We start from the raw sequence: 144,179 nt of genomic DNA on the forward strand, positions 1-144,179 counted from the left end.
GGTGAACCAGGCGAGGCAATCATTTGAGAAACCAAGGCTGTCGAGTGCCGATGAGAATGTGGTGATTGACAGAGTCGAAAGCCTTGGCCAGATCAATGAATACGGCTGCACAGTAATGTTTCTTTTTGATGGCGGTTAAGATATCGTTTAGTGCAAGCAAGCTAGCTAAATTGCCATACATATTTAATGCTTTTCGACCTGTCCCCAAATTAATGTCATTGGTTCAGAGTTTGTTTTGATATTTTAACCTGCGTGTCGTGATCGCGTTTGGTGTGGGGGGGCAAAATACATGTATGCACGATAGCGCACAATGGTGCACGAGCGCAGCCGGTTTGGGTTCCGTGTAAGCATAGCTTACACAAGGGTGCGTTCTGAGCCCTCTCCTGTACTCCCTGTTCACCCACGACTGCGTGGCCACGCACGCCTCCAACTCAATCATCAAGTTTGCGGACGACACAACAGTGGTAGGCTTGATTACCAACAACGACGAGACAGCCTACAGGGAGGAGGTGAGGGCCCTCGGAGTGTGGTGTCAGGAAAATAACCTCACACTCAACGTCAACAAAACTAAGGAGATGATTGTGGACTTCAGGAAACAGCAGAGGGAACACCCCCCTATCCACATCGATGGAACAGTAGTGGAGAGGGTAGCAAGTTTTAAGTTCCTCGGCATACACATCACAGACAAACTGAATTGGTCCACTCACACTGACAGCGTCGTGAAGAAGGCGCAGCAGCGCCTCTTCAACCTCAGGAGGCTGAAGAAATTCGGCTTGTCACCAAAAGCACTCACAAACTTCTACAGATGCACAATCGAGAGCATCCTGGCGGGCTGTATCACCGCCTGGTACGGCAACTGCTCCGCCCTCAACCCTAAGGCTCTCCAGATGGTAGTGAGGTCTGCACAACGCATCACCGGGGGAAAACTACCTGCCCTCCAGGACACCTACACCACCCGATGTTACAGGAAGGCCATAAAGATCATCAAGGACATCAACCACCCGAACCACTGCCTGTTCACCCCGCTATCATCCAGAAGGCGAGGTCAGTACAGGCGCATCAAAGCTGGGACCGAGAGACTGAAAAACAGCTTCTATCTCAAGGCCATCAGACTGTTAAACAGCCACCACTAACATTGAGTGGCTGCTGCCAACACACTGTCATTGACACTGACCCAACTCCAGCCACTTTAATAATGGGATTGATGGGAAATGATGTAAATATATCACTAGCCACTTTAAACAATGCTACCTTATATAATGTTACTTACCCTACATTATTAATCTCATATGCATACGTATATACTGTACTCTATATCTACTGCATCCTTATGTAATACACTTTGTTTACATACTCATCTCATATGTATATACTGTACTCGATACCATCTACTGTATGCTGCTCTGTACCATCACTCATTCATATATCCTTATGTACATATTCTTTATCCCCTTACACTGTGTATAAGACAGTAGTTTTGGAATTGTTAGTTAGATTACTTGTTGGTTATCACTGCATTGTCGGAACTAGAAGCACAAGCATTTCGCTACACTCGCATTAACATCTGCTAACCATGTGTATGTGACAAATAAAATTTGATTTGATTTTGATTTGATGTTGAAGTTGAAATGGGGCTGAAATAGTGTAGGCAGCTCCTGTTTTCTTTGCAACTTGCAGAAACTCTCCGTGGTTCTAAATCAATAGTTGTTTAGTAGTTTGAAAACGTCGGAAACATTAACTTGCTTGACCATGCTGTAGGTCATGTAACTGCTGTGTCGACTTCACCGGACAGCGGTTGCTCTCCATTTTTTGTGATGAAAGAAAGGTGTGGTTGAATTTGTTCTGTCACTGTGTCTTCTTATTGTCTTGGCCTTAGGTCTATATATCACGGTGGCAAGGCATATGATCTAACAGGTTATAAAGCAAACAATGCAATTATCACAACACATAGGTTTTAATATGGGTTTTTCTGGCTTGGCTTCCTTAGTGATTTTACCCACACACCGCTAATGCCAACCATAGAGTCAACTGCCTCTGTTGAACCAATCTGTCAATCAGTTATTTTTGATTGAGCCATTGACAGAAAGTTGAACTGGATCAGGTGTTACCTGGCTATAAATTGACAAGAGGGTGTTGGAGGACAAGAGTTCTGTACAGTCATCCCTTCTGGTGCTAGACAACATGCTCCACAGGTTCTCGTCTCACCTCTTGTCATGACAGTAACAGAATACTTTTGCCTGTCTTGTTTCGTTTGACTTTGCTACTTTGGAATTGCTGTCACCTAACCATTAAATACAGTGGGGCAAAAAAGTATTTAGTCAGCCACCAATTGTGCAAGTTCTCCCACTTAAAAAGATGAGAGAGGCCTGTAATTTTCATCATAGGTACACTTCAACTATGACAGACAAAATGAGAAGAAAAAAATCCAGAAAATCACATTGTAGGATTTTTAATTTATTTATTTGCAAATTATGGTGGAAAATAAGTATTTGGTCACCTACAAACAAGCAAGATTTCTGTCTCTCACAGACCTGTAACTTCTTCTTTAAGAGACTCCTTTGTCCTCCACTCGTTACCTGTATTAATGGCACGTGTTTGAACTTGTTATCAGTATAAAAGACACCTGTCCACAACCTCAAACAGTCACACTCCAAACTCCACTATGGCCAAGACCAAAGAGCTGTCAAAGGACACCAGAAATAAAATTGTAGACCTGCACCAGGCTGGGAAGACTGAATCTGCAATAAGTAAGCAGCTTGGTTTGAATAAATCAACTGTGGGAGCAATTATTAGGAAATGGAAGACATACAAGACCACTGATAATCTCCCTCGATCTGGGGCTCCACGCAAGATCTCACCCCGTGGGGTCAAAATGATCACAAGAACGGTGAGCAAAAATCCCAGAACCACACGGGGGGACCTAGTGAATGACCTACAGAGAGCTGGGACCAAATGTAGCAAAGCCTACCATCAGTAACACACTACGCCGCCAGGGACTCAAATCCTGCTCCCCCTCCTCCCCCTGCTTAAGCCAGTACATGTCCAGGCCCGTCTGACGTTTGCTCTGGATAAGAGCGTCTGCTAAATGACTTAAATGTAAATGTAACGCTAGAGAGCATTTGGATGATTCAGAAGAAGATTGGGAAAATGTCATATGGTCAGATGAAGCCAAAATTTTACTTGTTGTTAAAAACTCAACTCGTTGTGTTTGGAGGACAAAAAATGCTAAGTTGCATCCAAAGAACACCATACCTACTGTGAAGCATGGGGGTGGAAACATCATGCTTTGGGGCTGTTTTTCTGCAAAGGGACCAAGACGACTGATCCGTGTAAAGGAAAGAATGAATGGGGCCATGTATCGTGAGATTTTGAGTGAAAACCTCCTTCCATCAGCAAGGGCATTGAAGATGAAACATGGCTGGGTCTTTCAGCATGACAATGATCCCAAACACACCGGGCAACGAAGGAGTGGCTTCGCAAGAAGCATTTCAAGGTCCTGGAGTGGCCTAGCCAGTCTTCAGATCTCAACCCCATAGAACATCTTTGGAGGGAGTTGAAAGTCTGTGTTGCCCAGCAACAGCCCCAAAACATCACTGCTCGAGAGGTGATCTGCATGGAGGAATAGGCCAAAATACCAGCAACAGTGTGTGAAAACCTTGTGAAGACTTACAGAAAACGTTTGACCTCTGTCATTGCCAACAAAGGGTATATAACAAAGTATTGAGATAAACTTTTGTTATTGACCAAATACTTATTTTCCACCATAATTTGCAAATGAATTCATAAAAAATCCTACAATGTGATTTGCTGGTTTTTTTCCCTCATTTTGTCTGTCATAGTTGAAGTGTACCTATGATGAAAATTACAGGCCTCTCTCATCTTTTTAAGTGGGAGAACTTGCACAATTGGTGGCTGACTAAATACTTTTTTGCCCCACTGTATCTTCAGTTGTTCCTTGAGGGCTAGAGCCATGTAAGCTAAAATACTTAATTAGTTAAAAGTAGCTCAATTGCCTTTCACGCACGTTTTCTTGCCCAATACAGTCATGGTACAGTAGTCCACCTCAGTTATAAAGGGGAGGATCACTTATATCAAATCAAATCAAAGTTTATTTGTCACGTGCGCCGAATACAACAGGTGAAATGCTTACTTACAGGCTCTAACCAATAGTGCAAAAAAGGTATTAGTTGAACAATAGGTATGTAAAGAAATAAAAACAACTGTAAAAAGACAGTGAAAAACAGTAGCGAGGCTATATACAGACACCGGTTAGTCAGGCTGATTGAGGTAGTATGTACATGTTGATATGGTTAAAGTGACTATGCATATATGATGAACAGAGAGTAGCAGTAGCATAAAGAGGGGTTGGCGGGTGGCGGGTGGCGGGTGGCGGGTGGCGGGTGGCGGGACACAATGCAGATAGCCCGGATAGCCAATGTTGATCGGTTGGTCGGGCCAAATGAGGTAGTATGTACATACAGTGGGGAGAACAAGTATTTGATACACTGCCGATTTTGCAGGTTTTCCTACTTACAAAGCATGTAGAGGTCTGTAATTTTTATCATAGGTACACTTCAACTGTGAGAGACGGAATCTAAAACAAAAATCCAGCAAATCACATTGTATGATTTTTAAGAAATGAATTTGCATTTTATTGCATGACATAAGTATTTGATCACCTACCAACCAGTAAGAATTCCGGCTCTCACAGACCTGTTCATTTTTAAGCTTCTTTAAGAAGCCCTCCTGTTCTCCACTCATTACCTGTATTAACTGCACCGGTTTGAACTCGTTACCATAAAAGACACCTGTCCACACACTCAATCAAACAGACTCCAACCTCTCCACAATGGCCAAGATCAGAGAGCTGTATAAGGACATCAGCGATAAAACTGTAGACCTGCACAAGGCTGGGATGGGCTACAGGACAATAGGCAGGCAGCTTGGTGAGAAGGCAACAACTGTTGGCGCAATTATTAGAAAATAGAAGAAGGTTACGATGACGGTCAATCACCCTCGGTCTGGGGCTCCATGCAAGATCTCACCTCGTGGGGCATCAATGATCATGAGGAAGGTGAGGGATCAGCCCAGAACTACAAGGCAGGTCTGATGAGACAAAAATATAACTTTTTGGTCTAAACTCCACTCGCCGTGTTTGGAGGAAGAAGAAGGATGAGTACAACCCCAAGAACACCATCCCAACCGTGAAGCATGGAGGTGGAAACATCATTCTTTGGGGATGCTTTTCTGCAAAGGAGACAGGACGACTGCACCGTATTGAGGGAAGGATGGATGGGGCCATGTATCGCAAGATCTTGGCCAACAACCTCCTTCCCTCAGTAAGAGCATTGAAGATGGGTCGTGGCTGGGTCTTCCATTATGACAACGACCCGAAACACACAGCCAGGGCAACTAAGGAGTGGCTCCGTAAGAAGCATCTCAAGGTCCTGGAGTGGCCTAGCCAGTCTCCAGACCTGAACCCAATAGAAAATCTTTGGAGGGAGCTGAAAGTCCGTATTGCCCAGCGACAGCCCTGAAACCTAAAGGATCTGGAGAAGGTCTGTATGGAGGAGTGGGCCAAAATCCCTGCTGCAGTGTGTGCAAACCTGGTCAAGAACTACAGGAAACGTATGATCTCTGTAATTGCAAACAAAGGTTTCTGTACCAAATATTAAGTTCAGCATTTCTGATGTATCAAATACTTATGTCATGCAATAAAATGCTAATTAATTACAAATGACTTAAAATAATTTTCAATTTTTTTTTTACATTCCGTCTCTCACAGTTGAAGTGTACCTATGATAAAAAAACATTACAGACCTCTACATGCTTTGTAAGTAGGAAAATCTGCTAAATCTGCAGTGTATCAAATACTTGTTCTCCCCACTATATGTACATATGTACATGAATGTATAGTTAAAGTGACTGTGCATATATGATAAACAGAGAGTAGCAGCAGCATAAAAGAGGGGTTGGGGGAGGCACACAATGCAAATAGTCCGGGTAGCCATTTGATTACCTGATCAAGAGTCTTATGGCTTGGGGGTAAAAACTGTAAATCCACTCAATCATATATAAATACTTTTTTTCCATTTTGGTGTTATTTTCATAAATATGTGGTGAATTTTCTAAACTCTTAGTACAAATCTCCAAACTGGTTACACTTGTAATGCAGCAAGTCTCAGATCAAACTTTTTATTGTGCATTCATTTTACTAGAAGACATCTTTCACCACACAACCATTGATTCAAAATATACATTACTGTAAAATACCATGAGAATCCTGATTTTAGTGCCAAAACACAACATAATGATATCTTCTCAATGTGTTATTTTAACAACAATTAAATCAAATAGCAAAAAATGCTAGATGTTTCTAAATGGCTAAAGTACTGTAAATTACAATAGATATAATTACAACATAGGTGTACTGTAATCAAATGAAAGAAATGAAAGAAACATAATGTTTAGCAGGCACTAGTTTGCATCAAGCCTGTGTTGAGCATTTGGCCATAGCTTGTCATCGACATCGCAGTAAATTGTTTCATTATTCATGCACCTGGGGGAAAACATTTTGGCATGGCCAATCCAATCCTGGCATAGGCCTCAGCCATGGCCTGAAGGAGGGTTGTACGCTCATGGCAATCATACACATTCCACCTATATTGTATTCATGTATTGTATTTTACAGTATTGTATTGCACTTATGTATTGTAGGGGTCCTGTACGTGGCCCAGTTCGTAAGAGTATAGCACTAGCAACGCCAGAGTTCTGGGTTCGATTCCTTTACTGTTATCACTTTGGATAATGGCATATACTGCAGTACTACAGTGCTGTTTTTTAAATGATGTTTTATTTCACCTTTATTTAACCAGGTAGACCAGTTGAGAACACCTTTATTTAACCAGGTAGGCCAGTTGAGAACACCTTTATTTAACCAGGTAGACCAGTTGAGAACACCTTTATTTAACCAGGTAGACCAGTTGAGAACACCTTTATTTAACCAGGTAGGCCAGTTGAGAACACCTTTATTTAACCAGGTAGACCAGTTGAGAACACCTTTATTTAACCAGGTAGGCCAGTTGAGAACACCTTTATTTAACCAGGTAGGCCAGTTGAGAACACCTTTATTTAACCAGGTAGACCAGTTGAGAACACCTTTATTTAACCAGGTAGGCCAGTTGAGAACACCTTTATTTAACCAGGTAGGCCAGTTGAGAACACCTTTATTTAACCAGGTAGGCCAGTTGAGAACACCTTTATTTAACCAGGTAGGCCAGTTGAGAACAAGCTCTCACTGTATTGGCCAATTCATTTTTTTTCCACATCAAAAAGACCCCAGAAAATTCAGTTTGGAAACATGTTAAATGTATAGCGGATGCATTATTACATACAGTATATCTCTGAACTTGTCAATATCCAATTTTTTAAAAACTTACTTTGAAGTCAAATCAGAATAGTCATCATCATAATAGTACATTGCAGTATATATCATACTTTATACACTATGTTTATACTTTACAAACATACATTTTCATTATGTACAATAGTTCTCAAAATCTGAAGTAGACAAACCTGTTTAAAATCTATATGTTTACCAAAACGGTTAAGTGATTATCAATTAAGAGCCGTCTGATTAAGTAATAGTAAAATGTATTTTAACAAATAAGAAGAGAATCATATTAAAAGTAAAGTGAACATTACATTGTGAAAAGCAATTAATTTATATAAACATGTATTGCAATGTGGAACATGTAATTCTAGATGAAATACAGGAGGTTGGTGGCACCTTAATTGGGCAGGACGGGCTCCTGGTAATGGCTTGAGCGGAATCAGTGGAACGCTATCAAATACATCAAACACATGGTTTGATGCCATTCCATTTGCTCCGTTACAGACATTATTATGAGCCATCCTCCCCTTAGCAGTCTCCACTGATGATGAAACACTGATTAAGTCTGGTGAAAAGTGATTTTGTGTGTTGTACTTAGCCAATTGAAATTTGCTAGAGTTTTGAAACAACTGCCTTTTTGATGATCTGTTTTGAGTTTTGTACTAAGAATTGTGAAAATGTATCACATACTTAGAAAATACAATAAAAATAACAGTATATTCTTGTTTTGAGGCCAACAATTATAGACCCTTGCCTAACATTTCTTGTATTGATTCCCTGTCTACAGAATGCAGTACATTGTAATTTGTAAGGGATTATTCTAATTTATGTAAAGCCTGGAAATATGGGAATGTACAGGCAAAAGAAAGTGGTTCAAAAACTACTCCACAGAAAATACTTTTTGATGTAATGACAGCTCTTTCAACCCAAGCCAAAAAATGGTATCTGTAGATTCAGCTGCTTGCTCTCTGGTTGAAAAATAGTGTCTTTAATGTCGGATTTCTGAGTCATCTCTTTGATATTCTTGACATGCCCTTTTCTCTCAAATCTATCAGGTTCTGCCTTGCTTTGTCTGCTATCTATCTGCAGCTTTTGCTTTAGATATTAAATGGCTAATAGAATGTCAACCTGCTTTCTTTCTCCCAAAGATTTCTGTTTGGATTTGGATCTGTAGTGACTGATGGTGAACAGAAAGAGCGACTATTTCAACGTCTTTACCTCTGAAGTCAAACACAGCTGGGTCAGAGGATTAGGAGGCACATTTTTTCCAATGCTTTCAATTGTTATAAAGCTACACTACAGTTAATAATTAACAGATAAAACTGATGATGAAGCAGTGAAACCTTGATTTTCTAACTAAAGTGTAGTAAATAAAGTAGTAGTAGTAAAGTAATAAACTATTATAGGTAGCAAACATATTTTACTACATTTGGGAAGTCCACTGTCTTCTGCGACTGAATAAAAGGAATCAGAAAAAGGGTCCACAGGCCCAGACTTGTTAGAGGCAAGACAACACATTAGCAAAGTTGGAGAGGAATACAAGTCAACACATAGACATATCCATACTCTTTGGCTGCTTGGCAGATGCTAAGGTTATAGCAGGTCTGTGAGCATGCCCAAACCATCCCCATGATAGACACAATATTTATAATTACATATCAAAATCCAATAATCCACTGCAATAACGATAAAATGGACTAGTCTCCTAAATTAATGTGGGATTTGATCTGGATTCACATTAAAGTGAGGAAAGTTCAACATTTAATGATTTTCCTGTTTGCCTGTTTAGAAAAACTGATTAAAATGTAAACACAATCCAGAATTGACCTGTACCATGTCTTGCATCCATTGCATGAGTTTGCGCTGTTATACAGTTGGATTAATGAAATGCTTCGGACCATTGTTGCACATTGGGAGAAATGTGTAATTAGGCATCTATAAATCACACCTCATTAAACACACAATTTTCAAAATCTATCATTTGTGTTTTTTCTGGGTTTCCTTTCTGACTAAGCCTGCAGGTGAAGAAAACATAAATACGATTGATTCCAGAGGCATTGTGCCATCATTAGCTGACAAACCAACAAATAATTGTAGGTTTGGGTGAAGCATGAACATTAGTGACAGCTGACTGATGCCTGAAGTCTAGCAGACAGGCCTATGTCTTCATGAATAATTTCTCCACCTCTCTAGCGATCAGCGAGTAACATTTAGGAGTATAACAGCAAGCCAATAGCACAACACATTACAGCACAGCAGCATGCATTGCAGAATAAACAAAGAATGACACAGACTGAGTAATAGAGACTGGGAGTAATTAGCCCAAGAGGAACAATATGATGGGCCTAACGACAATAAAGATGCAGCCTGCCTTGTTGCTTTAATAGATATCATCAACAGCACATTTTTATTGATTACCTTAATTGTCACGCCTTGGTCTTTGTATTTTGTGTTTTCATTATATATTTGGTCTGGCCAGGGTGTGACATGGGTTTATATATTGTATTTTCGTATTGGGGTTTGTAGTATTTGGGATTGCGGCTGAGTAGGGGTGTTGTATGGGCTTGGCTGCCTGAGGCGGTTCTCAATCAGAGTCAGGTGATTCTCGTTGTCTCTGATTGGGAACCGTATTTAGGTAGCCTGGGTTTCACTGTGTATTTCGTGGGTGATTGTTCCTGTCTCTGTGTAGTTTCACCAGATAGGCTGTAATTAGTTTTCACGTTCCGTTTGTTGTTTTTGTATTTGTATAGTTATTTCATGTATCGCTTTTGTCATTAAAGTCATGAGTAACCACCACGCTGCATTTCGGTCCGACTCTCTTTCTACAAACGAAGAACGACGTTGCAGAATCACCCACCACACACGGACCGAGTGGCGTGGAAACAGGTAGCGACAGCTGGAGCAGCAAAAGGAGGATGAATTATTCGGAGAATGGACATTGGAAGACGTGTTGGATGGTAAAGGTTGTTACACTTGGGAGGAGATACTGGCCGGAAGAGATCGCCTCCCATGGGAACAGGTGGTGGCACTAAGGAGAGCAGAGGCAGCCGGAGATAGGAGCCGACGATACGAGGGAAGACGGTTGGCAAGGAAGCCCGAAAAGCAGCCCAAAAAAATTATTGGGGGGCTTAAAGAGAGTATGGCTATGCCAGGTAGGAGACCTGCGCAAACTCCCTGTGCTTACTGGGGGGCTAGAGAGACCGGGCAGGCACCGTGTTATGCTATGGAGCGCACAGTGTTTCCAGTGCGGGTGCATAGCCCGGTGCGGCACATACCAGCCCTTCGTATTGGCTGGGCTAGAGTGGGCATCGAGCCAGGTAAGGTTGGGCAGGCTCGGTGCTCAAGAGCTCCAGTGCGCCTGCACGGTCCGGTCTATCCAGAGCCAACTCTCCTTGTTTATCATGAGGAGCCAAGGAGGAGACCAGAACCAGAGCCGGTGTTAGAGGTGAGCGAAGCAGAGACTGTGAAGGAGTTAATGGGGAAAGTGGAGGAGAGAGTAATGAGGGAGTTGCTAGCATGGTGCTATAGGTACGATATTCGTCCGACGGAGCGTGTCGGGGATTTAATGGCACCTGGGTCAGCGCTCCATACTCGTCCTGAAGTGCGTGTTAGTCGGCTGGTGAAAAATGTGCCAGCCTCACGCACCAGGCCTCCTGTGTACCTACGTAGCCTTGCACGTCCTGTGCCAGTCCTGCTCTCAGGCTCTCCAGTACACCTTCACGGTGCAGTCCATCCTGTGCCACCTCCACACACCAGTCCTCCGGTAGCAGCTCCCCGCACCAGGCTTCCTGTGCGTGTCCTCGATCCTCTAGCACCAGTTCCAGCACCACGCACCAGGCTTTCTGTGCGCCTCGCCTGTTCAGCACAGCCAGAGCCTTCCTTCCCTCCTGCGCTGTCGGAGTCTCCCGCATGTTCAGCGCTATCAGAGCCTTTCTCCTCTCCTGCGCTGTCGGAGTCTCCCGCCTGTTCAGCGCTATCAGAGCCTTCCTCCTCTACAGCGCTGCCGGAGCCTCCTGCCTGTTCGGAGCAGCCTGAGCTGTCAGTCTGCATGAAGCAGCCAGAGCTGTCAGTCTGCAAAGAGCTGCCAGTCTGCAAGGAGCTGTCAGTCTGCAAGGAGCTGCCAGTCTGCAGGGTGCTGTCAGCCTGCATGGAGCAGTCAGAGCTGTCAGTCTGCAAGGAGCTGTCAGTCTGCAAGGAGCTGCCAGTCTGCAGGGTGCTGTCAGCCTGCATGGAGCAGTCAGAGCTGTCAGTCTGCAAGAAGCTGTCAGTCTGCATAGAGCAGCTAGATCCGCCAGTCAGCCATGATCTTCTAGATCTGCCAGGCAACCAGATTCTTCCAGATCTGCCAGTCAACCAGTCTCTTCCAGATCTGCCAGTCAACCAGTCTCTTCCAGATCTGCCAGTCAACCAGTCTCTTCCAGATCTGCCAGTCAACCAGTCTCTTCCAGATCTGCTAGTCAACCAGAATCTTCCAGATCCGCCAGCCAGCCAGGATCTACCGGAGCCTACTACCTGCCTGAGCTTCATCTCAGTACTGGGCTTCCTCTCAGTACTGGGCTTCCTCTCAGTACTGAGCTTTCTCTCAGTACTGGGCTTCCCCTCAGTCCCGGGCTGCCCCTCAGTTCCGGGCTGCCCCTCAGTCTCGAGCTGCCCCTCAGTCTCGAGCTGCCCCTCAGTCCCGAGCTGCCCCTCAGTCCCGAGCTGCCCCTCAGTCCCGAGCTTCCCCAGTCCCGAGCTGCCCCTCAGTCCCGAGCTGCCCCTCAGTCCCGAGCTGTCCCTCAGTCCCTAGCTGCCCCTCAGTCCCGAGCTGCCCCTCAGTCCCGAGCTGCCCCTCAGTCCCGAGCTGCCCCTCAGTCCCGAGCTGTCCCTCAGTCCCAAGCTGCCCCTCAGTCCCGAGCTGCCCCTCAGTCACGAGCTGCTCCTCAGTTCTGTGGGGTTCTGGGTGAGGACTATTAGGCCATGGTCGGCAGCGAGGGTGGATTATCCCAGGACGCGAAGGGGAGGAACTAGGACATTAATGGAGTGGGGTCCACGTCCCGAGCCGGAACCGCCACCATGGACAGACGCCCATCCGGACCCTCGCTATGGTTTTGAGGTGCGTCCGGGAGTCCGCACCTTAGGGGGGTTCTGTCACGCCTTGGTCTTTGTATTTTGTGTTTTCGTTATATATTTGGTCTGGCCAGGGTGTGACATGGGTTTATATATTGTATTTTCGTATTGGGGTTTGTAGTATTTGGGATTGCGGCTGAGTAGGGGTGTTGTATAGGCTTGGCTGCCTGAGGCGGTTCTCAATCAGAGTCAGGTGATTCTCGTTGTCTCTGATTGGGAACCGTATTTAGGTAGCCTGGATTTCACTGTGTATTTCGTGGGTGATTGTTCCTGTCTCTGTGTAGTTTCACCAGATAGGCTGTAATTAGTTTTCACGTTCCGTTTGTTGTTTTTGTATTTGTATAGTTATTTCATGTATCGCTTTTGTCATTAAAGTCATGAGTAACCACCACGCTGCATTTCGGTCCGACTCTCTTTCTACAAACGAAGAACGACGTTACATTAATATAATCATACACAGAGATCCATCTCCTGTTTTTCTGTAACTGTGAGGAGGATGAGTTCTGAGAAAAAGATGCGCTCTACAGAGAACAATGATATTGATTCCGACACAGACTCTTCGCAGAGGCAGAGCTAACCTGCCATTGACCACTGGCCGCTCGCACACTCAATCAGATTAACTAATGAAGCAATCATTGATTGGAGGCTCTGCTGCTGGTTGACACAGGGCCGGCCATTACGTGGATCCCCATCTCCCATGGCCACAGCACAGACAGAATATCAGGGTTGCGGTATTTTCCGTCCGCTTTGTTCCACGGCCTTGTCACAGAGCCTATTCACTGGGAGACGAATCACTACACCACTAGCCCCTGGAGGAGATGTGGCCTAGGCCTCCTGCTTCATGGGACCTGCAATCTTATCTCCCCAAGGCCCAGTCAGGGGACAGTATGCCCTGTCTCCAGTGGTGATCTGTCATTCAGGGCAGGTGGGGCAGAAAATATGGAGCGTTGCGCCGTGATTGGCTCTAAGTCTAAGGGTAGAGCTCTAAAATTCTGCCCCTTGGGTACTGCCGTAGAGTTACATTAGAAGTGCCCATCCAAGAAGGCTCGATGTCATTGGCCACAGATAAAATGACATCAAATCACGTTATATCTACAGTAGCTAGATTGGACAGATCATGTCAACATCATACTTTCAAAATCTTAGCCAGCAATCATCATCATGAACCAAGTCGACAACCTACTGGCAAATCCTTTTTATTCCTTGTTATATGAAGAGAAATAATGAAGAGAAAATATAGATAAAACGTATCAGTGCTCATCAGCCATTGGACATAAACCTTACACAACAAGTTAGAAATCGCAAATTCAACAATGAGTGGTTTGGAAGGAATCAGTGGATAACTGTAAGCATCGCAAAGCAATCATTAGCCTGCTACTCAGTGGAGTGGATGTGTGGTCCCAAGTCTAAGATTAAGGGTCTCTTTTCCTAGTTTAAAATGATAAACATTCAACATTGGCCATGCGGTCAATGAAGCATGAGATGTGCAGCGCTCAAAACAAGTGTTAACTCGGAACTGCAAAATTAGACTTTCATGAGTTCAAGACGACTGGGACATTGGAAAAAACAAGCTCCGACTGGGAAAAATACATGACATCCAATTCTGAATTGTAAATCGGGAACTCGGGCCTCTTTCTAGAGCTACAACCTGAAGATCACCTGAAGAAAGTAATACTAAGTGTATGTTGTTGTCACGTCTGCTCCCTCTCCAGCGTCTAGGTCACCAGGATGCTCATTATGGCGCACACCTGACACCATCATTACATGCACCTGTACATCATCAGACTCACCTGGACTCCATCACCTCCCTGATTACCTTCCCTATATATGTCACTCCCTTTGGGTCCTTCCCCAGGCATTATTGTTTCTGTTCCAGTGGCATGTCTGTGCGTTGTTTGTGTTTCTTGTTTTGTATTTAGTTGAGTTTATTTATTAAAACACTCACTCCCTTGACTTGCTTCCCAGCTGTCAGTGCACTCGTTACAGAATAACACCTCACCTAAGGGAAGCATCAGGGAGTTGTTTTGGCTTTCTTTTGTGTCAGTGGGAATGACTTTGGGTCCAGGAGCCGCTACAGGCTCTCATGCCTCAGCCAGATCGCCAGGCTCCCCTGCCTCCGCCGGCTCGTCAGACTCTCATGCCTCAGATGGATCGCCAGGCTCCCCTGCCTCAGCCGGCTCGTTGGGCTTTCATGCCTTCGCCGGATTGCCAGGCTCCTCTGCTTCCACCAGCTCGTTAGGCTCTCATGCCACAGCCGGATCACCAGGCTACCCTGCCTCAGCCGGTGACAGGTAACCACGCATCAGCAGGGGTGATCGGTCTGCTCCTGATCCCCAGGATCGTCTCTTTGGTTGGCGTTCTATGGCTGGAGCCGAACGCGCCGGGGAGGGGGTACCGTCAGGTATGCTCTCTCTCCGGCGCTCTAGGTCGCCATGCTCCTGCGTCTCAGCCGAGTTGACAGGTTTCCTGCGCCTCAGCAGAGGTGACCAGTCCGCTCCTGATCCCCGGTATCGTCATTTTGGTCGGCGTCCTGCGGCTGGAGCCGTGCGTCAGGGAGGGGGTACTGTCACGTGTGCTCACACTCCGGTCTCTAGGTCACCAGGCTGCTCGTTATGGCGCACATCTGTCACCATCGACTCACCTGGACTCCATCACCTCCCTGATTACCTTCCCTATATACGTCACTCCTTTTGGTTCCTTCCCCAGGAGTTATTGTTTCTGTTCCAGTGTCATGTCTGTGTGTGGTTTGTGTTTCTTGTTTTCTATTTAGTTGAGTTTATTTATGAAGAGCCTCACTCCCTGAACTTGCTTCCCGACTCTCAGCATGCTCATTACAGTTGTGTAGTAAGCTGTTAGTAGCCCATGTGCCTCACCCTAATAATTTAGTCAATTTTCACCTCTTAACCTGTTACTCCTACCCCCTACTTTTTCGAACATTCTGTTAAAAATCGCGCAACATTTCAGCACCCTGATTCTCATGCCAGGAATATAGTATATGCATATGATTAGTATGTGTGGATAGAAAACACTCAGACGTTTATAAAACTGGTTAAATCACGGCTGTGACTATAACAGAACGTGCGTTTCATCGAAAAGTGCAGGAAAATCTGATCACTGAAAATGGAAAAATATATCCATGCGCCACTTCAACCGATTGATAAAGGTGAACCACATTAAATGGGGCCGAGGTTGCAATACCTACAGCTTCCACACGATGTCAACAGTCTTGTCATTTGCCTACGATTTGTTTCTTGGTCAAACGAAGAAGAGCCAGCCCATTTCTTTAGGTCTCCGACCGGATATTTTGGTTGAGATTTACCCGGACATTATTTCCAGACGTACCCCTGTAGAATATACATCGCCTCGTGATCAATTTGATCGCTTATTAACGTTTACTAATACCTAAAGTTGCATTACAAAAGTATTTCGAAGTGTTTTGTGAAAGTTTATCGTCGACTTTTTTAATTAAAAAAAATAACGTTATAAAACGCTATTTTTTTCGTTGATCACACAGTCTTCATAGATCGATATCTAGGCTATATATGGACCGATTTAATCGAAAAAAAGACCCAATAGTGTTTATGGGACATCTAGGAGTGCCAACAAAGAAGATGGTCAAATGTAATGAATGTTTTATATTTTATTTTGCGTTTTGTGTAGCGCCGACTATGCTAATTATTTTGTTTACGTCCCCTGCGGGTCTTTTGGGGTGTTACATGCTATCAGATAATAGCTTCTCATGCTTTCGCCGAAAAGCATTTTAAAAATCTGACTTGTTGCCTGGATTCACAACGAGTGTAGCTTTAATCCAATACCCTGCATGTGTATTTTAATGAACGTTTGAGTTTTAACGAGTGCTATTAGCATTTAGCGTAGCGCATTTGCATTTCCAGATGTCTAGATGGGACGCCTACGTGTCAGATAGGAGCAAGAGGTTAATTTCGCCTACTGTTCTGACTTGGTGGTGCACATGTAGCCTATAACCTGTTTTTGAGAAATGTAATCCTTTAATATTTTAAGAGCTTTATTGTCTGCTTATTTGCTCCCTTTATTTATCCTACGGTTCTGACTTAGTGTACAGGGAGAACACTGTAAGAACGGCCCATGTTCTGAATTCTGTCCCTGTACATTTCAAAAGTGCTCAACAAATAGTTATATTGACTAAATCGAAATTACGAATTGCCTTCTATCCACTTGTCGTCCCCTTATGCCATAGTTAATTACATCCGGCGCCGAAAGAGATGGCCGCCTAGCTTCACTGGTCCGACCAATCGGTCCGACCAATCGGATTCCACACTTCAAGATTGCTTCGATCACATGGACTGGGATATGTTCCGCATAGCGTCGAACAACAACATTGATGAATACACTGATTCGGTGAGCGAGTTTATTAGCAAGTGCATCAGTGATGTTGTACCCACAGCGTCTATTAAAACATTCCCCAACCAGAAATCGTGGATTGATGGCAGCATTCGCGCAAAACTGAAAGCGCGAACCACTGCTTTTAATCAGGGCAAGGTGACCGAAAGGTGATCACAATTCAACGGCTCAGACAAGAGAGGTATGTTGCACGGTCTATAGCCAATCACGGACTACAAAAGAAAAACCAGCCCCGTCGCAGACCACGATGTCTTGCTCCCAGACAAACTAAAAAACTTTGCTCGCTTTGAGGACAATACAGTGCCACTGACACGGCCCGCTACCAAAACATGCGGGCTCTCCTTCACTGCAGTCAACGTGTGTAAAACATTTAAACGCGTTAACCCTCGCTAGGCTGCAGGCCCAGACGGCATCCCCAGCAGCATCCTCAGAGCATGGATATATTCAATCAATCCTTATCCCAGTCTGCTGTTCCCACATGCTTCAAGAGGGCCACCATTGTTCCTGTTCCCAAGAAAGCTAAGGTAACTGAGCTAAATGACTACCGCCCGGTAGCACTCACTTCCGTCATCATGAAGTGCTTTGAGAGACTAGTCAAGGATCATATCACCTCCACCCTACCTGACACCCTAGACCCTCTCCAATTTGCTTACCGCCCCAATAGATCCACAGACGACGCAATCGCAATCACACTGCACACTGCCCTAATCCATCTGGACAAGAGGAATACCTATGTAAGAATGCTGTTCATCGACTACAGCTCAGCATTTAATACCATAGTACCCTCCAAACTCATCATCAAGCTCGAGACCCTGGGTCTCGACCCCGCCCTGTGCAACTGGGTACTGGACTTCCTGACGGGCTGCCCCCAGGTGGTGAGGGTAGGTAACAACATATCCACCCCGCTGATCCTCAACACTGGGGCCCCACAAGGGTGCGTTCTGAGCCCTCTCCTGTACTCCCTGTTCACCCACTATTGTGTGGCCATGCACGCCTCCATCTCAATCATCAAGTTTGCGGACGACACTACAGTGGTAGGCTTGCTTACCAACAACGACGAGATGGCCTAAAGGGAAGAGGTGAGGGCCCTCGGAGTGTGGTGTCAGGAAAATAACCTCACACTCAACATCGACAAAACAAAGGAGATGATTGTGGACTTCAGGAAACAGCAGAGGGAGCACCCCCCTATCCACATCGACGGGACAGTAGTGGAGAGGGTAGTAAGTTTTAAGTTCCTCGGCATACACATCGCGAACAAACTGAATTGGTCCACCCACACAGACAGCGTTGTGAAGAAGGCGCAGCAGCGCCTCTTCAACCTCAGGAGGCTGAAGAAATTCGGCTTGTCACCAAAAGCACTTACAAACTTTTACAGATGCACAATCGAGAGCATCCTGTCGGGCTGTATCACCGCCTGGTACGGCAACTGCTCCACCCACAACCGTATGGCTCTCCAGAGGGTAGGGAGGTCTGCACAACGCATCATCGGGGGCAAACTACCTGCCCTCCAAGACACCTACACCACCCAATGTCACAGGAAGGCCAAAAAGATCATCAAGGACAACAACCACCCGAGCCACTGCCTTTTCTCCCCACTATCATCCAGAAGGATGTTTAGTGTTGTGTAGTGACTTTGCTGGCATGCATCCCGCATATATATATTTTTTGCATGTCACGAATCCCGCCGAAGATGGTGCCTCTTCCTGTTCGGGCGGCGCTCGGCGGTCGTCGTCGCCGGCCTATTAGCTGCCATCGATTCCCTTTCCTTTTATTTCTGTTAATTGGGTCTAATTGGGTACACCTGTTTTGAGTTAGTTTTTTTTATAGGCTATTTAAGGGCACTAGGCCCGCTGGGTATTGTGCGGGCTTGTTCTCTGTTTATTTGGTGTTGGTGTATTAGTGTGATCGCTATTTTTCCAGACAGTTTTAGTCCTGTGTATTTTGGACAGGTTGTTTCATGCGCCCTTGTGTTTAGCATGTCCATGTCTCCGCTGTCATTGGAATAAAATATCCACGTACGGAATTACCTGCTCTCTGCGCTTGACTCCTCCACTCACCATTCATCTTGCACCACCAAGATTTACATGCTAAAATCACTACTGCCTGTGTCATATCATACATGCTGCTTCTCCACAACAGAGCACAGAGACAGATACATGATTAGTATCTAGGCTATAGTGGTGTAATTAATGCACAATGTCACTCTGCTGAAAGTCCCGCTCAATGCCTTATATAGCGTATTCAGAGCAAGAGATGATAAAACACACTTAGGTAATCAATATATCATTATGTTACAGTCACTTAAGATCCCTGAAATAAGTCATAAAAACTCATAATGTAATGTAATGATTTCAACCCATGAAAGATTCACTGTGTAGGTATGTGTACTGCCCCTAGATATAACTAGCTTTATTCTACAAATCCATAGCAATGCATGGTTCTTTGTATTCACCCTGATAGCAAGGGCAATGCCACAAGATGTCTCAAAAGATATCAAAGTGAGAACATTCTCTTTCATCAAATAAAAGATGTGCACACCGGTACAGTGGCCTGGATATGACATTATATACTGTAATTAATTATTCTCTGTGAAACCATATTATTTAACTCTGTGGATATCAAATGCTTTCCAGTGAATACTAAATATGACTATGTATTCACCATCATTCTTTCCCTCCTAAACAAGAATACATTTTCTCTAGTCATTTTTTCCTGCTTCTACATCTGCATTGCTTGCTCTTAGGGGTTTTAGGCTGAGTAACTTATCTGTAAAAGCACTTTGTGACAACTGATGATGTAAAATGGGCTTTATAAATACATTTGATTGATTTAGTATTGTACTATTTTGTGTGTGCCTTTTACAACTATCAAAGCTACATTTGCTAGGATTTGCATAATATGTAATTCGTCATCTATAATACAGAAAATAATGCTGTATTATCTTGCAATCTTGTACAGTATGTGGAGTTCGAGACTCTTAGAGATAAAGTTTATTATTATTATTATTATTATTATTCAACTATCTCAACTATTTATGTTGGCCATCCATTCCTTCAGACGTTCAGTCTTGGAGTTACTTGCTTTAGCCTTATCTACCTAGCTAACCTATGGGTCTCCCGAGATCCCAGCTCAAGTGCCAATTATACCAACCTGTTTTTCTTTGGTAATTGAATGCCGAAGTCTCAGGCATTGTCGCCATTCAGACCCAATCATTCTCATCCGTGCAGAAGAAAATAAATATTTACATTTTTCTTCCTGTGCACTCTCACAGAATATTGCATTTCGTTTTTCACCACCAGCGCACTCAATACATCCTTACAAAACTATATTACTTGAAATACTTCCCCAGCTAGACCCAGCCACAAATCGGCTTTTTACTCTAGCATAGCCACTTAGTTAACAGCACAGTCAGATTTCACAATGTCTGGTTTTGTCAAATGCAAACTCCATAATCTCACTGACTTCTGATTCTAGCTCCAAGCAGAGTATGTGAGCGGAGCGTGCCCAATTTGACCAGAGTTTGGAGCGAGATTCCCAAAGGCTGGACAATCGGTCTTCTCGCCCGCTACGATTTTTCTCCAAGTAGCGCTCACTTCAAGAGTTCAGGGCATTCCATTACAGCTTGCATTTGCAGTCTACTTGTGTGCTGCTATAGCCCCTTGCTTTAGCTACTGTCATGGAGTTCGCTAAATATTTTTTATAAAGAAACTGATAAAACACACAGATGCTAAATTAAAGTAATTTACAAAGATGAGGACCAAGAGGAAGAGAGGGAGTGCGGTGATTTAGTGTCCACAACTAAAGAATAATTGTGGAATCTGAAAAGACACATATCCCAAAAGCATGCAACATGCACATGCTAAAAGAAATGAACGAGGTGGGTAGATAACTAAGTGTATCATTGTGGCAAAGTATTTATAAACTTAAAATCAGATCTCTTTAACGTTTCGTTCATGTTCGTTCTATTACCTATACAATAGGCCATAATTGATTTTTTTGCCCAATAGGCCTGGCATATTTCCACGTTCAATGAGCTTTTTATTTGATTGGGTTATTTTGCCTAAAAACATTTAGGCCTACCTATAGAAAAAAACTGCATCTCTGCCCAGCCTGGCAAGCGTGGCCAAAGAGATGTTTTAGCAGTGGCTCTGCAAGTGTGGAGAGGATATTCTACGCTCCTGTCCGGCTCTCCAGGCACCATAGCATGAGCCTGAAGCCACAGACAGGCCAAACTCTGTTTCTAAAAAATTAATTCTAAAAATGAATTCAAAGGCACTATTAAGTCATTTTTCGTTTAATTTGTATTTAATTATATGTCAATCACAGCCTATATGCGCAATTTATAGACTATAATGACTGAATACAGCCAATTGTGGTTTAAATGCTAGGGCTTTATGTCCCTACCAGCCTATTGTGTGGCACTCGCAAATGCTTCACAATGTAATTCTTTGTAGGCTATAGCCTTGAAATAATTGAAATAATATAGCCTTCTTAAATAATTAACTTTCGTTCCTTCTTATACTCCCTGCCTGGCTCCTGACCTATTTAGAATGTTTATATGCTGTTTAATATGACATGTCGCCTATTTGAAATGATGTTCACTTCTTATATGTTCAAATACGGTTTATTCAAATCCATATGGTTTGGTTTCAATACTTGAACACCAATTGGTAGGTCCACGTTATCTTGCAAAAATAGTTTGGTGTTGGTTTAATTGTGATTTTAATGTATGGAGGGAATTTGGAGCAGCGTTTTTTTGTTGTAGCTGTGAGCCGGAGCGGTTTTTAGCAGGGTGGTAGGACAGCACATGGAGCGCTGAAGCGATGAGCAGGATTTCCAACCGCTCAAATCCCCTCACATGTTCTGCCTCCAACACCTCTGCAGCATTAGAAAAGATGCTCTGCTCATCGGATCAGAGAACAACCTCCTGAAGTTGATGCTTTGGTCATGTCACTGGTAGAGGCTGCAAGGTAAGATATGACATTCAACAGAAATAAACTCTGAGTAATAGAAACCATCCAAAACACACTGCCATCTCATTTTTTAACAATTTTTTTGAACCTTTATTTAACTAGGCAAGTCAGTTAAGAACAAATTCTTATTTTCAATGACGGCCTGTTCGGGAGCAGAACGACAGATTTGTACCTTGTCAGCTCGGGGATTTGAACTTGCAACCTTTCAGCTGCAAGTCCAACGCTCTAACCACCAGGCTACCCTGCCGCCCCAGTTAACTGCAGCAGCAGCACACCTCAGCCTTGAAATGTATATCAACCACAACAGGTAAAGCCAGCAGTGGCAAAGTCTGAGGCTAGTAGGAGTGTTAACTGTATAGTACTACCTACCCAAACACAAGTACTGACAGCTCACATCCTCTCCAACCGTTGTCCTCATTTTATTCAACACAGGATTAAAGTAAACACCTGACGTTGGACAATACTGAGCCTCTAATCAGGATGTTAGCGGGCACTAGTTTGAACACCTACTGTCTCTCTCTGCCATCATTGGTAAGGAAAATTCTTTATTTTCTTACCCAACTAAATCCAATGAACATGGTGACATTTTTTTTCATGTTTGTTGACAACTCAATCAAATGTACAGTACCAGTCAAAGGTTTGTACACACCTACTCATTCAAGGGTTTTTCTTTATTTGAACTATTTTCTACATTGTAGAATAATAGTGAAGAAATCAAAACTATGAAATAACACATATGGAATCATGTAGTAACCAAAAAAGGATTTGATATTTTTCAAAGTAGCTACTATTGTCTTGATGACAGCTTTGCCCACTGTTGGCATTCTCTCAACCAGCTTCACGAGGAATGCTTTTCGAACAGTCTTGAAGGAGTTCCCACATATGCTGAGCACTTTTTGGCTGCTTTTACTTCACTCTGTGGTCCAACTCATCCCAAAACATCTCAATTGGGTTGAGGCAGGGTGATTGTGGAGGCCAGGTCTCCTTCTTGGTCCAATAGTCCTTACACAGCCTGGAGGTGTGTTTTGGGTCATTTTCCTGTCGAAAAACACATAATAGTCCCAAGATGCGCAAACCAGATGGGATGGCGTATCACTGCTGAATGCTGTGGTAACCATGCTGGTTAAGTGTGCCTTGAATTCTAAATACGTCACAGACAGTGTCACCAGCAAAACATCCCCACACCATCACACCTCCTCCATGCTTCATGGTGGGAACCACACATACAGAGATCATCCGTTGACATGCTCTACGACTTACAAAGACATGCCGGTTGGAACCAAAAATGTTGCGGTCCTCATGAGAGCCAGTTTCATCATAGCGCTTGATGGTTTTTGCGACTGCACTTGACGAAACTTTCAGTTCTTGAAATGTTCCATATTGACTAATCTTCATGTAAGATGGCACCGGAGCAGAAGGCACGGTTTACGTGTCCCCAACCGATTGTGTTTTTTTGTTTGTTTATCTGCGTTGTTTGTAACTTATTTTTTTTACTCATTTTGTACATAATGTTGCCGCTACCGTCTCTTATAACCGAAAATAACTTCTCGACCTCAGGATTACGATTACTCACCATTGACTAGCGGAATCCTTTTTCTTCTTTCACGACTCTGACGAGCCCGAGGCAGAATATATATGACTCCCTCGGGAACAGGCCCCGACCCCAGTGATCTGCGTGAAGGGGAGGCAGAGAAAGAGAGGCTGGAGAGCGGGTTGCCTTCTGAGAAGTTGGGGGCGATCGAATAAATCCCCACTTCCATCAATTCTTATAGTAAACATGCAATATTTGGACAATAAAATGGATGAGTTACTGGGAAGATTAAACTACCAACAGGACATAAAAAATGGTAACATCTTATGCTTCACAGAGTCGTGGCTGAACGACGACAATATCAACATACAGCTGGCTGGTTAAACAATGTACAGGCAGGATAGAACAGTGGTGTCTGGTAAGACAAGGGGCGGTGGTCTATGTATTTTTGTAAACAACAGCTGGTGCACGATATCTAAGGAAGTCTCAAGCTATTGCCCACCTGAGGTAGAGCTTCTCATGATAAGCTGTAGACCACACTACCTACCGAGAGAGTTTTCATCTGTATTCTGTGTAGCTGTTTACATACCACCGCAGTCAGAGGCTGGCACTATGATAGCATTGAATGAGCTGTATTCCACCAAAAGCAAACAAGAAAACGCTCACCCAGAGGTGGCGCTCCTTGTAGCCGGGGACTTTAATGCAGGGAAACTTAAATCAGTTTTACCAAATTTCTATCAGCATGTTAACTGTGCAACCAGAGGGAAAAGAACTCTGGACCACCTACACTCCACACATGGAGATGCATACAAAGCTCTCCCTCGCCCTCCATTTGACAAATCTGACCATAATTCCATCCTCCTGATTCCAGCTTACAAGCTAAAATTAAAGCAAAAAGCACCAGTGACTAGATCAATAAAAAAGTGGTCTGATGAAGCAGATGCTAAGCTACAGGACTGTTTTGCTAGCACAGACTGGAATATGTTCCGGGATTACTGCAATGGCATTGAGGAGTACACCACATCTGTCATTGGCTTCATCAATAAGTACATTGATGACGTCGTCCCCACAGTGACCGTGCGTACATACCCAAACCAGAAGCCCTGGATTACAGGCAGCATCCGCACTGGCGCTAAAGGGTAGAGCTGCCGCTTTCAAGGAGCGAGATTCTAACCCGGAAGCTTATAAGAAATCCCGCTATGCCCTCCGACGAACCATCAAACAGGCAAAGCGTCAATAGATGACTAAAATCGAGTTGTAATACAGTGGCTCTGACACTCGTTGGATGTGGCAGGGCCTGCAAACCATTACAGACTACAAAGGGAAGCACAGCCGAGAGCTGCCCAGTGACACAAGCCTACTGGATGAGCTAAACTACTTCTATGCTTCGAGGATAGTAACACTGAAACATGCATGAGAGCACCAGCTGTACCGGAAGACTGTGTGATCACGCTCTCCACAGCCGATGTGAGTAAGACAATTTAGACAGGTCAACATTCACAACACCTCAGGACCGGACAGATTACCAGGATGTGTACTTCGAGCATTCGCTGACCAGCTAGCAAGTGTCTTCACTGACATTTTCAACCTCTCCCTGACCAAGTCTGTAATACCAACATGTTTAAGCAGACCACCATAGTGCCTGTGCTCAAGAACACTAAGGTAACCTGCCTTTATGACTACCGACCCGTATCACTCACGTCTGTAGCCATGAAGTGCTTTGAAAGGCTGGTCATGGCTCACATCAACACCATTATCCCAGAAACCCTATACCCACTCCAATTTGCATACTTCAATACAGGGGCCCCTGAGAGGTGCGTGCTCAGCCCCCTCCTGTACCCCCTGTTCACTCATGACTGCACGCCAGGCACGACTCCAACACTATCATTATATTTGCCGATAACACAACAGTTAACACAACAACGAGACAGCCTATAGGGAGGAGGTCAGTGACCTGGCCATGTGGTGCAATAACAACAACCTCTCCCTCAACGTGATAAAGACAGAGGAGATGATTGTGGACTACAGGAAAAAGAGGAACGAGCATGCCCCCATTCTCATCAACGGGGCTACTGTGGAGCAGATTGAGAGCTTCAAGTTCCTTGGTGTCATCATTGTGTCCACCAACAAACTAACATGGTCCAAGCACACCAAGACAGTCGTGAAGAGGGCACAACAAAACCAATTCCCCCTCAGGAGACTGAAAATATTTGGCATGTGTCCTCAGATCCTCAAAAAGTTCTACAGCTGCACCATCGAGAGCATCCTGACTGGTTGCATCACTGCCTGGTATGGCAACTGCTCAGCCTCCTACCTCAAGGCACTACAAATAGTGCGAACAGCCCAGTACATCACTGGGGCCAAGCTTCCTGCCATCCAGGACCTCTATACCAGGTGGTGTCAGAGGAAGGCCCTTTAAATGATCAAAGACTCCAGCCAGACTCATAGACTCCAGACTCATAGACTGTTCTTTCTGCTACCACACGGCAAGCGGTACCGGAGCGCCAAGTCTAGGTCCAAGAGGCTTCTAAACAGCTTCTACCCCCAAGCCATAAGACTCCTGAACATCTAGTCAAATGGCTACCAAGAATATTTGCATTGACCCCCCTCTCCACACCATTGCCAATCTCTGTTGTCATCTATGCATAGTCACTTTAATTAACTCTACCTACATATACGTACTACCTCAACTAACTGGTGCCCCTGCACATTGACTCTGTACCGGCACCCCCCTGTATATATTGTTATTTTTTACTGCTGCTCTTTAATTACTTGTTATTTTTATCTCTTATTCTTTTCCATGTTTTTTTTAAACTGCACTGATGGTTTGGGGCTCTTAAGTAAGCATTTCACTCTAAGGTCTACTACACCTGTTCTATTTGGCGCATGTGACTTATAATGTTTTATTTGATTTTATTTGATTTAAAGTAATGATTGACTGTCATTTCTCTTTGCTGATTTGAGTTGTTCTTGCCATAATATGGACTTGGTATTTTACCAAATAGGGCTATCTTCTGTATACCAACCCTACCTTGTCACAACACAACTGATTGGCTCAAACACATTAAGAAGGAAAGAAATTCCACAAATGAACTTTTAACAAGGCACACATATTAATTGAAATGCATTACAGGTGACTACCTCATGAAGCTGGTTGGGAGAATGCCAAGAGTGTGCTAAGCTGTCATCAAGGCAAAGGGTGGCTACTTTGAAGAATCTCAAATATAAAAAATATTTTGATTTGTTAAAAACTTTTTTGGTAACTACATGATTCTTTATGTGTTATTTCATAGTTTTGATGTCTTCACTATTATTCTAAGATGTAGAAAATAGTAAAAAATAAAGGAAACCCCTTGAATGAGTAGGTGTGTCCAAACTTTGACTGGTACTGTAAATCAAACTAGAAGTTGAAATGACCTCTGTGTCCATTGGGTTATTTTGGCCGTTGTCCTATTTCGAAATGTTTTTTGTTGTTGTTGCATATCCCACTCTTCCTGAGACCCTCGGAGAGTGGGGTCATGGCCAGGGTCTGCCATTATCAACGTATTAAGTGCCTTGCTCAATGGCACATCGACAGATTTGTTCACATTGTCGACTCGGGGATTCGAACTAGCGACCTTAAGTTACTGTGTGTGTGTGTGTGTGTGTGTGTAATGCAGTGCGGAGTGGGGTCCACAAGACAGTGGTAGATCCTGGGCGGAGTTGCTGTAAACCTCTACCCTACAGAGCTTCCCGTCGTAGCTCACTCGACGCGCTCCCGCATTTTACCTGTTAGCCAAGCCAAGCGACAGAGCAGATGTTATACAACTGTAACTGAACACAGTTAGTGAATATCTCAGTATTTAACGCCGACCTTTACGGAAGGAAGTTAACTGATCGATATCAACGAACATATTATCAAACTTTAGGAACAGCGGAACAAGGATATCTGACATTTGCCAGGATGCACTTTTCAAGCTGTCTGTGTACCCTCCTCGTCGCGCTTGTCTACCAAGGTACTTACTGTATGCAGCCTAACATGCATCATATTTTACATTGTTTAAAAGAAAACTGTTACATTTGATCAACATTTTTTATAAAAACTTAATGGGAACTACATGGGGATTATGAGAATGTAGACGATACATCTAAAGTGAAAATGCTTGTTATTTGATTAGCAATATTGATTTCCACGGAGGTTTGTGAAGACAAATGTGTAGTTAGTTATAGTCATGGTTAGAGTTTTTCTTAACCATTATTGCACATAGCATAACAAACTGTGTAACTACAAGTTGAATAGTGCATAAGTGTGTACAGCCTCTGGCCACACTTTGTGAGTGTAGAATAGGTTTCGCCAGGTGATAGTGATGTGCTCTCAATTTGGGAGATCTGTCCTCTCATTTATTACAATACTTACAACAGTAAACCGAGTTTCACAAAGCATCCGCTGTCTAATGCAACACTTGATAAATTATTATGTACTGCTTAAATAATTAGGAATGTGAGTGAATTACTATTTGAAATTTGGACCTGATTTGGTGCATAACCGAGTTGCAGTCAGATAACCTGCTATCTGACATATCTCATAGTAAGATGTTATTCCACACACCCTTTTCGACATTAACATGATGGATATGTGTTGTGTTCCTTCATGGAGCCCCATCCCTTGTATATTATCCAGTCTATTGACCCAATAGTAGCTGAAATTATTTGAAGCCCCTAAGAGTTAATCATTTCAGGGTTTTTGTCATGCTGAATGGGTTCAATTGAATGAATGTTGGAGATGGGTGGGGTGGTGTTATGGGGTGATTTCGTGATGAGTCAGTTCTAGGAACTGGGGGCAGGGATGGTGGGGTATTATAGGAATGAGAGTGCTGTGTGTTGGGGGAGGGGGGTAACTACATCAGATGAGGAGAAATATTGAAATTTGGCTGTTTTACGTTCTGTACATTTCTTTAAAGAAATACTTTCCCCAAGCCAACAGGTACACACCATGTGTTTAAACATTCAGTCTCAACATTGAACTAAACTGCAGTGGAGCTCTGAATAGTCCACCGGGAGAGGGAAAGGAAACCTGGTCTCAGAGCATTTCGTAATATTTTGCATATAAATCCGAGACACTCCATTTAGTATGATATGTTATGGTATGTATTAATTTGTGTATGTCCATCACCCATTTCGTAAGCTAGGCTAGGGGTTAGGGTTAGGATTTGGATTAGGAGTTAGGTTAAAGGGTTAACGTGAGGGGAAGGGTTAGCTAAAACGGTAAAGGTTAGGGGAACAGTTAGCTAAGATGCTAAGTAGTTGCAAAGTAGATGAAAAATAGCTAATTTGCTATAAGTCTAAAGTTGTCTGTGATGAGATTTGATTTCTCGCAACCTTTGGGTTGCTAGACGTTGGCGTTATACGCCCAACCAACCACGCTCATTTTGTTTTAGTCTTAAGTAACTATGTGTCTTATGTAACCATACCATATGTAACATATCGTACGAATGGAGTGTCTCGGAATAACGTACCGAATAATACGAAATGCTCTGAGACCAGGTTGGGAAGGGAGGTGGGTGATCTGACTTAGGTCCTCCTCTGTCTGACACTGTTACATGACATGCCTGTCATTGTAAATTACAGTGTGGCTCACATGTCACTGTCACCCACTCTCAGGTGTTTTTATTTGAACTAGGTGGAAAAAAGAGCATCCCCTATGACAATAGCATGTCACGTGTTGACAGTTTTGTAGTTGGACTGTGTGTTGTAGCTCCGTTGCCAGTTGCCCCTGGTTTTAATTTGGTTTATAGCTCTCCACACCAACATTTGATGAGAAAACATGATGCTGGCAGACAGGCCGTCCTCCATAAATGGTGAAACCATGTGTCTGTTTGCTTGTTCTATGGAGAGTTGATGATAACTTTTCAATGTGCTGGTTACTCATTACACCTTCATATGCAGTCTCATTTTAAGAAGCACTAGGCAACCATCTAGTTATCTATCATCATCAAATCACAGAATTCCGTTTAATCTATCACCATATGCCTCATTGTAAATGTTGAATTGTAGGTTTTAAACTAAGTGCTCTGTTTGTGAAGGTAGTATTCAGAATAGACACCATCAGTCGGTAATTAGATACACTGTTGATCTTTTATTCCAAAAATTATCCTCTGGCAGGCGGTTCAGGTCAATCATGACCAAAGACTCTTACCACCTGAACAGTTTCGTTCCCTGGGCTGTGTCCCTCACCAACCGACCATCTGGCCCATAGAAACTAAAGGACTGTGCACTCTATGCTGCACACAGCAAACAGCTACTGTATCTTTGAATTGTACACAGAATAACTGCACTATTACTGCATTTAGATACAGTTGAAGTCCTACGTTTACATACACCTTAGCCAAATACATTTAAACTCAGTTTTTCACAATTCCTGACATTTAATCCTAGTAAAAATTTCCTGTTTTAGGTCAGTTAAGATCACCACTTTATTTTAAGAATGTGAAATGTCAGAACAATAGTATAGAAAAATTGATCATCACATTCTCAGTGGGTCAGAAGTTTACATACACTGAATTAGTATTTAAATTGCCTTTAAATTGTTTCACTTGGGTTAAACGTTTTGGGTAGCCTTCCACAAGCTTCCCACAATAAGTTGGGTGAATTTTGGCCCATTCCTCCTGACAGAGCTGGTGTAACTGAATCAGGTTTGTAGGCCTCCTTGCTCGCACACGCTTTTTCAGTTCTGCCCACAATTTTCTATAGGATTGAATTTAGGGCTTTGTGATGGCCACTCCAATACCTTGACTTTGTTGTCCTTACGCCATTTTAACACAGCTTTGGAAGTATGCTTGGGGTCATTGTCCATTTGGAAGAACAATTTTAACTTCCTGACTGATGTCTTGATGTTGCTTCAACATATCCACAAAATTTTTCTTTCTCATGATGCCGACTATTCTGTGAAGTGCACCAGTCCCTCCTGCAGCAAAGCACCCCCACAACATGATGCTGCCACCCCCGTGCTTCACGGTTGGGATGGTGTTCTTCGGCTTGCAAGCTTCCCTCTTTTTCCTCCAAACATAACGATGGTCATTATGGCCAAACAGTTAACTTTTTGTTTCATCAGACCAGAGGACATTTCTCCAAAAAGTACAATCTTTGTCGCTAAATATGCAGGTTTAAAAATATATACTTCTGTGTATTGATTTTAAGAAAGGCATTGGTGTTTATGGTTAGGTACACGTTGGAGCAACGACAGTTCTTTTTTGTGAATACGCACTGCATCTATTATATGCAACACAGGACACGCTAGATAAACTAGTAATATCATCAACCATGTGTTGTTATAACTAGTGATTATGATTGATTAAGTTTAATGCTAGCTAGCAACTTACCTTGGCTTCTTACTGCATTCGCGTAACAGGCGGGCTCCTCGTGAGGCAGGTGGTTAGAGCGTTGGACTAGTTAACCGCAAGGTTGCAAGATGGAATCCCTGTGCTGACAAGGTAAAAATCTGTCGTTCTGCCCCTGAACGAGGCAGTTAACACACCGTTCGTTCCTAGGCCGTCATTGAAAATAAGAATGTGTTCTTAACTGACTTGCCTAGTTAAATAAAGATTAAATAAAGGTGTAAAAAAAAATAATTCAAATGTTGTTGAAAAAATCAGCAAAATCGGCGTCCAAATTACCGATTTCCGATTGTTATGAAAACTTGAAATCGGCCCTAATTAATCGGCCATTCCGATTATTCGGTCGACCTCTAGTGGATATAGATACTTTTGTACTTGTTTCCTCCAGCATCTTCACAACGTCCTTTATAATTTTGTTCTGGGATTGATTTGCAGTTTTCTCACCAAAGTACATTTATCTCTAGGAGACAGAACGCGTCTCCTTCCTGAGTGGTATGACGTCTGCGTGGTCCGATTGTGTTTTTACTTGCGTACTATTATTTGTACAGATGAACGTGGTACCTTCATCCGTTTGGAAATTGCTCCCAAGGATGAGCCAGAATTGTGGAGGTCTACAATTTTTTTGTTGTTGAGGTCTTGGCTGATTTCTTTTGATTTTCCCATGGTGTAAAGCTCGCCGCTACTGGACTCTTGAGCAGTGGAAACACATTCTCTGGAGTGATGAATCACGCTTCACCATCTGGCAGTCCGACGGACAAATCTGTGTTTGGTGGATGCCAGGAGAACGCTACCTGCCCTAATGCATAGTACCAACTGTAAAATTTGGTTTAGGAGGAATATTGGCCTGGGGCTGTTTTTCTTGGTTCAGGCTCCTTAATTCCAGCGAAGAGAAGTTTACAATTACATTCTAGATGATTCTGTGCTTCCAACTTTGTGGCAACAGTTTGGGGAAGGCCCTTTCCTGTTTCAGCATGACAATGCCCTCGTGCATGAAGCAAAGTCCATACAGAAATGGTTTGTCGAGATCGGTCTGGAAGAACTGACCTCAAACCCATCGAACACCTTAATGATGAATTGGAACGCCGACTGCAAGCCAGGCCTAATCACCCAACATCAGTGCCCAATCTCACTAATGCTCTTGTGGCTGAATGGAAGCAAGTCCCTGCAGCAATGTTCCAACATCTAGTGGAAAGTGTTCCCAGAAGAGTGGAGGCTGTTATAGCAGCAAAGGGGGGACCAACTCCATATTAATGCCCATGATTTTGGAATGAGAATTGTTCAACGAGCATGTGTCCACATACTTTTGGTCATGTAGTTTATATTCATTCTGATACTATAAATATTATTTGTGTCACGGTTGACGTAAGGACCAAGGCGCAGCAGCGTATGTTGAGTTCCACATATTTATTGCAAAGTGAAACTTTGAAAAAACAAACTATAAATCAATAAACGAACAACTAAATGTGACTATGTGGTGCACATGCACAAACACGAAACAATACAGGTGGGAAAAATATCTACTTAAATATGATCCCCAATTGCGCCAGGTTGAACGCCGTGCCTGGACTGGGCATCGGTGCAGAAGAAGGCTCCGGCCATGGAGCTGGGCACCGGCGCAGAGGAAGGCTCCTGCCATGGAGCAGGACTGGACACTTTGCCTGGAAGCTCCGGACCGTTGACCCTTGCTGGAGGTTCCGGACCGTTGACTGTCGCTGGAGGATCCGGACCGTTGACTGTCGCTGGAGGTTCCGGATCGTTGACTGTCGCTGGAGGTTCCGGACCGTCGCCAGAAGCTCTGGACTGTGAACCGTTGCCGGAAGCTCTGGACTGTGAATGCGCACTGGAGGCTTAGTGCATGGAGCCGGTACAGGTGGCACCGGACTGGTGACACACACTTCAGGGCGAGTGCAAGGAGGAGGCACAGGACGTACCGGACTGGGGAGGCGCACTGGAGGCCTAGTGCGTGGAGCCGGCACAGGTGGTACCGGACTGGTGACACATACCTCAGGGCAAGTGCGAGGAGGAGACACAGGATGTATCGGACTGGGGAGGCGCACTGGAGGCCAGATGCATGGAGCCAGCCCAGGTTTCACCGGACTGATGACACGCTCCTCCGAACGCCTGCGTTGCCGCATACTCCTAGCCAACTCCATTCTCCGGTATCCCTCCTCACACTGTTCCATCGACTCTCAGGCGGCCTCTGGTACTCAACTTGGGTCGACCGACCACCTCTCTATCTCCTCCCAGATGTTCTCTGGCTCTTCCCTCTGCTCAGCCGCCAGCTCCATGTGTCCCCCTCCAAAAAATTATTGGAGTTTCTGTGGCAGCGGTCCCCGGCGTCGTGGACGTCCTTCTTGCGTCCTCTGCGACTCCTGCCAAGGAAGGGTCTCCTATCCTTCCATGATTTCTTCCCAGGTCCAACTTATTTTTCCCATCCTTGCACGCTGCTTGGTCCTTGGTTGGTGGGATATTCTGTCACTGTTGTCGTAGGAACGGGACCAAGGATGTTGAGTTCCACATATTTATTGCAAAGTGAAACTTAAAGAAAAAAAAAACAATAAACGAACAACTAAGCGTGGTGCACATGCACATGGGAAAAATATCTACTTAAATATGATCCCCAAATAGAGACAATGATTACCAGCTGCCTCTAATTGGGAATCATACAAAACACCAACATAGAAAATATAAACTAGAACACAACATAGAAATATTAAACTAGAATACCCCCTAGTCACGCCCTGACCTACTACACCATAGCGAAACAAGGGCTCTCTATGGTCAGGGCGTGACAATTTGTATATTTGTTTACCCACTACTCATTCTCTTATAGTGTTATTCTCACTCTACCTAGTTGTATATAATGTAGATACACTCTGTTTAAATTCCTCTGTCTGTATTCTGTCTCTAAGGGTTGTCTATTACTAGCGGCACCATATCACCAAGTCACATTCTGAGTATGTGTAAATGTACTTGGTGATTCTGATTCTGTTGTTTTAGAGAGAAACAAACAGACGCTCGAAAAAGCTACACCTGTTCAGGTTGTTAAAAGCAGTTCCTCCGGCTCAAACACTGAGAGCTGTGACCCCCCTCATGGAATAGACACCATTCAGTGTCACACCTGGTATTACTCGTCAAGCAAGTGGGGCTCTTCATTTGCTAAAGGACTAATCCGGACCCTGTTCTCGTGGGGACCACACGGTTTCATTGTCTGAGTGAAACCTCCTTGAAATGTATTCATCCACTTTCTCACACTCCGCAACCAGTTTTTGTCATGACATTATAGATAAATGTTCAGATGACTGGTGCAGAGGAAGACTTGGACGATCTGTATTCTCAGTTTTCACTTGTGATTTTGTACCTGTTTATTTGTATGACTGTGTATTTCACGTCTTGTTTAGAGGTGGTTGTTCTATCTCCCATTGACTCTTATGCAATGTGACCCTTCATGCAACATTTTGTTTCATGGATGGAAAGCACAATAACATGAATCTATTCATCCGTAATCGTAGATGTTTATGATCCAGATTCTTTTTACAAAGCAAATTGTATGCGGGTGGTGCAAGACATTGATATCAGATAATACTAATGTAATATAATTATTAACTAGATGTCCTACAGTGATATGCTAATTACATGTTTTATGACAGTATTAGAGGGCGGTGACAGGGGGAGCCCTTGTGCTATTAACCATGAGGAAAATGTCACTCTTCTTAGCTCTGAACATAGAGGATGTCACTCATGATGACATCATCATTTTGTACATTACCCTTAAATTTACAGGCCTTCAATCTGCAGATCATGATATGATGTGAGAAATGTCATGATACTGAAAATATGGATGTTTTTAGTTATTTGTGCCTTGCATTACCGCCAATTTGGTATACACGACTATAGACTTATTCCTATGAGTGTCTTTCACGCCTTTTCTGAATTCATTTCCTACCCCTCATTTAGATATGAATTATTGAAAAGGGCCTCAATCACACATCATACCCAATAAACATACCCCTTTTATCCAGCTTTACAAATTCTCAACTCACACTGGTAGCTCTTAATTTCCTTCAAAGGCATTGCGGGACTGTCAATGTTGTGTTTGAACTGACATTTTATGTATGTCATAGGAAATTGCCATGAGCAATGTGTTAGATTCTAAATTAGAGGTCGACCGATTATGATTTTTCACCGCCGATACCGATTATTGGAGGACAAAAAAGGCCGATACCGATTAATCGGACGATTTTTAAGATGTTTTTGTAATAATGACAATTACAACAATACTGAATGAACACTTATTGGAACTTAATATAATACATCAATAAAATCAATTTAGCCACAAATAATGAAACATGTTCAATTTGCTTTAAATAATGCAAAAACAAAGTGTTGGAGAAGAAAGTAATATATGCCAATATGCAATATGTGCCATGTATGTGCTATGTAAAAATGTGTGCCATGTAAAAATGTGTGCCATGTAAAATATGTGCCATGCAAAAAAGCTAACGTTTAAGTTCCTTGCTCAGAACCTGAGCACATATGAAAGTTGGTGGTTCCTTTTAACATGAGACTTCAATATTCCAAGGTTTTAGGTTGTTGTTAATATAGTATTTATAGGACTAAGAAATACTCTATACCATTTGTATTTCATATACTTTTGACTATTGGATGTCCTTATAGGCACTTTAGTATTGGCAGTGTAACAGTATAGCTTCCGTCCCTCCCCTCGCCCCTACCTGGGCTCGAACCAGGAACACATCAACAACAGCCACACTCGAAGCAGCGTTACCCATCGCACCAAAAAAGCCACGGCCCTTGCAGCGCAAGGGGAATAACTACTCCAAATCTAAAAGCGAGTGACGTTTGAAGCGGTATATTATTATTATTTCAGTGAAATACGGAACCGTTCGGTATTTTATCGAACTGATGGCATCCCTAAGTCTAACTATTGTTGTTACATTGCACAATCTTCAATATTATGTCATAATTACGTAAAATTCTGGCAAATTAGTTCGCAATGAGCCAGGCAGCCCAAACTGTTGCATATACCCTGACTCTCTCTGTGTGCAGTGAACGCAAGAGAAATGACACAATTTCACCTGGTTAATATTGCCTGCTCAACTCGATTAGTAGTTATGACTAGTGATTATGATTGATTGTTTTTTACAAGATAAATTTAATGCTAGCTAGCAATTTACCTTGGCTTCTACGGCATTCGCGTAACAGGCAGGCTCCTCGTGGAGTGCAATGGTTAGGGCGTTAACTGTACGGTTGCAAGATTGGATCCTCTGAGCTGACAAGGTGAAAATCTGTCGTTCTGGCCCTGAACAAGGAAGTTAACCCACTGTTCCTAGCCCGTCATTGAAAATAAGAATGTGTTCTTAACTGACTTGCCTAGTTAAATAAAGGTATAAAATAAAAAATACAAAAATAATTTGGAAATCGGCGCCCAAAAAGACCGATTTCCGATTGTTATGAAAACTTGAAATCGGACCTAATTAATTGGCCATTCCGATTAATCGGTCGACCTCTAGTTTAAATGGTTTCATTCTCTGAGGGTATCTCTTGCTTTTCTCAGTCTTCCCAAAGTATCATTCATGTTCTGGGGGAAAAATAAAATAACTTGTATATTTCAAAGGGTCTTCTCGCTTTTGGCAATCTGGGAGAGGGAGGACATATTCATTCAAGTAAAGCAATTGCACTATTGTGGCTCTGCGTCTTTTTCATTTAATTCAGATTAGGGTCACAGAGACTAATTTAGTTTTAATCCACTTTGAGGCCTCTTGAGAAAAGGGGTGGGTCAAAGATAGAACCTATCCTTTTACCCAAATGCAGTGGATGAGGGTTAGCTAGCCAACAGGGCAGGGTTCCCCAACTGGCAGCCCGCGGGCCAATTCGGCTGTCCCCAAATATGCACACGTCTAGCATAGTAGATTTATTCACTCTGGTTCAGTCTCTGATTTCTCCCCTGAAATGTTCAATTCTCAGTATTCACTTAGTTTAGGGGAAAGTATTGGCACTTTCTGTTCAGAGCTCAGGATTCACTGACGTGATGTAAAATGTTTCCGCCCTACAGAACTGTAGTCAGGCAACAATGAGAACATGTAAGCCAGCCCAGAAAACAGTGTTTTTCCATAATGTAAAAGAGAGTATTTACAGACTGGACACACACAGCGATAAGATGTACAGCTTTGCTTAGAGAAAATGAAAGGGCTTGTGTGGCCAATGTAATCAGTCTCAAGCAATGACTCACTGGTGAAAAAAGTATTTTGTCTGCCTGTGACAGTTTTACACACGAGGGTATCAGTAAAACAGCCAAAGGAGTCTCAATTACACTAGCTAGTGTGATTGGCTCGTCCCAATTTTAGAGAGGAGTGGGAGATACGTTCTGTTTCAACAGTCACGATTGAGATTTCCCCTTAATCCCCCCCTTATCCAGAAAACTCACAACTCGGTTTGTATTGTCACTGGTTAGACAGGTTATAATGGCCTGGGTGGGTTTTCATTAGACAGCTTAAGATATAGGACATGTTTTACATATAGATTACATTCCCAGTCACACATTCCTGCGTGAAAGCCAAAATGTTACAATTTTGTAGAAAGGCACAGAACACCCTGGTATTTCTTTGAATGAAGATGCCAGCCTTAGAGTCTCTATCTATTTCACTCCCCATTTTCTCACAGCAATCTTTCTTCATCATAGCACTTCTGCTATTCACACACAAAAAATGCCTTATTTGTTATATGAAGGGAGTGACTACATTTTCGAGAAAGCCTTAACAACAGGAGTGAAACGACTACAACAGCACTCTCTCACTAGTCCCGTATGCCGAAATACACCCATTGAAATGCATGAGGATATCTTTGGTTTTGGTGAAAGCCTACAGTGCACTGAAATCAGCTCTGCCCCTGTTTTGGGACAAAAATGTGAGGTTGTTTCTCGCTTTTGTTATTCACACTATCCCTCCTGCTTTCTCTAGTTTCCTGCGGACTCCCCCCGACGGTATTGTGAAGCAAGTTTCTTTTGAAACAAATGCATGGTATGATGGTGACTTCTCCTGCCGACTCCTCTCTTTGTCATGAAGATGGAACAACACACACCCCTCTGGGAGGGCATTGAGGATCTTCCCCCTGTTCGCCCACCTCTCATATGCGCAAGGCAAGCCAAGCCTACTGGGGGAAAGTAGCTCTGGTCCATATGAAAAGCTAATGACGTGGCTCATCCCAATGACACAATGATCTTAGTTGAAATATTACATTGGAAAGCCGTAAGTTTTTTTACTAGGTGTGATTTAATTAGAATAGTTCATTAGTTATACCATTAGCTGGATTGGTAGTCACACATGGTTCCCCAAGGACCCGCTCTTTTTGGCACGTGAGTTCTCAGAACTCATAGAAGATCATTTCTCTTCTTCTTTTCCTCACATTGCCTGATGTTTTCTGAAAAGAGACAAAGCAAAAACAGTGTGTCCCATTATTGAGAGCCTATTAAGAGCCAGGGGAGCCCCAAGCACTAGGAACTTAACCTGACCCACTAAAGGTCAATTGGTAAACGGCCAAGATTTACACTCCCCATAAAGTGATTATATTGCCACATATTTACATGGGGTCAGGGCTGAAACGGATGGTACTATCGCTCTGCAGTCCAGAGTGGTCTATTGTGATGACAATGGCATTGTGCTAAAGATAAAGCAGAAATTCGAAGCGGTGGGCAATAAAATGTCATGCAATTTTCCCTTTCACTTTTAAATCGCTTTCTGTTTGGTCAGTAACGTCAGTAGTGACTGGTCTCTATTCATTCCAATGTTATTTTGCAATTTTCAGCCATGAAAAGAGAGTGTCATATTTAGTGTTGCTCCATGAAGAATCCTGCCCCAGGGATCCAAACAGAAGTGTTTTATGTCTGCATTTGACCTCAGTAGTCCCCCATTCTAGCACTGCTGATGTCCCTCATCTATCCTTCTGAGACGGCGGCACACTGTGGAGCCTGGAGCTATCTATGATTACATGCTGCTTCAGATGAACTTGCAGGAGTTGTCATTCAATCCCAGAGTCCCTAACTTTCAACAAGGGACAGACATGCAGTCACTGCATATCTCTGCTTTCTGGAAAAAAAACGCCTGCCATTTTTGCATGCCAGGGTATGTAAACTGGTAAAAATACAGCACATTCACATGTCAAGAGTGCAGAGTGTACTCTTCCTTAGTTGCTTTGAAGCATTCTTTTAGGTCTTAAACATCTTGCTCAGGAAGTTTCAAATGCATGCTTCCTCTCATGCGTTGGATTCCTGGCTGTAAATCCCAGGTGGTAAAGGGCTTTGTAAAAGAGTGGTTTTTATGCTGAAACCTATCTGGCTGTGGAGCTCTCGCTGCTTGGAATTCAAAGCCTCGTATTATCCTTGGATATATGGAGTTCCTTCACCTGATGCATACATGAAAAAGCCAGAACCAAGGCTTTTGTGATCATTTGTAACAATACATTTTAGTGAATATTTTATAGATTCTAAACAGAAAGCTGAATTCTTCCTTTTACCAAATTATAAAAAGTACTTTAAAAGGTTTCTGGTGAGATTGAGAACTAGATGTATTCACTGGTCAGTCACTAGTTGATTCTGGCCTTATTAAGGGCGTGATACTCTTAAAACTACCCTGTGAGCAAGAACTGCAATTTACTGTTTATATAGAAGGTATATACAATACAGTGTAGTTTTAGAATTAACTCTAAATACTCTGAATTCTTCACATAAGCCCTATTATCTTAGATGTTGAACCATTTCACATTTAGTGAAGTAAAATTATCTTCTTGCAAATGTGTCACTGTATGGACGCCGTTGATGATGAATGCCATGTAAAACTGGGTTTGATTAGCTAGTTGCTACTGTGCAGTAGTTGTATTTTAACACTTCCATTGTCAGTGTCACACCTGCTCCCGCTCTTCCACCCTGGCGCTCGAGGGCGTCAGCCTGGCCTACATTACGTACTCCTGCCACCATCCTTTACGCACACCTGCCTTCCCTCGTCACGCGCTTCAGCGATATTTGACTCACCTGGACTCACTCGATCACCTGTTTATTACATCCCCTATATTTTGTTAGTTCCCCAGCTCTGTTCCCCGCTGCAACATTGTTTGTCATATGTCCGTGTTACCTGTATGCTGACGCTGTTCCTGTCTTGTTCTATGTCTGTTCCCGAATAAATGTCTGACTCCCCATACCTGCTTCTCCTGTCCGACGTCGGCTCTTACAGTCAGACATTAGTGGGTACGCGGAGAACCTCTTGTGCACTAATTAGATGGAGAACCTAATTGTCTAATGGGACCCATCTTGAGAGTTCAAGTAGCCCCATGCTCCTGCAGAGAATTCTAAAAAGTACTTTAACTCCCATCGGAGCTGTTAAACCAGGGTTTCCCAAACTTGGTACTCGGGACCCCAAGGGGTGCGCATTTTGTTTTTTGCCTTAGCACTACACAGCTGATTTAAATAATCAACTAATCATCAAGCTTTGATAATTTTAATCAGAACCCTTGGGGTCCCCAGCACCGAGTTTGGGAAACACTGTGTTAAACCGTGACATTTTCCCGCTCATCTTTCGAGACCGCTTAAGATGGAGCACAGGAATTTGCAATGAAACACTAGAATCTGCTCGACAATGATGGAGTCTTTTGCTTTAGAAAAACCCTTCATGTTAGAGAGAAGGAATAATGTTTTCTAAGGAATCACAAATAAATTCAGTTGCATAGTTCCGTGTCAAGTAAATGCTCCATTATTCGAAGTACTAGCCCAGTATATGAGAGCAAAGGAATTGTAAAATAAACTTCCAGGTGTTTCATTTTGAGTAATGGAGGTGCCATAATCCATTATGAATTTGTTTTCTTTCTCACCTGTAGTAGATACAGCGAGGAGAGGATATCGCTTTTCCTAATGTAATGATAGTGATTTCATTTAAATCCTCTGGGTTATGCAATAAGAGATTGTCACAATGGAAAATGCATAACAATTGACTAGTCATATTAGTTTATGTGTTGTAGGGATGAATGTGTATGGCATTCCCCCTCTCTCTCTGAAGAAATCTCTGGATTACCTGTCCCATGCTCCAAGCCTTGCCACTGTGTGTTTGCCTATAAACAGATATGACACAGGCAATGCATCACAGTGGAGATCATCACTACCCCTGTCTGCCATTACATGCACATTTACCCAGACAGTAATGTCTCCAGATGTCCTCGCCAGTAATTGGATCGCTTTGTCACCCTTCGGCACCAGACGGCACTTTTCCGGGTTCTGATATACATACATTCTTCATTGATGTTCATGCTTCATACAGTGTTGTCTTATGTTGTGATCCCCACTCAGAATGTTGCTGTTGCTTGTTCTTTTGTCCGTGTGGACTGTTGAGAGGCTGTTGTTCTGAAAATACGGAATGTTCTAGAGGAGGTTTTTCATTTGACTATTCAAAGTATGAGGATCCGGCCCAATTGCTCTCCAAGCCAACAGACTCTTTAATCAGGAGATGTTTGCTGCGGGGATTGATTTTGTTGGAAGGATATGAGTCATACAGCTGAAATGTTGCTTATCGACAGGCTTCTGTGAAGTTATTGTGTCTTTCTGCTGCTGGTGATAGTGAAGGCAACTCAGCTCATTATCAGGGGAATCTGCAAAGCTCCTGTTCAAAAGCACCAGTGTTGGAAATTGTTCTCTATAGACAAACAGGAGGGGATAATAGGGAAATACGCATATCATGGCGCCAGGCTAAGTGGTTTAAAACACTTATGTTGATATATGGCTGCTCTCGTGTGATGATAGCAGGAGAAAAAGTAATGGCCATCGAGTCATTTGTAGTAAAACTAATGAAAATATGTTATGCCTGAGAATGAATGCTCATAAGCAAGAGACATCGAAGTGAATGGTAATTCTCAATGTGCGGTGACAGTTCTAACAATAGATTGATTTGAAGTTAAAATACAAGTGTTCAACTTCTCTCCTTTGAATCTGAAGAAGGTAACAATCTTACCAAGTCCAGATTTAATGTTCTATATCCCACACAGTATATAAAGTGTATTAATTGTAGTTTTATAATACCCCTGTGTTTTCAAGCCTTTGAAAAAGGTGTAATTGGACGGCAGTCTGCAGTGAACTTATATAAGCAATTTTGCTTGTAATTGTGAAGGGAAGTGTCGCTGAAGTATGCCATTTTCTTGAAGAGCTTGAATGACATTTGAATGTATGCAATTTCTCATACATTTTTTATAATAATGGGTAAAAGGCAAACATATATTACTCTTGTTGTGTACTGTATGTAGTAGACTTACCATTTTAGGCTTACTGTAATCCCGACAAAATCACGGCACAGAAATTATTACAAATGGCGTGTGCCTAGCATGCGCCATTGCGCGCATGTTGATTTTGTACCCCCACACCAGAAACGATCAGGACACGCAGGTTGAAATATCAAAACAAACTCTGAACCAATTATATTAATTTGAGGACAGGTGGAAAAGCATTAAACATTTAAGGCAATTTAGCTAGCAAGCTTGCTGTTGCTAGCTAATTTGTCCTGGGATATAAACATTGTTGTTGTTTTACCTGAAATGCACAAGGTCCTCTACTCCGACAATTAATCTATATTTCCTGTACAGTTGCCTGTTGGGGAACCGCTTTGCATTGCACACTTTAATTGAAAAACACATCTGCAGGTATTAAAACCTACTGACCCCAAGCTTTATAGCCTGTATCATGCTCAACCAGTTTGAAAAATACCATCGTTTTTTGTCACAAGTTGTAACTGTCGCTCTTTGCCAGCGAGGCCGGGCGTGGAGACAGTGAAAGTCTTGTGTTTTCAACTCGTGCTGTCCTGGAGGGATTCATGTTAGTCAGTGGACTGTGTGCTCAGTCTGTCATTGGACCTACACGGTGTTCTTTCTCTCCTTAATCTCTGTGTTTATCTCTCTGAGGGAGTGGGGGGGGGATCACTGCACTCTACTCTAGATCCATGGCTCAACATTGACCTCAAGTTCAACAGGCAGAAACTTTGGCAGCCTAGCCCAGAACCTTAGAATGGCTGTTTGTGACCTGGGGTGGGCTCTCCTTCGAGGAAGGTGGGTCATTATTTGGTGTTGGTGACATGCGGGGCCAGCACTGCTCATCAGTGATGGACGTCGGTCACACCTGTCCCAGGTGAATTACTACACACGATTCTTACTCCCCAAGAGGGATATCTTTCACTCATAATCCAGCCAAAGAATAACACATTCTCAAGTGATGTTTGTTTCTCTTCCAAAGAGTGTGCCAAGTCCCACTCAGAAAGCTTTCTCTGTTTTGTCCAGCACATTGGATGCTACTTCCCGTTAAACACTTTATATGGTTAGTGCATCTGTAAATTCTCTACAGACTATCAGTAACATTTCAACTAACCATCTACTAACCCTAGCTTTAACCCTAACCTTAACCCTTATCCTAACCCTAAACTTCACCATAGCCCTAACCTTAACCCTTACCTTAACCCTTATTCTAAACCTAACCCTAACCTTAGCAAGCAGTTGCTTATCAAACAGAGTTTGTTGATAGTATTACCATCTGTAGAGCATTTGGACTATCCATTTTCTAAAGCAGAGTAAACAATATTATTTCTGCAAGGAAGACACTCAAGACATATGTTCATTTTGGAATTGATAGCAACAGTAACTAGGAGCATGATATCCCCCTCGTAAATCAAATCAAATGTAACACAAGAAAATAACAATAACGAGACTATATACAAGGAGTACCCGTACCGAGTCAATGGCAGGGGTACGAAGTAGTTTAGGTAACTGAGGTAACACAGTATGTACATGTAGGTAGGGGTAAAAGTGACTAGGCAGTCATGATATATAATAAACAGAGCGGAAGCGTATGTGAAGAGTGTGTCTTTGTGTGAGTGTGTGTGTGTCTGTGGCGTCAATATGCTTGTGTGTGAGCATATGTAGTGTAATTATGTGTGTTGGAGTGTCAGTGTAGTATGTATGAGTGTGTGGGTGTGTGGGTAGAGTAGTGAATGTATCAGGTATCAAGGGAAGACACAGATGCAGACACGTCGAATTGACAATGGTTTAATATTCCAACAGGGGCAGGCAATAGACAGATCAAGGCAGGCAGGGGTCAGTAAACCAGAGGTGGGGCAAAGGTACAGGTTCGGCAGGCAGGCTCAGGGTCAGGGGCAGGCAGAGTGGTCAGACGGGCTCAGAGTCAGGACAGAGTCAGGACTGATACCCCAGGGAACACTCAAAAGGATATAGGCCCGTGGCAGAACAGGGAAGAGTCTTGCGGGCGTACTCAACCCACACCATCTGCTGGCTCCAGGAGGTGGTGTTGGCAGAGACCAGGCAGAGCAGAGTGGTATCAAGATCTTGGTTGGCTCGCTCCGACTGGCCATTGGACTGTGGGTGGAACCCAGAGGACAGGCTGGCCGATGACCCAATGAGGGTGCAGAATGCCTTCCAGAACCGGGACTAGAACTGAGGACCCCGGTCGGAGACCATGTACACGGGCAGTCCATGGATCCGGAAGACTTGCTGCACCATGAGCTGGGCCGTCTCCTTGGCTGAGGGTAGTTTGAGGAGAGGAATTAATTGAGCGGCTTTGGAAAACCAGTTGACCACAGTCAGGATGGCACTGTTGCCCTCAGACGGGGGGAGACCCGTGAAGAAATCCAGGGATATGTGGGACCAATGAGGGACAGGTAGTGGTTGCAGAAGATCAGCCAGAGCTTGCCGAGGAGTCTTATTCTGAGCACAGACAGTGCAGGCGGAGACAAACGCAGCAACATCCGGAACCATCGTATGCCACCAAAAGCGTTGGCGCACGAAGGCCAGGGTGTGACGGGAGCCTGAGTGACAGGCAAGCCTGGAGGAATGGGCCCACTCCAGGACGGCAGAGAGGACAGCATCAGGCACAAACATCTGATTACCAGGGCCTCCCCAAGTTTCGACTGGGACCTCTGCGCCTCCCAGACCTGTTTACCTATACCCCAGTTGAGTGCTGTCACCAGGCACGAGGTGGGAAGGATGGTCTCGGGCTCCGGGGTGGTACCCGTGGGGCTATAGCAGCGGGACAGTGCATCCGGCTTGACATTCTTGGATCCCGGCCGGTACGAAAGGGAGATGTTGAACCGTGTGAACAGCAGGGCCCATCTGGTTTGCCTGGAGTTGAGGCGCTTGGCGGTACGGAGATACTCCAGGTTCTTGTGGTCGGTCCACACGATGAATGGGTGATTTCCCCCTCCAGCCAGTGCCTCCATTCCTCCAATGCCATCTTCACCGCGAGGAGCTCACGATTCCCCACATCGTAGTTCCTTTCTGTGGCGTTGAGATGGTGGGAGAAGGCAGTGCAGGGATGTAGCTTGAGGTCCCGGACAAAACGCCTGGACAGGACCGCCCCCACTCTGACATATGAAGCACAGGGGATTCATGGGGAAGATGGGCGAAACCTGAAGGAGGGTGGAGACAATTACAAGGACAGGTGAAACAGATCTGGGTGTGACAGAGTGTGCACAAAATATATATATATAAACTCAGCAAAAAAAGGAATGTCCTCTCAATGTCAACTGCGTTTATTTTCAGCAAACTGTAAATATTTGTATGAACATAACAAGATTCAACAACTGAGACATAAACTGAACAAGTTCCACAGACATGTGACAAACAGTGCATCTTCTCCTCATGGACTGCACCAGATTTGCCAGTTCTTGCTGTGAGATGTTACCCCACTCTTCCACCAAGGCACCTACCTGCAAGTTCCCAGACATTTCTGGGGGGAATGGCCCTAGTCCTCACCCTCCCATCAAACACGTCCCAGACGTGCTCAATGGGATTGAGATCTGGGCTCTTCGCTGACCATGATAGAACACTGACATTCCTGTCTTGCAGGAAATAATGCACAGAATGAGTAGTATGGCAGGTGGCATTGACATGCAGGAGATGCATGTCAGGATTAGCCTGCAGGAAGGGTACCACATGAGGGAGGAGGATGTCTTCCTTGTAACGCACACCATTGAGATTGCCTGCAATGACAATAAGCTCAGTCCGATGATGCTGTGACACACTGCCCCAAACCATGACGGACCCTTCACCTCTAAATTGATCCCGCTCCAGAGTACAGGCCTCTGTGTAACACTCATTCCTTCATCGATAAACGTGAATCCAACCATCACCCCTGGTGAGACAAAACCGTGACTCTTCAGTGAAGAGCACTTTTGCCAGTCCTGTCTGGTCCAGCGATGGTGCGTTTGTGCCCATAGGCGACATTGTTGCCGGTGATATCTGGTGAGGATCTGCCTTACAACAGGCCTACAAGCCCTCAGTCCAGCCTCTCTCAGCCTATTGAGGACAGTCTGAGTACTGATGGAGGGATTGTGCGTTCCTGGTGTAACTCAGGCCGTTGTTGCTGCCATCCTGTACCTGTCCCGCAGGTGTGATATTTGTATGTACCAATCCTGTGCAGGGGTTGTTACACGTGGTCTGCCACTGCGAGGACGATCACCTGTCCATCCTGTCTCCCTGTAGCTCTGTCTTAGGCATCTCACAGGATGGACATTGCAATTTATTCCCCTGGCCACATCTGCAGTCCTCATGTCTCCTTGCAGCATGCCTAAGGCACGTTCATGGAGATGAGCAGGGAACCTGGGCATCTTTCTTTTGGTGTTTTTCAGAGTTTAGTAGAAAGGCCTCTTTAGTGTCCTAAGTTTTCATAACTGTGACCTTATTTGCCTACCGTCTGTAAGTTGTTAGTGTCTTAATGACCGTTCCACAGGTGTATGTTCATTAATTTTTTTATGGTTCATTGAACAAGCATGGGAAACATTGTTTACCCTCTCTGGGATATGTGGGACGTTAGCTTCCCAACTGGCCAACATTCAGTGAAAATGCAGGGCGCCAAATTCAAATAAATTACTATAAAAATTCAACTTCCATGAAATCACACATTCAATTTTCCAAATTAAAGCTACACCTGTTGTGAATCCAGCCAACTTGTCAGATTTCAAAAATACTTTACGCCGAAAGCAAACGATGCTATGATCTGAGGATAGCACCCAAGCACCCAAGATCTGAGGATAGCACCCATAGCACCCATTATTATTAAAAAGATGAACATTAACGACGCTGCGCTTTTGTCCTCTCCTTCTTCCACCCAAGACAGCCGTTACAGGTCTAGAGTTTTTTCCCTCTGGTTGCACATTTAACATGCTGATAGAAATTTGGTAAAACTGATTTAAGTTTCCCTGCATTAAAGTCACTAGGAGCCTAGGAGCCACTAGGAGCGCCGCCTCTGGATGAGCATTTTCCTGTTTGCTTATGGCGGTGTACAGCTCATTGAGTGTGGTTGTATTGCCAGCATCAGTCTGTGGTGGTATGTAGACAACTACGAAAACACAGGAGGTTTTTGGTCCCGGTACCACATGCCGTGTGGTAGCAGATAGAACTATGTATGACTTGGATGGCTGGAGTCTCTTATATAGCCTTAGACTTTGGGCGACTTTGGTAGAGTGCTGTAGCTCATGTTCATTTTCAACCTGTCACAGCAGTCCTCCAAAACATGTGATGTCAGTTAGTGGACATTTAAAAATACACAGACAGGATGCCCATGCAGGTATTTAGTAATCTGTGTTTATTATCTGCATTCCGTGTGCTCATTCATGTTATCTGGCCTGTGTAGCATTCTGAATGACCTCTGACCCAGTGTTTAGAATGTCAAGCAGAACACAAATGCTCTGAATTCAACCACTAATGCCCTCTTATTACCAACCAGGCTGTGGAACTTATTGGAATGGAAGACAGGCCTGGTCTGTTTCATTGGTAAGGGTTGAAAGATCAGTTCTGTCATGAGATGTTCCACAACACAGTACACTACTTTCTGGGATCATAAGGAAGCATCAAGCACCGCTATGGCAATTACACAAGATGAAAGCCATCGCGGTAGTCAGTTGAACAAATGGGAATATTTGTATTTGCTTTTTGACAACATAAGACATATATTATTGATAGCCAAAGTGGGCCTTGCTTTAAAATCTGACAATAATGAAACTGTAGATTCTGCTGAGTGTATACATCCATTAATCATTAGTTTTGCATTAGGGAAATGTCAGCTCCTGCTTCTTACACCATCTAATGAAGCACTTTCAGATCAATAGCTGGACGGTGTTTTGTTTACACATTGATATTAGTGATCAGCCTTGGGGTCTTATCACCTGACTCCCTCCACACACGCCACCATCTACACAGCCAGGGGAGGAGTGGGGCTGCTAGCATGATCCAGGCTAAGGAACATTTTTAGTTTACCCTAAACAGTGGTATTTTGTGGCACAAATTGTGATCGGTATCTACCAGCACCGTATGCAACCATATGCAGATAGTATAAATACAAGGTGTCCCTCCAGCACCCATGGAAGGCAAATGTTCAAAGCACCAGGTACTGGGGGAGAGAGAGAGAGAGAGAGGGAGGGGGTAATAGTGAACTCTGCAGGGGATGCTTTAGGAGAAGACACTACCTGTAACTGAATCAAATCAAATCAAACCTTACAGTGAAATGCTTTCTTACAGGCTCTAACCAATACTGCAAAAAATGTATTCGGTGAACAATAGGTAGGTAAAGAAATAAAACAACAGTAAAAAGACAGGCTATATACAGTAGCGAGGCAATGAAAGTAGTGAGGCAGACACCGGTTAGTCAGGCTGATTGAGGTAGTATGTACATGTAGATATGGTTAAAATGACTATGCATATATGATGAACAGAGAGTAGCAGTAGCGTAAAAGAGGGTGTTGGCAGGTGGAGGTGGGGGGCACACAATGCAAATAGTCCGGGTAGCCATTTGATTACCTGTTCAGGAGTCTTATGGCTTGGGGGTAAAAACTGTTGAGAAGCCTTTTTGTCCTAGTCTGGCACTCCGTTACCACTTGCAATGCGGTAGTAGAGAGAACAGTCTAGAACTGGGGTGGCTGGGGTCTTTGACAATTTTTAGGGCCTTCCTCTGACACCACCTGGTATAGAGGTCCTGGATGGCAGGCAGCTTAGCCCCAGTAATGTACTGGGCCGTACGCACTACCCTCTGTAGTGCCTTGCGGTCAGAGGCCGAGCAATTGCCGTACCAGGCAGTGATGCAACCGGTCAGGATGCTCTCGATGTTGCAGCTGTAGAACCTTTTGAGGATCTGAGGACCCATGCCAAATCCTTTTAGTTTCCTATGGGGAAATAGCCTTTGTCATGCCCTCTTCATGACAGTCTTGGTGTGTTTGGACCATTCTAGTTTCTTGCTGATGTGGACACCAAGGAATTTGAAGCTCTCTAACCTGCTCCACTACAGCCCCGTCAATGAGAATGGGGGCGTGCTCGGTCCTCCTTTTCCTGTAGTCCACAATCATCTCCTTAGTCTTGGTTACATTAAGGGATAGGTTGTTATTCTGGCACCACCTGGCCAGGTCTCTGACCTCGTCCTTATAGGCTGTCTCGTCGTTGTCGGTGATCAGGCCTACCACTGTTGTGTTGTCAGCAAACTTAATGATGGTTTTGGAGTTATGCCTGGCCAAGCAGTCGTGGGTGAACAGGGAGTACAGGAGGGGACATAGCAAGACCCGTAGCAAGACCCGTAGCACAAACTTAATGATGGTTTTGGAGTTGTGCCTGGCCATGCAGTCGTGGGTGAACAGGGAGTACAGCACCCCTGGGGAGCTCCAGTGTTGAGGATCAGCGTGGCAGATGTGTTGTTACCTACCCTCACCACCTGGGGGCGGCCCGTCAGGAAGTCTAGGATCCAGTTGCAGAGGGAGGTGTTTAGTCCCAGGATCCTTAGCTTAGTGATGAGCTTTGAGGGTACTATGGTATTGAACGCTGAGCTGTAGTCAATGAATAGCATTCCTTTTGTCCAGGTGAGAAAGGGCAGTGTGGAGTGCAATGGAGATGGCATCATCTGTGGATCTGTTTGGGCGGTATGCAAATTGGAGTGGGTATAGGGTTTCTGGGATAATGGTGTTGATGTGAGCCATTACCAGCCTTTCAAAGCACTTCGTGGCTACGGACGTGAGTGCTATGGGTCTGTAGTCATTTAGGCAGGTTGCCTTTGTGTTATTGGGCACAGGGACTATGGTCGTCTGCTTGAAACATGTTGGTATTACAGACTCAATCGGGAACATGTTGAAAATGTCAGTGAAGACACTGACATTGTCAGAAGACACTGACATTGTCACAGTGAAATGTCAGTTGGTCAGCACATGCCCGGAGCACACATCCTGGTAATCCGTCTGGCCCCGCAGCCTTGTGTATGTTGACCTGTTTAAAGGTCTTACTCACGTCGGCTACGGAGAGCGTGATCACACAGTCGTCCGGAACAGCTGATGCTCTCATGCATGCCTCAGTGTTGCTTGCCTCGAAGCAAGCATAGAATTGATTTAGCTCGTCTGAAACATACTAGGTATCTGAATGCAGGTAAAACACCAGTCATTCATACACGAAAGGCAATGGGTTAAGAGCAGCCTATAGCTTTATGCTTGTTCTTATTTAAAGCTTTATGCTTGTTCTTGTTTAAACTTGTTTAAACTGACTACTCCAAAGGTCCTTTCCTTGTCGTTGTTGACATAATAGGCCAGCTACGACGGTTTTGGGGGTCCAGGTTTACTTGTGAAGTGGTTTGTTACAGGGACATTGTTAGAAAGAGCTTCTAATGAAATGGAACTGAATGGTAAATTGAATATCAAACGAACCCAGTCTGAGAGAGAGGACAGATACTGGCCCTAGAAATTGTGCTCATGCTCTGCTGCTTGTGTGCTAGCTTTGCCTCAGGCAGGGAATAATAAGAGAATAATTTTATGGCTGGTCATATGGAGAGAAAAAGTCAGACACCTCCTGTCTGATGCAATAACTGTTGAAGAGGTGTGTTGAGAGTAGGAACACTTTGATGTCAAGAATGTTGTCTTCAAGTGCCAATCCCATTTTGAAGTTGCCTCAATAACACTTTTGTCACAGCGCAGTCAGACCAAACCTGTCAGAATGGACCCGTGTGCTATGTAATGATATACCTGTGAGGAAGGAGGCTAATGTCTTTGTAAAGAACAGAAAGGCCCGCACACTTTTATGCTCCCAATTCACCGTCCTTGTCTTTTCCATAGACATGGCGGAATCAATTACATTTCTGCAGCAATTAGGAGAAACATGTGCTTTAAAGGTCACATGTCGACATAGGTGTTGAGCAGAATTAACACTTTCCCTCCTGAGGTAAGAATGTCTGATTTGTCATCAAGTTCATTCAAAGTCAGACTCCAAAATGTGGTTCTGACTTGGTGGTCAAGCCCTCCCACACTGTTCTTTCACTCTGTAGTCTGACTAGTTCAATGTTACATTAAGTGCTTCCCTAATATACTGTACGTAACCCACAGACTACTAGACTGAGGTAATCTCAGCTTCTGCAGAAGCAGCAGAATGAAGTCATTGCTAAAAACCTGGAGGCGGTGAATTAGTTTAGGAGTTAATGGACCGCAAGGGAAGCAGTGTGGCTGTATTTTGTTAATGGTATGATGTTGGCTTTAATGGCACCCCGTTAATGGGAGATATTGTTGGATCTTTGGGGTCAGTGCTGCGAGCCTCCCATGATCTGGCCCTCCCTTGTCTGGAGAGACATTCCTTAACCACCACTCCCCTGGGGTCCCACTCCCCAGCTGCACCCCTCAAATATATAATTCACAACATAATGGATGTGATTTCAGAGTGCATTTGTCTCGTAGCCCAACAGAAGGCTGCTGTTTCTGAAAGCAGTTCCTGTAACCTCCCTGCTCATCCACGGACGTAATTTATGAGTTTTTTAAAGAGGCTTTACTTGAACTTGCGTCGGGTTTGAATGCATAGAAGAGAACATTTGAAAGACTAATGATGCCCACAAGATCAATTTCAGGGCAGCCAGCCTCATGCTGGTCTTTCTAAATTGGTGGCTTTTCTTTTTTCTTACAACGCTTTTTAATATAATAATAATAATATATGCCATTTAGCAGACGCTTTTATCCAAAGCGACTTACAGTCATGTGTGCATACATTCTACGTATGGGTGGTCCTGGGAATTGAACCCACTACCCTGGCGTTTCAAGCGCCATGCTCTACCAACTGAGCTACTCCTGTCTGTCTCATCTACATACATATGCTAACATACCCTCCCTCACTCACCCTAATGGCTACTGACCATCCTCTTTTCTGTAATGCAGTATGGCCTTTCGGTCCTCAGATATAATGGCAAATCACAGCATAGATATAGCTTTGTAGTGTCCCAAATTCAAACTGTGTGTCTGCATTCGTACATAAATCCAGCTATACTAATATACAGTGCTGAGAACAAGTATCTGCCGATTTTGCAGGTTTTCCTACTAATAAAGCATGTAGAGGTCTGTAATTTTTTTTATCATAGGTACACTTCAACTGTGAGAGATTTGGGGCGGCAGGGTAGCTTAGTGGTTAGAGCGTTGGACTTGTGACCGGAAGGTTGCAAGTTCAAACCCCTGAGCTGACAAAGTACAAATCTGTCGTTCTGCCCCTGAACAGGCAGTTAACCCACTGTTCCTAGGTCGTCATTGAAAATAAGAATTTGTTCTTAATATAATAATAATATATATGCCATTTAGCTGACGCTTTTATCCAAAGCGACTTACAGTCATGTGTGCATACATTCTACGTATGGTATCTTAACTGACTTGCCTGGTCAAGTAAAAAAAAAATCCAGAAAAGCACATTGTATTATTTTTAAGTAATTCATTTTCATTTTTTTTGCATTTCATAAGTATTTGATCACCTACCAACCAGTAAGAATTCTGGCTCTCACAGACCTTTTTCGTTTTTCTTTAAGAAGCCCTCCTGTTCTCCACTCATTACCTGTATTAACTGCACCTGTTTGATCTCATTACCTGTATAAAAGACACCTGTCCACACACTCAAACAGACTCCAACCTCTCCACAATGACCAAGACCAGAGAGCCGTGTAAGGACATCAGGGATAAAATTGTAGACCTGCACAAGGCTGGGATGGGCTACAGGACAATAGGCAAGCAGCTTGGTGAGAAGGCAACAACTGTTGGCGCAATTATTAGAAAATGGAAGAAGTTCAAGATGACGTCAATCACCCTCGGTCTGGGGCTCCATGCAAGATCTCACCTCGTGGGGCATCAATGGTCATGAGGAAGGTGAGGGATCAGCCCAGAACTACATGGCAGGACCTGGTCAATGACCTGAAGAGAGCTGGGACCACAGTCTCAAAGAAAACCATTAGTAACACACTATGCCATCATGGATTAAAATCTGGATGATCCAGATGAGGAATGGGAGAAGGTCATGTGGTCTGATGAGACAAAAATAGAGCTTTTTGGTCTAAACTCCACTCGCCGTGTTTGGAGGAAGAAGAAGGATGAGTACAAACCCAAGAACACCATCCCAACCGTGAAGCATGGAGGTGGAAACATCATTCTTTGGGGATGCTTTTCTGTAAAGGGGACAGGACGACTGCATCATATTGAGGGGAGAATGGGTGGGGCCATGTTTCGTGAAATCTTGGCCAACAACCTCCTTCCCTCAGTAAGAGCATTGAAGATGGGTCGTGGCTGGGTCTTCCAGCATGACAACGACCCGAAACACACAGCCAGGGCAACTAAGGAGTGGCTCCGTAAGAAGCATCTCAAGGTCCTGGAGTGGCCTAGCCAGTCTCCAGACCTCAACCCAATAGAAAAGCTGAAAGTCCATATTGCCCAGCGACAGCCCCGAAACCTGAAGGAGTGGGCCAAAATCCCTGCTGCAGTGTATGCAAACCTGGTCAAGAACTACAGGAAACGTATGATCTCTGTAATTGCAAACAAAGGTTTCTGTACCAAATATTAACCTCTTGCTCCTACCTGACACGCAGGCGTCCCATCTAGACATCTGGAAATGCAAATGCGCTACGCTAAATGCTAATAGTACTAGTTAAAACTCAAATGTTCATTAGAATACACATGCAGGGTATTGAATTAAAGCTACACTCGTTGTGAATCCAGGCAACAAGTCAGACTTTTAAAATGCTTTTCGGCGAAAGCATGAGATGCTATTATCTGATAGCATGTAACACCCCAAAAGACCCGCAGGGGACATAAACAAAATAATTTGCATAGTCGTCGCTACACAAACCGCACAAATAAAATATAAAACATTCATTACCTTTGACCATCTTCTTTGTTGGCACTCCTAGATGTCCCATAATCACTATTGGGTCTTTTTTTCGATTAAATCGGTCCATATATAGCCTAGATATCGATTTATGAAGACTGTGTGATAAACGAAAAAAAATAGCATCTTCTAACGTAACGTCATTTTTTTAATTAAAAAAGTTGACGATAAACTTTAACAAAACACTTCGAAATACTTTTGTAATGCAACTTTAGGTATTAGTACACGTTAATAAGCGACCAAATTGATCACGAGGCGATGTATATTCTTTAGCTGTCCGTTTGGAAATAATGTCCGGGTAAATCTCAACCAAAATATCTGGTCGGAGACCTGAACAAATGGCTTGTCTCTTCTTCATTTGACCAAGAAACAAAGCCTAGGCAAATGACAAGACTGTTGACATCGTGTGGAAGCTGTAGGTATTGCAACCTCAGCCCCATTTATTGTATTATACCAGACTATGGTTTGCAACTGCACATGGGGACAAAGAATGTACTTTTTGGAGAAATGTCCTCTGGTCTGATTAAAGAAAAATAGAACTGTTTGGCCATAATGACCATTGTTATGTTTGGGGGAAAAGGGGGGGGGGCTTGCAAGCTGAAGAACACCATCCTAACTGTGAAGGCAAGTTAAGTTAAGAACAAATTCTTATTTAAAATGACAGCAGGTTACCTGCCTTGTTCAGGGGCAGAACAACAGAGTTTGCTCTTGCAACCTTCTGGTTACTAGTCCAATGCTCTAACCACTAGGCTACAGTAATGCACAAACAATGCACAGACTGCTGGGGTGGCAGCGTCATGTTGTGGGCGTGCTGCAGGAGAGACTGGTGCACTTCACAAAATAGATGGCATCAGGAGGAAAGAAAATTATGTGGATATATTGAAAAAACATCTCAAGACATCAGTCAGGAAGTGAAAGCCTGGTTGCAAATGGGTCTTCAAAATGGACAATGACCCCAAGCATACTTCCAAATTTGTGGCAAAATGGCTTAAGGACAACAAAGTCAAGGTATTGGAGTGGCCATCACAAAGCCCTGACCTCAATCCCATAGACAAATTGTGGGCAGGACTCAAAAAGCGTGTGCGAGCAAGGAGGCCTACAAACCTGACTCAGTTACACCAGCTCTGTCAGGAGGAATGGGACAAAATTCACCCAACTTATTGTGGGAAGCTTGTGGAAGGCTACCTGAAACGTTTGACCCAAGTTAAACAATTTAAAGGCAATGCTACCAAATACTTATTAAGTGTACGTAAACTTCGGACCCACTGTGAATGTGAGGAAAGAAATAAAAGCTGAAATAAATCATTCTCTCTGGTATTATTCTGACATTTCACATTCTTAAAATAAGTGGTGATCCTAACTGACCTAAGACAGAGAACATTTACTAGGATTAAATGTCAGGAATAGTGAAAAACTGAGTTTTTAAATGTATTTGTTTCAGCTTCATGGTAAGCATTTATTCCTACTTACTCACAGCACTAAAACAGCATCCCTATATATTCCTTTTTCTAAGTGAGTACTCTGCTCAAGCATGTGAACATTTTTAATTAAACAGTTTCAGTTATTTGGAAGTTAGAGATACAAGATTTTCTCTCACGATTGCGCTGTCAGCAAAATTCAAAACATAGGATAAATTGCAGGTTGGAAATGGAAAATTCAAGTATTAATAATTTACAGAAATGATTTGCCAATGCTTTCCTCGTTTCATCACTGTAAAATCGACTGAGCTATTTTCGGCATTTACTGTTGGCAGCAAAGATCAGTAACACACATTTTTTTCTGTTCAGTGACTCCTGATCTTGAATGCTTTTGAGCTGGAACTTGTGTGAATATCAAGGCCTGTTTTTTGTCTCTGTGACACTGGGATGTGGAAAACGTCTCTCATGGGACGGCAGGTGGGGGAAAATGAGGCACCTGTTCACAAACAATGCGCAGACTGCTAGGTCATTTGTTTGCCTCACCTGGCGATGGCTTAGGGTTCAAAGGAGACAAGCAACAGAGAGAGGCTTCATATTGTCTGCCTCTGTGTGTTTACTCTTCAAAATAAAATCTGGTGATGGAGAATCTAGAATAGACTTTTCAGCAGGTGTTGCTGGTGCCTATATTGTCGAGTGATAGAAGAAATGTGTTAAAGGAGAATTCCAGCACTTTTCAACATAATTTTCATTATCTCCAGTACCATACCAGTGTCACTGTCTACATATGTGAAAACGGTGCATTTCTACGCTTTATAAAAATAAATATGAAGTTAAAAAGATCTACCCGATGACATCATCAATAGGTTAAACATTTTAGAAACAGTGATTTTCAAACACTAGGAGATTCGCGGTGACATAGGGAGCAAGAAGACACCCTCCCTCTGGCTAGAACTCATTGAAGTTTTTCAAAATCACAGTTTTTAAAACTTTTAATCGTACCCTTATTAGTGGAACCCTGTTGGGTGTCTTTTCAAGGCCACATCTTAGAGCGTAGTAGAATAGTATCATTATGCACCGGTCAAACAAGCATTGGTAACTGTGTATCGTGCACCACAATATTATTTTATTGACATTGAGCAGTTGAATGATGACTAGTTTCTACTCTCTCATGTTCCTTGGTATTTCTTGTCCTTTTTTCCCTGAGTATTTCCTGCTACTACAAAGAGAGAGAAAATGGGGGACCTGATCTTGTCTAGTGGCAAATCTGCACAGGTATTGATTGAGCTCTCCTCAGGAACTGTCTTGGACAGAGATGACAGGAGGGGGAATTTCAGTCATTAGATGACGCAGGACGCAGGACAGGTTGGACTGCAGGCTAGGTATGGTATGAGCCCTTACACTTAAGGTGTTGACTTCTTTACATGAAGATCTCACCAGTCATCACTAACAGGCACAGATGCTCAGCTCAGGAGAAGTCCCTTTTCAGCTGAGGTATATTGTCCCTGCTCCTCTCAGAGCTGCATGTTCAATATGTCTTGTACTTTTCTGGAGTGACTGTCAGTGTAACACAACCGTTTTTTGGTGTGGTTAGTGAATAGAGTATTCACTATAGCTGCATCTTTCCTTTGTGTTATTTTGTTCTTCTGGTACACAGGAGGAAGCATTTACAGGAACTCACAAAGACTGCGTTTCTTACAATGCCCTTCCGTGCATCAACAACTTTGTATTATTTACTACTCGTCATAGAGGCTGCAATTTTGTCAGTTCTGTCAGTTGTTGCAAAAATGGGGCTGTAGGCCTAAGTGTTGCTATACTAGCTGTGTAGAAAATAAAGCCAATGTTCCAGATAGATTGCACTCTGCACTGTATATTTACTTTTTAGCACATGACTCCTCTGTGTTCATCCAGACCCCATAGTCATTACAATCACCACACAAGGTCATAGCCGCGGGAAGTAGTTTGGGGGTGGGGTCCTGAAAAAATCATGTATCCCTCGCTTCAGATGGCTATATCGGTCTGCTAATACAGGACTAGTAAAGGCCCAGTGCACTACTTTTTAAAAATATATATTTTGTTCACAGATTTTTCAGGGGATGCTGGCAGCACAATCAGCACCCTTACTTCCCGCAGCTATGCACAATTTTTATTTCATAGTCAGTGGAAATGGCCAGATATTGATATAATAAATATGTTATCCTTCTGGAGGTTTTGTCACCATACATGATTGACTAATATCTGGGGAATCTACAGGAAGTCACATCTGCTATAGAGGACTGATTCATCATCGAAACAGATGCTAGTTTTGGTCTCAGTGTTAAAGAAACTATATAAACATTTTAAGTGACCTTTTTCAATAAACAATTGATTGCAAAATATATAGTGAGTGAGAATGTGAGAAAGGAACCTTGGGTTCCTCCTAATTTTTATGCTTCTCAGACTCTTCAGTATAAAATGTTTCAGTCATAATTGCCCTCGGACCTAGAAGTGTTGACCTGAATTGATAAGAACCCAGATTAAACCAGTCTATAAAAATCTCAATGTGTGTGCTTTCTGTTTTCCCACTCATTTCAGTTGCCTTTACCCTGTGTGTCATGCCTAATCATTTCCTAGCAGGACAACGTGTAGCTTGTCAGGGGACAGCATCAGACAGGACAACGTGTAGCTTGTCAGGGGACAGAATCAGGCAGGAATAATGGACACTAAAAAGCACAACACAGATGGCCGGGTGCTCCCATGGTATAGCCTGTGTGGTGCGCTGAACAAAAAGGACCCTGTGTGATAAGGTGTGCTGTCAGTTATCCATCAGTGAGATGATGGAGAGAGGGAGATAGAAAGAGATGTATAGCTGTTTGTCACAAACCTGTTCAACTAGTAGCTCTATGTCAAAAATGTTTACAAACAGGAATCAGTTAAACAACACGGTTTACTTGGAATCATTGTGCAAATTAGGATATTGAATGTCACAGCTGTAGCCCTGCCATTGTAAATTGGCTTACAATGAGCTTGATGAATCATTGACTGAACCCCATTGATAAAGTATGGACAAGACAAACATACAGTAGTTCAGCTTTTATCTTCAGCCTCACATTCCAATCTAGTTACATTAGTTAGCTCATAGTACTGACCAGCTATGAAGAAATGGTAGGCTTGGCTAAACTGCTCTGTATTGTTTAGTTTTTTCAGATTCTAGATGAAAAATATTGAGTTTGTTAAATTACTGTTCTCTGTGCTCACTCAAGAGACTCTAGGGATATGGGAATCAAAATGCTGTGCTTCTTGGTTAATAATTCAAGAATAGATGGAAGGAAAAGAAAATGTCATGCAGAGTTAAGTTTGCTTTGATTTCTGCTGCCTATACAAGTAGTGTTCACTGTTGGAGTCTGGCCTTTCTGCAACCAGTATTGATCTAGTTAGAGTGGTTCTCCTAGCTGCTCTCTAACCCCTGCATTCCCAGCTATTTGCCATGGTGACTTTGTGGACATGCACCATGGGATCACCATTCATTGCACAGCCCATCAGTTTCAGCACTTAATAAGTGTGAGCTTATTTTTGTATCTCTCGCCGAAGAGGTGTGTGGCACAGAAAGAGAGGGAGATAGAGAGGAAAAGGAACAACCAGGGAGAGGCAGAGGAGAGGAGTGCAGACAGAGTTTGGTGTGTGTGTGGTGTCTGTCTGTCTCTCTCTCTCTCTCTCTCTCTCTCTCTCTCTCTCTCTCTCTCTCTCTCTCTCTCTCTCTCTCTCTCTCTCTCTCTCTCTCTCTCTCTCTCTTAACTCATTTTACATAGAACCTGAGGATTTGACTTTGCAGATGATTTCACATCAGAACTGGTGATCTGATCTGAACTTATTAAAAGGTCCAATGCAGCTGTTCTTATCTCAATATCAAATCATTTCTGGGTACAGTTAAGTAACTCACTGTGAATGTTTTCAATAAACATTTTCAAAAATAAACAAAAATAGCTTCTTAGCCAAGAGCAATTTCTCACACAATAAATATGCAAGGACTGTCTGGGAGTGGTCTGAGTGGGGAGGGAAAACTGAAAACAAGCTGTTATTGGCAAAGAGGTTTGGAACTATATTTGTTATTGGTCTATTAGCTAATGTACAGCATGGTGATGTCACCAGGTAGGCCAAAACTCTATCCCACCAAAACAGGCAGAAATTTCGGGAGGTCTTTTCAAATAGCTTTTACACTAAAAGGGCGTTATCAGCATTTTCACCATTTCACAGTATTATTCCAACCTCATAGTGTGGAAATATATATACAACATAGAAAAATAATCACATTTTTGACTGCAATGGGCCTTTAAAGCTTCAGAGGACTTAGGCTGATAGGATAATGTGTTACAGTATGGTTGTGACACTATGCTAATGTAGCAGATGTCCCACAATGACAAGAAGACTGGTCTCGGCACCGGTGGAACAGATGTGATTGTACTTCTTAACTCTCTTACTGTGTGTTTAAAAAAAAAAGACTGTCCAGCCAGCAATCCCAGTGGATTGGTGTTTATTAGACACAAGGAAGCACATTAAATGTTCAGGACAACAGTATGTTGATGGCTGTAGATTCGGGAACTAACAGTAAATTGGCAGTTGAATATGTGTGGTTATTAGGCCTACTGTGGGTCGATACTGAGAGTGACTAATATTTAACCTGATAGAAATAGGAAACAGAGAAAGTCGGGGGGTAGCCTTTAATTAAGAAATTCGATAGTGCCCATCCCTGCAAGTTAAAAAGCCGTACAATTTCAATTCTGCATTTCATTAACTTAACTGTAGGAAAGTTGATGTTGGTGTGCTTCAGATTGCTGCCATATGACTGGTTTTACATTTGTCTTCAGCGATTATAAGGTCAAATATATCTAAAATAAGTATCATTTATATTTACAATTCCATGATCCAAATGGATTACTCATTTACCTACTTCTTATCAATAGCTTTTAACAAGCTGTAAAATACAGTGCAAAGAGAATGGTGTTATTTCTATCAGGAAAAAATTCAGTTGATGCTTTTTCCACTTGGAACCGGAATGTTCGTTAGACCTTATTCATGGTTTCCCTGCACGTAAAGGTGGTGGAATTATGAGGGGATTAGGTCAAGGTCAGGATAAGGCGTATCTGTAGACTGGAAGCCCCCAATATCTAACCGGGTACCGTAAACATACATATATATATATATATACATACACACATACATATATACATACATATACATATATATTTATATATATATATAGTATAGGGGAATGCATACTTTCAGAAGGTACTCAGAAGGTACTCTAGGTGCCAATAATTTGTTTAGCATAGCTATGTCAAATTAATAGAATGATTAGAATTAACGACTGGGTCAAAACAAGAGAAAATAACTTGTTGGTAGTTGTTGGAAGGATTGGACCAAGGGGCAGTGTGGAAGGCGTTCATCATATTTATTAATGTGAACCAGCAACAAAACAAATAAAGAGTAACAAAACTTCCGGCTTTGTAGGGCTCAAAAGCAACAATACCAAATCAAGATCCCACAAACAACAGGTGGGAAAAGGCTGCCTAAATTTGATCTCCAATCAGAGACAACGAATGACAGCTGCCTCTGATTGGGAACCATACTAGGCCAACCTAGAAAGAAAAAACTAGAATTTCCACCCTAGTCACACATTGACCTAACCAAATAGAGAAATAAATAGATCTCTAAGGACAGGGTGTGACAGTACCCCCAAAGGTGCGGACTCTGGCCGCATACCTGACTCTATAGGGGAGGGTTCCGGGTGGGCATCCAGCCTTGGTGGCGGCTACGTTGCGGGACGTCGACCCCGCGCCGCTCGTGGATCTGTCCGGTTTTGGTGACACCTCTGGTGCGGGGATCGTTGCCGGAAGAGCCGGACCGTGGATCAGCGTCGAAGGTTCCGAACCGTGGATCATCGCCGGGACTCCGGACCGTGGATTGTCGCTGGAGGAACCGGACCGTGGATCGTCGCCGGAGGAACCGGACCATGGATCGTCGCCGGAAGCTCCGGACCGTGGGGACTCCGGACCGTGGATCGTCATCGGAGGAACCGGACCGTGGATCGCCGCCGGATCATCGCTGGAAGCTCCGGACCGTGGATCGTCGCCGGAAGCTCTGGACCGTGGATCGTCGCCGGAGGAACCGGACCGTGGGGACTCCGGACCGTGGATCGTCGGAGGAGGAACCGGACCATGGATCGTCGCCGGAAGGTCCAGACGATGGGGACTCCGGACCGTGGATCGGGGTGTTAAGGCTAGTAATTTAAATGGCTGATTATTCAGTTCATGGTTACCATTGTGTCATGTTGATGGTCACCTGCTCCTGTTGCTGAGGATAACCTTATCTTAACAGGCAGCAGGAGCTTTATCCTCTGCAATTGTGTAATTTAGCACATTGCGATTCGTTCCCATTGTGGTCCATTGCACTCTGGACAGTCTTTTTTTCCATCCAAAATCATTTTAAGTTCTCCAAGAGGGTGAACACAGCTTTATTTGACTATTCAAAAATAACAATTTGAATATGAAATACAAGGAGAAGCTAATATCCAATGGAAATAGGATAACTTGACAACTGCTGTGCTCGAGATTATACTGTATGTTTTTTTGTTCTTGGGGGTGTACGGTTTAGAACTTGGATTTCAGACTTTTGGTTAAACATTTATATTGAATAATGTGTGTTCTTTTGTAAATCCTTGTAACTCCTTTTGTCACTGTCCAGTATTTGCAGGTATACCAGGTTCTATTACTGTGTTCAGTTTGATGTGTAACAGAAGGGGTATTGAGTGTTGAAAATCCCATGTCGGGCTATTAGATCTGATGTGCACATACAATACAGGCTGCAGGATGCCACTGGTCACTCTGGACAGATCTGTGTGGAAGCGATGGTAACCATGGTAAAAGCACTTACTCCCATTCCAAAGGGATTCAAATTCAATGGGGCATGGGAAACAAATGAAAACACTTCCAATGGTAGCTTACTGTTTGCTAACAGGAATCAGTGTTTTTCTTTGGGGGAAAATAAATACTAAATTGATGTGGCATGTGCAAGCAGCAGTGCTTGACTTGGACCGGAATTGTCCGGAGCGCTGTACCGCCACTTCAACATTTTGGGAAATTGCGTACCACCTCTATAAGCCTTTTTAACGTTTTTTTTCCTGGAACCCCAGAGATCTTCCGGTGCGTTTTGTAACGGTTTTGACTTGAGGTTATTATTTATAGGGGTGCCAGGTAGGTTGTGCCTACCAGAGAAAACATTGGTTTCTCCTTTTAGTTTGGGTGGGAATGAGTCCCATCTGGTCCGTCAAGTCTACACCAATACAAAGGACTCATGTAAAAGTCAGGATGGAAATAAACTTTTCATAAACCCTTAAAACATTGGAAAGAACTTCCAAAACAACTATATTCTTTTACGTGGGTTGTATTAACAACATCAAGGATTACGCACACATATAATATAACACAATGAGTTCTGGTTCCTCCAGAAATGTCCTGTACCTCGGGCCTAAAAAGAGTCCAGCCCGGTAAAGGAGTTCAGTGAACTCAAGTGACTTTTGTCACGCAATGTTTGTCCGTTCATTCCGTGTAGCGTAAACCCAGTATTAAACATACAATCAATATAACAATTACTTTACCACAGAACTTTAAAGCGGATCAACTCTTAATTAAGTCCTCAACTACGACTAACTACATAAATCACAGTATACATCACATCCAAACAAATGAAATACCGTATACAAAAGGTGGTAGTCAGTCGGTCAGTCAGACAATCCAATCCGCCAATAGATCTCCAGTGGAGACCAGGCCTACCTGGTCATAGCAAGCAGCGTCTGGAGTAAGCTGCTGGGGCTGTAGCACCATATCCAAGGGTCCTCGGAGAGGACGACTTAGGTTCAGCTCTGCAGGTGTGACTCCAGTGGACTCTTGCACAGCAGAATTCAGGGCAAATCGAAACTCGTGAAGGTGCTTGTCCCAGTGTTTGTGCTGGGTCCCTACATAGGAAGCAATCATTGTCTTCAAGGTTCGATTTACTCTCTCAGTGAGATTGGTCTGTGGGTGATAGGCCGTGGTCAACTTCTGTCTCAGGTTCCATCTTTGGCAGGTCTCCTCAAAGAGATCAGAGACAAATTGGGAACCTCGATCAGACAGGATGTAATCAGGCACTCCCCAGCGAGTCAGGATCTCTTTCGTAAGGATGTTAGAGACGGCCCTTGCTGTGGCCTGACGCAGGGAAAAGAGCTCCACCCACTTTGAATAATAATCAACAAAAACAAGCATGTACACATTCTGATTGGAGCTTCTAGGAAATGGACCCATCAAATCCACTCCTAACATTTCCCAAGGTCGGGTAACCACCGTTTGCTGCATCTTGCCAGCAGGCTTTCTACCTTCTGGTTTGTACATTTGACAAACCTGACAGTTTCGGATGTGTGACTTCACATCCATGCTCAGATGTGGCCAGTACAGTAATGCTTGCAACCACTTGTAGGTTTTGAATCTGCCCAAATGACCAGCTAATGGGTCTTCGTGGAAATGTTGAAGCCGTTGAAGGCGTAGAGTTTCAGGTATGTACATTTGGTAGAGTGTTCTTTGAGGTAGTTGTACAACTCGGTAGACTTTATCTTCGATGATGGTCAGCTTTGTGGTAGGGTTGACCATCTTTTCTCCATCTTCCAGGATAGTCTGGTACAAAGCCTGTACTTCTGGATCATCCTGTTGGGCTTTCCATATGGCCTCATCGGAGATGGGAAAGGCCGTTTTGGGCGAGTCTCAACTGCTTGACAGGACAGTAGCACATGTAAGATGAGGGCCACCGTTATCACAAGCAGGAGCTCTGGATAAGGTATCTGGAACAGTGTTGTATTTTCCTTTCCGGTATTCCACTGCAAAGGTGAACTCTTGCAACCGTAGAGCCCATCTTATGAGTCTGGTAGTTGGTTTGTTGGTCTTGAACACCCACACAAGGGAGGAATGGTCAGTGACCACAGTGAAGTGTCTTCCCTCCAAGTAGTACCTCCACTTTTCCAAAGCCCAGACCACTGCAAGGCACTCTTGCTCTGTTGTGGAGTAGTTCCGTTCTGCTCCATTCAATGTCCGACTGGCGAACGCTAGCACTTCTTCAGTGCCAAGTCCAGTCTGTTGGACTAGGACAGCACCAAGTCCAACATCACTTGCATCAGTGTAAACAACAAAAGGGCCATCAAAGTTGGGATGACCTAAAATGGGAGGTGTGACGAGATGTCGTTTCAGGGTTTCAAAGGAAGTCTGGCACTCTGCCGTCCATTGGAATTTCGCTCCTTTTCGCTTCAACGCGTTGAGGGGTTCTGCCACCTGGGAGAAGTTCGACACAAACCGATGGTACCATCCAGCCATACCAAGGAACCATTGAAGGGCCTTGAGTGTGGTTGGCACAGGGAAGTCTTGTACAGCCTTTGTCTTTTCAGGATCCACCTGAATGCCGTCGAAAGACACCATATGGCCAAGGAACTTCAGGGAGGTTTGGCAGAAGTTGCTCTTCTTCATATTTAAGGTCAGACCAGCTTCTCTTAGCTTGTCCAACACTGCTTGAAGATCTTGAAAGTGTCTTTCTCTGTTCTGAGAGTAGATAATTATATCGTCCAGGTAGACGAAACAGATCTTCCCTTTGAGCTCACCTAACTTAATCTCCATGAGTCTTTGGAAAGTGGCAGGGGCATTCTTTAATCCAAAGGGCATCACCTTAAAGGAAAACAAGCCCTCAGCACAGACAAAAGCAGTCTTGTCCTTGCTTTCCTGGTCCATCTCAACCTGCCAATAACCACTATTGAGGTCAAGGGTAGTGAACACAACAGCGCCAGACAATGACTCCAGGATCTCATGGATGGTGGGAAGAGGATAGGCATCAGTCTGGGAAACATTGTTGGTCTTCCTATAGTCCACACAAAATCTAAGACCACCAGTCTTTTTTGGGATGAGGACAACAGGAGCAGCCCAGGGAGAGGAGGAACGTTCTATTATATCTTGTGTTAACATATCATTAATGAGTCCCTTTTGGATGATTAGCTTCGCTGGGGACAAACGATATGGCTTTTGCTTGATCGGCATTTCCTGTGTAAGGAATATTTTGTGCTTCAGGAGCCTGGTGCGTCCCAGCTTTGAAGTACATACATCAGCATTATTCTGCAGCTGTTCCAACAGCCTTAACTCCTCCTGCTGTTCCAGCTGAGCTCTTCTCACAGCCTGTAAAAGGAGATCGTCAGAAGGATTATCAAGGGTTAGTGGTACCGGAGCAACGGCAGAGAAGAGTGCCACATTTGAACCCCAATCATGTAACTTTTTAGCTACTGATTGGTGCGGTATTAACTGAAAGGAAGGGGATGTCGATGGGGGGGCGTAGGCAGTGACTCTTGGGGTTTCAGCTCTGGTTAAAGCACCCAGAGAAGGATGGTCATTCCTGCGAAGAGAGTTAGGTGTGTTGGCCTGTTGTGATTTGTGGTTTCTGGAAGGGTTTACTTGATACGGTCTTGGACATGTAGCTGAAGAATGTCCCTTTTGGCTACATCTCCAACAGAACATGAGAGGGGTCTTGGCTGGAGACTCTGGCTGTTGTTGATGGTCTGTCTTGGGTAACTGTTTGGGTGTCTGTTTCTTTCTCTGATCATATTGCTGTTGGCATTCTCTGTCCTTCTCAAACTGCTGTCCCTAAGCGAACCAGTCCATCGACAGTGGTGACTCGTTCTCGGAGTTGACTGGCTAGTAGTGGGTTGATGTTCTTCAAGATCAATTTAATGACCTCTTCCTCCTCAATGCCAGGTTTCCACCTTCTGCACAGGGAGTGGTAACCGTATGCAAAGTCACGGATACTCTCTTTCTCTCTTTGTACTCGATTTCTGACTCTGTCTGCCAGCTCATCGGTGTAGTCCTCAGACAGAAATGCAGAGGAAAACTTGGCCTCAAAGTCAGCCCAGGAGGTAGTGGTGAGACGTGCCACATCCCACCAGTCTCGAGCTGTTCCATGCAACACATTCCTCAATGTGGCAAGGAGTTCTTCGTCAGCCAGGGGATTGAGGGCAAGAAAGTCACGACATCTTTCTAGATACATTATCGGATCAGGACTGTCATCTTTTTTTAGAGGGGGAGGGAGTTATCGGACCATGAAAATGACCAGGATGCATGGTGGATTGCATCCTGCAAGAGGTGGCTGAAGCATGGCCTGGTCAGAGCCAGGATAATGTGTAGCACACGGGTATTTTTTTTAATCAAGTTCTATTCCTCTATTCTAGGTAATATCAGGAAGCTATATAAATATAAAAGGATATTACAGACATCCAATATTAGTTTATTTAATGACACAAAGGTTAGCTTGATCTGCTAAAAACGACAGGTTAACTACCTAGCTAGTAGCTAAGATATCTAGCTAGCTAATGAACAAGTTTTCAGTCACAAAGAGAGAGCTATGACAATATAAAAAGACAATTTCAACAAAATATCAAATGGGGCAAAAAAGTATTTATTCAGCCACCAATTGTGCAAGTTCTCCCACTTAAAAAGATGAGAGGCCTGTAATTTTCATCATAGGTACACTTCAACTATGACGGACAAAATGAGAAAAAAAAATCCAGAAAATCACATTGTAGGACTTTTAATGAATTTATTTGCAAATTATGGTGGAAAATAAGTATTTGCTCAATAACAAAAGTTTATCTCAATACTTTATTATATACCCTTTGTTGGCAATGACAGAGGTCAAACATTTAAAGTAAGTCTTAACAAGGTTTTCACACACTGTTGCTGGTATTTTGGCCCATTCCTCCATGCAGATCTCCTCTAGAGCAGAGATGTTTTGGGGCTGTTGCTGGGCAACACAGACTTTCAACTCCCTCCAAAGATTTTCTATGGGGTTGAGATCTGGAGACTGGCTAGGCCACTCCAGGATCTTGAAATGCTTCTTACGAAGCCACTCCTTCCATTGCCCGGGCGGTGTGTTTGGGATCATTGTCATGCTGAAAGACCCAGCCACGTTTCATCTTCAATGCCCTTGCTGATAGAAGGAGGTTTTCACTCAAAATCTCACGATACATGGCCCCATTCATTCTTTCCTTTACAAGGATCAGTCGTCTTGGTCCCTTTGCAGAAAAACAGCCCCAAAGCATGATGTTTCCACACCCATGCTTCACAGTAGGTATGGTGTTCTTTGGATGCAACTCAGCATTCTTTGTCCACCAAAAAGTTATATTTTGGTTTCATCTGACCATATGACATTCTCCCAATCTTCTTCTGGATCATCCAAATGCTCTCTCGCAAACTTCAGACGGGCCTGGATATGGATTGGCTTAAGCAGGTGGACATGTCTGGCACTGCAGGATTTGAGTCCCTGGCGGCGTAGTTTGTTACTGATGGTAGGCTTTGTTACTTTGGTCCCAGCTTTCTGCAGGGTATTCACTAGGTCCCCCCGTGTGGTTCTGGGATTTTTGCTCACCGTTCTTGTGATCATTTTGACTCCATGGAGTGAGATCTTGCGTGGAGCCCCAGATCGAGGGAGATTATCAGTGGTCTTGTATGTCTTCCATTTCCTAATAATTGCTCCCACAGTTGATTTCTTCAAACCAAGCTGCTTACCTATTGCAGATTCAATCTTTCCAGCCTGGTGCAGGTCTACAATTTTGTTTCTGGTGTCCTTTTACAGCTATTTGGTCTTGGCCATCGCGGAGTTTGGAATGTGACTGTTTGAGGTTATACTGATAACAAGTTCAAACAGGTGCCATTAATACAAGTAACGCGTGGAGGACAGAGGAGCCTCTTAAAGAAGTTACAGGTCTGTGAGAGCCAGAAATCTTGCTTGTTTGTAGGTGACCAAATACTTATTTTCCACCATAATTTGCAAATAAATTCATTAACAATCCTACAATGTGATTTTCTGGATTTTTTTTTCTCATTTTGTCCGTCATAGTGTACCTATGATGAAAATTACAGGCCTCTCTCATCTTTTTAAGTGAAAGAACTTGCACAATTGGTGGCTGACTACATACTTTTTTCCCCCACTGTATATCGCTTAAAAATAGTGAAGCATGTCCTGGTCTAATGTATATGTTTCCTAACCTCAGATACAGAGACCTGTGAAAGCTTTCTGTGGATGAAGGTCCCTAAGAAAGTTCCAAGTTCTAGAGAGACTGAAGGGTATATCTCCTATGGGTTATATATGCTACTGGTTTACTGTTAGAATTGGTTGTATGGACTACAAAAATACTGTTAAAAGTAACAATGCATAGGCCTGTAACATGCATGGCCAATCTTGCTCCTAGATATCTAGCTACTGGGTGTGCAGGTTTCTGTTCCATCCCAGCCCTGACATTCTGCTTATTATTGATATTAGACACTATTCATTTAACTATTCAATCATCTCTTGCTTGGGAGTAAGATGAATGTCAAAAGCCACCAATGTAAGTGTAGCGTACTGGCGGCAGAGAAGTCAGGCGCATGAGAGCAAAACAGATTTACCAAGGCGCAGTTTAATAAAAAAAAACACCGTTAACAGTACAATAATCAATGGGTAAAACCCGTCACACACCAGCATAACGTGCACAAGCATTACAATAAACAATTCCGGACAAGGACATGGGGGGAACAGAGGGTTAAATACACAACATGTAATGATGTAATTTAAACCAGGTGTGTGGGAAGACAAGACAAAACAAATGGAAAATGAAAGGTGGATCGACGATGGCTAGAAGACCGGTGACGTCGACCGCCGAACGTCGTCTGAACAAGGAGAGGGACCGACCTCGGAGGAAGGCGTGACAACTAACCATTTACATAGGTGTTCTTTGTATAATATGAAATAAAGTGTTTAATTAAGCATTGTGTATTTTTTGGTTACTGAATATTCCCTGTTTGTCTGTTTTATTTGTTTGTCACTCACTCTCATTTTGTCTGACGATACTGCACAGATTTGTCCTTAATCATTGGTGTGGGTGTAACAATCCGTGAATGGCTGACCTAGGATGCAACCCCTGTACACAACAGCATTTCATACCCACAAAGCAGCATCCATTATCATACCAAAACTATGATCTTGGTTGAGCTAAGATAACCATACTTTAGGTCTGGGCAGGTGAGATCACCACACGATGGCTTCTAGGGCTTTCTTACTTTGTCTTTCCTTGATTACTCGCATCCTATCTCCTCACCTTTATTGTATTGCAACTGTATTGTCCCTCCCCTCTCACCTTCTTCTCCAATGGGTTTTTAGAAGGGGATGAGGAAAGGAGTCGAGGAAAGATTAATTGAGAAAGAGCCAAAGAATAGCCTAATTGACCAACAATCTCTCCCAAAACATGAATATTTGAACCTTATAACACAAATGTCTAGTTAGATACCTTGTAGCCTACTATCCATTTGATCCCTGATTTGTTGAACGAGGGAATAATTTTAGAAAGACATAATGTTGCAATATTTTATATCAAGGGTGGGAACCATCCTCCAGGATAGCTACTGGGTATGCAGACGTTTGTTCAAGCCCTGGTATAACTACATTGTAGCCTAAACATCAGCTGCTCAACAGGACCTTGATCAGCGGACTTGGGCTGGATCAATAGCCAAGCCTGCACACCCAGGAGCTCTCCAGATGGAGGGTTGACCATATTTTGACAACATGTGACTAACAGTGCAGTTCTACTTTGTGGAGAGGTTAAGTGCCTTGATCAAGGGCAGGAGATGGTAGGTCTACATGGGATCAGACACAGCATCCTTCTAGTGTCAATAATGCTTACTTTTTAATGTAGATTATAATAATAGTCATGGAAAATGTGAATTTGTGAATTTTAGTGAACATAGTCTAATGGACCGACTTGGAAAAAGACAGCACTTCTTTCATCCCAAATCAAGCACTGGAATGCAGTGTAGCTGTCACGGTCGTCATAAAGAGGAGACCAAGGCGCAGCGTGGTAAGTGAACATAACTCTAATAAAAGAGAGAACACTGAACAGAACTAAACAAACCGTGAAGCAATATGGCTAGTGCAGCACAGGCAACTAAACATAGAATAACAACCCACAAAATAACCAAGGCATATGGCTACCTAAATATTGTTCCCGATCAGAGACAACGATAAACAGCTGCCTCTGATTGAGAACCAATCTAGGCAACCATAGACATATAAACACCTAGAAAAACCCCTAGACATACCAAAAAAACCTAGACATACAAAAAACCCTAGACAATACAAAAACTAAACAAACCACCCTTGTCACACCCTGACCTAACCAAATAATAAAGAAAACAAAGATAACTAAGGTCAGGGCGTGACAGTATCGTCTGTAGAGATAGCATACTCTGCTGCTTTTGTTGGGGAGATCCCCTGATGTTGCAATGGAGGTGATTCATTTAATGTAACATTTCTCAGGACAGTTGAGTACTTTGTTTATTGTTTACGTATGGGGTTAAGGCTTTTTACCAGTAAATCTAGCAGATACAGTTTGTTAATTGCCGTCCTTTAGCCTCCAGTCTAGGTGTGTTATTAGTTCTATGGCTCTTTCCTTTCCTAACCACCCCCTAACCCCGACCTGAACTCTGAAAAGGCTGAAATGTGAGTGCTGTTGATGGCTAGCTGAGCAACACCTTGTAGTCAGTTGCTCCATGATGTCCTGTCTTTAAACTAATCCTGTAAATTTAATTAACTAGGAAATCGGGGGACCACAGAAGATCTTCAGATTACAAAGTTATACTTTTCCAAATATAACTCTTCAGATATTTTAATATCTGATCAATTAGTCTTCTATTTCTGAATTATTCTTTACCTCACGTCACTCATTTATTTGAAAGTCGTAAATTGTTGGTTATCTGCAAAAACCCCGCCTTTACTATCAATCATCCATACACCAATTGGCTTAATCATTTATTTTACTAACTAACTAAATAATCACAGAAATGCATAATCAAACAAACAGTAGATATTGGTTACTAACAGATTCCCTAGTGGGATAAGCCAATATGACGGCTTAGTGGACAAAGGGAAGTGGGTGTGGACTGAGAAAGTGCTGGAAAGACAAAATGGATTCATTACATAGTCTATAATTATCGATATTGAAATGCTAGTCATTCGCACATGAACGGCCGCTCATTCGAGGATAATTGCAAGTACATATTTACGGTGTATGTCATTGTTGTCTTCTCTATTGGAATCCGGTCCGTCTGCTGGAGAATTCATCCAAGTCTCTTTCTGTTTCCCTGAAGATCAAAGTATATCATGGTTAGAATGTATACTTCAGAGTACCATTCAGAAATGTTCTCATAGAATAGGTGTTTCGGCGGTTGTCGGTATTCTCGTCTGAGGTTTACATAATTTCTAGCTGCAGACTAGTAATTAGTATCTAAGATTTGCTCTTATTCTGTAGGGATCAATAGTCTCAGAGTTGAACCATTTCCAGATGTGTAGCCAATGTTCCACGTGGTATAGTTTTTTAGTTTTGGGTCTCAAACCTGTGCCACCTCAGTTTACACCGAGGTATACATGGTCTTAACTATTCGCAATCACAGCTCACACTGTGGGTTTGCTTAGTCTGAAGAGGATTTCCTCAGGAGGGGTTTTTATTCGTAACAATAGAAAAGGTGGTTCCATGACGCCAGATCATGTCTGTGCTCACAGGGACGAACCAATGACTTAGTTAAACTTTAAAGGGAATACAATTCTCTCACATAAAAGGTTTAACATCACATTATATCATTTCACAAATAGTTTCATCTTTACTCATTCAGTTTATACAAGAATTAGATGCAAACACCGTAATTGAGAAATGTACACATTCAGAGATATATTATGTGTGTTTCCTGTCCTTCGTGAGGTCACCAAATGAAACACATTCAACATAACTCTCCCTTAAGTGTCCACTGACCCTTCCCACATTCTCACAAGTGGACATATAGTTTCATTTTCCCATTTTGGGGATTTAGGAGTTCGGCCACGTGAAATCCTTTGTTCACTCTGTGGTCTCTCTCTCTCTGCATGAAAAGGGGAAAAGAGTCTCTGCCAGGAATTTACGACCTGAGATAACAGAACCTGGGTATAGGAGAGAATGAGAGAGGGGGAAGCTACGATCTACACCCAGAAAGGGCCACATCATGACAATGAGGACCTCTTTTTTTCCCCTCTCTATGCCTGTGTGACAATCCCTTCCATCAGTCTCTCTCTCTCTCTCATGCTGGACTTTGTCTACACAGCAACATATTGTACAGATTGGGGGTGGGAAAGGATGTGAAGTAAAGTGGCTGTAAATAAGCCATTTCAAATGTTGGCTACACTTGTGCATTTCGTTAATGTGCTACAAGGTAGACTGACACCTGTCAATTAACAACCTGATAGATATTTATGAAGATGAGTTGACATTCCCCACAACAGTCAGTAAGACCTGATTTCATTTGAAAGTCAATAGATCTCGGGCTGTGTTAAATATAATTAGATTTTCCCACAGACAAGGTCTCCTGAGTGGTGTAGTGGTCAAAGGCACTGCATCGCTATGTGCCATTAGAGATCCTGGTTCGAGTCCAGACTCTGTCACAGCCTGCCGTGACCGGGAGACCCATGGGTCGGTACACAATTGGCACAGCGTCGTCTGGGTTAGGGGAGGGTTTGTTCTTGTCCAATCATGCACTAGCAACTCCTGTGGCAGGCTGGGCGCAATGCATGCTGACATGGTTGCCAGGTGTATGGTGTTTCCTCTGGCACAATGGTGTTAAGCGGGCATTGTGTCAAGAATAATTTTTCTATATATTTTTTTACTTTTACCCCTTTTTCATGGTACCCAATTGGCAGTTACAGTCTTGTCTCATCGCTGCAACTCCCATATGGACTCGGGAGTGGCGAAGGTCGGGAGCAGTGCGGCTTGGCTAGGTTGTGTTTCGGAGGACGCACTGCTCTCGACCTTTGCCTATCCCGAGTCATACGGGAGTTGCAGCAATGAGACAAGACTGTAACTGCCAATTGGATACCATGAAAAAGGGGTAAAGGTTTAAAAATATATATATATAAAAATATATTTTCCTGGCTGAGTAAATGACCAGTAAATTCCTTTTCCTGACTGAGTAAATGACCATGTGTTTTTCTCTCTCTTAGTGAGCGCTATGGATACTGTTATCGGCCTGTATGGAGAGACCGTTGAGGTGCCATGCAACAATGGAGCCCCCAAACCAAAGGACCTGTTCATAACAAAATGGAAATACGTAAGTTGTTGATATACACTGAGTATACAAACCATTAGAAACACCTTCCTAAAATGTAGTTTCCCCCTCTTGCCCTCAGACCAGCCTCAATTCATCAGGGCATGGACACTGCAAGGTATCCCATAGGGATGCTGGCCATTGTTTACTCCAATGCTTCCCACGGTCGTATCAGGTTGGCTGGATATCCTTTGGGTGGTGGACCATTCTTGATACACAATCCATCCACCTGACAGGTGTGGCATCTCAATAAACGTATTAACCTCTCTAGAGTACGTGGGACGCTAACGTCCCACCTGACCAACATTCAGTGAAAGTGCAGGGCGCCAAATTCAAACGACAGAGATCTATCTCATCATTAAAATTCCTCAAACATACATGTATTATACACCATTTTAAAGATAAACTTGTTGTTAATCCCACCACAGTGTCCGATTTCAAAAAGGCTTTACGACAAAAGCATACCATGCGATTATGTTAGGTCTGCACCTAGACACAAAAAACACAGCCATTTTTCCAGCCAAAGAGAGGAATCACAAAAATCTGAAATAAAATTAATCACTAACCTTTTATGATCTTCATCAGATGGCACTCATAGGACTTAATGTTACACAATACATGTATGTTTTGTTCAATAAAGTTCATATTTATATCCAAAAATCTCTGTTTACGTTGGCGCGTTGTTATGTTTTGCCTCTAAAACATCCGGTGACAAAACATCCGGTGAAAGTGCAGAGAGCTACGTCAATTTACAGAAATACTCATCATAAATGTTGATGAAAATACAACTGCTATACATGGAATTAAATATATACTTCTCTTTAATGCAACCTCTGTGTCAGATTTCAAAAAAGCTTTATGGAAATACCATGGAATAATCTGAGTACAGCGCTCAGATACCAAAACAAGCAATACAGATACCCGCCATGTTATGGAGTCAACAAAAGTCAGAATTAGCATTATAATTATTCACCTACCTTTGATGATCTTAATCAGAATGCACTCCCAGGAATCCCAATAAATGTTAGTTTTGTTCGATAAAGTCCATCATTTATGTTCAAATACCTCCTTTTTGTTTGCGCATTTAGTACAGGAATCAAAATGCGCAGGCACTAGGTCCAGACAAAGTAAAAAAAGTTATATTACAGTTCGTAGAAACATGTCAAATGATGTATATAATCAATGTTTTGGATGTTTTTATCATAAATCTTCAATAATGTTTCAACCGGAGAATTCCTTTGTCTTTAGAAATGAAAGGGAACGGAGCTAACTCTCACGGGCTCCCGCCTGACTGAGCACATGGATTTCTGGCAGACCCATGACTCAATCAGCTCTCATTCTCTCCCACCTCCCAGTAGAAGCATGAAACAAGGTTCTAAAGACTGTTGACATCTAGTGGAAGCCTTGGGAAGTGCAATATGTCCCCACAGAAACTGTATATTGGATAGGCTAAGACTTGAAAACCTACAAATCTCAGATTTCCCACTTCCCATTTTTTCTCAGGTTTTTGCTTGCCATATGAGTTCTGCTTTACTCACAGACATCATTCAAACAGTTTTAGAAACTTCAGTGTTTTCTATCCAAATCTACTACTAATATGCATATCCTAGCATCTGGGCCTGAGTAGCAGGCAGTTTACTCTGGGCACGCTTTTCATCCGGACTTGAAAATACCGCCCCCTACCACAAAGAAGTTAAACCGCATGATCATTACACAGGTGAATCTTGTGCTGGGGACAATAAGAGGCCACTCCAAAATGTGCAGTTTTGTCACACAACACAATGCCACAGATGTCTCATGTTTTGTGGGACCGTGCAATTGGCATGCTGACTGCAGGAATGTCCACCAGAGCTTTTTTCCAGAGAATTTAATGTTAAGCCGCCTCCAACGTCGTTTTAGAGAATTTGACAGTGCGTCCAACTGTCCTCACATCTGCAGACCACATATATGGCGTTGTGTGGGCGAGCAGTTTGCTGATGTCAACGTTGTGAACAGAGTGCCCCATGGTGGCGGTGGGGTTATGGTATGGGCAGCAAACACAATTTTATCAATTGCAATTTGAATGCACAAAGATACCGTGACAAGATCCTGAGGCCCATTGTCATGCCATTCATCTGCCGCCATCACCTCATGTTTCAGCATGATGTCGCAAGGATTTGTACACAATTCCTGGAAGCTGAAAATGTCAGTTTTTCCATGGCCTGCATACTCACTAGACATGTCACCCATTGGGCATTTTTGGGATGCTCTGAATCGACGTGTACGACAGCATGTTCCAGTTCCCGCCAATATCCAGAAACTTTGCACAACCATTGACGAGGAGTGGGACAACATTCCACAGGCCACAATCAACAGCCTGATTAACTCTATATGAAGGAGATGTGTCGTGCTGCATGAGGCAAATGGTGGTCACACCAGATACTGACTGGTTTTCTTATCCACACTCCTACCTTTTATTTAAGGTATCTGTGACCAACAGATGCATATCTGTATTCCCAGTCATGTGAAATCCATAGATTAGGGCCTAATGAATTTATTTAAATTGACTGATTTCCTTATGAACTGTAACTCAGTAAAATCTTTGAAATTGTTCCTTGTTGCATTTATATTTTTGTTCAGTATATATGTATACACGTCCTCTTCAAGCTTTCAAACTTCCAGAGCAGCAACAGTGTAAAAATAATGATTAGATTTTCTAAAATATCTATTAATAAGTCATAAACTAAGTCTATTTAGCTCCTTCACCATTAGTGGGTGAATGGTATGTTCAATGGTTTCTATACGTCCTACAGTAGTACAGCTCCGTTAGCTAGTTTTTTAATACCCAAACTGTTTTATATTTCCAGGACAATGGGGACCTGCTGACCCAGCTGAAAGACCAGGATGCCTCTGTCATAGCCACCGACCAGTACAAAGACCGTGTCAGCATGGCCGAAAACTCCAGCCTGCTGATTGCTGCAGCATCACTGAAGGATGAGAAGATTTTCACCTGCATGGTGGTGGCTGGGGCTGACATCTCAGAATACCCAGTCAAACTCCTTATCCACAGTGGGTACATAAGGGCAATATTACAGTCATACTAATGCATGCTATGGAATGGGCCTTTGAGGTACAGGTCAGTGCTGTGCTGTGTGATATTATGATGGTTAGCCAGAGTGATAGTGAGTGCTTTCTGAGATGCCTACAGCTTGTTAATGTTATTAACTGTTCTACAGAGGCTCCAACCGGAGTGGAGATCACAGCCCTAGCCGCAGAGCTGGAGATTGGCAAACCAACCCAGGTAGGTTCATCATATGCTTTTGCTTATGCCTACATTATATTAAGCAGAAATATCAAGGGGAATTGTTCATTGGAGATGAAGTATCTTGAGGCAAACTAAAGAAGGACGGTGCAGCTGGAATGAAGAGTGCTTTGAAGTGATCCTGATGAATTAGTAAACAGCAGAATATCCCTCCTCCAATTAAAACAACCATGGGATGGATCTAAGAGGAGGTTTAAAATGCTTTGGGCATTTCATGCTACATGGGGGGGGGGGTTCACAAATGCAGTAGATCCACCACAGATGAGAGCTAATTTGCACAGATATTTTATCAATTAAGCAACAAAAATATTGGAATTTTATTGAGCTACTTTTATAACGTAAGGATTTTCCAACCTTTCGTATGCCCTTGTGTTCTAAAATAAGATTTTTCCGCTTTTATCCTCGCTTTGTTTTATCGTCTGCACAGCTAGGGCAGTGCAGCGCCCCTGATTCCAACCCAGCTGCCAACATCACATGGTTCAAGAACAAGAAACATCTGGTGGCGGATGGGAAAGGTACGTTATTGAAGTTCTTATTATTTACAAGTGAAGTTGAAGTTCTGATTATTTACAAGTGGTAAACAACTGCAGGGGGGCTGAAGATTGCACATTCACACATTTCACTTGTTTGGTGTGAGATTCTACAAGAACCGAGTAGTTAAATATCACCTCTCGAGCTACATATTTTCTTCAATTCCCATAAATGTGTCTGTTTCTACAGGATCCAAAATGTCAGTAACTTGGTGATCATATTATTGTTTATCTGTGTGTCGATATGCTACTCTGTAACCATACCATTTCTAATCAGTATTGTTGTTATTTTTAGGCATTATAATCAGTTCCAAAGTGAAGGTGGACGAAGTCACTGGCCTCACCACCACTTCCTCCACTCTTCAGTACACAGCTGAGAAGGGAGACACAGATGCTCTGTTCACCTGTGGAACCCTGAACGCATTGTCCTCCCCAGTCTCATTCACTGTCACCTGTAAGTAACCAGAGAGCCACCAAACTACTCCAACTACCCAAAATAGCCCAACTCCCTAAACTGCTCCAACTAACTACCCAACTGCCCAAACCAACCTCAAACTCCCTCAACTACCCTTACTACCTAAACTACCCAAGATGCCCCAGCTACCATAACTGCCTCAACTATCCTAACTGCCTGTAACTGCCCTAACCGACACAACTTCCCCAACTGCTGTCTGTCCTAGGAAGGCTATTGATCTGCTATCAGCCTCAGCAGCCAGCAGTCATTGTATCGACAACCAGATACCAGATTGATGGCTGTTTTATTTTGAAGTTATAGTCTGATCATTTGTGCCTCTATGGCTCTTTTCTTGCAGCCCAGACAGACAAGAATAATGACACAATAATGACACTAATTTAAAAATGATGTCTCCATGAGTCTGTTGTGGGAGTGATTCGGAGCCTAGCGTTCGAGGAATAGCATAGTCGATGTTATTCACTCGAAATGGCCCTTTAAAAAGGACCTATCAGGGCTCGGCGGCTGTTTGAATCCTGTTTTTAATGAAATGTTGGCAATTTGGCTGATCTGGAGCAGCATCATTGATGTTTGAAAGGAGTATTTTGTCTAGAGCCTCGGGGTGTGGCTGCCGTTCGACCAGCTCCGCCGCTGCATTCAAAAGCAGCCATCGCCACAGGAACACACTCAGAAATGGAGTGTACAGCCCTGAGGACGTCACTAGCTTGGCTAGTCTACTTACTGGGATGGTCTTAGAAGCCCTGTCTGCCCAGGGTCACTGTGATGGTTTCAGAAGCCCTGTCTGCCCAGGGTCACTGTGATGGTCTCAGAAGCCCTGTCTGCCCAGGGTCACTGTGTTTCAGGTCTCAGGCTGACTGTGTCCTCCTCCTCTCCGGCTCCTGTTCTCACTCACTGTCTCTCCTCTCCATCTCTGCTGTTCTCTTACTCCTGTTCTCTCTCTCCTGGTATTTCTCTCTCTCCTCTCCCTACAGACCCCACAGAGAGGGTCAGTCTACATGTCATTTCTAAAGGGCCCCTTATGGAAGGAGACAACGTGACTCTGAAGTGCAAGGCCGACGGGAACCCACTTCCCACCAGCTTCAACTTCCACATTCAGGCAAGCTCTCATTGACATGACTCCACTATCCTCCCACACAACCAGAAACCCCACCTGGCATATGCCCTTAGTTCCTAATCTGACCCCTTTAATTACTTGCCTTCTACTGCCATTGTCCTCTTTAACCCAGTCAAACCATACACCTGGTCAAACTCTACATGTCTTACAGCATCCACCCTGTCTGTGAAGCGCTACATTAACCTAGACTCAAGCCCATCTGAGAGTTTCAAAATGTATCCTTATGTTCCTAAAGAGAAAGGTGGTGAAGGTGGAGAACTCTGACTCCTACACTGTGACTGATGTCACACGTGACAGCACAGGGGAATACAAGTGTTCTATCATTGACAATGCCAAGATGGAAGACTCCAAGAACATTACCATCAATTGTAAGTCACTCTTTATCTACAGATATCTTTATCAATGTTTTAAGCTAGCTAGCATTAGTTCTTTAATTAAGTTATGTATTATCTTCAACTGAAATACTGCCAGCAATTTATTTAACAATGCTAGGCCAGCAATGGATTCATGGGAAATACCAGCCATAATGATAGCCCATTTCCTGCTACTATAGATTGCGTTTGGAAGTGTGTGGGAAAATTACTTATCATCTAATTCATAATTCATTCTTTGTCCGACAGTATAAAGTCATTAGGGTTATTTTTCTCAAAGAGGAACATTGTCAGAGTATATTTCCATTTGCAACCGCATCCCTCAGTAGGAAAGGACATACGGTTTGTTATAGAGAATAGAAGCCGAGCATCTCGTCTCACGCTGTGAGGTGAAAATACTTGGAAAGCTCACGTCCTTTAATGCGTTAAATAAGCTGGATCAATGCGGACGTGCTGAGGCTTCTATAGGGAGCTGATATGGTTTTCAACAGGAGTGCTGTGGCACCTTCTCCTCGAGGCGGTTAACTGCCTGCTTACAGTGTGTCTTTCTCCTCCCTTCCTCCCTTTCAGACCTGGATATGAGTTTGAGCCCCTCTGAGAAGGTCATGAAGAGTGCCGGCGAAAGCTTGGCTCTGAACCTGCAGACCGATGCGTCTGGAGAACTCAGGGTGTCCTGGACTAAGGTAAGACTAAACAGTACAAAAGTTATTATAAGGCCTAGATTTATGTTTTTGGTTGAAAATGGGTGATAAAACCTTATCAAAGCAATAAGATGACTTCAGTGTGTTTTTCATAATTTAAATGAATGTGAAGGGCGCCTAGTAGTTATGAGCATTGGGCCAGTAACCAACAGATTGCTGGTTCAAATCCCCGAGCCGACTACATGAAAAATCTGTCGATGCGTCCTTGAACAAGGCACTTAACCCTAATTGCTCCTGCAAGTCACTCTGGATAAGAGCGTTTGCTAAATGACCAAAATGCAAATGTAATGGTTGATCTTATATAATTCCAGGACAATGGCAAGCTAGACAAAATGCCTAAGTTTGACAAGCTGACCTACTCTGATTCTGGAAAGTATGAAGTTGTGGTCACCATGGGCACTCTCATCAAGAAAGCCTCTTTCGAGCTGGTCGTTGAAGGTAAAGACTTTGGGACATTTACTCAGTTAAGGCTTCTGTGCTGTTACTGGTCACATTCAACACTGTTTTTCAAAGATAGAATTTTGTACCTGTTGCTAATGATAGACCTTTATTCAAAGATCCTGATTCCCCAGTAGCTGTTTCACTTCAGGGAGAGGCTTTCTCCATATTTGTTTGTGTTGTCCATACATCATGTGGTGTTGTTGCATGGCATGGTGCAATCATTTTCTTATTCGTTTTGGTGTAGTTGAGGAGGTCATGCGTCTTCTTACAGGTATTCCAGTCATCCGGCGGTTGGCCAAGCAGCGTGGCGAGGATGGCCAGCACAAGGTACTGACCTGCGAGGCTGAGGGCTCCCCCAAACCCACTGTGGCCTGGAGCGTCAACGGCACCTCGGTATGAACAAACACAGACATCTTCACTAAGGTGCCAGGACACTCCACTGACACACAGGAGGTGCCATTAGACTTCACACTCACAGGGACACTCATTATACAGACCACACATACTGTATTTATCCATCAGTTACTGTAAAACGCACAACACCCTTATCTGTCCTGGAATAGCAGTAAAGACTCATAAAATCATTAGTCTATCTGGAATTCTCTCAAAGCAACACCTTGTGCCATGCACCCATTTTTCTGCGGCGTGCCACCACATGAACGGAACGGAACACACAAATCCTCGCCATCTTTCCGGGTGTGTTACTGCCGATATGAAAGCAGCTCCTTGTAAACCTTATAAAAACAGTCAATTTAAGCTTCCTTTTATTGGAATCTGTCAGGAAGCCAGGGAACTCTAAAGTTGGGAGGTTGACAGTCAATGAACCTTTGGATGTCTTTGTAGTGAATCAGTGCTTGTGGTATTTTACTGTCCACACTATTTCAGACAGACAAACTTCCCCCATAATGTCTTTCACTATGTTACTATTTGTGACTTCCTAAGTAACTTCTCTTCTTGAAACTTTTCAGACTGACACTTCCCAAACTGATGGACTCAGTGTTTTTGTAGATAGGTTTCCTTCTCTCAGATGCACACCACGTTTATTATGCATTGGTCTGTCATGAAGACAAAGGATTTTTGTTCTTGGCGTACCTGTGTGCACTGATAGCACAGCTACACAATGAGCCAGCGTGAGATTGTGTGTGTGTGTGTGTGTGTGTGTGTGTGTGTGTGTGTGTGTGTGTGTGTGTGTGTGTGTGTGTGTGTGTGTGTGTGTGTGTGGTCATGTCCCATGACCACACACACACCCATTGGGTCTGCATGATTAATCCACTCCAAAGCTGCACTGACCTCTTTCGATGAATATTCTATGGCTGAGTCACTCACACACAGTAATTTAGTCACAGCTCACAATTCTGCGCATCTGGGGACAAACACACCAGTGCATTCAACGTTTAGAAAAAAAACCTGTTCGCGGTAAATAGGATAAGACATCAAATGTAAGTTTAGTGCTAGCTCTTTTCATAGCAGACGCACCATATCGTATTCTTAGAAGATGTGAAATGGGTGTTGCCTGTTTGTCTGGGGGCTTCTCTAGTCCTCTGCCTCTATGCCCTGAAGATACTTATTTTCACGAATAGGTTGAGCCTCATGAAAATACAACACCACCTCCTAGTGGTAGTACATGAAATATACATATTTTATTTGATTCAAACAACATTCATTATGCCATGGAATAATATAAGATTCCATATATTCCTCGCAATAGAATTCTATAATATGCATCTTTGTGCTATTACTGAAGAGGAAGCAGCTATGTTCTGCATGGCATTTAATTCTCCACCAGATACACAATATATACGATAAGCCATTGTATACTAACAGCTGCGTCTATTTAATTTTCAGGCTGATGAAAGTCCCTACATCAATGGGAAGATCTCATACAAGCTGACCATTGTGCCTACAGTCAACCTGACCGTTGTCTGCACTGTGTCCAATGAGCTTGGCCAGGACACCAGGGCTATTAACGTGTCGACCTGTAAGTACAGTGTGGTGGTATGGCCTAAAATTCCCTGTCCTATCCCCTTCCTTCCTCTCTAAAGGGTAACTCACTAATCCTTGTATGAATCTGGTCGATCACCCTCTCCCGATGCTGACAAACTCCCCCACTGCATGATGATTAGTAAAAAAGTATGGAAATGTTTTATGGAGGGAACCTTGCCATGGGGACCTAGTTCTTCTTGTCTCTAGCCAACCTAAAACATGCATACTGGACATACTATGTATGCATGCTCCTTGGCAATAATTTCCCTTTGGTTTCTGCAGTATTTGATTAGATAAGTCAGTACAGACAGCCATATCTCATTCATCTTTGTGTTTTTGGAAAAGCATTTTTCCCTTTTTCCTTCTTCTCCCTCACTTTTGGTCTGTTTGTCGGGATGCTGGACTATCCTTTCCCCCCTCTGATGTCATGTTCTCAGTTTGCATGCGACCAGGAAATCTAAACAACCCACACCGTGTTACAGTCAATCTAGAGTCTAACATAGCCGATAACACACTGTCTGACCAATAACATTATACAGTATACTTAACTGATTTCTGGGTTGGACGTTAATATAACTTTATATCTGATTTCAGTATTTGAGGAGGTGAGAATGGATAAACAAGGTAAGTTGTGATGATCTTATTTAACATTTCCTGTAGCAAGAGGGAGGAGAGGAGGGATTCTGTCGAAAAAATATATAAGCTTCCCAGAGAACGTGGAATCTGCTATTGTGCATTATACCCTCCAGAGCACAATCTCAGATTAACAGCATCCACAAATTGCCCCACTGCTGAAATGCTGTTGAACAACAAGATGTGGTGCTGGGGATGTAGGAAATATTTGTTAAGATAAACATACAAATTCTGAGGATCAGAAGGAGTGAAGCCACCAGCATCCTGACAATCTCTCAATGTTATCCATCCTTTCATTTGCCAATATTGTATTTATTACATGTTCACAAGGAGCAGTTCACATTTATCGAAATCATAATACAGAAGGTTACAAATTCTATAACAACCATTGAATTTTGCAGCATGAATGTGTATACAGTACCTTATTCATTCATATGTATTCATTGACATTTATACACAGGTTTGGGGAGTAACTGATTACATGTAATTAGTTACATGTAAACGGATAATTTTTTCTTCTTCTGTAATCAGTTACGTTACCAGCAAAAATATTGTAATCAGATTACAGATACTTTTAAAGAAGTAGGTTATTGGATTATTTTTAAATGTAGAAAGGATGTTTTGTGAAAAAATACATTGACACCTTTCTATTTTCTCAATGAAATTCAATTCAGCATTGAAAAAGGGCACAAGTTTAACTCCATTGGCCTCCCACAGTGAAAAAGCTGAAATTCACTACTTTTGTTGATCTGCTTGCTCTGTTCTCATATTTATCCTCATGTTTTACCATTTTCTTTTGGGACTCAAATTTGTTCCACCTGAGTGTTTTACTTGCCATTACTGTGATATGTTGTTGTTTATCTACCTTAGTTTAATGCACTAACTGTAAGTCGCTCTGGATAAGTGTGTCTGCTAAATTACCAAAATGTAAGTGTTTTGCAAGTGTTCATTTTTACATTTACATTTGGTAATTTATCACACACTCTTATCACACCATTGTCAGCAGACTTCTGATGTAGGATGAAAGAAGGGGGACACAAAATTGTGAACCGCTATAAAATAAATGGTATAGAAAAGTATTATTATTTTAAATGTTTTGTAATACAGGTCTCGAAAGTATATTGTTACCAAATACATTGGATGTAGTAGTTCAGGCTGGTGAAATACAAAATACTCAAAAGTAATTGAAATACGTCCATCTCTGGTCAGAGACCACTATGATGACATACCAAATGCGTTTGATCGATCCTTTTTGTCTTCTTCTAATACCTCTTAAAAGGAAAGTAATCCAAAAGTAAGTAATCAGATTACATTACTGCGTTTGGGTAATCCAAAAGTTACGTTACCGATTACAGTTTTGGACAGGTAACTAGTAACTGTATCAGATTACATTCCAAAAGTAACCTACCTAACCCTGTTTATACATACGCACATTTATTTTTTGCCATCTCTTCATTTGCAGAATGTTCTTTCCTTGTTTCTGATGTTTCTCCTCTCTCTGTGTGCCTTTACAGGCTCATCAGATGACAGTGACACAACAAAGTTGGTGGTGGGAGTTATTGTTGGTCTTCTCCTGGCCACTGTAGTTGTGGGTCTAGCATACTGGCTGTACATGAAGAAATCCAAGTAAGTTCATTAAATCAAAATGCCATTCATATATAGCATGTTATGGTGATGTATGTATTATTATTGGAGGGCTGTGATTTGTGTTAAACAACCTGATTTGTGTTAAAAGGCAAGGCAGCTGGAAGACTGGTGAGAAGGAGGATGGATCCACTGAGGAGAGCAAGAAACTGGAGGAGAAAATAGAGGAGAAGCTGGAGGAAAACAGCCAGAAAGTTGAGGTGTAAAGAAAAGGAATGTTTAAAGAATGAGAGAAAAAAAAGGTAAAGAACATGTCTTGAAAAACACATCTATTACTGTATATTAGAATATTTACTTCTTATGTTTTAGATTAAAAGATGCCGTTAACATCATCACAATTTTTCTGCAGTGCGGAAGCGGAAACTAGAAGCTTTTGCTCACTTCTGTTAAAATTTGAAAAGGGGGCATTGAACTGGATGAAGACCATTTGGATTTGGACTTATCCACAAAACTTTATTTCCTCTGAATATTGAAAGAAAAAAACTGGCTAAATGAAAGGATATGTGTTGTACATAAGCCTAAATTCCCTGCTCTATGGATAAAATGTGTTACCTTTCCTTTGTAATAGTTTTTGTTTCATGTGTTGGTTAAGAAGGATTTGGTCAAATTGAGAAAAATGCCAATTAGAGTGTTTGGCTTGGATTTAATTAACGTTGTTGCTATTAGAATAACTACTGGACCATATGCCTTTTCTGTAAGGATGTGTGCATTGGCCTATACCTCCCTGACCCTCAATGCATTATAGAGGATCTGAAGATATTCGCCGCTGTTCCATCTCAGTTCCATATCATCAACACAACCAAACACCCATTAACACAAACGAACACAGTCAATACATTTTGTAATTTTTTTATGGAACATACACTGCCATTTTGTGTAGTCTCCATTGGAAAAATAAACTGTTGTATATTTTAATGAAAGGGCTAAGGGAAGGGTATAGGCTACATAACTAGCTTTGGCTGTAACGTAATATGAGTTAAGCATTATACCAAGATGCATCACTTTGCATTGCAGGAAGTAGAAGATCTGTTGTACAAATTATTTCATGGCATGTTACATGGTTCCTGTTTGTTTTTTGTACATTTTTGCCATCAAAAGTATCAGGGGATTGAGTGATGCTGTTAGGCATGCAGTACACTCTGACCATCTGTTTGTGTATCAGTGGGTTGTGTTTAGTTTGGACATAACCACTACATTACAGAATATGTCTTATCTCAGTTGTGTTCATAGTGTTAAATTCTGTGCTTTTATGTCATTTTATGTGTAAAGAGACAAGTTGTCCAGTAGTTGCATACTTCACAATTTAGGTCAGGGTTATGAGTAGCATTTACTGAACCTGCAAATATATCAGACCTAGATGTAATTGTGATTTGTTTTGGTTATTTTTAGCTATTTATATTGTTCAAGATTACAAGGTTAGCATCTCTGTTAGTTCTACTAAATTATTCTCACAAATTTAACCACTTAGCTTTAAAGGTACTGAACAATTGATAGTCATTTCTTGCAGTTATTTGACAGTAATAATTATAATTTAAGCCTTCTGTGGATTTTGAGGCTTCTGTAGATTTCTATGAGATTTACCACATATCTCATACTGTCAGCTTGCTGTTTGTGTCCTGCGTTGTAGTTAATGTGAAACCAACAAATTGGAAATAAGACCAAAGAGGGTAAATATTGCCATGCAAGTATTGTAAATACTGGTTTTTGTTTTTGTACTTTTGTTTAAAATAAAGTGTAGCCTACATTTTGAAGAATCATGTTAAAAAATGTTTTGTTGGCTCTGTCATTCTGCTCACAATATATGATAAAAAGTATTACCATCAGATATCTTTGGGAATAGGTACATAAACACCCCCAAATCCCAGAGAATCAGTCTATCTTCATTCGTATCATCCATAAATCCATATTTTACAATTGGACCACTATTGGGCATTCCTCAACACTAATAGTAGGGCACTGGTAAGTCAATTCAGAATCACACAGGACCATGATAATCAGAATTCCAGAACTGCACATAGAAAGGATGTATGCTGCCATCCATTGGCCAAAGAACATAGCACAAGGATTTGCTTCATCATCATTCAGAGATCAAAAATGTTATTAATAAGATCCCACTTGGATATTTGAATCAGGTTGCTTTCAGTAGTTTGATCTGATTTATGAATATCTTGTCACATGTTAAATGTTACTAGTAAATTCATGTCAAGAGTCAAGTTTAGCTAAACTGAGTTCATATAACCTTAGAGGACCTTTAAGCTGACAGCCATACAGTATAGACTAAAGATAAATCAAATGTGGATGCCCTTTATGTAGCTCGTCTGCTCTCCTAATCAGGAATGTACTTTACAGATGGGTTCTTCTATGCAACAATATCACACAGCTTGTTTATATCCAGGAATCATGATGTCAATCTGACTGTAAAAAAGACTAGGCCTGTATGTCTTGCATTTCATTTTCTTAAAATGTGTTATTGCAGTCATACCGTTTTATTACTGCCTCAAACATGGATGCAATAAAGTTTGGAAAATTCCTGCAACACAACTAACTATTCATGCATTTTCTTTTCGAATTTAGAAATCCTATTTAGATTATTTTATTCTACTTTAGAATGTTATATTTCAATTGAGACAATTTATTCATTAGAATTACTGATTGATTGACAAATTATGACAGCATACAATTTTGAATCTATGGTTGAATTATCCTCGTCATTGGTTCATCCGGGGATTTGATAGATTGATTGACAGTTGTCATAGTAACAACTCAGGCAATCGCCATTTTGTCAGAAGGTCTTTTCAAATGTTGTCCCTTCCCGCCGGAATAATGCAATCACTGGATATACTATTGACATTTGTGTTGAAAACGATGCGTCGAATGGATCGGATTAGGACAAGTAAAAGGCAAATGATTTAGCATAGTTTAAATATATCTAGTGGGAGCCGCACTTATAGTTGTCAGCGTCTCTGGTCTACCGGGCCGGTTCACTGCGCAGGTTTGGGACGCGCGCCATTTTGTGAAAATTGACATAAAACATTTTGTCCAGAAATAAGCATGTATCTTAGGGCATGATATTGGTTTCATATTTTTGGTTCTTCATTATTTTTCGTTATGGTTTCCTACGTCCATGTTTCCGGTGGTGAGCTTCAAAGAAAACGGAACAATTTGAATGTAACCTTTTATTTTGCAGTTGAATTCCTAGCTACAGAATATTGTTAGCTAACCTTCGCTAGTTAATAGTAGCCACGTTCGTTTAGTCAACTAGATATCTAGCTGGCGCTAGTCGTCAGCTGGTATTAGTCGAAGTTGGGTGGATAACTAATTGTGTTGGTTGGGGACGCATTTGATCGTCAAGAAGTTTTACTTGGATGGCCATTTTTTTTAACTTGGTTTGCCAGTGGAGAAGACTTTTCACCTTCGCGTTTCGTGAATTAGGTTGACTGTGACTGACTTAACTTAGCCGACGACAGTGGGGGCGGAGAAGCTCAAGCTGGATAAGTTGCCCTATCATACAGGTTAATTGACTTTAAATGAAGATCGTGCCATCAGAGGTGAGCCCGTGTATGAAGCTGACTGTGTGTTGTGTAAAAAAAGGTAGATAACGTTACATGGGGTGGTAATTAGCTAATGTAACTTACGGTCATCTAGCTAACGATCAGCAGCAACCATTGCATTGGCCGGATGTCGTAAGAATGTTGCTAACATTAGCCAGTACAGATTCGCTAACGTTAGCGCTCTGGATCTAGCTACACCTAACATTTTTTTAACCTAGCTAGTTAGATAAAAAAAAAATCTAACAGCATTCCCTTTAGTTGTAACTAACGTTAGCTAATAGTATCTATCGGTTAACGTTATGTCAAAGTGTTAACGTAAATGAATAGCTAGCTAACAGTAGCTAACGTTATTTATGGGCAAGCAAAGCTGACGCGTTAACTACCGTAGCTAGCTTACGTTACCCTGTTAGAAAGTTGGGGGCAAGATTACGTGGTAGCGAACGTTCGAGTCTACGATCGTTAGCAAGTTAACAATTGGGGCCCATAACCAGCGTTATTGGCTTGCTAGTTAACTAACTCGCTAACTGGTCATCTAACGAAGCTGGCTAGTAAGCTAACGTTAGGCCCACACAGCTCGCTCGCAGAAGACGTCGTCACTGCAATCACTGGCGAGAGGAAACGGATTGCTTGCCTTAACGTACCAAAGCTAGAAGGGTAACGTTAGCTAGTGAGTAAGCTAGCTATGTAGTATTTGTCATTGTAGACGAAGCCAGACTCCCACTGACATAACTGCTATTGAGAAGGCTTAACTAAACTGATGATTTCCTTTCGAAATTCCAACCATGGCGAGATATACTCCATCACCTGTGAGTAGCTAGCTAACGGTTAACAATTCCTTATTTTGAATTGATGACAAGCCGTTTTGATTGCAAGTATGTAGCAAAACGTAATCGTTTTTAATAAATAACAAATGTTATAGGGTAGTCAGATATAAAGTTACATACAACACTTAAAATTCGAATTAAAACTATATCCATGTAGATAGGCCTGTGTTCATGCTTAAACTCTATAGTCAGGAAAGGAACTGTTCAGAAGACGTCCTGAAAACGGAATGTTTCGATCGTTTATCTTTAGTGGTACAGTTGGAAGCATTATCTTTACTTTATATGCACCGTTCTGAATAATTTAAATGGTCTACAGTTTGTGTTCAAAACACTTTTGCGTTGCAATGTGGGCTTGTACGGCATATCATATTTAGCAAGCATTCCCACACTAAAACTACTTAAGCTCAATGTCTATACATGTCATATTTTATTAGCTAGTTGCTGTTGGGTCATTTGGGTCATCTTCATTACATTTGTATATAAAGTTAGATGAAACTGCAGAACTTTGCAAGTGACTAAAGACATGCTGAGAGGAGATCTCTAATGTTACCAGGTCACAACAATGGTGAAGCTGATTTTGACCTGCTTGTTTGGATTGCACCTGTTTTTTGGTGTGAACCCATGTTTCTGAACTGTTCTTGCAGCCTCATACATCATAGCTTTATAAGGTTAATTGTGTTAGGCATGTTGAGAATCATTGGTTCACTGAGATTAACCAGTCTGACTGGGAAATGGTGATCGATGGAGTGATTATAGTTTTCTAAAGTTACAAAATATGTGCATTTTACTATCCAGTAGTTTTATTTTTTTGCCCTTGCCATTGCAGTGTTTTGGTATTTTTCCTCTTTTTTTTCTGTCAAGTTTTTGTGCTTTTGGAAAGTACATCCCACCTAAAATGCACAGTCAATGAATGATACTTATCTCCTTTTTGTTCTTTATAGTGGGTTGTGGTTTGCTGCTGGACTCTCCTTCCAGGATGATATGAAATTTTACAGGAGACGATGCATCCAGGTTAGCTGCAATAACTGACATATTCTCTCTTTCGTGGGGAGGAGGCACTCTTCTGAATTTTCCCCCCACAGCCTAACCATATCTTGTCGATCAGAAATATACATGAAACATAATACTTAAATTATTAAATAAATTACCTGCTTACTTCAAAACAACTTTCAGTTGTCTGTCGGTGCAAAGCAAATTGCACATGATGAAGACATTTCCACCATAAATTATGTCAGTCACAGTAGATTTATATTATTTATTAGACTTTCCACATGTTCAAATTCAGACTCTTTCAATTCTTGATTACCACTGCCTTGTCGTGTTCCTCTCGACCATTACAGTGCATTCTCCCTGGAATTTTGGTTGCATTATTAAGTTTACAATTTGGAATTGGGATTACATGAAATGGAGTGAAGTTTAAAATAGAACCATGGTGCACCTCAAGATGTCAGCCAAGAAAGTGGAGAAGAAAGAAAGAAATGCCAGTCATCCTTAGACTAGTATTTTGCATTTAGTGAGCTTGGAAGCGTGCTTGAACAACTGGCAAGCATGGTTGAACAGTTACACAAAGGACAAGTGTGAACTGACCAGCCCCAGATATAATTATATGAAGGCATATATAATATTAAATGTACAATATTATACATATGTCACAATTTATAAAGTATGGTACTGTACTACTTATCGTGATTAAGTAGTAGGGTTAGAATAGGCTACCATATTTTGTCAGATTCTGAGGTCACCCCAACGAGCAGTGATACCTAATACATGTTTTATTATTGTAAGTATGACATGTCAGAAATTGCATATTACAATTGTATAATTCTAAACTGGATTCTCCTGCACTAGCTACTGTACATTTTTATTTCAAAGGTTTTCCTAATAATATCTATCTGTCTGGATATATTTGTTCCTCCACAGCTGGGTCAGCTCTGTCTCTAGTGCTCTCAGATGGAGTGCAGGTTTTGGGCTGTGCTGCTATTTTGCTGCCAGGCTCTAGTGTGCTGAAAGGCCTCTAAGTGTGCCAAAGTTCAATTTTATTTCTTGTTTATTTCTTGGTTTCTCATTGGAAAATGGGAGCTGCTCTGCCCTGGCAACAAAAGTAGGTTATTTGCATACTGCGTTGTGATTGGCCTGTGCGTTGATGGGCTTGCCAAATCACGCTGTATCTCTGTGGTGATAGGCTATGCTAATTAGGTGCTGTTGCTGGGATTCTGAATAGTGGTTACTGTGTAGCGCTGGTGAATTGTGTTGTCTGGTGAGAGATGCTGATAGATGAACAAGCAACGTAATAATTTTCTGATTCCTTTTCACATAAGGATGATTTACTTCCCAGGGTGTATTGGTATTTCATTTTTATTCCTGATTTTAAAATGACATATTCTACAGCACCCCCCCAGGCTAATAAAAAGATAAATGCCTATTTTCTTTACCATGTGAACATGTTTTTATGTTTGTGTGTGTGCGCACGTGTTTTTTAAGCCTTTGCACAATGTACAAGTACACAGATATTTTGTATTATTACTAGTGTAAGCCAAGAACTTCCATTTGATACAAAGGGGCCCTCATGGATGCTAATACAACAAACATACTATATATAGTATGTAGGATTACTATTGCAACAACACATCATCAGTAGGGTAAAACTAACCTGTCTCACGACGGTCTAACCCCAGCTCACGTTCCCTATTAGTGGGTGAACAATCCAACGCTTGGTGAATTCTGCTTCACAATGATAGGAAGAGTGTGTGTGTATATATATATATATATATATATATATATATATATATATATATATATATATATATATAATAATTTGAATAATAGGCCTATTTAACAGTAATACATGGCACTGTATGTCTTCCTACTCATGTCAATGTATGAGGTAAATTACACCAACCGTAACATGTTAGTTACAATTTATCACCCATGCCTAGTTAATTAATAGTTTTAATTTATCAACATCCCATTTTAGATAATCATTGAGATTCATACAGCATTGTAAGGGTTAAAGGTCAGTGTGCTGAAGTGTCTTCCACTTCTAGGCCTCTTGAAGTGCTATTTTAGATCAGTTTGTCAAGGCAGGAAACCTTCCATTGATAGATCAGTCTGAAATTTTTTATTGAGTTGTCACTACTTCAGGGGAAGTTTGTATAATGGATATTTATTTTTTATTTACAATTTCAGTGTTAATTCATGTCAATGTTTATTTCTTTCAGGAGGAGAGACTTCAGCATGCAAACCTTCGTCCGTCCGGCTGGCGCCCTCTTTTTCTTTCCACGCTGCTGGTCTTCAGATGGCTGCTCCAATGCCCCATACGCACCAGCAGTACAGTGACCGCCACCAGCCGAGCACTGACCAAACTGCTGCGGTCCTACCGTACAGCGACCAAACGCAACAGCTCACTGCCAACCCGGTATACAAGCAACACAGAAACCTTTCAATTTGTTACAGATACAAGTGTTCAAAAATGTACAGAATCGTACACTTTTTAATGCACACACGTGCCCAATAGAAATCAGAACTTTAACTAGTCTTTCATTTCGATTGCTAAATGTAAGAATTATTTTTTGTGTTGATCATGATTTCTTTTGTTATTTGTTGTTACAGAGGCACATGCCCCAGTGCTTTCGTGACCCTACTTTGGCTCCCCTGCGGAAGCTCTCTATAGACCTTATCAAAACTTATAAACAGATCAATGAGGTGAGACTGGTTTCTGCTGTTCAATATACTGCAATTGTCACAACATTTCATATTTGAGTGTTTGAATTGCAGATATAGTAACAAACAATTCAAGTTAATAATATTTTTAATATTCTCAGTTAGATCAAGAAGTACATATGCTCATGTCTGTATTTGGGTTATTTCATGGACTTTAGGTGTATTATGCAAAAAAGAAGCGGCGGCACCAAACGGGTCAGGGTGAAGACTCCAGTCACAAGAAAGAGAGGAAGGTCTTCAATGATGGCTACGACGATGACAACTACGATTACATTGTCAAGAATGGGGAGAAGTGGATGGACCGCTATGAGATTGATTCCTTGATAGGCAAAGGGTCATTTGGACAGGTATACTTTTTTATAAATGATTATCAATGTTATTCCCATGATCAACTTTGGAAATTGCTCTCATTTTGAGCACTTGGGCAGCTCGTGTGATTAAAACATAAGAAAATGTTGGTGTTTTTTCTCTTTTGGATTGCTGTAGGTTGTAAAAGCTTATGACCGTGTAGAGCAGGAGTGGGTTGCGATCAAGATCATCAAGAACAAGAAAGCTTTTCTCAATCAAGCCCAGATTGAAGTGCGCCTCCTAGAGCTCATGAACAAACATGACACCGAGATGAAATACTACATAGGTAATGCACTCTAGCTAGTGCTTGTCTGTTGTCCAAGCCATTATGGCGCACTATCATGTTTTACACTAATCTCTCTTGTATGTGAATCAGCCACACCTGACTGACACTATTTCTCCTGTCATGTAGTTCACCTGAAACGTCACTTCATGTTCCGGAACCACCTCTGCCTGGTGTTTGAGATGCTCTCATACAACCTGTACGACCTGCTGCGAAACACCAACTTCCGCGGTGTCTCTCTCAACCTGACCAGGAAGTTTGCTCAGCAGCTTTGCACTGCGCTGTTGTTCCTGGCCACGCCCGAGCTCAGCATCATCCACTGTGACCTGAAGCCAGAGAACATCCTGCTGTGCAACCCCAAGAGGAGTGCCATCAAGATAGTGGACTTTGGCAGCTCCTGCCAACTGGGACAGAGGGTATGCTAATCTATTACTTATTGTCTTGGTCCAAAAGAGTTTAACCTTGCATCTTGCACAAGTCTAATTTTTTGCGTATGTTCTGTATAGCTCTGCCATATGTTCTGTTTTCAAGATTGTTGTAATGCTGATATCTGTAACGATATCGATAAGAATGGGTTGTGATTTACTCTTTCTCCTTCCTCAGATATACCAGTACATTCAGAGTCGTTTTTACCGCTCCCCAGAGGTGCTGCTGGGCATGCCCTATGACCTGGCCATCGACATGTGGTCCCTTGGCTGCATCCTGGTGGAGATGCACACTGGAGAGCCCCTCTTCAGTGGAGCCAACGAGGTACAGTGTGCTTGACTGACTAGCTGGAGGTTGTTTTAAGTATAGCCAACTTTGAGTGAATAAATTTGATACCAACAATTAACTTTTAATCCATGGCAATATATTGTTCTGTTCTATAATTCTCAGGTGGACCAGATGAATAAGATAGTTGAAGTTCTTGGTATCCCCCCCAATCATATTATGGACCTAGCCCCAAAAGCCAGGAAGTTCTTTGAGAAGCTATCGGATGGCACATGGAGCGTTAAGAAGACCAAAGATGGCAAAAGGGTGAGTGCTGCTGTTCCCTTCTCAATCTGATGTCCTAACATTGGCTTTTGGTAGTGTTGTGTATTCAGGTTCAAGTATCTGACAACCCTTCCCTGTCTCTCCCCCTCGTCTCTCCTCTGAGCAGTATAAGCCTCCAGCCTCTCGGAAGCTCCACTCCATCCTGGGTGTAGAGGCCGGTGGTCCAGGTGGCCGGCGGGCGGGGGAGTCTGGCCATGCTGTTGCTGACTATTTGAAGTTCAAGGACCTGATCCTTCGGATGTTGGACTATGACCCGAAGAGCCGCATCCAGCCCTACTACGCCCTGCAGCACAGCTTCTTCAAGAAGACTGCAGACGAGGGGACCAACACGAGCAGCAGCGTGTCTACCAGCCCAGCGCTGGAGCAGTCCCAGTCCTCTGGAACCACCTCCAGCACCTCTTCCAGCTCAGGTAACACTCCCTGGCTCACTCGACCCTCTTTCTCTCCTCTGAATATTGCGGTTGTGAACTCATGTCTCCGTTTTTCAGTGCACTGGTGGGAAACCAAACCGATGGTGGTGCTTAAAGTATTTTCAACCTTTTCTATGTTCAGTCATTTTTACATTGTCTTTGAGTGTGATGGGCAGGGGTTGTGCCCTCTTCTCTTGCAGGAGGGTCGTCTGGGACAAGTACGAGTGGTAGGGCGAGGTCAGACCCCACCCATCACCACCTACACAGTGGAGGGCACTTTGGGGCAGTGATGCCAGCCATTGACGGTGACACCCTCTGTCCACAGGTGACATGTCTTTGTCATTCATTTGAATAAGCTAATTAATCAATAGACAACCTGTTGTAAGTCCTAATGTAGTCAATATTATTTACGTGTAATTAAATGCACTGGGAATTTAATTGTATTTTTTTCCCAAGGAGCATTTCATATTTTAGTAATTTTAGCAGATGCTCTTAACTAGTGCAACTTGGTTAATGCATTCATCTTAAGACAGCTAGGTGGGACAGCCACATCAGTCATAGTAAGTACATTTTTCCTCAAAGTAGCGATCAGCAAAGTCGAAGCTTGTACGAGAGACATTAATTGATTTCTCTGTGGTCCACTGACAGGCAAGAAAGCCTTACCCTCCCCCATTGGTGTGGGGAGGTGGGGTCGGACCAGAGCCGGTGGCCGGAGAGACCCACCCAGTCCAGGAGACCACCTTCCACGTCCCCCCTCAGCACCCCAAGGCCCTGCACCCCCATCATCACCACGGGCAGGTGATGGCCACACGGCCCCGCCCGCGGCACTACACCTCCCCCACACACAGCTCCTCCACACAGGACTCCATGGAGGTGGTGCATGGCCATCTGTCCATGACCTCCCTGTCTTCCTCTGCCTCCTCTTCCTCCACATCTTCCTCTTCCACTGGGAATCACGGTAATCAGGCCTACCAGCTCCGCCACCTGCCTTTTGGGCATCATGGCGGGCTGAGCATGGGGATGGGTGCCTTCTCGAACCCCAGGCAGGAGACAGGCATGGCTGCCCACCCAGCTTACCCCATGGTCACAAACACGGGGCCGTCTCACTACCTACCAGAGGGCCACCTGGGCATGAGGCAGGGCATGGACCGGGAGGAGTCTCCCATGACTGGAGTGTGTGTGCAGCAGAGTTCCATGGCCAGCTCGTGACTGCACTGACATTTGGCTGTGTGTTCCCCCTGTGCGTCATTTTTAAGGTGGTGTTTTTTACAACAGGTGTGTCGATCAAAAGCTGCTCACGTCAGAAGGGAGATATCGCTGAACCGCTACTACAGAGAAGAACCTTTGTTAAAAGAATATGTGATATCTGTCATTTTTCTTTTTGCAATCATTAGGCACATGATAATGTTGCAGAATAAGCATAGTAAAATTGAGACATTCATCTGCCATTTCACAAAATTCATGTAACAAATAACCACCATCTGGTATTACGTGGCAAAATCTTCTGGTGAGCATTTGGGGATAAAGTTATAAGCAGTTTTACAGGTAGCTGTCTAATGAAATGCTAACACATCCTCTTATTTCAAACTGGAATTTCTGGCATTTTTCTTCCACAGGTTGTTGATTGTTTTACCCTTTTTTTAAAGTGAATTTTCACAGAAGAGCTGCTTTTAAAACCTTTAGCTTGACCAGGAGGAAGGTGTTTGCGGTGATATTTCGTGTTGTCTGTCGGTATTGTGTAACTCTGTGAGAGGGGAGCACATAGCAGTGGAGTTCCTATAGTGTGCGCTGGCCCAGACAGTGGAGGGGATACCCTGCAGGTGAAAGATGCCAGGGGGGAGTGCTGCCCACCTGGGGGCCTGATGAGCTGGCCCTGGCCTGGCACAGACGAGAGAGCAGATGGGCTCTGGAGAAGAAAAGGGTCCGGCCCAGCGTGAGGAAGACTGGTTCAGTCAGTGGCTGGTTCTCAGATAACCTTTTGGCCTTACGACTCATGGACTTGGAATGGGTCGGAGCTGGATATCATTTGAATTAAGATGGCTTTCCTCTATTTTTATCTGTAGACAGCCCTTAATTGTTTAAGGAGAATAAAAATGATAGAAAAGGGTCATTTAAGAATGAAGATTTGAGGCCTTTCTCTACAAAGATTTCTCATCTATGGGGCCCCAGATTACAGGGTCTTCTTGTACACACCAATCTCCTAAACATTACTTCCTTCAAATCTTGTTCACAGATTAAGGATTTTGTGGTATAAAAAAAAATTAACATCCAGAGTCTGTTTTTTTTTTTCTCCCGTTTGCATGTAGTTCCTCATCTGAATACCTGCACAAATGTCTCCATCTTATAAACACGGAAACTGAAGAGAGAAATTAGTTAAGTGACTGCCTATCTTTCTCCTCAAATTATGCTGTGAATTTTACAAGAATTTATTTTCACTTTGGATATATATATTTTTTTTTATACCAAAGCAGTTTTATAGCATATTAGGTGTCTGTAACCAATAATGTAGCAGTTCACCAATTTTGACTCAGTTTATCAAGATCTTATTTTAACGTAAGTACAAAACTGCTGCAATATATTGCTTTAGCAGAACTGGAAACCGTTAAATTCAACAACTGTTAACTACCGTATATTCTAAGCAGATTTGGTTGCAATGTTTTTCCAAACCTGTTTCCATATTAATTGGTAGATTATTTTTGGGAGTCTCTTTTAACCTTGGTATGTTTTGAGACATTGGTAGTTACTCTGCAGGCTCCAGAGTAGCAGAATTAAAAGCTGATGGTTCAATGTAGACCACTGCATTCTGTTTCTGCATTTCTCCCACTTATACTATTTTTTTAAAGGGTTTTGCTGCCTTTCATACATAATTTGGCAACATGCTAGCTACTGCCATAAAACTCAAGACTATTGTAGTCTCATTACCCTGGCAGTGTACAGACAATTGCAGTAAATCTGATTTTCTAAGTGATTTGGAAGTACGCCTCCTTGTGAGCTTGGTCCAATTCAAATTGGAAGGGTACCAGTCAGCCCTCTTGCTAATGTCCTGAGCATGTGTGCTCAACTTTGGCAGACATGCATGTCCCTAGAACTCTACCGTTAGTAAAGGCATTTTTCGTTCATTTTATTTTATATCAGGGATTTTGAAGTGCTTTTTTATTATTTTTCTGGAAAGTAACTAGACCAAAGTCCTGCTCATAATAGCCTTCTTAGTTACACGCAGACCGCAGGACACTTCTATTGTCATCATAGTTCAGTGGAGAGACCATCACAAGGAAAAATCATGTTTGGTATAACCACAAGCTCAAATGTAAAGCTACCTGTAATGATATTTAAATTTTATCTGAATGTTTTAGGTTATAATCACAATCATTTTTCATACCCCTCCATGATTTTTGAGACTCAAACTGCCAGTGGTTTTGCTGACACTCATACTGGTACTAAACATTCCAAAATAAAGATTTAAAAAACCTCTTAAGTGTGAGCCTGTTTCAGATCATGCTGATTGACCTCTGATCTAGAACAGTTGTCATGAAATGCAGCCCCTTTTTAATAGTGGAAATAGAATTTATGTATATATTTATATTTTTTTAATAAAGGAAGTATAGAACTCACTACCTTGCTCCTGCTGGTATGTTGATTATGTTTGTCAATTTGGTGACCGTTCAGTGGGCAAGATCTCAGTTTTCTTAGTCAGTGGTGTAACGTGGCCTCTGGGCAGAGGTACTTGACTACATCATGACAACACTATGAGGTAGGGTTTGAATCAAACAGGGAAAGCTAGATCTTCAAACCTTAATTTTCACAGGGTATATTGTAAGTGCATGTACATCCACAAACATTACTTTTTGGTTGTATGAAAAGCACATGGGGGGTGATTCCATTTTCAATAAGGCTGTTATGTTTGTGGTTTTCACACATGTTTGAGTACTTGTTGACATATCCTCACCCTACAGAAGCCCAAGTCCTCTGATTTTAATTTGAATATATTTTTGATTTTTGATTTCACATAATTTTATAACATTTTTTGTACATGCACTATAAAACTGAACAGCATGGAGAAAAGGATAAGTTCATGTATCCACAGATTGTAAGATCTAGTCAAGACTTTGCTGTGTATATGACAATGCCCTTTGTATTATATTAAGACCGTCTTATGTATGATATATAAAAAGAAGTTAATTGAACTGTTGTGAGCCTCTGTTCCTCTACACTTCTTTACACGCACCAGTGTGTATTTCTTCCAGGAATACACTGTCTTGTACCAATGCTATTACCACCACAAATACCAAATAAATGACCGCGAGGGTGCCCAATTTTGTGCTCAATAACTGTTTAACCTAATAACTCCTTTGTGTAGACTATTATTATAATTCAAACTCATTGATAAACTCGGTTTAGCACAAATCAAGACTGTATAGTACTAGTGTTGGGAAAAAAGCCTGAATGATCCTCGAATAATACACAACAGCAAGCTACTTAGTGGGTGTAGATGAGCTTCAGATGAGTAGTATTATAGAGTATTTTGGTTGAAATTACCTTATGAACGTGATTTTGTCGTTAATCTGACCAAATGATGAGAAAAATCAACTGGAATTTACTTGATAAGAATGTTGATCAGCTTTTTCTATGACGTGGCTCGTTGGTCTAGGGGTATGATTCTCGCTTCGGGTGCGAGAGGTCCCGGGTTCAAATCCCGGACGAGCCCATCTTTTTAAATTTGGAGAGCAACGGTAGATGTTGCATAGCAACAAACGTCGTAAAAATAGTTAATTTGGTGAATTTACATAGAGATTTAGCAATACCCTTTTCACTCTGCGAGTATAATTTTCCATCGTTTTAACTCGTGCAAATGTATAGAGAAGTCGCCATGATTCCATCCACAACGTTGACCCTTATTTAATTTCAGACATTAAAAGAGGGCTCGTCCGGGATTTGAACCCGGGACCTCTCGCACCCTAAGCGAGAATCATACCCCTAGACCAACGAGCCAGATAGAACAATGTTGGCACATGTTTTTAATTTATTCACGCTTTTATCGAAGTACTTCTGTATTGTCTTTTTTTATGAGCCTGACCTGTAGCAGTTTAAAAATTACTATATTTCGCATTGTATGTCCAATTGCCATGACAAACCATGTATATTTTTGCAATTTGGGGCACCTCTGATTCGAGTGTAACCAAATCGTTAGTGTAACGTTGAAGACAGAGCGGCCATCTATCTGCAAGCCTCTGTTCACAGGTTTTAGGCTGATCCTAGGAAAGTTTTGCTTTTAACCCTTACAATGTAAATGTAGAATTGTTGTCCGTTAGAACTGATTTTGGATCTGTGCTTAGAGAGAACGCCAATGAGCACGTGACGTGACATAATTTTTTTGTGTGGAATGGAAGCAGTTCGGTTTCCTTTTTCTCCTCTGATGAATCCTCCAGGCCACGCTTAGCACTGTTGCGCGTTTTGTTAGGTTAATTTAAAAGTAACAGGTAGCTAGCTTGTGTAATTGACATTTTTTAAACCTAAAACATATTTATAAATACTAAATTGATTTGAAATTGAGTACACGTTTATGCACAATGCCCAATTTTTGCGCGGCTCCAAATTGCACCAGAAAGAGCACTCAATCCGATTTGGCTTTTTTCAGGTTTCCAAGAGATCCAGAAAGGTATTACAAAGTTTGATCATCACAATATGAACCCCTACTTTTCTCGGGGAGTAATTAATTATTCTATAGCTGGCTAAATATAGCTATGTTGTGTTCAGTAGCACGCTAGTCATCAAAGCTAACTTTAGTGTATGGAAAATGGCTAGCTAGCCTGCTTGTTAGCCTGCACACTTGCAGCGGGGTAGGTGGTGTGTGTGGAGCTGTAAAGATAAGTTAGCCCCCATTTCATTCATGGTGTTGATCCATCGTACCTCTAGTGAAACGATTGGGAAATATATACACCAGGTACCATTTAATTAATGGTTCTCAAACTCTGGTCTTTTGAGAGTGAATGGGCATGCTGGTTTTTATTCCACCCCAGCACTAAAACAGAAAAATAATCAATTCAATGCAGGTGTAGAAGCACGGTGGCTAGGAAAAACTCCCAAGAAAGGCCAGAACCTAGGAAGAAACAGAGAGGAACCAGGCTATGAGGGGTGGCCAGTCCTCTTTTGGCTGTGCCGGGTGGAGATTATAACAGAACATGGCCAAGATGTTCAAATGTTAATAGATGACTAGCAGGGTCAAATAATAATTATCACAGTGGTTGTCGAGGGTGCAACAGGTCAGCATCTCAGGAGTAAATGTCAGTTGGCTTTTCATAGTGGATCATTCAGAGTATCTCTACCGCTCCTGCAGCACGGCCAGGTGGACTGGGGACAGCAAGGAGTCATAAGGCCAGGTAGTCCTGAGGCATAGTCCTAGGGCTCAGGTCCTCCGAGAGAAAGAAGGAGAGAGGGCATACTTAAATTCACACAGGACACCAGATAAGAAGAGGAATACTCCAGATATAACAGACTGACCCTAGCCCCCCGACACAAACTACTGCAGCATAAATACTGGAGGCTGAGACAGGAGGGGTCGGGAGACACAATTAATCGTCGTCTTCAGTCTGGATCTTGATTATTTAAAACTAATAGTTTTAGGTAACTAGGCCTATCAACAAAAAGCCAACTAACCCCTCCTAATATGGTTTGTTCAGATGTAGGCTCTGGGTTGAGAACTGTCGCCGGGCCGATCTGGAGGCAAAAACATCAGACCAACTCAATAAACACTACAGACTGTGTGCCAAACACTTTGACCCGGCTATGGTTTGTAAAACAGTAAGTGTGTGTCAAACCACAAAGATCTTTGTTTGAAACACGCCTACCTCACTGAACAATCTCTCTTTGTAGAGATGATCATAATCTTACATTTGAGAGGTCTTGAGCTGTGTTTTGATATTCATGTATTTGAATAACTTGTTTTTTCTTCATTATTGTTTTTCAGAGCCCTTACAGAACAGTACTGAAGGATACTGCTATTCCAACCATATTTGATTTAACAAGCCACCTCAAAAATCCTCATAGCAGACATCGCAAGCGGATCAAAGAATTGGTATATCTTTTCTTTTTTGCAAGAACTTTATATACTAGTGTTGCTTCAAAAAGGAATATTTTGCTGGCTTCATTTCTGTAGGTCTGTTTTCAATGTAATAGTAAATTGTCTAATAATAAACATTTGTCTTATCTTTTAAATAATTGTTTTAACAGACTGAAGAAGACATAAGGAGAATTAAAGAGAGAAGATGTAAGTTGCATTGTTTTTGTTTAAAAGCATTGTTGTATCCATACACCTGTTGAACATTAACTTTATATAAAATTTCATTTTTTTTCCCTTGCAGTGGCATCCTCCATTGAACAGCTCCACACAAAGAAAGACATTGAGGCAACCGAGGGTCAAGATGCCGCTGAGGAGGAAATCAAGCTGTCCGCAGAGGAGAAGGACTTCCGAGATTACCTGCGGTCTCTGTTTGAGATCGTTGTCATGCTAGGAAAGCAGAACATCCCATTGGAGACCAATGTCCCAGAAGGAGTAGCGAGAGATCCCAGTAATTTCCAGGCCTTACTGGAGTACCGCATTAATGCTGGAGATGAGGCTCTGAGGAGGCGGTTTGAGGCCACAGCAGTGAATGTGGAGTACCTCTCCGCATCCCAGCAGAGCCAGCTCCTTGAAGTCTGCGAGGGCACTGTCAGAGCGGAGGTCCTCATGGAGGTGAGAGAGAGTCGCTTCTTCTCACTGGTCACAGGGGACCTGGTGGAGTTCGCTGGGGAGAGACACCTGCCTCTCTTTCTGCGGTTTGTAGACCAGTCCAATGCTCTCAGGGAGGAGTTCTTGGACTTTCTGCCGTTCGAGGGGGACGAGGCCTCACTGGTAGAGAAGCTGGAGACCCAGGTGACAGACGGGTGGGGGCTGAGAATGGAGGACTGCCGCGGCCAGGCCCATGTAGCCACCGGCACCTTCGCCACTAAGATGAAAGCTGTGGCCGTCGGACTGATGGCAAAGTACCCCATGGCAATGCACACGCCTTGTTCCACCTGCGCACTGAATATCCACCTGGCCAACAGCCTTCCCTTCCCCAGCGTGCAGGTTGTCATGGCAACCCTGAGAAAGATTGATGTCTTCTTTAAGCAGTCTCGCTCTTTGCAGGCTGAGCTGGAGAAGGCCATCTCTGTTTACCACCAAGAAAATGATGAGAAGGCAGCCGAGCTGAAGGAGGCCTGTAGCTCTAACTGGACAGAGCAGCACAACGTGTTTGAACTGACTGTGGACCTGCTTGAGTCCCTCCTGCTGTGCATGGACTGCATTCGGGACAATGAGAATGTCAAGTTCCCAGATGCTATAACTGGGGACGCCTACTCAATCGCAGAGACCCTGGCTGACTTTGAGTTCATTGTCACCTTGGTCATCCTGAAAAACGCTCTTTCTTTCACACGAGCCTTTGGCAAAAACCTGCAAGGGGAAGCCCTTGATGTGTTTTTCGCTGCCAACAGTCTAACAGCCGTCCTGCACTCTCTGAATGAAGTCTTCGACAACATTGAAATCTACCATGAGTTTTGGTTTGAGGAAGCTGTGAATCTGGCGGGTACCATGGAGATCCCAGTGAAGGTGCCTCGTCTGTTCCTCCGGAAGCACCGTTCGGCCGACGCAGGTGAGATCCCTCCAGAGACTTACTTCAAGGAGTACGTGACAGTCCCTGTGATCCGTGGCGTCATCGATGAGGTGGACGACATCTTCTCCCAGAGCAACCTCAAAGCCCTCAAGTGCCTGTCCCTGGTCCCTGCCATCATGGGCCAGATGAAGTTCAACACCTCAGAGGAGAACCATGCAGATGTGTACTGCAAGGACCTCCCCAACCCAGACACGCTGCCCGCTGAGCTGCATTGCTGGAAGATCAAATGGAAGCACCGGAGCAAGGAGGTCCGCCTGCCCGCCACCATCCACGAGACACTTCAGCTGTCGGACGTCAAGTTCTTCCCCAACGTCAACTGCTTCCTGAAGGTCCTGACCACCTTGCCTGTCCTGATGCTGGAGGACAGCAACAGCTCTGAGACATCCAGGAAACGCCTGCAGACTTATTTCAGTGACACACCTATCAAACACAGGTGCAAGGGTCTGGCTGTGCTCCACATAAACTCTCACGTTAAGCATGACCTGGATGTCATGGTAGACAAATACTGCAGACTGCACCCTGAGGATGAGCCTGAACATGGGGTTGAGGCTGAGATCAGCACTGTGGTGATATAGGATATTAAGTTTGTTCAGTATAAGGGGACAAAATCAAATTAAAATTACATTCAAATAACGTCTCCCTGTTTTATTATAACTTTAGTGTTTGATAGGTTAATGTGAATTGTAACTGTAAAGTCTGAGTAAAATATGACCTCTAGACAAGGGTTATTTTAGGCATAATTGTGCAGGGTAGCCTCGTGGTTAGAGCGTTGGACTAGTAACCGAAAGGTTGCAAGTTCAAATCCCTGAGCTGACGAGGTAAAAATCTGTCTTTCTGCCCCTGAACAGGCTCCCAGTGAACCGTTCAAGAATTTGTTCTTAACTGACTTGCCTAGTTAAATAAAGGTTAAAAAAAAAATATATATATATATATATATATATAGCCATTAAAAATGTTTCTAAAAAAATTGAATTAAATGCCACTTGGTGTCTTGAATAATACTGCTCTGTATTTTATTGGTATTCATCATATACATTTGTTGTTTTAGGCGTAAAGTCTAACTATAGGCTACCACTATAACTTTGGAGCGTAAGTATGTTTTTGTCATCATTATTTGCAAGTCTGTCTTATGACAACTTTACAAAAAGGTTATACCATTTCCCTCCTTTATGATACAAGCACAAGTCTACCAATTACTGTGACCTGCCCATGACCTCGCGTAGAGTCAGGAAAATGATCCCAAGATACTGTAACGATATAATGTTGCAATTTTACGGTAGTCTACGTTATTGCTAGGATGTCAAGAGTGTTGTCTTGAAATTATTTGGGAAAATCCACAAGAGGGCAGGCAGTACCATCTCAAAAGTGTCAAAGTACATATCGTCATCCCGAAAGAGCCATAGGCCTAGTAATGGCGTCTTTTTGTAGGCACTAATTCCGCAATGGTTCATTGGACAAAGCCTATGGGGAAAATAATGCCGTTTTTTAAAATTGAAACACCGAAAATAAGATAGCGGTAAATTCATGAAGGTCATGTTAACGGACTGATATTATCGCACAGAACAAAAGCTCTCATAAACCTTGTGTTAAACTCGAACCTAATTTTTGGCATTTATCCCAAAACACTGTTTTTCGCCTTACTTTTCCCCATAGGAGTGGTTGAATGAACTAGCGGCAACTCATTTCCGTTTTTTAGGACTACAACTGGCGAGATGGTAAATTGATACACATTATTACAGCTCAAAATTACCTGTTGGAAACAATTCTGATAATAACAAGAATGTGTAATATGTCTCGGTAACAACCTTAATATGGTGTTTTAGTATGTAATCACTTAATTGGGCGAGAGTTATGCATATGTAGCTAGTTGACAGCTTTTTCTGTTTGGTATGTCTGACATCACACGGCGCCAAGAACTACGCGGGCACAACTGTGAGCTCCAAATACGTTCACTTTTAAAATGGGATGCAAGCAGGTCAAGCAAGACAGTTCATTCTAGCGATTCAGTGAACCGTTCATTTTCCACCGGTTTTATTTTCTGTCTACAGAGGAAATTAAATGAATAGGATATTTATCTAAATGTTTTCCTGGTGGAGGAAATCCACAGTAAGGTAGGAAGCAACATTGTTATTTGGATATATTAAAACAGATTGCAGATAAATGAATGATTATCAATGCTAAAATGTACACTCCGGGATTTATTCTGGTAATAACAAAATTATGAACTTAATTGTGGAATTTATTTTTATATCCCTATTTGAGCAGAATTAATAAGTAAAGAGGCACAAACAAGACTTGTTCTATGATATTGAAATGAACCACACTTTTTTAAAGATTCAACGCTGACTTCTGGAATAACAACGAAGAGCTACCTCCACTGCATGTTCTGTCAGTTCCTCCACATCACCTTCCTCAAACTATGCACTGGAATCCAGTGGCTGTAAGCAAATCAATTATTCTCACTAGCTCTATGCAACTTTCTAACTAATCGTCATCCTGATAGGCTACTACTTGCAACATGGTAGGAAGCTTCAGGTAAAATATTTTATTATTGTTCATGTACATCAGGGATTAGCCGGCGGACCAATATATATTAAATATATACACTACCAGTCAAAAGTTTGGACAACTACACCTACTTTTTCTTTATTTTTTACTATTTTCTACATTGTAGAACAATAGTGAAACCATCAAAACTATTAAATAACACATATGGAATCATGTAGTAACCAAAAAATGTAAAAACAAATAAAAAATATATTTGAGATTCTTCAAAGGAGGGAAGATGGCGGGAAACACACATGCGGAGATCATCCGTTCATCCGTTCACCGACTCTGCATCTCACAGACATGCAGTTGGAACCAAACATCTCAAAAGGACATATTTCCACTCGTCTAATGTCCATTGCTCGTGTTTCTTGGCCTAAGCAAGTATCTTATTATTGGTGTCCTTTAGTAGTGGTTTCTTTGCAGCAATTCGACCATGAAAACCTGATTCACGCAGTCTCTGAACAGTTGATGTTGAGATGTGTCTGTTACTTGAACTTTGTGAAGCATTTATTTGGGCTGCAATTTCTGAGGCTAGTAACTCTAATGAACTTATCCTCTGCAGCAGAGGTAACTCTGGGTCTTCCTTTCCTATGGCGGTCATCATGAGAGCCAATTTCATCATAGTGTTTGAAGGTTTTTGCGACTGCACTTTTCCGCATTGACTGGCCTTCATGTCTTAAAGTAATGATGGACTGTCGTTTCTCTTGGCTTATTTGAGCTGTTCTTGCCATAATATGGACTTGGTCTTTTACCAAATAGGGATATTTATTTATTTTTATTTTTATTTCATCTTTATTTAACCAGGTAGGCCAGTTGGGAACAACTTCGCATTTACAACTGCGACCTAGCCAGAGTTACACATAAACAAACGTACAGTCAATAACACAATAGAAAAATCTATGTACAGTGTGTGCAAATGTAGAAGATTATGGAGGTAAGGCAATAAACAGGCCATAGAGGCGAAATAATTACAATTTAGCATTAAACACTGGTGTAATAGATGTGCAGATGATGATGTGCAAGTAGAGATACTGGGGTGCAAAAGAGCAAGAAGATAAATAACAATATGGGGATGAGGTAGTTGGGTGTGCTATTTACAGATTGACTGTGTACAGGTACAGTGATCGGTAAGCTACTCTGACAGCTGATGCTTAAAGTTAGAGAGGGAGATATGTCTCCAGCTTCATTGATTTTTGCAATTCGTTACAGTCATTGGCAGCAGAGAACTGGAAGGAAAGGCGGTCAAAGCAGGTGTTGGCTTTGTGGATGACCAGTAAAATATACCTGCTGGAACGTGTGCTACGGGTGGGTGTTGCTATGGTGACCAGTGAGCTGAGATAAGGCGGGGCTTTACCTAGCAAAGACTGGAGCCAGTGGGTTTTGTGACGATTATGTAGCGGGGGCCAGCCAACGAGAGCATACAGGTCGCGGTGGTGGGTAGTATATGGGGCTTTGATGACAAAACGGATGGTAGAGTGTTGGAGGTTATTTTGTAAATGACATCACCGAAGTCAAGGATCGGTAGGATAGTCAGTTTTACAATGGTATGTTTGGCAGCATGAGTGGAAGAGGCTTTGTTGTGAAATAGGAAGCCGATGCTAGATTTAATTTTGGATTGGAGATGTGAGTCTGGAAGGAGAGTTTGCAGTCTAACCAGACACCTAACTATTTGGAGTTGTCCACATATTCTAAGTCAGAACCGTCCAGAGTAGTGATGCTAGTCGGGCGGACGGGTGCGGGCAGAAATCAGTTGAAGATCATGCATTTAGTTTTACTTGCATTTAAAAGCAGTTGGAGGCCATGGAAGGAGTGTTGTACGGCATTCAAGCTCATTTGGAGGTTTGTTAACATAGTGTCCAAAGAAGGGCCAGATGTATACAGAATGGGGTCATCTGCGTAGAGATAGATCAGAGAATCCCCAGCAGCAAGAGCGACATCATTGATATATACAGAGAAAAGAGTCAGCCCAAGAATTGAACCCTGTGGCACCCCCATAGAGACTGCCAGAGGTCCAGACAACAGGCCCTCCGATTTAACACACTGAACTCTATCTAAGAAGTAGTTGGTGAACCAGGCGAGGCAGTCATTTGAGAAACTGATATGAGAATTATGTTCTCAATGTTCATAACCCAAACCCAAACCCAATTTAATTCACAACTCAGCCTGAAACCTAGAATTTGTAAGAAACTGGTTGAAATGAATCAGACGGAGGCCCAGCTACGGTAGTAAGTTTATTTACGAGAGCGCGCTGCTCTATTGTACAAAACAATTCATTTTATACTGGCTTCTTCACACAAACATACGCACACACATTCACACTAACATACGCAGACACATTCACACTAACATTAGCACACAATGTCCTGCTACCCAGCCGACAAAGATTAGGGGATTCCGGGAGACTTACTCCCCATCCTCCCTCAAGATAGGGAGACCCTGGGAAGTACTCTCAGTGGCCCCAGCCAAGGTCGGCACTGAATCTTGCTCAGACAGTCTGTCTGTTATTCAAATAAGGTTTATAGACATATTGTACAGACTATGGTTATACATAATTCTAATCAATTTCATACTCATACGATCATACGGCTTCAGGGTGGACTATTCTAGTCATTCATATAAATTCCATCAACAGAAACCAAGGCTATCATACGGCTTCAGGGTGGACTATTCTAGTCATTCATATAAATTCCATCAACAGAAACCAAGGCTATTGAGTCTATCTTCTTTATACCTTGTCACAACACAACTGATTGGCTCAAACAAAGTTTTTCCCTATTTGTTTACACACTAAAATTGGAACTTGAAATGCAATCACCGAAACCTGAAACTCATGTACCAAATCCCTAAACCAAGTCTGCAAAATTGCAAGCACTATTCCTGCTTTACACTCAGTTTACAATTCTATATCACACTTTTTGCAAAACACTACACACAGTTATCTATATTAGGCACAACATTCAACATCAAGATTTAGATGCAAGTGGCTGTTCCACTGGTTGTCATAAGGTGTATGCACCAATTTGTAAGTCGCTCTGGATAAGAGCGTCTGCTAAATGACTTAAATGTAAATGTTAAATGTAATTTAAATCTCTGCCAAGCTCTATACACCAATTGGCAACTCCCACTCCTCACAGGTGTAAACACTAGTTGCTGAATTGTTCACTTAGAAATCAGAGCTTTAATGCTATAAAAAGCCACAGATGAGCTCTCCTGTTTTGGAGGAAAATGGAAGTCAATGGTGAAGCAAGAGCTAGAGGTGAAGGAGTGAGAGTCAGAGGAGGATGAGGAAGGACAGTTGTCTCAGATGAGATCAGGGTCACATTGGTTGACCATGTGTTCAACCATGGATTGAGTGTGAGGGAGGCTGGGTAGAGAGTTAAACCGTGTAGCGGCCCAACCTGTATATTTGAGTAGGTATACATTACTGTAACAATCTTTTACAACTGGCTACAGTATAACACTGAAAATGGAAAAGGCATAAACCTACTGATGGGATATTCATAGTAGTGTTTTGTGTTGAGCACATCAGTGTGTTGTTGGTTGGTAGACAGCTCTATTCATATGATGCATGTGTGTGTTATTTTGATGCAAAAAATAACATTTTGGAAAAAGAACAGTTCTGACTGCAGTGTTTGCTTTTGCTAGAGATTTGTAAGAGTTTTGCATTTTGTGATTTTGTGTTTAGAGTTTTGGGAAAATGGGCCAAAGATTCAGCAAACGTGTGTAAACAATTGTGGAAGTGTAAGAAGGAATGACATTTTACTTTTAACAAGGCACACCTGTTAATTGAAATGCATTCCAGGTGACTTCCTCATGAAGCTAGTTAAAATAATGCCAAGAGTGTGCAAAGCTGTCATTAAGGCAAAGGGTGGCTACTTTGAAGAATCTCAAATCTAAAATATTTTTATTTGTTTAAGATTGTTTTGGTTACTACATGATTCCATATGTTATTTCATAGTTCAATGTATTCACTATTATTCTACAACGTAGAAAATAGTTTTTAAAAATAAAGAAAAACCCTTGAATGAGTAGGTGTGTTCAAACATTTGACTGGTACTGTATATGTTTTATGCAAATAAAATAGGAACTCAGTCGGGGTCTCAATTTACTGTTGAGAGTTAGAATAATAGAATACACAAGGTGCAATTTAGAAATTGGGTTGTACATCAGCAGTCACTCAATTAGCCCATGTCAGCAATTTTTTTGTAGATTGGTAAAATTAGTCTAGCAGCCAGTGATCTAAACTTTTAAGCATGGTCGAATTACCAACCGTGGTGGGGTCCATTGATCATCAGTTATCATATTAAAAAAGTCCTACACCCTATGGCAAAATGTGTAGAATTGCAGGAAATTAACTGAAAAACTACACATTTTTCTCCCCACCACATGGCAAAATAAATAGAATTGCATGAAATTAGTTATACAATTTCTATATCTTCTCTGCAGCCCACAGCAAAATGTGTAGAATTGCAGCAAACTTGCTTTAAAACTGCAACATTTTCTCTACGCTCCGTGGAAAAATGTGCAGAATTGCAGGAAATTAACTTTAAAACATTCAATTGTTCTCTGAGTTGTCACGACAGGGACAGCTAAAATGTTTTGCTCGCAAGATTGGGGGTATGAATGTGGATACACAGTCACACGAGCCACTGCTGCGGCTCATGATAAATTCAGTTTTTTTGTGGCCCCCACCTCCACCAAAGTTGCCCATCCCTGATGTACATATGCATTTGCTTTAATAAAGTTTCTAATTAATTGGAGAATCCCATTGAAAACGTTGTATAGCCTGCTGAATTGTCTCTGTAAGTGTTCAGGAGAATACAATTCCAGATGTGAGTTGAAGCGAGGGGCTTAAGTACTTTGAACCCTGCCAATGTAGAACAGATCCTCTTATAACACCTGTCTCTCAAAATGTTTAAATCAGGTTTAACACCCCTGTTGAAAGTTATCTGGGTCTGGACCCCACCCTCTGAAACTAGATCCTGGACTTCCTGACCAGCAGACCACAGGCTGTGAGGATTGGCAACAACACCTCCTCCACACGGACTCTTAACACATGGGCCCCCAGGTCCTCAGTCCTATGCTGAATGCCCTGTTCACCCACGGCCACGTGGCTTTGCACGACACCAATTCCATCAAGTTTGCTGATGACACCACGGTTGTAGGCCTGGTAACCAACAACGATGAGTCCATATCAATGAGACTGCAGTAGAGAATCACGAGTTCTACATGTTTATGGATGCACATCACTGAGGACTTGTCGTGGACCAACCACCACTCTTGTCAAGAGGGCGGAACAGCGTCTCTACTCCCTAAGGTGGCGGAAGACATTTGGCATGACGCCCTGGGTCCTTTCCCACCCAACCCGGACATCTACTCAAAAAGGGACACGAGGAAGGCATGCAGCATCATCAAGGACCCCATACAGACCCCATACAATCCTTTAAAGCATCCTTCCATCCTTCCGCATTTTAGATTATAGTTTTTTCCCTCTCTTTCACGTATCACTCTTTTTTCTTGTTTTTCCTTCACCCATGATTATTTATTATTAAGCTCTATGTTCATGCCTGCCTGCTTCCATGGCTTTTGCACTTTGTGTGGGAGTTGGATGGCATATCTGTCACGTTCTGACCTTAGTTCCTTTTTTATGTATTCATTTTAGTTGGTCAGGGCGTGAGTTGGGGTGGGCATTCTATGTTGTTTTTCTATGTTTTGTTCTGTTGTTATATTTCTATGTGTTTGGCCTAGTATGGTTCTCAATCAGAGGCAGGTGTCAGTCGTTGTCTCTGATTGGGAGCCATATTTAGGGAGCCTGTTTTCTATTGTGTTTTGTGGGTGGTTGTATCCTGTGTTAGTGGTTTCACCATACGGGACTTCTGTTTGTTTTGGTCAGTGGTCTGTTGATTTATTAAATATATCATTATGGACACTTACCACGCTGCACATTGGTCTGATCCTTGCTGCTCCTCCTCTGAAGAAGAGGAATTTCGTTACAGAACCACCCACCAGAAAAGGAACAAGCAGTGTGGTAACGGGCAGCAGAAATCTCAAGACTCATGGAGATTTTGGAAGGCAAGGCACCCTGGGCACAGGCTGGGGAATATCGCCGCCCCAAGGCAGAGATGGAGGCAGCTAAAGCTGAGCGGCGGTGGTGTGAGGAGTGCGGCTGGGACGAGAGGCAGCCCAAAAACTTATTGGGGGGGGCACACGGGGAGTGTGGCTAAGTCAGGTAGGAGACTTCAGCCAACTCCCCATGCTTATCGTGGAGAGAGGTGGACCAGGCAGACACCGTGTTATGCCGTGAGGCACACGCATATTGCACCGGTGCGCAGGCATAGCCCGGTGCGTTACAGCACAGCGCCTCGCATCGGCCGGGCTAGAGTGGGCATCGAGCCAGGTGCCATGAAGCCGGCTCAGCGCATTTGGTCTCCAGTGCGTCTCCTCGGGCCGGGGTACATGGCACCAGCCCTACGCATGGTGTCCCCGGTTCTCCAGCACAGCCACTGTTGGCTAAACAATTTCGTAGTAAAGTCAAGTGCCATCTCTTTCCCATTGATTATAATCTCCTGTTGTACAAAAAAAAATGCATAAATTTTCCAGAGGCTCAGAGTTTGTCTTATATTTCCAGGTAGCTCCTTTCTTCTTATGTCCTTCACTTCTAAATTTTCCCGCCCCCTGTTTTCTTTTTTGTATTGATACATTTTTAAATGTTTTATTCTGTTAGTAGATTTTGAAAAGCTGTGTTAATCATTCTCCAAATGAATCATGCAAATTAGCATTTTATCATTAGAGGTAGAAAGTATTTCTGAAATACTACTTGAATTATTACCGTAAAATATTATTGTAATATTACACATTCTTGCCAGTTACATATCTAGCCCTCCTTATTAGTCTTCCTCACTGCTAATAGAATTAGTAGCATAGCTAACTAAATACCTAGCTGGACTAGCTGCATTGGTCGTTTTGCACTAACTGTTTTGACTCATCACATAAGCTGCTGCTATTGTTTATTATCTATCCTGTTGTCTAGTCACTTTACCCCTACATACAGTGCCTTCGGAAAGTATTCAGACCCATTGACTTTTTCCACATTTTGTTACGTAACAGCCTTGTTCTAAAATGGATTACACAAAAAAAATCCTCAGCAATCTACACACAACACCCCATAATTACTAAGCAAAAACTGTTTTTTAGACATTTTTACAAAATGTGTTAACTGAAATACCTTATTGACATAAGTATTCAGATCCTTTGCTATGAGACTCAAAATTGAGGTCAGATGCATCCTGTTTCCATTGATCATCCATGAGATGTTTCTAAAACTTGATTGGAGTCTACCTGTGGTAAATTTAATTGATTGGACATGATTTGGAAAGGCTCACACCTGTCAATATAGGGTCCCACAGTTAACAGTGCATGTCAGAGCAAAAATACAAGCCATGAGGTTGAAGGAATTGCCCTTAGAGCACTTGACAGGATTGGGGAAGGGTACTGAAACATTTATGCAGCATTGAAGGTCCCCAAGAACACAGTGGCCTCCATCATTCTTAAATGGAAGAATTTTGGAACCACCAAGACTCTTCCTAGAGCTGGCCACCTGGCCAAACTGTGCAGTCGTGGGAGATGGGCCTTGGTCAGGTAGGTGACGAAGAACTCAATGTTCACTCTGACAGAGCTCTACAGTTCCTCTGTGGAGATGGATGGACAACCATCTCTGCAGCACTCCGCCAATCAGGCCTTTATGGTAGAGTGGCCAGATGGAAGCCACTCCTCAGTAAAAGGCACATGGCAGCTTGCTTGGAGTTTGCCAAAAAGCACCTAAAGACTCTCAGACCATGAGAAACAAGATTCTCTGGTCTGATGAAACCAAGATTGAACTCTTTGGCCTGAATGCCAAGCGTTACGTCTGGAGGAAACCTGCCACCATCCCTACAGTGACGCATGGTGGTGGCAGCATCATGCTGTGGGGGATGTTTTTCAGCGGCAGGAACTGGGAGACTAGTCAGGATTGAGGCAAAGATGAACAGAGCAAAGTACAGAGAGATCCTTGATGAAAACTTGCTCTAGAGCACTGAGAACATCAGACTCGGGTGATGGTTCAACTTCCAACAGGACAACGACCATATGCACACAGCTAAGACAATGCAGGAGTGGCTTCGGGAAAAGTCGCAATGTCCTTGAGTGGCCCAGATTTTCCTAACTGTATCAGACTTCTGGTGTAAATCGAAGGTAAGTTTCTCTAGGGATAGAATAGCAGAAGCTTGAGAAAGCCACATTCTCGCAGATGGTACTTCAGGTGTGGACCAAATCAAATCAAATTTCATTGGTCACATACACATGGTTAGCAGATGTTATTGCAAGTGTAGCGAAATGCTTGTGCTTCTAGTCCCGACAGCGCAGCAATATCTAACATGTAATCTAACAATTCCACAACAACTACCTAATACACACAAATCTAAATAAAGGAATGGAATAAGAATATATACATATAAATATATGGATGAGCAGTGACTGAGAGGCATAGGCAAGATGCAATAGATGGTATAAAATACAGCATATACATATGAGATGAGTAATGCAAGATATGTAAACATTATTAAAGTGCCATTATTAAAGTGACTCGTGATCCATTTATTAATGTGGCCAATGATTTCAAGTCTGTATGTAGGTAGCAGCTTCTCTGTGTTAGTGATGGCTGTTTAACAGTCTGATGGCCTTGAGATAGAAACTGTTTTTCAGTCTCTCGGTCCCAGATTTGATGCACCTTTACTGACTTTGCCTTCTGGATGGTAGCGGGGTGAACAGTCAGTGGCTCGGGTGGTTGTTGTCCTTGATGATTGTTTTGACCTTCCTGTGACATCGGGTGTTCTGGTGGGCAGGTAGTTTGCCCCAGGTGATACGTTGTGCAGACCGCACCACCCTCTGCCTAGCATAATAATAACAATATGCATTTTTGGGGGCTAAGTAAACAAGGGTATTGAACAGACATTCAGAGTCAGGGTCAAACACAACGTTACAATAAAAGTAGAGCAAATATAAATTCTGAGCAGACCAGTAATATAGTTGCAGATTTGGCAGAGACCCCTGCTAAATCCTTAGGCTTAATTAGACTGGTACATTTGGTTCTAGATTTCTTATTGTTCCAGATATATTTAGATATATTGGTATTCATTTTCTGGAAAAAAAGGACTGAGAGACAGCAGGGGATATATTGGAATAGATCATTTAGCAGAGGAAGGATATTCATCTTGACAACATTAATCCTGCCAAAAAGAGAGTTTGGTAGGGTAGAGCAGTTAATCAGGTCCTGTTTAATCTTTGTGAGCAAAGGCATATAATTTGAAGTGCTCAGGTCTTTAAGATTTGGAGTAACATATGTTCAAGTATTTTAAGCTTGTTTCGGTCAATTGGAATGGAGATATCGTTTCTAAGTTGATTGTAGAGGGGACATTCAAAGATAAAGCCATGGATACAGCAACATTAATTTTGTACTCTGACAGGTTACCATATTCAGATATGATGTCCATTACTGCAGTGACAGAGGTCTCTGGTTTAGACATGTATAAAGCACATCATCAGCAAATAATGAAATTCTATGCTCTTCATCACCCATGGAGATGCCCCTGATGTTATTACTAGACCTTATTTCCTCATCCAGTCGATGTATGAATAATGAGAACAGAGCAGGAGATAAAGGACAGCCTCGATGACATTTCCTACCGATAGGAAATCTTTCTGATAATTTACCATTTGTGTTAACTGCCGCTGATGGGTCAGAATTAAGTCATTTTACTAAATTAATAAAACGGTCACCCAGATTCACTTTTTCTAATAGAGCAAAAAATAATTTCCACTCAACTCTATTGAAGGCCTTTTCGGCATCGAGAGAGACAATGAGTGCATGGTCTTTAATTCTGCCACGGTGGGTGGTTTATGATATTCAAATCACGTCTCACATTGTCCGTTCCAAATCGATCTTGTACATTGTGAAGTATAAAGAGATTTATTGAAGTCGCAAAACGTATTATTGATAAGCAATGGAAAAGAAGTATAGATATCTGCCATCCTTATAGACTTAATCGATCTTTCATTCTGTTCTTTTAATAAGCCTAGGCGTACCGCTAGCGGGACAACTTCCGGTGAAACTGGAGGGCACGCAATTCAAATAAATAATCATAAAAAATTATGAATATTAAACATTTAGGTACATACTGTAACAGCGTTCGTCTGTTGAAAGAGGAGCGGACCAAAATGCAGCGTGGTGGTTACTCATGTTCTTTAATGAAAATTAGAACGATACATGAAATAACTAAATATACAAAAACAACAAACGGAACGTGAAAACCTATACAGCCTATCTTGTGACAACAAACACAGAGACAGGAACAATCACCCACAAAACACACAGTGCTAGACACCCCTACTCAGCCGCAATCCCAATGCCTACTAAAACCCCAATATGAAAACACAACAAAATAAACCCATGTCACACCCTGGCCTGACCAAATAAATATATAAACACAAAATACTAAGACCAGGGTGTGACACATTCAAGTGTCTTATCGGGTGAAAGCTTAAATTCTTGTTAATCTAACTGCACTTTCTGATTTACAGTAGCTATTACAGCGAAAGCATGCCATGCGATTGTTTGAAGACGACACCCCACATTTAAATATTTTTCCACCGGCACATATTTCATAAATTCACAAATAGCGATGAAATATTCACCCACTTTTTGAAAATCTTCCTCTGATTTGTCAAAGGGTCCCAGCTATAAAATATAGTGTCGTTTTGTGAGAATTCCCTAAAACCAGTCATTGGAAGAGCATGGTCTCTCTAAAAATAATAATTCCGGGCTAGTTTTTCTTTGGATTTTTTGCTATCATATCTATTGTGTTATACTGTCCTACATTATTTATTAACATTTCTACGAACTTCAAAATGTTTTCTTTCCAATGGTACCAATTACAGTATATCACAAAAGTGAATACACCCCTCACATTTTTGTAAATATGTGACAACACTGAAGAAATTACGCTTTGCTAAAATGTAAAGTAGTGAGTGTACAGCTTGTTAAACAGTGTAAATTTGCTGTCCCCCTCAAAATAACTCAACACACAGCCATTAACGTCTAAACCGCTGGCAACAAAAGTGAGTACACCCCTAAGTGAAAATGTCCAAATTGTGCCAATAGTGTCAATATTTTGTGTGGCCACCATCATTTTCCAGCACTGCCTTAACCCTCTTGGGCATGGAGTTCACCAGAGCTTCACAGGTTGCCACTGGAGTCCTCTTCCACTCCTCCATGACGGCATCATGGAGCTGGTGGATGTTAGAGACCTTGCACTCCTCCACCTTCCGTTTGAGAATGCCCCACAGATGCTCAATAGGGTTTAGGTCTGGAGACATGCTTGGCCAGTCCATCACCTTTACCCTCAGCTTCTTTAGCAAGGCAGTGGTTGTCTTGGAGATGTGTTTGGGGTCGTTATCATGTTGGAATACTACCCTGCGGCCGAGTCTCCGAAAGAAGGGGGATCATGCTCTGCTTCAGTATGTCACAGTACATGTTGGCATTCATGGTTCCCTCAATGAACTGTAGCTCCCCAGTGCCGGGAGCACTCATGCCATGACACTCCCACCACCATGCTTGACTGTAGGCAAGACACACTTGTCTTTGTACTCCTCTCCTGGTTGCCGCCACATATGCTTGACACCATCTGAACCAAATAAGTTTTTCTTGGTCTCATCAGACCACAGGACCTGGTTCCAGTAATCCATGTTCTTAGTCTGCTTGTCTTCAGCAAACTGTTTGCAGGCTTTCTTGTGCATCATCTTTAGAAGAGGCTTCCTTCTGGGATGACAGCCATGCAGACCAATTTGATGCAGTGTACGGCGTATGGTCTGAGCACTGACAGGCTGACCCCCCACCCCTTCAACCTCTGCAGCATTGCTGGCAGCACTCATACATCTATTTCCCAAAGATAACCTCTGGATATGACACTGAGCACGTGCACTCAACTTCTTTGGTCAACCATGGCGAGGCTGTTCTGAGTGGAACCTGTCCAGTTAAACCGCTGCATGGTCTTGGCCACCCTGCTGCAGCTCAGTTTCAGGGTCTTGGCAATCTTCTTTTAGCCCAGGCCATCTTTATGTAGAGCAACAATTATTTTTTTCAGATCCTCAGAGAGTTCTTTGCCATGAGGTGCCATGTTGAACTTCCAGTGACCAGTCAGTATGAGGGAGTGTGAGAGCAATGACACCAAATTTAACACACCTGCTCCCCATTCACACCTGAGACCTTGTAACAATTTGGACATTTTCACTTAGGGGTGTACTCACTTTTGTTGCCAGCGGTTTAGACATTAATGGCTGTGTGTTGAGTTATTTTGAGGGGACAGCAAATTTACACTGTTATACAAGCTGTACATTCACTACTTTACATTGTAGCAAAGTGTCATTTCTTCAGTGTTGTCACATGAAAAGATATACTCAAATATTTACGAAAATAATTGTTTTTTGACATGCTTCGTATGCTCTAATATTGAGTTTGGCCTTAGCACAAGCTAGATAATTCCAGTTCACCTGGGTTGGCTGTTGTCTATGAAAAAGGACTAGATGCTTTACTTCAGCCTCCAATCTTTCCCTCTTTTCCATTCTAAGCTTCTTACAGTTTTTTTGGATTGCTTACACACTAAAATGAAAAGTAGTACACTATTAGCAAAACCTTACACTCAAGAAGCAAAACATAAGCCCATATTTGCACAACTATAAGCACATTGTCAACCTCACACTTGTTGCAAAACTCTACACACAGTGATTTGCAAAACACTAAACACACTTAACATACATTACACACAAAAATCTATCATGAAGTCACGTCCTTGCAATACCAAAGCACTGACTGTCAAATTACCACACCGTCCAACCAATTGGTTCAACACAGTCATCAGGTGTGCAAACACTCGTTTGCTTAATTGTAGACACACCAATCAGGTGTATAAGCACTATAAAAAGCAGCAGGTGAGTTCATCGGTCTTCAAACACAATGGAAAGAGTCAGAGAAAGAGTAAGAGTAAGAGGAGGAGGAGGAGGAGGAGGAGGAGGAGGAGGAGGACGACGACGACAACGAGGAGGAGACTGAGAAAGAGAACGAGGAAGACGAGGAGGAAGGGGAAGAGGAAGATAAGAAGGTGCTCAAAGAGGACCAAATCTGACAAATGAGATCCGCGCAACATTGGTTGACCACGTTGTCAACCACGGCCTGACGCTGAGGGAGGCTGGACTGCGAGTACAGCCAAATCTAAGCCAATATACAGTGGCAAGTGTGATGAGAACATTTAGACTGGAAAATAGGTATTGTAAAAATATCATCATATCAAAAACATCTGCACGGTTTCAGTAACTGCTTACAGTACTGTATTCTATGCACTATCAGCACTTCTGTTACCTTTTCCTGTGAAATTACTGTACTATTGTATACTGAGTTTTTCTCTACACAGGATTGAGGGTCAGGGACGACAAGGGGGAAGGCCTCCTATGTTCACAGAACAGCAAGAGAGGGAGATAGTAAACACGGTTTTGGCCAACAATGCTATACCACTCAAGCAGCTCCAAGCTAACATTGTCATTAACCATGCCATTTTCAATGATATCCATCAGGTCTCAACATCAACACTGGCACACATCCTAAATAAAAAACATATTCAAATGAAGCAAATTTATCGAGTGCCTTTTGAGCGCAATTCTGAAAGGGTGAAACGACTGCGGCATGATTATGCAGAGGTATGTATTCACTTTAGCAGTGTGATCTTGCAAACTGTCTCAATCTTTTACTGTACTATAATATGTATACTAGATCTACACTGAACTACACAATTTCACCTGACACTGTTTTTCAGAGAGTTTTACGAATGGATGGAGAGGAGATACAGCATGAGTTTATTTACGTAGATGAGGCTGGGTTCAACCTGACGAGAACACGAAGGAGGGGAAGAAACATCATTGGCCACAGGGCTATAGTCAATGTCCCAGAGCAATGTGGGGGTAATATAACACTCTGTGCAGCCATTACACAGAATGGGGTCCTCCACCGCCATGCCCATATGGGCCCTTACAACACAGCACTCATACTTACATTCTTGGACCAATTGGACAACATAACAGCAGCAAATCAAATCGATCATATGCAATACATTGTTGTCTGGGACAATGTGTCTTTCCACCGCTCTGCTCTGGTTCAGAACTGGTTTCAGCAACATCCACATTTCACCGTCCTATATCTTCCACCATACTCTCCATTCCTCAACCCTATAGAAGAGTTTCTCGGCATGGCGGTGGAAGGTATATGATCTCCGTCTCCAGGCTGAGGTACCCCTCATCCAAGCCATGGAAGCATGTGACCAGATGGAGGTAGCAGCAATGCAAGGATGGATTCGTCATTCAAGACGTTTCTTTCCAAGGTGTCTTGCTAATGACAACATTGCCTGCGATGTTGATGAAATTCTCTGGCCAGATCCAGGTAGGCGAAGAGACAATGTCTAGTTATTTATTTATTTTTAAACTTACAATACGTAAAGTGATGTTTGGTTACAGTATTATGAATCTCCATGTCAACATTTTGGGCGTGTTGAGAAATAAATGAGTTTCTTCAGTCTGCAACATTGGTCTTGTGTAGTGTTTGGTGAATTTACATTATATTTGTACTTTGTTGATAGTAGCCTACTCTAATCATATGGAAGTAGAAGTGCTAAAAGTGTTTTAGGTTTATCACAGCAGAGTGTAAACAGAATATAGTAATGTGAAATGTGTGTGTTTCATATGGTAACAAAGTGTGGTTTTTAAAAAGAAGTGTATAGTTTTTACAAGAGTGTTCAATTTTGCAAAGGATCTGTAGTGTTGTGCTAATTGTGTGTAGTGTTTTGAAAACATGGGCCCTGTTTTGAAAATCGTGCTTAAGCAATAAAAAAAAACTGTAATCAGAGAGGCTTGGGAAATGATATAACCACTTATGGTTGCTTTTATCAGCATCCCAAGATAATTGCAGCTCAGACAGGATTGTTGAGCCAGTAATGTGATCATTTGTATTTTATCACAGAGCAGAATCCTTCATTGTTAAGCAGAGACATATTAAGTCCCCAATATCTCATTTGGGGGATTGTTTTGCCAATTTCAATATCTATATACACTGGGGCATGGTCAGAAATTACTATAGAACCAATAGCACATGACTGGACAACATGCATATAAGTGGGCATAAAAAATTGTCCAATCGAAAATAGAGTAGAAGGTATAGTCTCTGACATTAGGATTTAGCTCTCTCCATACATCTACTAAACCAGACGAATCACAAACGCTTCTGAGAGCTTTTGAGGCTCTACGATTCGAGACTGGAGCAGTTAATGATTTATTCAATTTATCCAATGTCAATAGTGTGCAAAGCTGTCATCAAGGCAAAGAGTGGCTACTTTGAAGAATCTCAAATATAAAATATATTTTGATTTATTTAACACCTTTTTGGTTTTACTACATTATTCCATATGTGTTATTTCATAGTTTTGATGTCTTCACTATTATTCTACAATGTAGAAAATAGTACAAATTAAGAAAAACCCTGGAATGAGTAGGTGTGCCCAAACCTTTGACGGGTACTCTTATTGCGGTGCATGGACTGCTCAAATAAAAGTTACTCACATTCACGTCCATCAACTGGCCATGTGTGCACCCTAATAACATAACTAGCAGCTTTCACGAATCTGGGTTCTGTGCCGCTGTTGAGTGGATACTGTCCCGGTAGAAGGTGAGCGGACTAGGTGTAGTAAAATGTGTGGCTAGCCCCCTGGGAAGTGATGTAATCCTGAATTTAGCCAGGTGTATCAGGCCAAATCTGACTCCTGCCTTGTGAAGGTGGGCTTTTACATCTTTATATGCAGCTCTGGGAAGTCTGGGAAGATTTGGATCCGCTTGTCATTGTTGTTCAACTGTCCTCTTTCGCGGGAGGTCCAAATAATTTTCTCTTTGGTCTGGAAGTAATGTAAGTGAAGCAGAATTACTCTGGAAGGGCGACCGGGCTGTGGTTTTGCCGCTAGAGTGCGATGAGCCCTGTTGATGACAGGGCCTGTCAAACGTTTCTCTGCCGATGACTTCTTGCAGGAAAGAGGCCATGAACTCGGTAGAATTGTGCCCTTCCGTCCCTTCTGGGATTCTGACCACACATATGTTCTGTCTCCGGGAACGGTTTTACTGTTAATCTAGACTACTGTTAACCATTAGCTTCACATTCTCAGAGGTAAAATCGTTGTTTTTGGCCTCGTTTTTGGCCTCCAATCTGGGGCCTGTTGCACAAAACTAGGATAAGGGATTAAGCCAGGATATCTTGGTGATCCTGGCTCAATTGATCCGTAATCCGGTTGCACTAAAGATGGATAGGGGGCAGGAGGATATGTTATGGTATAAATTACCATGGAGATTTATTCTGTGGAGCTAGCCTGCTCCAGACCAGGCTAAATTCCAGGATCTATTTAATCTCATCCCTAATGTCAGTCAGCAGTCACCACAAATGGAAACCAATAGTTATTTCACTGCTCACTATACATTGTTATCACATATAACTAGACCCACTGTCATTATTTAAACGTTTGTGATCATTAATTTCAATGATTTTGGATAAAAATTATTTTTAGATGTTGCTATCATTAGATAATTTACAGTTTCCCATAGACTATATATAAAATGATAGAATATTAGGGCCACAGAGGGAAAAAAAAAAGACAAGTCATAATATTGTAACCAGTTGTTTTAAAGGAAGACAGTTGTTAAAATGACAGATGCGGGGCATTTCGTGAAATTGTACTTCAGTATGGTTTCATAAACAAAGACATGCTGATGTGCCAGAATATTAAGTATCACATTGTCATAAGTATCAAAACTGTAAAAACAATATGTAGCTTTTCTGCAGAAAGAACCAGCCTCATAAATGTATGACTTTATCCTTTTTCTTCAGTGTGGCCCTAGTACTCTGTCATATAAACAAATACACATTCCATATGAATATAAAAACACAATGTGTAACATTATGTTCCTTTATTGAATAAGGACAAAACAAAGCAGGTAAACCATCAGCTCCTTTCGAAACTGAAGTCAGTGACTCTACAAGATGGAAAGCACAGAATCCAAGCATATTATACTAAATGATACATACACATTCAAAGGTCTGTATATAACACACCCTGCATGTCTGCACACTAAAATAAATGCAGGACAAATCCATACACATCAACTGAACAGACAAATGAATGGATGCAGTAGCCTCCCTGCAGCCTTGTATTACACACAGTATACCGCACAAACATCATAAGAGGCCAAATTCGTAAAAAAACGAACCCAAAAAAAACCAAATTCCTCTGCCACCGCAGGACATATTTAACCAAAATTGAAAGCACACATACTAACTAAAATAATTCAACACATATTGGTCCCTCAGCAGCCGACCACTGTCGTCATCAGGGAAGATTGCCGGATTGTCCCAGTCCATGGCTGGTGGCACTCTGGGGGCCCTCTCCTTCCTCAGGCAGGCCACATTGTGGAGGACAGCACAAGCCACAGTAATATCACATGCCCTAACAGGGCTGACCCTTAATTTGTGAAGGCAGTGAAAGCGTGCCTTCAGGAGGCCAAAGGTCATTTCAACTCTGGCCCTGGTCCTGGCATGGGCATGGTTGTAGGCCTGCTGTGCTTCCTGGGGGTCTGTGAAAGGTGTCAGGAGAAAAGGCTGGCAGCCATACCCCTGTCTCCCAGCAACACACCAGAGAATTCACCTGTCAACACAAAATCTCATCATTACTACCTCATAAACACAGTGATATTCTTGACACAGCCATGATGGTTATAAATAGGGGTTGTGTGGCTTACCTTGTGATAGGCACTGATAGATTTCAGAGGCCCGAAAGATTCTGGAGTCATGGACTGAGCCAGGCCATTTTGCCACAACATTGCTGATCACACAGTCAGCATTGCAGACCATCTGAAATCATAAGATGAGGAATATTACACCAATCAATGCACATCACTGGCAGATTTTTTTGCTTATTTTCCTAGGTAATTTTGCTCAATAAAATATTCAAGATGTTTTTTAGATATTTTTTTTTTACTGAAAACAAGACAAAAATACTAAGTAAGAAAGACATTTTTGCAGTGCAGTGAGCAACCGACCTTGGGTCCTTTGAAAGGCGCTATATAAATTAAAGTGATTATTATTATAGCTCATCTATTTATTCAATTAAATTGTATTTATATAGCACTTTTCACAATTGTTTCATTCTGTCAAAGCAGCTTTACATTAATGAAAGCAGGAGAAACACAAAAAAAACGGTGGACAACATAAGAAGCAGAGTACAACGGCTAAGATTAAACCGTACTGAGCGTAGTAACGTTAAATAATAATGTAATAATAGTGTGATGGACTTACTTTACACAATTTCACTCATATCTGCAGTGCATTTCAATTAAAAATTTAACCGTTTCATAATTACAGTACAACTGCGTTTTTGGAGATGTGAATTAAATATTTGAATTGTAATTGTGATGTTTCAGCGGAGCGGTGAGTGTGTAATTGTGCACTACTTACGCATTCAGGCGGTCTGCAATACTTTGCCACGCTTTTTCTCTTTGCTTTATCACTGTGGCGGTGTTGCCTTTCTTCTTAATTATATATTTTACCTCCTCGTATGCCTCCATGAGGATTTGTGCTTCCGACCGGGAAAAGTACGCGGCTCTAGTTGCCATGGTAAATCAGTTAATCTGTGATCTGTGGCGGGGTCTATTTGAGTGAGCCGTGAGCGCGCACCTATCCAGGATTGGTTTCACCTGGCTTAATGAATCCGTGTCTGCTCATCCTGGCTTGTTCTTTGTGCAACCAATTAAGCCTGGACGCACATGTTTTGGCTTCATTGAGCTCAGCTTAGTCATTTATCCCGGATGTCTTAATTCTACTTTTGTGCAACAGGCCCCAGCTGGCTGGTAATGGGTGGATTAGGTGGTTTATTATCGCTAAGCGCAAGACACAACTGAGTGAACCAACCAGTGACATGCTTACCAGGGTGTTGGACAGTGTCTGATTTGGTCCACCATAAGCATTTTTAGTTAAGGTTAGGGATAGGGTTCTGGTTGTGCCATAACCCTTTACCTAATTCTAGCTTCATGCCCACATCCCGGTTCAACCCTAACCTTAGCTTCAACCACAACTCTAAGCTTAGCTGTATGTATGTATGTACAGTATGTATGTGTTTAATAAGGATGATGTCAACTGCTGTCTTCTGTGTGGTAGTGGTATACTGAGACAACTTGCTAGAACATGTTCTAGAAAGTTGCAAAGAGGTGCGGATTAGGCAGGCAGGCTTTTGATTTTCAACCTTTTCATCCAAAACCAACCAACACAGACACGTGGGCATGCGCACGCACACACACACACACACACACACACACTAAGATCTGCAATGCCAGCTGATGTAATCACCTTCAGGCCCTTGTTGATTGCTGGCCAACTTTCTACTCTATGACCATTGATCTGCATGGTGCCAGTCAGCCATGGGTGAGGTTGATATTCCATTTGAAGTTAAGTTGTATGTTTCCAGCTTCCTGAAATTTCTGCTCTCCACTCGCTCTTCTCAGTGTTCGTTTTTTTTTCAATCACTCTGGCTCATTTTTCAGATGTAAGTAATATATTTCCAAAATTAAGTACAAAACTTTAAACTGATAACACTTGTAATGCCCTCTATCTTATATTCAGAACCTTTGTGCATTCATTGGAGTTTCACACATATTCCACCCCGGACTCATTCATCCAAAATCAAAGTGTTCTGTAAAATACCATAAGCAATTTTTGTTTATTCACGAATACATAGGATAATGAAAGGCTCACCATTTAGTCATTTGAACCACTTAGCTTTTTTTTTCAATTGCTAACAAGCATCAGTCACGACTGAAGTCACTTTTTCAAAACTCTTCAGTCTGCATTACAAACATGCATCTTGGCCCAACAGTTAATCTCACCTCAAACCACTTCATACATGTCTCAAAATAAACTTGTTCCATCATAACACTGGCAACAACTCCCAATCAGAAAGCATACATTGTCACTCATAACACACTGAACTAAAAATCCCAAACAGGGAGCCTTACATAAATTATGAACTTCTCTTTGAAGTTTGAATGATTTTTCACATAAATCATTATAGAATAAGAACATCTTCTCACTTTATTGACTGTACTAATGTATATGTAACAAGAATTCATCAGAAATGCAGCAATTTGCTTCAATAGCCGTTCTATATCTTTTGTGGTCAACCATGGGGTGTTGGGTTGAGCATGCAGATATTAACACAGAGACAGGAAGGTTTTAGTCCGTAAACAACTTTACTAGGACATAAAATAAACATAACAACGAAATCACGTAGGTTTGGCTCAGTCCTTCTTCTCCGCTTTTGCTCTGTGTCGGTCTCCCTGTCCTACTCCGCGGTGTGCCACAGTGGTCCTTTTATTTGGTCTCCACGGCTGGTTGGTACTTTCCCCTAATTACCTCCATTTGGCGCTATCCGTGTTGGGATGCCCAGCTCATGTACTCCCAGCAGAGGGAGCCAACGTCGCATCACGTACCTCCCATCTATTACCATCCCCGGAGTAGACCTCCTGGGATACCACACTTTGCATATAGTAATGTACTTGTGAAAAATAAAATGTTGAAACAAAAAACGAATTCCTGAAATTCCAGGGCTGCAATAATAATTACAACAACAAAAAACAACAACATGTATAGTATAATCACTCAAAATGTACAGTAATGTGAGGGTTCTAGTTCTCCCTCTCTCCTGCGTTTGACCACAAGTTCTCATCAACATCACATCTTATGTCTTCTCTGGCGATCTATCTTGGAAAGTATCTTCTGGAATGTCTAATCTAACCCTGGCAGTCTTCAGGAGAAGTGTCTCCACACCCTGGCAGTCTTCAGGAGAAGTGTCTCCACACCCTGGCAGTCTTCAGGAGAAGTCTCCACACCCTGGCAGTCTTCAGGAGAAGTGTCTCCACACCCTGCCAGTCTTCAGGAGAAGTGTCTCCACACCCTGCCAGTCTTCATGAGAAGTGTCTCCACACCCTGCCAGTCTTCAGGAGAAGTGTCTCCACACCCTGCCAGTCTTCAGGAGAAGTGTCTCCACACCCTGCCAGTCTTCTTCCACACCCTGGCAGTCTTCAGGAGAAGTGTCTCCACACCCTGCCAGTCTTCAGGAGAAGAGTCTCCACACCCTGGCAGTCAGGAGAATCTCCACACCCTGGCAGTCTTCAGGAGAAGTGTCTCCACACCCCGGCAGTCTTCAGGAGAAGTGTCTCCACACCCCGGCAGTCTTCAGGAGAAGTGTCTCCACACCCCGGCAGTCTTCAGGAGAAGTGTCTCCACACCCTGGCAGTCTTCAGGAGAAGTGTCTCCACACCCTGGCAGTCTTCAGGAGAAGTGTCTTCCACACCCCGGCAGTCTTCAGGAGAAGTGTCTCCACACCCCGGCAGTCTTCAGGAGAAGTGTCTTCCACACCCCGGCAGTCTTCAGGAGAAGTGTCTCCACACCCTGGCAGTCTTCAGGAGAAGTGTCTCCACACCCTGGCAGTCTTCAGGAGAAGTGTCTCCACACCCCGGCAGTCTTCAGGAGAAGTGTCTCCACACCCCGGCAGTCTTCAGGAGAAGTGTCTCCACACCCCGGCAGTCTTCAGGAGAAGTGTCTCCACACCCCGGCAGTCTTCAGGAGAAGTGTCTTCCACACCCCGGCAGTCTTCAGGAGAAGTGTCTCCACACCCGTGTTCATGGCATCCAGTAAAGACATCTGGTCATGTGGATGTTGGTCATAAACCTTCCACCTCCACGCAGAGAAAAGCTCCTCTATGGGGTTTAGGAAGGGGGAGTATGGAGGCAGGAATAGTACTGACATCCTGGGATGTGCAGCAAACCAGTCTGTGACTGCAGCAGAGTGGTGGAATGCCACATTATCGCATACAACAACAAAGGTAGGTAGTTTCTTGCCCCCCTCTCCTCTGCTGGCACAAGTTGATTATGCAGGTCATCCAGAAAATAAATGAGCCTCTGTATTGTAGGGGGAAATGAGTGGTTTGTGTAACAGCAAACCATCATTGAACAGTACTGCACACATTGTGATGTTAGCTCCTCTCTGGCCTGGGACATCCACGGTTGCTCTCTGTCCAATCACATATCTTCCCCTGCGGTGTGTTTTTGCCAGGTTGAATCCAGCATCATCCACAAAGATGTGCAGTTTGCCTGCCTTCCATCTCCATTACTCTCTAAAATACAGCAAATCCACAGTTTTACAGTACTTTACATTATGCATAGCTGTGAATGTACACTGTCTGGTTATTGAACAGACATCTTACCTGGACATATTGATACCAGAGTTCTTTAACTCGTTCACCGTTTCTCTCAAAGGGTACAACTGCTTCCTCCTTATTTGATGTTTCTCTAGGACTCTGGCCATTGTCGTTGTGCTGACTATATTCACATTCCCAAAAGTGATATTGTCTGCCAGCACTCTGTTTCAAATTTCCCACAGTTGTATTGCATTGTTGACAATTACCATGTCAACAATGCCAATTTCCTCTGCATCTTATAATATTCTGCCTCTCCGTCCTGTGGGAGGCAACCTTTGGCAACCTACTGAAAAACGCAAGACAAGACAATCAATATATTTCAAAATGTCAGTACATGTAAAAATGTGAACATACTGTATTGTACTGTAATATGCAGTTAAATGATCATTGAAGGATGCACATCTCACCTGTTGTTTTGCTGCAGACGCTGCAGATTTGGTTGCACCCTTAAACCAGCCTCTGTCAAAGAGAGACCATGGTTTACAACATGGTCAATAATTGTGGCCCTTATCTCATCAGAGACCGCCGCTCTTGGTCTTCCTCTCCTTTGTCCTCCACGCATTCTCCCTCTCCCTGCCACTCTTCTTTCCCCACCAACCTGTCTTCCTTGATCCATGTTTCCAAACTAAATCATTCTGAAGCCGTCCTCTTTTGTCTGTTTGGTAACTAGAATAAAAACAGGACACTTGGGTAGGCTTTCAGATGAAATTGCAGTCAGCTGGGTTTGGAATGATTAAATATTCTGCTGAGATTTTCTATATGTTTCAATTTGGTTACTGCATAAATGCACAACATTTGCCATCATTCTGCTTTGAATGTGTTTTTAACAGTTTTGGAAACAGTGTATTAGCATTTGCAGGTGGTGGAATATGAATGAGAAAAGAGTTAATGGATTTCGGAGAATGTGGTCATTGAATGCATTTTGTGTGGAAGCAATCAAAAATGATTCACAGTTTGGTCCATATACACTTATGTGTCTCCAAAAGCAAAGAAATAGAGGATACACATTTCAAAACGGTTCTTTTTCAAGTGCTGCAAAAAAAGAATAGTAGATGGTAAAAAAAAGAAATCCATACAGTATTTGACTATAACTTGGAAAGCACTTTTTTTTTCATCTAATGGCAGGAAGTCGGAAGTTTACATACACTTAGGTTTGAGTCATTAAAACTCGTTTTTCAACCACTCCACAAATTTCTTGTTAACAAACTATAGTTTTGGCAAGTCGGTTAGGATATCTGCTTTGTGCATGACACAAGTCATTTTTCCAACAATTGTTTACAGACAGATTATTTCACTCATAATTCACTGTATCACAATTCCAGTGGGTCAGAAGTTTACATACACTAAGTTGATTGTGCCTTTAAACAGCTTGGAAAATTCCAGAAGATGATGTCATGGCTTTAGAAGCTTCTGATAGGCTAATTGACATCATTTGAGTAAATTAGAGGTGTACCTGTGGATGTATTTCAAGGCCTACCTTCAAACTCATTGCCTTTTTGCTTGACTTGGGAAAATCAAAATAAATCAGCCAAAAATTGTAGACCTCCACAAGTCTGGTTCATCCTTGGAAGCAATTTCCAAACACCTGAAGGTACCACGTTCATCTGTACGAACAATAGTACGCAAGTATAAACACATTGGGACCACGCAGCCATCATACCGCTCAGGAAGGAGACATGTTCTGTCTCCTAGAGATTAATGTACTTTGGTGAGAAAAGTGCAAATCAATCCCAGATCAACAGCAAAGGACCTTGTGAAGAGGCTGGAGGAAACAGATAGAAAAGTATCTATATCCACAGTAAAAACAAGTCCTATATCGACATAACCTGAAAGGCCACTCAGCAAGGAAGAAGCCACTGCTCTAAAACCTCCATAAAAAAGCCAGACTTCAGTTTGCAACTGCACATGGACAAAGATTGTACTTTTTGGAGAAATGTCCTCTGGTCTGAGGAAATAGAACTGTTTGGCCATAATGACCATTGTTATGTTTGGAGGAAAAAGGGGGACGCTTGCAAGCCGAAGAACAGCATCCCAACCATGAAACACGGGGGTGGCAGCAGCATGTTGTGGGGGTGCTTTGCTGCAGATGGGACTGGTGCACTTCACAAAATAGATGACATCATGATGGAGGAAAATTATGTGGATATATTGAAGCAACATCTCAAGACATCAGTCAGGAAGTTAAAGCTTTGTCGCAAATGGGTCTTAAAAATGGACAATGACCCCAAGCACACTTCCAAAATTGTGGCAAAATGGCTTAAGGACAACAAAGTCATGGTATTAGAGTGGTCATCACAAAGCCCCGACCTCAATCCTATAGAACATTTGTGGGCAGACCTGAAAAGGCTTGTGCAAGCAAGGAGGCCTACATATCTGACTTAGTTACACCAGCTCTGTCAGGAGGAATGGGCCAAAATGCACCCAACTTATTGTGGGAAGCTTGTGGAAGGCGACCCAAAAAATTTGACCCAAGTTAAACAATTTAAAGGCAATGCTACCAAACACTAATTGAGTGTATGTAAACTTCTGATCCACTGGGAATGTGATGAAAGAAATAAAAGCTGAAATAAATCATTCTCTCCTATTATTCTGACATTTCACATTCTTAATTCCTAACTGACCTAAAACAGGGAATGTTTACTAGGATTAAATGTCAGGAATAGTGAAAAACTGAGTTTAAATGTATTTGGCTAAGGTAAACTTCCAACTTCAACTGTAGTTATCCATTTTGAGCAGTTTGAATAAGTTACAGTTAATTTTATTGTTAACAAATGACAAGACAAAGAAAAGTGAATATTGCATTTTGAAAAGAAGATATATTTATTGAATATGTATCCATATTGAAAGAGGGATTTGGTGCAGTGAACAAGTTACTTTCTTTGTTTTAATCAGTCAACTGAAAATGCACTTAGAGTTTTGAAACATCTCAATGATCTGTTTTGAGCTTAGAAAGGGGAAACTGAATGTATTCAACTGAAATGTGTCTTCTGCATTTAACCCAAACCCTCTGAATCAGAGCGGTGCGGGGGGGGGGGCTGCTTTAACACATCCATGGCACCCGGGGAACATTGAGTTAACTGCCTTGCACAGCAGTTTAATGACAGATTTTTACCTTGTGAGCTCAGGGATTCGATCCAGCAACCTTTCAGTTACCAGCCCAACACTTTAACCACTAGGCTACCTGCCACCCCATGTACCACATACTTGTGAAAATTGCACTAAAGGGATAGAAAAATTTGTTCAACCAATAAATATACATTTTAGATGAAACTCATAAACCCATGTAGAGTCGCTTGCCCTAGTTCCTGCTATTAAATGCTTGAGTTTGAATAAAAGGAAGCCATTGTTTAATGATCAATAAATATTTTTTTTAGAACATGCTGTAAAGTTCAAATTGCAGAGCGTTATGTGTTTCTTATTATAATTTATCATATTGATTTAGAAACAAGTTTCAAAACAACACCTGCTTGACAACTGCCACTGCAACACAGACAAAGATATATTTATCTTAAACTCGTCAATTGAACCCCTTGTCATAATAGAAGAAAAAAAATATTTGAGTGCAAATAAATATCTTGCAACGACCAAATAAAACACCTTAATTTTGGTGAGATGTAAAGACAAGCGACATAAACATATTTTTTTGAAAACGTACAGTATGTGCTTCTTTTGAAATAATCATACCAATATACATGACATGTTAATGATGTATTCTACAGCTGTTTGTCTAATAAAAATACATTTTGGAATACTCTTTCATTTGTTGGTTCACTTTGAACAACTTCATGATACTACTAAAAACTATTTTGTTTATCCACATTTGTATTGTTTAGCCGTAAAATCCAGAACATTAAAACAACAACAATTACAGGGTGAATGGCTCAAAGGCATCAGTTCTATACAATGAACAAACAAAGATATCAAATGTTTTAAAAGCATATGTTTGAGAAGCAACTGAAAGTCAATACGGTGACAAACTGTATCTCGTTAAGCTGTGGTAGCAAACACCCTACACCCTCAACAGATGCACATGATGGATGAAGGGCTGGGGACCACTGCACTGACTGACAGGCAGACTCAGGGCTTCAGTGAGGGCTTAGTGGCTTAATGATTCATGCTATGATAAATAACATCAAAGGGAATTCATTCTTTATTACAATTTTTAACAAGGAATAAGACATGTAGTTTGAAGACACTTTCATGTTTTTCTTGTTCAATGCCCTTCTAAAATAAAGGAATTTATAGCGTGTTTATAGCGTGTTTATGAAGACCTACATTCTTATCATTGTTATGTGAACAGATAGTCTCAGATTATGATAATGTGGCAGCTACATCTTGAGTCTATTGAACCTCATTTGCTATTATGTTGGAAAAATTAAGATACATTTGTGAATTTAAATAGTCTCTCTCTGAACAATATTTTCTTTAAATATACGCACTGATCCACTGAATAGTTATATTAAAACATACAAGCAACTAATAATACATGATCATGTATGCCTGCTTGATATACAATACTTTACAAAAGGTTTGAATAGCTGGCAAACGTTTGTTTGTTCAATGTAGTGAAGAGTCAAGACACACCTGTGTGGCCATGAAAGTGACTTGTTAAGACAAATACAGCAAAGATTTGACATCACAATGTTTTCTTTGCAAATATCTTTGGAAAATGCCAAAAAACAACCCCGTTCTGATTCATCAAACAAAAATATTATCGATTTAAAATACACATTCTGTTTTATTTACTTCAGCAGAACCATAAATTGAGAGAAGTATGCCCCTGGTGGTTATATTGAAGTGAACGTGATGAGAGCAATAATGCATAAAATGTATTGTAGCAGGCTATGCTTCCAGACAGCAAACAAATAACAACCCAGGACACTTCACCTAGTGACTATCTTAGAAAAGAACCGGCAGCATTAATGTCTTCACTCATGCTCGTAAAACTGACTATTCTACCAATCCTGGACTTCGGCGCTGTCATTTACAAAATATCCTCCAACACTCTACTCAGCAAATTGGATGCAGTCTATCACAGTGCCATCCGTTTTGTCACCAAAGCCCCATATACTACCCACCACTGTTCTCGTTGGCTGGCCCTCGCTTCATATTTGTTGCCAAACCCACTGGCTCCTGGTCATCTATAAGTCTTTGCTAGGTAAAGCCCCGCCTTATCTCAGCACACTGATCACCATAGCAGCACCCACCCGTAGCATGCGCTCCGGCAGGTACATTTCACTGGTCACCGCCATGAACCAATTCCCCCTTTGGCTGCCTTTCCTTCCAGTTCTCTGCTGCCAATGACTGGAACCAATTGCAAAAATCACTGAAGCTGGAGACTCATATCTCCCTATACTAACTTTAAGCATCAGCTGTCAGAGCAGGTCACAGATCATTGCAGCTGTACATAGCACATCTGTAAATATCCCATCCAACTACCTCATCCCCATATTGCTTTTTTGTTTGTTGCTCCTTTGCACCCCAGTATCTCAACTTGCACATTCGTCTTATGCACACCTATCACTCCAGTGTTAATTACTAAATTGTAATTACTTTGCCAATACGGCCTATTTATTACCTCCCTAATCTTACCTAATTTGCGCACACTGTATATTGAATTTGTTTATTCCATGTGTAACTCTGTGTTATTGTTTGTGTCGCACTGCTTTGCTTTATCTTGGCCAGGTCGCAGTTGTAAATGAGAACTTGTTCTCAACTGGCCTACCTGGTTAAATAAAGGTGAAATATATATATATTTTTAAATAACCTTTGACCTGTGAGATTTTTCTGTTAGTCACAGCTTCAGTCATTATGTACAAGGCGTATCTCGAGCAGCCAAAGAGCAGTACTTGTGTCTGACCCAGCCAGAATATGACCACACCTCAGTGAATCACCAGTACATCCCCCTCCCTCAGCCCAAAGTGGGTCTTGTGCTTGTCAAATAGCTGTGTAAGGGAGCGTACTGTAACGGTTTTGACTTGAGGTTATTATTTATAGGGGTGCCAGGTAGGTTGTGCCTACCAGAGAAAACATTAGTTTCTCCTTTTAGTTTGGGTGGGAATGAGTCCCATCTGGTCCGTCAAGTCTACACCAATACAAAGGACGTATGTAAAAGTCAGGATGGAAATAAACTTTTCATAAACCCTTAAAACATTGAAAAGAACTTCAAAAACAATTATATTCTGTTGCGTGGGTTGTATTAGCAACAACAATGATTACACACATATATAATAATATCACAATGAGTTCTGGTTCCTCCAGAAATGTCCTGTACCTCGGGCCTAAAAGAGTCCTGCCCGGTAAAGGAGTTCAGTGAACTCAAGTGACTTTTGTCACGCGATGTTTGTCCGTTCGTTCCGTGTAGCGTAAACCCAGTATTAAACATACAATCAATATAACAATTACTTTACCACAGAACCTTAAAGCGGATCAACTCTTAATTAAGTCCTCAACTACCACTAACTACACAAATCACAGTATACATCACATCCAAACAAATGAAATACCGTATACAAAAAGGTGGTAGTCAGTCGGTCAGTCAGACAATCCAATCCGCCAATAGATCTCCCGCGGAGAAAGGCCACGAAGAACGGAGAGGTGTAGTCCAGGGACGCAAAGAGTGGATCCGATCCTGGGTAAACTCTCTTAGGCTACAAAACACACGTTTAACGGCAACAAAACAAACGGAATAGAGATGCTTCGGAACTGAGGGTTGAACACATCCTCATGCACGTCTCCATCACAACCCCACTTTCGTGCAGCTGATGCTGGCTATTTAATTGGGAATTAAAGGGAAAGCGCCCTATTGGAAGGAGCTGCACTGAGACGGTTCAGAAAAATTCAGGGCCGTCACAGTACGTACATGGTGTGGTAATGGTTCACTTCTTCTTGGCTGGGTAAACTGATCTTGGGCATCTCCATGGGTTTTCCAACTGAAAGACAAAATAATTTCCTAACCAGATGACAGTCTCAGTGTTACTCACCCTAAAATAGATCAAAATGCACTTGAATTCTACACTGAACAAAAATATAAATGCAGCATGCAACAACTTCAATTTTTTTACTGAGTTACAGTTCATAGAAAGAAATCAGTCAACTGAAATAAATTCATTATGCCATAATCAATGTATTTCACATGACTGGGCAGGAGTTTTTGCCCACAAAATGGCTTTATTACAGACGACCCCACAGGTGGAGAAGCCGGATGTGGAGGTCCTGGGCTGGCGTGGTTACACGTGGTCTGTGGTTGTGAGACCAGTCAGATGTACTGCCAAATTATCTTAAACAATGTTGAAGGTGGCTTATAGTAAAGAACTGAACATCCAATTATCTGGCAACAGCTCTGTTGGACATTCCTGCGTCAGCATGCCAATTGCACGCTCCCTCAAAACTTGAGATATCTGTGGCATTGTGTTGTGTGACAAAACTGCACATTTTAGAGTGGTCTTTTATTGTTCCCAGCACCTGTGTAATGATCATGGTATTTAATCAGCATCTTGATATGCCACAACTGTCAGGTGGATGGATTATCTTGGCAAAGGAGAAATGCTCACTAACAGGGATGTAAACAAATTTGTGCACAGAATTTGAGAGAAATAAGCTTTCTGTGTGAATGGAACATTTCTGGGATCTTTTATTTCAGCTCATGAAACATGGGACCAACACTTTACATATTGCATTATATTTTTGTTCGGTATAGATTAGATCCAAGGCCATTCTCCACATACATAACTTAGTGGCACTTTGTTTTAGGGGAACAGAAATTACTGAGAAATGACATGATCAAATGGTAATTACATACCAATACCTTTACAGAAAACCCATTGTATTTCTAGGGAATATGGTAAGCTTACCAACTGAGTTGATGGGTATGGAGAAGGGAACCAGGCCCCAGGTGTCAGGGGAGAAGAGGCCCCGGCCTCTGTAGCCCCCTCTGGATCAGCCTCCACCAAGATCCCTCATTCAGAATCAGCTTCTTATACACATCATTCTCCCCAAACGAGTACTCAGGCACCAGGTCAGCCCTGGTAGACAATAACACAATAAGACACAACACAACATAGTCAGTCTCACCTCCAGATGATCAGTGTGACAGTCTGTTTAAAGTGTATATGCTTGGATCAATGTAGCTTTCTGGTGTGGATCGTTTGTGTATACCATGGGGACTTACCCTTGTTGCAGAGCCAGTTTCACAAAGCCCTTGCGGTTCTTTAGGGTGAGACAATGAACTCCTGGAGTACAGTCCAGAGATTCAGCTGCCCCTCCAACAGTAAGAACGACTGCATTCCCTGTCCCATTACACAACAGAATGAACTCCAGTGTGGCGCGATTCACAGGACAAATCCCTGAATAATAACAACAAATCACTCTTTTTAGGAGCAACATTTACGGAACTACTCAATCATATCTATAAATGAAACATTTACTGTCCTTGAAGGGAAATTAATCTACAATGTATGTTCACGTTATAAACAATCACTCACTGTTTTAGTATGGGTTGAAACTAACCAGAGACCAGTGTCCTCACCTGCAGACATCAGGTACTCTCTGGCTAATGGCATGTGGAAGTTTCCAGCCAGGGTAGCCACAAATGGTGTTATTCCAGGGGACTTGGCTGAAAAACCATTGGCTTCTGTTGCAAAATTACAAAGTGCTCCAAAACAAAAGACTCCATGTGGGTGGGAGCCAAGGATATAGTTCCGATTGGGCAACAAGTTGTGGGTCTTGATAAGCTGGAGTCAGAAGATTGTTAAATATGAGACTCGACATTGAAATTATACTAAATATTAAATATTGTCCTTAATTAACCGCAGTTAATTTCCCTTTGGAATGTGACAAAGCAGTGTGCAGTTACTATCACTCACTCGGATAGGGAAGTAGTCTCGGTAGTAGGTCCAAACTGTCCAGTTCCTCACCCACGAGAACCTTCGGCCAGCTAGGAGTCAACACATCATATCATCAACAAAAAGATACAGTAAGTCTGAAGAACAACCAGTACTCCAGCTGTATTCTCTATAATGTAGCATTTAGCTTGCCTTGTTTGTGTGTGTTCCAATTATAGATGAGCCAGGTGGTGTATGAGGCCCACCAGTAGTCAGTCCAGAGGAGGTACAGCATCACCACAGAGCATATAGGGCCTGGTCCAACACAGAGAGGGGCAAGAGGATGAAACACAGATTAACTTTGAATTGTCAAACATCCTATTGTTTTTTTAAATCTGAGAAAATAAAAAAATCTATACAAAAAAGCACACAAGTTTGACAATCACAATTGACTATTTGTGTTGTGTCATAGCCAGTTAGAGGTTGTTCAACCCATTAACACTGTGGTGCAGTGTTTATGCCCTCTCGTACGCAACAGTTTTCCAAGAAGCCCAATAAAAGGCTGGCCATTTATATACTGTTCATAAATTAAAAACAAAAATCCAGTGCTTCAGCCATTTGACAGTGAAGTATATGGAGCTCAGCAGATAATCTCACCTAATGATGAGGAAGGAGACAATGAACTGCATGACAGAGAAGACCTGGACCTGGTTCTCCAGCCTGGGACACCAGGCCCAGTGCATAGAGAGCAGGGACTGCAGGGCCGACAGGAGGACGGAGCCAGTGCCTGGAACACATCACATTAGGATTGATAAACTTAAATGTCAACACTTTGCTACTTAATTAAGAGTGAAGATACTGGAATGGATTTATTGCACCCTGTAAAAATGATCTTACCTCGCAAGACACAGGTGTATGCTGCAAGAATTGTCTTCTTAACTACAAAATTGAACATAGAAAGCCAGAAATGTTAGCTGTCAAAGGGCAATAAAACGAGTTCTCTCTTTTACAACCCATGACATCAGTGCTCTCTCACACTTGGTTGAACAAGTTTATACCCCTCAAAGGAGGGGTGACAGTGTGAATGGTGCTGTGACTGTCACAGAGCACATTGTGTACTCTCTTTGTATTATTGCAGGGGACAACTGAACATTGTCCTTGAATATTATCTGTTTCATTATGTCAAAATGTTGCCTCTCTTTAGTCGTATAACATGCAATTTATAAGCTACATAAGCAAGCAGTCTGGTCTCATAGACTAGGCGTCAAATAGCATAAAAAATAAGATATGTTATGTTTGGTATGGTTACATAAGACAGATGGTTACTTAAGGCAAAAACAAAAGTAAGGTGGTTGGTCAGGGTGGATGTGAACGTCTAGCAACTCAAAGGTTGCAAGTTTGAATCTCATCATGGACAACTTTAGCATTTTAGCTAATTAGTGACTTTTGATGTAGTTAGTACTTTTTAGCTACTTCACAACTACTTAGCATGTTAGCTAACCCTAACCTTAACCCATTTAGCTAACCTATCACTTAACCTTAACCCTTTTAGCTAACCTTTCCCCTTTCTCTAACCCTAACCTTAACCCTTTAACCTAACTCATAAATGTAACCCTAACCTTAACCCTAACCCCTAACCCTAACCCCAAGCCTAGCTAATGTTAGCCACCTAGCTAGAATTCGTAATATATTGCACTTTTGCAAATTCGCAACATACTGTACGTTTTGCAAATTCGTAACATATCATACTAAATGGAGTGTCTCGGATTTACATACAGAATAATATGAAATGTTCTGAGACCAGTTTGAAGCAAGGGATGAAATGTGTGTCAATGATGATTGTCAACTAATTAAAGGAAATGTTAGCAAAATAAAATAGAAAAGTAAATATAATTTTTCTTTGATTGGACAAATGTGTTTGCTTAAACAATCAATCCATGGACCATGAGGTCAAAATTGAAATGAACAGATACACAAGCAGGGAAAATCCAATGGTAGTCATAGGGTGAGAGATTCCGTTACAGCGCTTTGAGACAATGTGTCTCAGAGACTGTCCTTGGTTCATAACAGCTATTGTAGCTTCACAAAGCATATCTTTGTTTCGCAATGATTCTGTAATCTTAACATTTTTGCTTGATAAAAGACACCTTGACCCCCACATTGAAACCAATGAATGAATCATGGTGAAAATAAACATGAAAATGTATCTTGCATACTGTACATATTTATAAGGAGTCTTCTGTGAATCAAGTATAATAGAATAAATACTGCCAAATTTTCCTTACTTAATGTACAGATTTAAACATTCTGACATTGCTCATCCTAATATTTATATTTATATATTTCTTAATTCCATTATTTTACTTTTAGATGTGCGTGTATTATTGTTAGATACTACTGCACTGTTGGAGCTAGGAACACAAGCATTTCGCTACACCCGCAATAACATCTGCTAAATAAATATGTGTATGTGGCCAATAAAATGTCATTTGATTTGATGAGCAATGACAGGTAGGCTATCCATCAATTCCACTTCTAGTCTCATTGATGGAAACAAAATGCCTAAACGCATTATAAGCCTCATATTGGCTCATCAGATAACTTTCCCACATGATATGAAACCCAAACAATTATGCAATTTACCCTTTCCCAAAGCCTATGTAATATGTCCCTCCATTATAATTGGTGTTACTCTCAGCCATTTGTAGATGTTTTGAATAATGTACTGGTTGTTCCAACTATTTTTAGCTTTTTCTATCCCCCTGTGTTTCTGTTTGTTCCCAACAGTGTTTCAGTGACTGATATTTGTGACCTTCACATACTCAATAAAGTAGGACAACACATTGAATCACACCCCACTACCCTCAAGCACCATAGGTCTACTCATAATTATTCAGTACTGATGGTATAACTAAAGCCTACTCACAGAGCTTTAGGCTATACATATACAGGTAACAGCCAAAATAAAGGAAACACCAATATAAAATAGGGTGTTGGGTCACCACGAGCCAGAACAGCCTCAATTCACCTTGGCATAGATTCAACAAGTGTCTGAAACTATATTGGAGAGATGTGACACCATTCGTCCAAGAGAAATTCCATAATTTGGTGTTTTGTTGATGGTCGTGAAAAACGCTGCCTCAGGCGCCGCTCCAGAATCTCACATTAGTGTTAAATTGGGTTGAGATCTGGTGACTGAGATGACCATGGCATATGGTTTACATAATTGTCATACTCATCAAACCATTCAGTGACCACTCATGCCCTGAATATGGGGACATCCTATGGGGGCATAGTCATAGTAGCCAAAATAATGGCAATTTTTATACATGACCCTAAGCATGATGGTTTTAATTGCTTAATTAACTCAGGAACCACACCTGACGTCGTGATACTTTGTACCACTAATTTATACTCAAGTTTTTCCGTTATTTTGGCAGTTAACTGTACATCTCCCGCCATTAATGTATAGTATGTGAGCGCTGAGGTATGCTATACTGTACACTAGACCGACGTTTGCCGTGTCTGTACATCATCATCGGGAAAGGGAGGGTTAACCAGGCAGCATCTCCTCCCTCTTTGCGGCCTAACGGTGACGGACCCAGGTGACAGTTCACCGTGCAGACCCCGGGCATCTTCTGAGGTTTCTGGAACGTAGCGGGGTGGGGCCCCTCTGATGCGCATCAGAAAGCCGATCCAGACCGCGAATGCAATGGGCTCCTCACAGCAAATTCAGTCTATTACAGTTTAAATTATAGTAGCTGTGTAGAACTAGTAGCCTACAACGGACTTTCCTCATTTGTATTATAAGGCTCTTCAATTTCTTACCATCCAGCAAGCATCGTAGGATTTCTGAAAAATAGAGACATAGGTAGACACGTACATTTTTCTGACTGGACAGAATTTGAGTGTGCGCAGGGAGCATCATTTTCCCGTCTCTGGTCCGTGAGTAGGACGTTCATCCAGGCCTCTCTCATCAGTAGCTTAAAACTTTGATTCAGATTTTAAGTGCATAGGTTATTATATATCCATCGTTGATTATGGCCTGGCCGTGCATCACACGGGCTTGCTGCATTAACCGCTTCTGGAGTGAGTTAGACAAAGCGGACATCGCTGTGCCTTTGGTTTTCACGAAATATTCGGATGTGGCTGAGGTGCAGCATCTCCACCCTCAGCCACCATCTAGACAGACGAGGACCGGCCCCATCACCATAGAAACCCAGCCTTCTCACAGTGAACAGGAGGCGGCGGCGGTAAAGGCACCGCCCGCGACTGGTGCCGCATCAGGAAAACATGGCTGTAGTGCGTCTGTGATGCGCCAGGATTTCAGGGAATGGAAAGATATACGCCCGGAGCCCAGCTGCAAACCCAAGAATGAATATCACCCCTCCGCGACACCTTTCCACAACGTAACACAGTATCAGAAGGATTATAAACCATGGCCTGTCCCGAAAAAGGGAGACCACCCCTGGATCCCCAAACCCAGCCCAACTGCCTCCTTCGATGCCCAAGAACGGGGCGTGGGGACCACAACGAAGCATGCAACTACAGAGCACGAGAGCGGTGTGGAGAAGAGTGAAATTGAAGAAAAGGTGCAAGAGAAAGTATCCAAAGAGAGGAAAAAGAAACCAGTGAAGAAGGAGAAAACTGTAGAAAAGAAAGTGAGTGCCAAAATGGAGGGACAGCCACCGGCAGATGTCACTGTGGAGGGGAAAGGAAGGGCAGCAGCAGACGCGCTGAACAGACAGATAAAACATGTCGTCTCAACTGGCACTGGCAGCTCTTATAGGTGAGGATCTGACTACAGTGGGACTATGTATTTCATTGAATGTTTATTATTGAATTACATTATGCACACATGTTCTGCCTCTGAAATATACAGGAGCTCTGTAAAGGAGTATACAGGAGCTCTGTAAAGGAGCCCAATATACAGGAGCTCTGTAAAGGAGCTCTGTATATCCCCTAGGCCTCCCTGGAGGGGCTCTCCCTCATTTGTTTCCCTAATTTTTGACTGCATGGTCAATTGGTTTTTGTGTAAAATGTGTAGAGTGTTTTGCAGTTGTCGTCTGTGTGTGAAAAGAACCAGAAGCCCTGTGTTGCAGTTACTGTAATGGGGAGTAAAGTGACTAACGAGTCCTGCTACCCTCCCTGTGTAGACCTCGGCTGTAAATCTGATGAGTCATTTCAGTCCATTTCCTTCCACAGATTTTGGGCAACAACATTGTTTGTCTGGGATTCATAATAAAACTAAGTGATTTTTTTGATTATGAACAAGGGAACTAATGATTTTGCTGAGTTTGCTGATTCATTGTTTTTCAGAAATGAGTTCAAGGCGTACAAAGATGTGAAGCCAGTGAAGTCAACCAAGCCCCAGTCTCAGTACAAACCTCCTACGGATGACAAGGACAAGTCCAGCCTGGAGACCAGCTACAGCGCCACCTACAAGGGAGAGCAGGCTAAGGTGCAGCCCACTGACAACAAGTTGCTGGAGCGCAGGAGAATACGCAGCCTGTACAATGAGCCGGGTGGCAAGGAGACCACCAAGGTGAGCCCACATCAACATGCATGTGACAATGAACACTGACTATTTTATGTTAAAATGTCTATCTAATTGTACAAAATACATGTTCAATTTCGAGTTTTCAAACCCGTTGCTGTGACGGGCCAATTCATGTTTATGTCTCAGTGAAAATTAGGATAAATCCAAATAATGCTAATTAAACTTCAAACTGCATTAGTTACATTGGACATTGTTGATTTCATGTATATGTTCTCCTTCAAGCAACATACTATTTTGATATATGTGCAGTAATAACCATTTAGATCATGAAATTTGATTAGGAAATTCTACATATTACAAACATCCCTGTAGCCTGTTTCATGGTCCTGTTAGGCGTGTATATGGGAGGCGAAGTCAAGTGCAGGAGAGCGGAGTATATTTAACAGGCCCACTTTAATACCGGTCAACAACGACAGCACATAAAACATACTAGTGCCACAAACACGGTCTATAACAAAAGTACAGCGAAATAATCAGCGAAATAATCACACAAAATAATGACGTAACAATAAACAATTACACACAAAGACATGATGGGGAACAGAGGACTAAATACATGTAGATTGATTGGGGAATGAAAACCAGGTGTGTATGGAACAATACAAAACAAATGGACATATGAGAAATGGAGCGGCGATGGCTAGAAAGCCGGTGACGCCGAACGCCGAATGCCGCCCGAACAGGGAGAGGAGCCGACTTCGGTGGAAGTCGTGACAGGTCCTAATAACTTTGTAATGTTGTACAGTATAAAGTCCCAGAATAACTGTCTAAACTACAAAATTAAGATAAGCATTAGCACATCACAAAACTTATGTAATCAATCAGAGTTAATTAAATCTCCACATGCATGTTTATGAGCGGTAGGAACGTCTCATGTGTCTGCATGCTGTGTTTATATGGCCCTTCCATCTCTCACTCTTGTAGGACTGTTCTGAGACTGAGAGCAGCTCTATTCTAGATCTGCTGTAGTCAGGTGTGTTGTCAATTTATTCTGGAAGGCATGGAGGTTGACCTCAAATTAACTCACACCTTGATTAAGGCACCTTAACCAACATGACTAGGGTCACATTAGTCACCAAACTGCCAGACAATTCAAACCTTCAGCAAAGCTGTCAGCCACATCCTCAGAGTTTGTACTGCCTCTCTCAAGACCACCAAATGACTTAAATGTAAATGTAAATGTAAGAGAGCATGGATAACGTGTTGTTTTCCCATGACATTTCACCTCT

General features: G+C 42.3%; 5 protein-coding genes, 2 long non-coding RNA genes, 2 other non-coding genes and 1 pseudogene across 13 annotated transcripts in view; 6 read left to right on the plus strand and 4 right to left on the minus strand.

Annotated features, from left to right (window-relative positions):
* Positions 1–27,104: 27,104 nt before the first annotated feature.
* Positions 27,105–87,283, plus strand: LOC118397475 (CD166 antigen homolog A-like). Its single transcript, XM_035792247.2, has 16 exons — positions 27,105–27,381; positions 73,449–73,555; positions 76,399–76,600; positions 76,768–76,832; positions 77,281–77,368; positions 77,679–77,837; positions 78,827–78,951; positions 79,205–79,337; positions 79,911–80,023; positions 80,353–80,479; positions 80,754–80,875; positions 82,328–82,460; positions 83,060–83,089; positions 84,613–84,724; positions 84,834–84,984; positions 85,092–87,283. The coding sequence occupies exons 1-15, from the start codon at positions 27,330–27,332 to the stop codon at positions 84,946–84,948; spliced, it is 1,683 nt and encodes a 560-aa protein (XP_035648140.1). The 5' UTR covers positions 27,105–27,329; the 3' UTR covers positions 84,949–84,984; positions 85,092–87,283.
* Positions 87,284–87,507: 224 nt separating this feature from the next.
* Positions 87,508–99,097, plus strand: LOC118397476 (dual specificity tyrosine-phosphorylation-regulated kinase 1A-like). Of its 5 annotated transcripts, none has more exons than XM_035792248.2 (12): positions 87,508–88,290; positions 90,059–90,128; positions 92,336–92,532; positions 92,727–92,819; positions 92,996–93,184; positions 93,324–93,471; positions 93,598–93,884; positions 94,072–94,218; positions 94,345–94,485; positions 94,610–94,913; positions 95,114–95,238; positions 95,562–99,097. In XM_035792248.2, exons 2-12 carry the CDS (start codon positions 90,119–90,121, stop codon positions 96,120–96,122), a joined length of 2,202 nt encoding a protein of 733 aa, XP_035648141.1. In that variant the 5' UTR covers positions 87,508–88,290; positions 90,059–90,118; the 3' UTR covers positions 96,123–99,097. The 5 variants fall into 5 exon arrangements, with proteins under 5 accessions (XP_035648141.1, XP_035648143.1, XP_035648144.1 ...); XM_035792250.2 differs by having other exon boundaries at positions 87,508–87,734; XM_035792249.2 differs by lacking the exon at positions 87,508–88,290 and adding an exon at positions 88,557–89,099.
* A 449-nt stretch (positions 99,098–99,546) lies between these two features.
* trnap-cgg (transfer RNA proline (anticodon CGG)) lies at positions 99,547–99,618 on the plus strand. Its single transcript has one exon. It is a non-coding gene; the product is annotated as a tRNA-Pro (tRNA).
* A 212-nt stretch (positions 99,619–99,830) lies between these two features.
* trnap-agg (transfer RNA proline (anticodon AGG)) lies at positions 99,831–99,902 on the minus strand. Its single transcript has one exon. It is a non-coding gene; the product is annotated as a tRNA-Pro (tRNA).
* A 361-nt stretch (positions 99,903–100,263) lies between these two features.
* Positions 100,264–104,233, plus strand: LOC118397478 (52 kDa repressor of the inhibitor of the protein kinase-like). Its single transcript, XM_035792254.2, has 5 exons — positions 100,264–100,569; positions 101,591–101,711; positions 101,878–101,985; positions 102,141–102,177; positions 102,272–104,233. The coding sequence occupies exons 1-5, from the start codon at positions 100,481–100,483 to the stop codon at positions 104,173–104,175; spliced, it is 2,259 nt and encodes a 752-aa protein (XP_035648147.1). The 5' UTR covers positions 100,264–100,480; the 3' UTR covers positions 104,176–104,233.
* Positions 104,234–105,304: 1,071 nt separating this feature from the next.
* Positions 105,305–113,186, plus strand: LOC118396976 (uncharacterized). The gene is made up of 3 exons (XR_004828306.2): positions 105,305–105,711; positions 105,935–106,040; positions 111,075–113,186. It is a non-coding gene; the product is annotated as an uncharacterized LOC118396976 (long non-coding RNA).
* Positions 113,187–123,214: 10,028 nt separating this feature from the next.
* Positions 123,215–125,005, minus strand: LOC127909005 (uncharacterized). Its single transcript, XR_008069419.1, has 3 exons — positions 124,773–125,005; positions 124,058–124,169; positions 123,215–123,963 (listed from the first exon to the last, which is right to left on the minus strand). It is a non-coding gene; the product is annotated as an uncharacterized LOC127909005 (long non-coding RNA).
* Positions 125,006–131,372: 6,367 nt separating this feature from the next.
* Positions 131,373–137,507, minus strand: LOC118397481 (diacylglycerol O-acyltransferase 2-like; annotated as a pseudogene).
* A 96-nt stretch (positions 137,508–137,603) lies between these two features.
* LOC118397480 (diacylglycerol O-acyltransferase 2-like) lies at positions 137,604–141,043 on the minus strand. Its single transcript, XM_035792256.2, has 4 exons — positions 140,905–141,043; positions 138,288–138,329; positions 138,048–138,177; positions 137,604–137,705 (listed from the first exon to the last, which is right to left on the minus strand). The coding sequence occupies exons 1-4, from the start codon at positions 141,023–141,025 to the stop codon at positions 137,663–137,665; spliced, it is 336 nt and encodes a 111-aa protein (XP_035648149.1). The 5' UTR covers positions 141,026–141,043; the 3' UTR covers positions 137,604–137,662.
* A 2-nt stretch (positions 141,044–141,045) lies between these two features.
* Positions 141,046–144,179, plus strand: part of LOC118397479 (microtubule-associated protein 6 homolog) — a 5,701-nt gene continuing 2,567 nt past the window's right edge. Inside the window, exons 1-2 of the mRNA XM_035792255.2 lie at positions 141,046–142,179; positions 142,710–142,935. Of these exons, the coding sequence (XP_035648148.1) occupies positions 141,431–142,179; positions 142,710–142,935 (975 nt within the window). The 5' untranslated portion in view covers positions 141,046–141,430. The remainder of the gene's footprint in view (positions 142,180–142,709; positions 142,936–144,179) is intronic.

Source organism: Oncorhynchus keta, chromosome 18 (genome assembly GCF_023373465.1).
Source record: "Oncorhynchus keta strain PuntledgeMale-10-30-2019 chromosome 18, Oket_V2, whole genome shotgun sequence".
NCBI lineage: Eukaryota > Metazoa > Chordata > Actinopteri > Salmoniformes > Salmonidae > Oncorhynchus > Oncorhynchus keta.

Coding starts and splice junctions, on each gene's coding strand:
- LOC118397476 (XM_035792248.2), top strand. Junction 93,885..94,071: donor CCTGCCAACTGGGACAGAGG/GTATGCTAATCT, acceptor CTCCTTCCTCAG/ATATACCAGTACATTCAGAG. Junction 94,486..94,609: donor AGACCAAAGATGGCAAAAGG/GTGAGTGCTGCT, acceptor TCCTCTGAGCAG/TATAAGCCTCCAGCCTCTCG.
- LOC118397480 (XM_035792256.2), bottom strand. CDS start 141,025: ATGCCCGGGGTCTGCACGGTGAACTGTCACCTGGGTCCGTCACCGTTA. Junction 138,330..140,904: donor GATGTACAGACACGGCAAAC/GTCGGTCTAGTG, acceptor TCAATTTTGTAG/TTAAGAAGACAATTCTTGCA. Junction 138,178..138,287: donor ATACACCTGTGTCTTGCGAG/GTAAGATCATTT, acceptor GATGTGTTCCAG/GCACTGGCTCCGTCCTCCTG.
- LOC118397478 (XM_035792254.2), top strand. CDS start 100,481: ATGCCCAATTTTTGCGCGGCTCCAAATTGCACCAGAAAGAGCACTCAA. Junction 101,986..102,140: donor GCAAGCGGATCAAAGAATTG/GTATATCTTTTC, acceptor TTGTTTTAACAG/ACTGAAGAAGACATAAGGAG. Junction 102,178..102,271: donor GAGAATTAAAGAGAGAAGAT/GTAAGTTGCATT, acceptor TTTCCCTTGCAG/TGGCATCCTCCATTGAACAG.
- LOC118397475 (XM_035792247.2), top strand. CDS start 27,330: ATGCACTTTTCAAGCTGTCTGTGTACCCTCCTCGTCGCGCTTGTCTAC. Junction 77,369..77,678: donor TCTGGTGGCGGATGGGAAAG/GTACGTTATTGA, acceptor TGTTATTTTTAG/GCATTATAATCAGTTCCAAA. Junction 80,024..80,352: donor TCAGGGTGTCCTGGACTAAG/GTAAGACTAAAC, acceptor ATATAATTCCAG/GACAATGGCAAGCTAGACAA.